Here is a 144,179-nt window from a genome sequence, read left to right on the forward strand (position 1 = left end):
GCTGTAGTAAAAATGAATGGAAGGTCAAGAGCATTGGTCCTTTTAAGTCTTCTTATTGTTTGACTATTATCCAGCAAATTTAATGCATGATGATTCGGATGTTGATTTAATCGGTGCAGGTATTTTTTGCTGAACTTAGAGATTTCTTCTTTTACAGTTGAAATGTTAAGATCATGATGAATGACATCATTACGTACATACCATGGTGCAGTGACAATGGAACGTAAAGTTTTGGACTGATACCTCTGCAGTATTTCAATGTTTGAGTTGCTAGCAGCTCCCCACAGTTGGATGCCGTATGTCCAGATTGGTTTTAGTATGACTTTATAAACAATAAGTTTATTTTCTAATGGCAGTTTTGATTTAGGTCCTAATAACCAATAGATTTTGGATGTTTTAAAATTTAATTCTTTACGTTTAGTTTCAATATGTTTACGCCATGTTAAGCGGCGATCTAAATGCATACCTAAATATTTAACATCGTCTGCTTCAGGAAGTTCTTTGTTGTACAGTGTTACAGGAGGACAGTTTTCAGTTCTGGTCCCGAAAGTAAACATGAACTGATTTGTTTTCACTCGCTTGTATTCTCCATTTAATTAGCCAGTCTTCTGTTTCTTTCAATTCATTCTGCAGGTTTTCAGATGCTGTTGATGGATCTTCATGTGAAGCAAGAATAGCAGTGTCATCAGCGAAAGTAGCCACCAATACCTCATTAGAAATTGGAAAATCAGCTGTATAAATTGTATATAGTATAGGGCCTAAGACTGAACCTTGAGGTACACCTGACTTTATATCATAGAATGAGGAGAAATGTTCTCCGAACTTTACTTGAAAAATTCTCGATGTTAAGTACGAGTGAAGTAATGAATAACAGGGTTGCGGAAGTATGACTTTCAGTTTGTAAAGTAGACCAAGATGCCAGACTTTACCGAAGGCTTGTTGAATATCTAAAAATACAGCAGAACAATATTTTTTTTGTTTCTATGGCATCTTCAATTTTATTGACGATTCTATGAATTTGTTCTATTGTAGAGTGTTCTCTTCGGAATCCGAATTGATGCTCAGGTATAACATTGCTGTCAGTAAGAATTGGAGACAATCTCTTTAAAAAGAGCTTTTCAAATAATTTAGATAGTATTGGTAACAAACTAATTGGACGATATGAAGTCACTTCATTTGGTGGTTTTCCTGGTTTTGGAATCAAGATAATTTGAGAAACTTTCCACTGTGCTGGATAATAAGAAGTTTTAAGAATTCCATTAAAAAAGAGTTGTAATAAACACAATTGCTTTTCTGGGGAGTTCCAAAAGAATTGTAGCAGTTAACAAGTCGTAGCCAGGGCACTTCTTTGGATGTAGTTCTGTTTCTATTGCTTTCTTGACATCGTTTGGAGAAAAACTCGGAATTGGTAAACACATCTGAAGTGGGACACTGAGAAATTTGTTAATTTCATTATCATTAGAATTTACTGTAGATGCTGGATTTGGAGTGAAAACATTTGCTAAATAACTTGCAAAAAGTTCAGCTTTCGCTAAGTAACTTCTGGCCCAATCACCATTGCTTTTTCTAATTGGAAGTATCGCTCTCTGAGGACGTTTCAGTGTCTTAGTTATTTTCAACAAGGAATAGTCATCTCAATTTGTGGAGCTTGTTTCCAAAAGGTACCAAATCCACAATTTTCGAAAAACAAGTTACAGATGGCAGCACATTCTTAGCTATCTCCAGAACGGAAACACTAGCCATTTCTCTCGAAAAAGTACCAAATCATGTCTCCAGAAGTCACTGAAAACAGTGTTTTACAGCAGAAAATACCACATCCATGCTGAGTTTGATGCCAAAACATACCAAATCTCTAGCGTGTTCCTATTGGTTCTCGACTTTGTGTCACTGATACGTCACGTGTCATGCAGAAATTTCATTGGCTATTATGATGACGTATTAGTTGTTTGGATTATTGTGACATTAACGAACTTCCATTTTACAATAATATTATAAATTCTGATTCTGTTGTTAGAACAGAGGATGAGGATAACATTGATGTTGATTATGATAATTAGAACAAACATAGCCTCCATTTTATGAAATTTAATTAAGAATGTTTAGTAATATGTAGCCTATTTAATTTTATAGTGCTAATGAATAATTCCTTTACATCCCCATTTATAATACTGAATTATTCCATGCCAATATCAAAGTCATGTTCAGGAGGCTAAGAAAAAAGATTCTTTGTTAGTATCCATGGGCTATTTTGACATTAATAAACTCCAATTTTACAGTAATATTATAAATGTTGAGTCTGTTGTTAGAACAGAGGATGAGGATAACATTGATGTCAATTATGATGATTAGAACAACAAATATAGTGTCGTAAAATAACCAAAAACAAAAACAACAAACATAGCCTAATTTTTTTAAAATGAAAAATGTTTAATTATGTATTCACTTTTACAGTGATAGTAAATAATTCCTGTACATCCTCATTCATAATTACTGAATTATTTCATGCCAATATGTACCTCATCCAATTGTGTTGCCAAAATGTACCAAATCCAAACTAAAATCATTAATAACTTCCGAAAAATGTGTGAAATATCTTAAATATATGCCTAAATATGATTGGCGACACATAAAGAATAATGACGTAAAGCCATAACAATATATAATATTTTTTACAGCCATGAGCAGTTTTTTTCATTTCCTGTAAAATTAGATCTGTTGGATTTGGTACCTTTTGGAAACGAGCTCCACATTTGTAGCACTAAGATTTACAAGATAATCGTTGAAGGTTTCATTATTTAATTTAAAAAGAAGTTGTTTTAATTCTTTGATACTTTTCTTTAGTTTGGTTTTGTCTTCAGGTCGTCTATGATTTTGCCAAATTTCTCGTAGTTTTCTTTTTTCTGAAATTTTCTTGTATGGAATTTGTTAAATGTCAGAAGCACTTGCAATCGAGCAATGTTAAAGGTTGAACTACACATAAATTAATTATACAAATTTATATTTGTTTCGTTGTTCTTTATTGCAAAAACACAATCATATTAACTCATTTGATTTAACATTTTATTGCACACACTTTGTATTGGAAGACATACATTGATCAAAATCAATGTTTAGAATTATAATAATCACATTTCAATGATGAAACTGTGTAATAAAACAGTTGTCGTGTTAAATTCCCATCATATAGCGCCGTCGTTGTCATAGTAACATTCTATTTCTTTCTCCTGGAAAAAAAAAGAGAATTATTGATATAAACATAGAGAAATGTATTCCTCTAAAGTCAGCCTCAAGCTTTAAGTTTCAATTATTTATTATTCGCATTCTGGATGTATTTCTTTCTTGAATGAGGAAAGTTCTACCACTTGCAGTAGGAAAAAGAGGACGGCAGAGAAGAAGTTGGAGATGAGATGGAAGATGCAATAAAGGCTAGGATATTAGAGGACATGATACGTTTAGATAGAATTAAATTAAACTGGAAACAGAGAAACGTCAACCGTAATACAATCTGTATACAAGTTTATAGGTTGAACCGTAAGTAACATCATTATTAATCAGGGGGTTATTCTTTGTTATATTTCAAACAAAAAAAAATTAATACAATTTTGCTCGTTTTTTCCCTTTTAGAGATAAAAATTGTTTTATATGAAACATTTCATAGCGTGTTTTGAAAAAGTCATTGATTTAATTCCGAATATGCTCAGTCAATTTAAGAGAGCAATGTATTATGATAGTAGATTATTGAAAGAATTTTAGTTTTGTCATTTAAATGTGCAGAAAATTGATCCGAACAAATGTAATTTTTTGTTCTGCAACGGAATTTTAAAATGTTACATTTGCTAACCTTATCTAACACTACCTAACCTTGTCGCTAATACAGGGACATCATTTTATTTTTACTAACATTTTTAATATTAACCTGTCTATACCTTTAGAGAACCGGAAACACCGCTTGCTCCCCCCTCCAAGACTGGAGTTCGATGATACTGGCGTAAAACACAAATCACTCTACTAGGTATAGGAAGGAAGAAAAGTAGTTCATCCATTTACGTAAACTAGGAAATATCTCGATTTTGAGTTTGATAATTTTTATTAGGTTTTTGTTTAATCAAAGTACAGTACTGTATTAAGAATAAGTGTTTTTACTCACGAAGTGAGTTATCCATGCGAACGTATTCATTATGCGGTGTATATTATACTGTCTACAGCACATTAGCGTACAATATAGAGAAAGAAGTTAAATTGAAAAATAATCATAATATGAATATTTAAACACAATTTTGAAAGTGGTAGCCGTTCATTTCGATACAGGCTTCAGTTCTTTTGTGCATATTATCGCACTATAGACTGTTGCATCTAATTCCAATTACCAGTTTCGTCCTTCGTACTAGTAACTCATGTTGAAATAATTCTATACCTACTCTACGTACTGTTAATTCAATCTTAACTTCTCCCCGACCCGAAAATATAAAATTACTCAGACATGCTATCTACTGTCCGTCCAAGTGGTTATGCCGCAGGATTGTAGAAAGGGAGGAAATCACGTGACAGTTAATTACTTAACGAGGCCCTTTTATTTAAGTTAAATTAAACAGCTGTATAATATTACGTAAAATTCATGTTTTCAGAAAAGAGCTAAGACAGCCCAGCTTTTACAGAGGGGCGAGCAGAAGTAGGTAGGGGAAATCGGGATGCGACGTAGGCAAACGGACAGTACCTGTGCGAAAATATGATTCAATATTGAAAGCTCTTTCGTCACTGGAAAACTCGAACATATTTCTGGAACGTACTATACTCAGTAACTCAGTACTGCTTACTATCTGCTGTCTTGGCTCTGTGTGGAGTTGGAGCTTCCTTAGTAGAAGGGGTGGGAGTGAAGTACATTCAAAAACTCAGGTACAATAAAAATTGAAGTAAAAATAAAATGATGTCCCTGTAGAAGGACTACTTCTCAGTAAGTTTGAGGACAAGGGAGGGGGAGAAAAAGAAACCAAATTTCTTTTGGAAAGGACAGCACAGGTAAACATCATGTCTATATACAGGGTGGAAGTGAAATAACCTTGCATATTGAAAGGGGCGATAGGGTTCACGTAAACGAATAGAAAACCTATATTACGTTTTGTGATTAAATGCATGGTTAATTAAAAAATTAAGTTTAAAGTTTCAACAGTCCGGCAACATCGTCGCTAACACATTCTACTCGTGATACAGATGTAAAAGGTCAACGAACTCGGTGTGTCCCGGTAGGTGAGCTGTTCTCTGCCTTGACGTTGCCACCAGTTCGAATCATGCAATGGTTTGAATTTAGAGGTTTTTAAAATTAAATTTACACGAAAAGCGTCACTATTGAAATACGCTAGAAGGATAATTTATTCTTTATTAGTTATCCTATCGATATGAACAAAAATCACGAACCTACTCGCAATAGTTACCGAATAAAAGGTTGTTAAACATTTGAAAAAAAAAAAACACATTTTTTTTTCTGAAAAAATTATGAACTTTTCACCAATATGATAGTATAGTTTTTTGTTATATACAACATGGGCTATTCGCTCTGAAAATCTGCAAGGCTATATCACTTCCACCCTGTAAGCTTATTGGCGACATTATATACTTGATTATGAATTGATCGTAACGGCACGGCTGAAAGCTTCCACACCTATTATCCAGTTTAGCATTCATAGCGATGCTGTTTGGGTACAGGCCCCCATATTCTGGCAGAAATTTCGTAAGAAAATTTATTTCTCATGAAAACTCGAACTCGCTCATTTCTTAACGTTAGTCCAAATCATGAGAACTTAGCTATGGCTCGAGACTGTGTTTCTGTAGTAATCTATAAACATAGAGATAATTAATATAGAATGCTTACCCATAACCATAGCTGGAACTCTGACTGGAGCTCGAACTAGAACTCTGGCTGTATGTGCGTCCACCCGACCCTCCACCCCCACAAGTACTACAACCAGAACCGCCAAGCGGTTGTGCTGAAACATAAAATATCGGGTATCCTCCTCCGCCACCTCCACCTCCACCGCAGCTGTTGCAATATCCTCTTCCTCCAGTTCTTTTCATTCGATGAATGCCGGCAGTCTTATCCGTTTTGCTTGTTGTTAGTATCCCACTTCTTAGAGACTTTCTGACGAGAGGAGCTGCAGAAACAGTAACGTGAAAACTTTTATTGTTACATGTCTACAAGTTGGGATATCTCCAGTAATTATACAGGGTGTTTAAAAAATATGGGGCATAATTTCAGGTATGTATTTCCCACATGTAGACAATCAAAATAGTTCATTACAACATGTGTCCGGAAATGCTTCATTTCCGAGTTATGGTCTTCACAACATTGAAATTCACCGGAACGTTTTTCTTTCCGCAGGTCGTTGTCATTACAGAAGATGTTCAAAATGTCCACCTCCTGCTTGAATACAGACCTCACATCGATGTCTCATTGACCTGCGAACACGATCCCAAACTCCAGGAGTATTGCGTATGTCCTCAGAACATGCCACATTTCGATTCCGAAGGGATTCCAAATCAGGCACCGGAGACGAATAAACCAATGATTTTAAATGGCCCCACAAGTAGAAATCGAGAGGGTTCAGATCAGGTGAGCGTGGAGGCCAAGCAATTGGGCCACCTCTACCTATCTATCGATCAGGAAACCTTCGATCCAAGTACCGGCGAGCCGTACGACTGAAGTGTGCAGGAGCGCCATCATGCAAGAAGTGAATGTGTTGACGATTGATCAGTGGAGTGTCTTCTAAAACATGAGGTAGTTTGTGTACGCCTGCCCCGTAAGTCTGTTTACAAGTACATGGGGTCCAACTAATCGATCACCAATGATACCGGCCCACATGTTGAGGGAGAACCGCACCTGGTGATGAGATGGAACAGTTGCACGTGGGTTTTCATACGCCCATACATGCTGATTGTGGAAATTTGTTATGCCATCTCGTGTGAACTGTGCTTCATCTGTAAATAATACTAAGGCAGGAAAGTTGGGATTTACACCACACTGCTGCAAGAACCACTGACAGAACCTAACTCGTGCAGGGTAATCTGCTGGTGACAGGGCCTGTACACGTTGCAAATGATAAGGATACAGCCTGTATAATTGGCTTTGTGTGTTTGTTTTGATACTTAATTCAAAGACCTTGCACATGGGAAACTATTTTAATTACTTGATTAGTCGGTTGATTTTAGGGTGGGTCCATAACGAACCAATAGATCGTTCTCTGGGACATTGTTATAATTGAACGGACTTTTAGATGCTAAAAATGGTTTAAAATAGTTATTTTTATATGTAGGTACAAACAATAGAAAATTATTTATAAGAAAATGAAAAAGTATTTTTATTCGATATTATGTAATAAAAATTATTTTATATGTAAAATGAAAACTATTACTCACCAATAATTATGACGAGACATCGATTGGAGGGAATACTTACTTTGTTGTTGCAGTGGCCAAAGAGAATTGCTAGGGATGTGATTTTGTGGTGATCATTTTACCTCTATTTCGATGCTTATTTTGTCACGATTTCGGTGAATATTTTATTCAAATATGAAACTTTGAGGAAATATTTCGTGAAAATATCAGTTAAGATATGAAATACGAAGTTAATATTACATATGTGAGTCATTCCGAAAGTAATGCCTCCTGTTTATTTACATGGAAACTACAACAGATACAGAGAGCATAATAACAAAATTAAATAGAAATTTCATTTATATAGTTGCTTTATCATATTGTTACCACCATTTTTATGCACTTTTGTCAGCAATGAAGAAGAGTGTATATGCCGCACTCGTAACAATGTGAGCCTTCAGAAGCAAGGGAATGTCTTACAGTTGCTATGACAACATCCTTGTCTGGAAAATGTTGCCCAGATAGTCTATCTTTCATAGGCCAAAGAAATGGAAGTCTAAAGTCATTAAATCCGGACGATATGGTGGTTGTGCTAGGACAGTTCATCCAAATTTTGCAACGTGCTCGTTGGTCGTGAAACTGGTATGGGGTCTGGCCTTGTGTTGCAAGCGAAAGTTTGTGTTCTCTGGCGTGACGCTGGAAATTCGGGCTCTTAGTTTAGCCAGCGTCTTCAGAATTGACCATTTCTCCATGTTCAGGGACATACAAAAGATTGAACCCCGCTTATACCAAAAGACTGTCAGTTTCACCACCGTTGAAAGACACTACCCACCCTCTCTGTGCTCGCATTCTCTATCATCTCTGTACATCTTTAACAAGCCAATGTCAATGGGTGTAATTTATTCGACAGTGAGGAATTCAATAACACACCTCTGTTCCGTACGCACTTCTATGCCAGATGCCATTTTGGTAAATTCACTTTTTTTTTCTCTATGGGGGCGGAGGGGAACATTCCTGTGCACCGCCCCTGGGATGGGTTGCAAGCTCACCGACCCCACCTACGTCAAACTGACCTAACCGCTAACACCCTAACTACCGATTCGGTCATAATTTCAAGTCCGTGTACCATTCCACCCCAACAGCCCCACTTTCCCCCTCAAATGGTCTGAGGTGTAAGCCACCTCTCCCGTCTCCTTCACAGTCTGAGGTGTAAGCCACCTCTCCCGTCTCCTCCACGGTCTGAGGTGTAGGCCCCCTCTCCCGTCGGTAAACTGCCTTACTGCCACTTTCTGTTGCACGAAAATCAAACTAACAGGTCATTAGCGTGAAGGTTCAATTTTTACTACGCCACTAACATCTGGCTCAGGCATTATAGATGAACATAAAAACAAATAGGAGGCATTAATTTTGAAACGACCTTCGTACAACATGTAAACATTCAGTTACTAATTTCAGTTGTTACAAATTTCCTTATAATTTCTACATAAAATTACATCTCCAACATCTGTCGTCCTCTTTTTCTTACTGCAAGTGGTAGAACTTTCCTCATACAAGAAAATACTTGGGGCTAAGAGGGATGAAGTTACAGGAGAATGAAGAAAGTTACACAACGCAGAACTGCACGCATTGCTTTCTTCACCTAACATAATTAGGAACATTAAATCCAGAAGTTTGAGATGGGCAGGGCATGTAGCACGTATGGGCGAATCCAGAAATGCATATAAAGTGTTAGTTGGGAGGCCGGAAGGAAAAAGATCTTTGGGGAGGCCGAGACGTAGATGGAAGGATAATATTAAAATGGATTTGAAGGAGGTGGGATATGGAGATAGGGACTGGATTAATCTTGCTCAGGATAGGGACCAATGGCGGGCTTATGTGAGGGCGGCAATGAACCTGCGGGTTTCTTAAAAGCCATTTGTAAGTAAACATAGAGGTCATAACTCAAAATCATTAATGTGTGACTTACGCCCTTTTACCGTGCACCATAGGAACGTTCCTTTAATCTCAGCAACATATTTATGCAAACGAGAACTAACACTTGACTTGACTTTCGGCATAACCCTTCGCTTTCCGTCTCAGCTAATGAACACAACACAACTATAATGATAACGCTTAGACGAGTTTGTAACGTTGACGCCTGCTCCCCAAAAGAATTTAGATTAAACTAGCCGTACCGGCACCCGTGCGCTCCGCTGCACCCGTTAGAAATAAATATAAAGTAATTACATAAATAAATAGGACATTTGATCCAGGGAACATTCGTGTTTGATAGAAGGATAAATCGTTTAATATGTTACTTAATTTAAATTGGATCCAAATAATTAAAAAGCGATCATTTTGGTCCAGAGACACTCATTTGGTGCAATGACAATTCCTTTAACATGTTTCTTAATTTTTATTACATGCAACCATAGTTTAATGAAGATTGATATCATTTAGATTTAATGTGTATACTTTATTTTACTTGTTATAGGTTTCCATTCAATTATGCTTATAACTTAATTTTAACCCTTGTTTTCTACGTATTCAGTAAATGGCGCTTGGCCCACTATAGTTCTGAACCCTTCAAATAACGTAAATTATATTATATTATATTATATTATACTATATTATATTATATTATATCAGAAGTTACTGTAATAACATTATAACATTATGACCATCTAGAAAAAAAATACACTTTCCAATGGTGAAATAATAATTAATTATACAAATCGGTTAATTTAGCTTCCGATATTACTTCATACAAACACAGAAACATTCTCTGTAGGCTATCTTTCATAGTTTTCGATTGTTGCTGTCCAAGGCCCCTTATAGACGAAGTCATTTGTTTTTTAATTCATTACACGGCCTTAGATGACAATTATTTTAATTTTAAAACTCATTTATCTCATTAAATATCAGTCCTATCAAAATTTTTGAATGAATAAAACTAATCGCAAATTATTTTTAAAGAAACTTTTGTTATGTAATATTTTTCACAAAAATCAATAATAAGCGAGATATTTCGATTTATTTAATTCAGGTTCCCTTATAACCCCCCTTTTAAATAATGTATTTTGAATGCCATATAGCCTAAAATCTAAGTTACAACGAACTTAATTTTTATTCCAATTTTCATCGAAATCCGTTCAGCCATTATCGCGTGAAAAGGTAACAACCATACAGACAGACAGACATACAAACAAAAATTTCAAAGAAAGCGATTTTCGGTTTCAGGGTGGTTAATTATATATGTTAGGACCAATTATTTTTGGAAAATCGAAAATTACCAGAAAAATTTCGGCTACAGATTATTATTAGTATAGATTTTTGGAGGATATATACCTTGAATGTCTCTGTCTGCGCGAACGAGTATATCTGTCATCGTGTCCCCAGATGTGATCCTTCGAGGTGGAGATGATTCGGGCTTGAAATTGAGTTCCGACGTTATAAGCCGGGGCTCAGGAACACCAACTACAGGTTCTGCAACACCGATGTGGTCGCTTCTTGCTGTAATCAAGACAACATACAGACATACTAGTGGCTTGTGCAGCAAATGCTGCTGCAAACTAAGTCCGTTAGACGTTCAAATAACAATTTTTCAGATTTATTTTCAATGAAGAATACTTGTCTTTTTAATAGTTATTTGCTTCCATAATAATGAAACATACTCCCTCTCAATGGATTTTTTTTGGCCAAATACTTTTTCTTGAACCTATCCAACTGAAGTTTTTGCGTTTCAACGCGAAAACGCAAGTATCAATGTCAGGACGATAGCAGTAGCTATTTCAGGTCATTGTGGATTGTAGGCAAAAGTTAAAAAAATGTCAGGTTTGCTAAGCTTTCGAACAATAGCATTTTCGTATAGCTGCTGCATGTAGAACTTGAAATGTAGAGCGTAAAATCATTTTATCCTACTAAGAGATCTTGCTGAAATGATCTGGAGACTACAAAATTTTCTAGGCCTCTTATTTTATCAGTAAGTAATACCGTTTTCCTTAGGAACTGTAATTTTTGCGCTCTCTCGCGCCAATACTGAAGACAATGACACATATCAATATCTACACTACACCGCCATTAAGTATATGAAAAAGACCCAACCCCACTGGTTTAATAAGTATAAAAATATTTGACTTTTAATAACAATATTATTATCTTACTTAAGTTTTGTAGTTATATATAGCAGTCACTCAGTAAATTATAGAAATGAAGATCTAAATTATGATATTTTCTACATTTACTTACATTACCTCAAAACGTTTCACTTTCATGTCATCAATATAGCATCAATATTATGTACAATTAATGAAGAATACACGCATCATGATATTAACTATAATAATATTTAATTTCTAATGGTAATAATGTCATCAAACCACCTCAAGTTTCATAGATTTGAATATCCGATACACAGCTGTACTCAGAAAATTATACACTGCAGAATCAGTTTTTAATATCAAATTGAATTGAGCTCTAAATATGTCGGCAATCCTGCAGGTCATGGCCTTCGTGTAATAGCCTATTGTTTATTGTAGTGTGTGTTTTGTTCTGAAATTCAATCAAGTCGGCCGTGATTCAATAAAATTAGTTCTCAAAACTGACAACAGGTGGATTTTGGAAAATAGGAAAATTATGTAGGAAAATTGACATTTCACTGAAAACTACTACTTTTCCGAAAACTTTTGATGCCAGGCATGAAAATGAGGGGTCACTAATTAAAATCCGTTCAGCCGTTTTCCCGTAATTTCCATTACCAGTTCAAATTATATATATATATATATATATATATATATATATATATATATATATATATATATATATAGATGACTATCCACATTATTTGGCAGAATTTCTGAATTTCAAAGATTACTTAGAGGCAATGAGGCAGCGTTTCTGAAACTATGATCCGCGGATCACCTGTGGTCCTCGAGGCCTGCCCTTGTGGTCCTTCAAAAAAGACAGAAGAAAAAATAAAATTCAAACGAATTGCGTATCACACTATAGCTTAAATTCTCAGAGTTTGGAAATGACACATGGCAATCGAACTTTACTTTTTCTCCCAGTACTGACAATTTATGAAATTTATTACCCTACCCGTCTACCTACTTTCCACTCTACTCTCGCAACAAAAGAGGGAATTAAAGCACTATGAACGTGGTGTTTCTCGCCATCTTTTCCCTGCACATCTGGCGCCGCGCCTATAACCCAGCCAGGGACCACCCGAATTCATAACAAGTACCAAAGTATCGAACCTTAATTATATTTTAATATATGAGTATACTGGTATTAAAATATGCTACAAAAATTCTGCAGTGCTTGGGAACAGTGACATAGGTAAGTCAGTTTTCACAAACCTTTTTTGATAATTTATTGACAACTTACACTGGTTTATGTCGATTTGATATTTTTTTCTGTATGAATTATTGTAATGGGAGGAATACCTATGTATTTTTTTCCCAAGCGAACAGATGTTCCGTACGTTGTCAATAAATTATCAAAAAAGGTTTGTGGAAACTGACTTGTGTCACTTTTCCCGAGCGCTACAGAATTATAAATTTGCTTTCGAAGGGAACAAGAGTAAGGTGGTCCGCGGAACTGTAATGACTTTAAAAAGTGGTCCTCACTTCAAAAACGTTTGAGAAACGCTGCAATGAGGTATTAACGCAGTGCTGATGCGGCACTAATTAAATGAGAATAATAGGTACTCGTAGAATTGATATGCAAGGGAAAAACCTACTTCAAAGATATTTATCACGAAACGTTCCTAAGATATTCCAGATTCTAAGCCTATTGAGAATTTGTTTGTAGAAAGACATACGTTCCTAAGTACAAATTATTTTTATGTGTGATTACTATGGGAATATATAGAGGAAGTGTTACAAATGTGGAATACCATTTTGTTTTTTTTTTTTCATTTTGGAACCTAAATGTTTTGAATACTGAACGTAAAGTATCGTCCTGTTTATTGCTGAATGTCCCTGTGAATGGTATACCGAATTCAGAACTTCGTAAGATGTTATAGAATGTTTAAAAAAATCCTCAAAATCTAATATACTTCCGTCATAAAAATGGAGGTACAAATATGGAATACTATTAACAAGTTACAAGATTAACAAAATTGCAAAGTCAAAATGGCCTCTACTAAGAAAGGCACACAACAAGCATTCAGCATCTTCATTAGAAGGTGTTCTTACAACCGTAATACTGAATTCTGATGAATCGTCTCTCATGTCTTTCCCCGAACTTGTTCTATGGCTTCTTGCATTGACTTTTCATTCCACTGTTTTCTAAGTTTGTTGGAAGGTGAGATTTTCCCTCTTCCTGTATATGCCAACACTAGTAACGAAGCAGAAAACGAGGATATAAAGATGGAATACTAATAATACTAGTATTTCATATTTGTGACGCACTGATGTTGTAAGTCATAACCTCAAAACATATCATAATTTAAAAACGGAATCAATTGAACGTACATTGCCATAACGTAGATTATTTCTCTTTCAGATTATATCAGTAATATTTCTAACATTGAGGAATAACAATGTATATTCAAGAAAAGAATTTACCGCCAAAATTTTCACTTTCCTCGAAAACGCAATAATGATAAACGTTTCAACAGTTCAGCTTCTAACTTAAACTAACACATTTCCGCGAAAGAGAGTATCAGTACACTCTAGTATATACAGTCACGAAGCTTGAGTTGCGAGGGTGCTAGGAACAATAGACTGTGCCGGTGCTATTTCGCATTGTCTGTAATGAGGCGATATTAGCGATCCTAGTGGTGAGCAACGGTCTATGGATGCATATTTACTACGTATTGAGCTTCGTGACTGTATATACTAGACTGTGGTATCAGTGCGTTGTAATTTGGAAGGTTTCCGCTAGAATACAACACGTCTCAGGTCGTATATCACACTACTGAGCTGAACGGTTAATCGAAAAAATCGGGTAATTCGTACTATAGAAGACTTTCATAAATTAAGTGTTGCGTAATGCAGTTTTGTAATTTCCTCCTTGGTCATGTGTTTTAACACATTAGGTAGTGAATCAGAAGTTTTAAATAACTTATAATAACTCTGTTGGAAAGAGTGGGTGAAGAAAGAATAATGCTGAAACTGATCATGAAGAGAAAAAGGAATTGGTTGGGTCACTGACTGAGAAGAAATTGCCTACTAAAGGATTCACTGGAAGGAATGATGAACGGGAGAAGATTTTGAGACAGAAGAAGATATCAGATGATAGGCGGCATTAAGATATATGGATCATATGCGAAGACTAAGAGGAATGCAGAAAATAGGAAAGACTGGTGAATGCTGGGTTTGCAGTGACAGAACGCTATGAATGAATGAATGTCAATGACGGGTTTCTAAGGGTCAAGGAAACTTCCTATGATGGATTTCTGTGGAAAGATAGGTCAGTTCCTCTTTTCCAAAACCACGCAATTATATGCACTTCCCTTCGATACTTAGCACAACATGTATTCTTTTGGCACTTCTGGAAGACGTTTTGCAGAGAAATTAAACAGGTCACTCGAACAGTAGAACATAATGTGTAAGGGCAAAGGCTTGTAATATCACTCTCTATAAAAAAAAGTGCTAATGTATTGTGCAGTACTCAATATTTTTTCTGCGACAAAAAAAGGAGAGAATGACAGACGGATAATCCAACAATCGGTTAATAGGGTGACGGATAATCGGGGTTATACTGTATATATATAAAATTTCCAAGGATATACAATTTTAACAAGAAACGAAGAATTATGTTGGGGTTATGAGATTTTCACCGTTATTTTTAGAGGAGTCAACGTGAATGTTTTATATTGTTCATAGTCAAGCCTGTACTGTATACTTTCTCTATTATATTGAAGTGTATTATGCTTCATTTGTTTCCATCATCAAATAATCCTAATGTAGATTAAATTAAATTTACGCAAATCCGCGGTGTCAAATGATTTTTTTTTCTGGAATAAAACAAAAATATGTATACACAGCAAAACAAATTCCCGGAATTGTCACTGACAGTAAGTTACAAACAGCAAAAGAAAATAGAATGACCATTTATATAAAGATGCCATGAGCCTGAAGTCAGTAGCAAAAAGAAGAACAAAAATAATAAGAAAGAAAACAATTAAGTACAATTTGTCCTCCTGTTTTGTTTTGACGTCATAAATATTGGCTTTCATATTTGTCAACTATGTGACCAAAGAGTCTGTCAGAGAATGGAATTCTCTACCTCAGAAGATTAGGGGCTGCCAGACAATAACCACTTTCAAGAAAAGGCTAAACGATTTCTTACGGACGCAGTCAAATTAAAGTCATAATTGTGATCGAGTTTAATAATTTAATTTAATTTAGGTATGACTATCATTACTATTATTATTATTATTATTATTATATTATTATTATTATTATTATTTTATTGGTGTTGTGAAGATGAAAAGAGTTGTCATTGTATTATATTAATTATGTATTATATTGTCTTGTATTGTAGTAGTGTATTGCTTTGTATTGTATTGTATTAATTATATTATATTCATAGCATTGCAGTAATTTTCTATCATACTGGTTGAGTGGAAGAGAAGGCCGAATGGCCTTAACTCTGCCAGTCAAAATAAATCATTATTATTATTATTATTATTATTATTATTATTATTATTATTACATAATTATTTTATTGGTGTTGTGAAGATAAAAAGAATTGTCATTGTATTATATTAATTATGTCTTATATTATCTTGTATTGTAGTAGTGTATTGCTTTGTATTGTATTGTATTAATTATATTATATTCATAGCATTGTATTACTTTTCTATCATAATGGTTGAGTGGAAGAGAAGGCCGAATGGCCTTAACCGTGCCAGTTAAAATAAACCATTATTATTATTATTATTATTATTATTATTATTATTATTATTATTATTATTATTATCACTAGTGAAATTTTAACTTACTATTTTTGTACATGATCGTCACAGGAGACGGACAGAAGACAATATTAGAGAGAAAAAATAAAGATAGAGAAAAAGACGAAGATGAGAGAATTATAAAGGTGATAAAGATGAAAAGTAAAAGCAAAGTTAAGTAAAATTATTTAATTTTCTTAATTGGTTATATTATGACGCTTTATCGACTGATATGGTTATATAGCGTCGGAATGACATGAATGTGATAATGCCAGCGAAATGAATCCAGGGTACAGCGCTGAAAGTTACACAGCATTAATTCTTAATGGGTTGAGGGAAAACCTTGAAAAAAACTTCAACCAGATAACTTGTCCCAATCAGGATTTGAATCCGTGCCCGCTCGTTTTACGGTCAGGCATGATAGTCGTTACTTTACAGCCGTGGACTGAATAGACTTATGGTCTTACTAATAAAAACTCTATATACAGACGTTTAACTGTCTTATACTTATACAATGAGTAGCTCATTTATACGTCGTGTGTAAATTCCTTACTAATAATCACTACATACGTCGTGTACAACAGTATAACTGTTACACAGCTACGTCATAGTTTCGTCATTACTTCGTTACGAAAGGTAATAGAATATCTGAGGTTCTCTATTGCATCCGGTAGAGTGCTTTAGTGTGCCGTGTTAAATATCGATAGTACAACTGGCTCTAATCGATTACCACACTACATTTTGGTCAAAGAGTACAAACTACAGCAATATTATTCTAATAATTCTATGATCTTTGGTTTGTTCTTCTGTGGTTACAAGGTAACCATCATCATAAAATGACAGTCGATACGAACAGCTGTTAGATGGGCGGCCATTTTTTCTCTATATACAACTCTTAAACAAGGGGTTTCATGTATATAACTACTGCAAAGCAATTCCCATTGTATAGTTACAGCCTGTTTATACGTCCATAGCTTATTCACGGTTTATTAGTAATGTTTTCTGTCTCAACTCTGCATAAGTCTCGTATAAAAACTATACACTGTTTATTAGTAAGACTGTTAAATAGTAGAGCGAAATAATAATAATAATAATAATAATAATAATAATAATAATAATAATAATAATAATAATAATAATAATAATAATACTAATAATAATAATAATAATAATAATAATAATAATAATAATAATAATAATAATAATGAGAATAAAATAACAACGGTGATAAGAAAAGAAGAGACGAGTATTGTAGAAAAGAGAATGAAAACAGAGAATAGAAAATGAAGATGGGAAAATTATAAGGATGATAGAAATACGGAATGTCAAGGTTATGAAGAAGACGAAGAAGAAGAAAAGAAGAAGAGTATGATAATTGTGACAGTTAAGAAAATTCATGAGAAGATAATGTAGAATATACAGGGACAAATAAAATTATTAAGAAAATGTTGACTGTGAAGAATATGATTATTAAAATAAAAAATAAGCAAGAAGAATTTAGGAACTGGTCGTGTTGTTGTTGTTGATGGTGGTGCTGCTGCTTATGATGATTATGATGAATATGAAGATACTGATGACAACTTACTACAGTCTAGTATATACAGTCACGAAGCTTGAGTTTTGAGGGTACTAGGAACAATAGACTGTGCCGGTACTATTTCGCATTGTCTGTAATGGGGCGATATTAGCGATCCTAGTGGTTAGCAATTATCTATGGATACATATTTACTACGTATTGAGCTTCGTGACTGTATATACTGGACTGTGAGCTTACCTTCTGACTGGCCTACAATATAGTTTTGGATGACTAGGTACAGACTGCATATCACACAGAACAACTTCATAGTTGAAGTTGAGAGTTTTTCGCGCAAACTTCACTCGCTGTCTAGAATTTTCGCATCGCCATCAATATTTATATATGCCTGTAGCACTTCATTAAAAATTAACACGGTCTTTAAAATTGCAAAAAAACTAACCTGTGGAAAGATCCTGTAATGGACCGTAAATAACTATACACCGATTCTTAACTTCACTTGCATGCTACTTGCTAAACGCTTATTTCTAATTCGCCATAGAAATAAACCTCGTCCTTCACTGTACTCAGTGTTTGTACCTGTCAATCAGTCTGACCCCCTGATCGAAGCTCTGCAAAAGACGCTCATATTTATTTTGTGTTCCATCGGAAGATACTCTGTGTGTTTCCTTTTTCTGATAACTTTGTTATTCCAGGTGATATTCTTTTTTTAAGTTTATTTGTTCACGCTTTAACATCTCTAGTCAGATCGCTTGTTTAGGATGTGTGGGTATATCAGAAAGCCCTGGTTACTCTTGTGTGTGTGTGTTTCCAGTGCCTACCCACTTCACTTGCGTGATTCGGGTTCCGCACACTGCGGATAAATGACAGAACTGTGACCCATTTTCAAGTTGTACACCACTTCGGCGGTCCACGTTATGCATGATGTGTATCTGTGAAGAGTTATGTCGTGTATTAGGGTGAGTGTATGTTAAGTGTTCGTGTAAGTGTAGTGTAGGGAATGGGTGAGAATGATGATGGTCAGGAAGGGAGAAGGGGAAACCTGGTGCCGGCACGTAGCCTACTCCTGTCGAATAGCACCAAGGGGGCCGCCAGGCTTAACGTCCCCATCCGACGGACGAATTACTAACAACAGTGACATATGCCTTCTCTTCATATGCACTGCGGAGAGTTTTGGGATTTAACCCAGGCATATTTGGTGCACAATTTAGTGATCAGAAGTTGTGCACCGCCATCTCTCCTAGTCCCGAGGTAGAAATTTTACAAGAAAATTTCTGACCCCGCTGGGAATCGAACCCGGGCCGGCTAGTCTGGAGGCAAGCCTGGTTACTATTGTTGAGTTTGTTTCTGTTGTGTTTTGCAGATGGCTTGTGTCCATGTAACTGATTTTCGATTTTGATTAATGTTTATGATATTGATGAATCATGGTATGTACATTTGTGCGAGATCGTGCGTATTTGCTTGTTTTCCGCACAGAACAGTACGCGGTAAGTGTGAAATACCACATTCAGTATTCCCAACGTAACACACATAACAATTTCCCTCTTCTTACCGCTTAAGCGCGACATTCATTTTACTGCTTTAGGCTTTTAACATATTATTTTTAGAGACGTTTAACATAGTAATAATTATAAATTGGAAACTTACCACTGCAATTTCACCTAAATTGCAATGTTAATTATTGTTTTTAAATATTTGCAAAAATTAAGTAAAGTCTTCTACTCCACGAAACTTATTGCATTCCTGATACCAGTAACATTAAGGAAGCCGTGAAAAAAATCAACAAGATTCCAGATACGGATGTTATTACTGCAATATGTTATATAAATAATATTGTTAAATTATTAAAATGAAAAATAAATCATTACATAACCTTACCGTTTGTTTTAAGTTCGCATTTATATACTGGGGGAAAAAAAAAGACAGACGTATATCACGGTCTGCTGGAGTATAGTAAACAAAGAAAACATTTTATAGCAACAATGTTGAAGAAAGATATTTTGGTTTTCCGAAGTTGGCCGTCATTAAACAGAAACCAACATGGAGATTTCATTGCAACAAATTAGAAATTCGTCTTTCAGGTATGTAATAAACGATCTTCGCACAAAATAATGTACGATACACGAGCGGTATGTTTGTTTTCATGTTCTCGGAAACTAAAAAAGCTCAACTACGTTTCGCTTTTTCAATCTTTTCCTCGACCGTGAGAACGTCAACATACCGCTCTTGTAACGCATATTACTATTTCAATCCAGCATTTGCCTTTGTGACAGGGAAATCATGAAAAACCCCACTTAGGTTCGCCGGCAACAGGATTTGAACCTGGGACCTCCCGAATGCGAGTTCCAAAAGCTACCGTCTGAGCCAACTGTGATGTTCTTGTCCCAGGGTGAGACCACAACAAGGGAGATATAATGATTTAGTGTTAGTTTATATTCTTTAAGGGATGTATCGGTCTAGAAAAGAAATAAAGATAGAGAAGGAAAAGAGGAGAGTAGAAAAGAGAAAGAATGGAAGTAGGAGGGGGAAACGAAAAAAATTAGCAGAAAATAAAGAGAAGGTACAAAAATTGAAAGAAGAAAAGTAATGACAAGAAAGGAAAGAGAAAGGAAGACTGAAGGAGAAGAAGTATAAGAAGGAAGATGAGATAGGAGAAATAATAAAAACGAATAAGGAGAAAGAAGTGAAAAAAAAAATGTAGCCCTATGAATAATTACAAATAGCAGTGTGAGACAATTGTAAAAGAGAGAAGAAGACTTAGAGAAGAGGTTGAATGAGTGAAAGAAAGTAAAATAATGAGGAAGAAAGAGAAAAGATGGGGATGAAGATGATGAAGGAAAAGCAACAGAAGTATAAAAATGAATGTGAAGAATAGAAAGAAAAAAAAGAGAAAATGAAGATGAGTGAAAAAGGAATACGGTAACCAACTAACTGTAGAAGGAAGAGAAAAAAATGATCACAAGAAAGAAGATGAAAAGAAGGAAAAGAATGATTCGAAAACAGAATATGGAAGGAAAAAATAACTAACAGAAGGGAACAGTAGAAAAAATAAACGTGATAGAGGGAGGCAGAAGAATAAAAGAATAAGATTAAGAAGAAAAAGAAAAATAAAGAAAAAGAAGGCAGGAGACGGAAAAGGAAAGGAGAAGAGATAAAGGATGTGACAATGACCTTTAAAAGTAAACAGCCTTGTTTCTTTGTTCGACAAAATTGTCTTTGCTTTTCGTAACAAATTCGATAAATTACACGTTGTTTCTTGAATTATTGCATGTCTTCGCTTATTCAACAGCCTTGTAATAAGTTGGTGGGAGATTCCACAGTTCCACACAACGATTTCCATCCTAGTTAGCGAGTCCTGCATAGAAGTCTAGCGTGTGGTTGAAAAGTTGGTTATTGTTTATGTATTTTTGTGCGAGATCGTGCGTATTTGCTTGTTTTCCGCACAGAACCAATACGCGGTAAGTGTGAAATACCACATTCAGTATTCCCAACGTAACACACATAACAATTTCCCTCTTCTTACCGCTTAAGCGCGACATTCATTTTACTGCTTTAGGCTTTTAACATATTATTTTTAGAGACGTTTAACATAGTAATAATTATAAATTGGAAACTTACCACTGCAATTTCACCTAAATTGCAATGTTAATTATTGTTTTTAAATAATTTCAAAAATTAAGTAAAGTCTACAACTCCACGAAACTTATTGAATTCCTGATACAAGTAACATTAAGGAAGCCGTGAAAAAATCAACGAGATTCCAGATGCCGATGTTATTACTGCAATATGTTATATAAATAATATTGTTAAAATATTAAAATGAAAAATAAATCATTACATAACCTTACCGTTTGTTTTAAGTTCGCATTTATAGACTGGGGGGGGGGAAGACAGACGTGTATCACGGCCTGCTCGAGTATAGTAAACACAGAAAACATTTTACAGCAACAATGTTGAAGAAAGATATTTTGGTGTTCCGAAGTTGGCGTCATTAAACAGAAACCAACATGGAGATTTCATTGCAACAAATTAGAAATTCGTCTTTCAGGTATGTAATAAACGATCTTCGCACAAAATAATGTACGATACACGAGCGGTATGTTTGTTTTCATGTTCTCAGAAATTAAAAAAGCTCAACTACGTTTCGCTTTTTCAATCTTTTCCTCGACCATGAAAACGTCAACATACCGCTCTTGTAACGTATATTACTATTATCCAATATTTCATGTAACTTTTATCCATGGCGAAAACAACAAAATTATTCCCAATAAATTCTTGAATAGGTTTGAGTATCCACTTAGCCAGTGGTCGTCAGCACTCGCTGAAGTGGGTGAAGCGTAACGAGTGCAAAGTAATATGCTCCGTCGTGCGGAAGGGAAAGGTAGAAAACATACCCGCCAGCAGCGAGGGATGCACGCCAGTGCAATGTCTTATGCGCGGTTAAAAGCCCATTCACAATGAAAATTAAACATAACCGTAATATAAACACACAAGTTTGCGCCCAGGCTACCAAATGGGATCATTCACAATGATTCATATAAGCATTGACATAAACATTACCGTAAGACGTTAACATGAAAGTTTGCAAACTCCAAACTTTCATGCTTATGCTTACGTGATTTGCAAACAGAACACAATCGTGGAGCGCTGAAGTATACGACAGACTATGAGGAAATGGCGTCGTTGTTATGTTTCCATGGTTACCAAGTATGTTTGCGGTTATGATTATGTTCCCATCGTGAATGATGGTATGACTTCTTGATTTTACCCTAACGTTTATATTCTTAAGTTAACGCTTAGGTTATGTTTAATTTTCATTGTGAATGAGCCTTAAGAGACGCTAGCCCGAGGGTGCATTCTGCTGATGACCACTGCACTAAGCCTTATGACATTCTGACAAACCATGAGTAATATTAAGTGATACGAAGACATTTTTACTCAATCAGTTAGCAACTTCTTACCAAACATATCAATAGTTTTATCTCTGGCATACGGTAAGTTTTCTTTTTTTTGGCGGGGGTGAAGTCGTAGCATAGTACCTTCCAGTATTTCGGTCAGTGTTGTGATATGGACGAGCATTTCCTTCCGCGCATTCAAATTGGAATATCTGAATGGAAATCGGCATAATTACGTTTAGGCTATGCTCGACCATGCCGAAATGTAGTAATTATACACCTGGTAGTAGCCCTTTAATGCACCTCATTAAAGTACACCTATTCATTATAATTCAGTTGTTCCGCCAGTGACAAATCACCTTTGTACCGTTACAAACCCGCAAGTATCGATTATTATCGGATATGCAATCGAAAGACAATTAGCGAAAAGTCACGGAGGCTGGAAATCCAATACTGTCGCAGAAGGTTATGTTCTGTTACTATAATAATTAGCGTTAATTGTAAATAATATTCAAATAAATTCAATTTGTCATCTCGTTTTTCAATTCTAAATCAATTTCCAGGTTATATCAAGACTAATATTCTCTAGGTTATATCAAGGTCAATGATATTCGTGCCTCGGAAAAATCAATACTTTCGCGTCTGCGCACATCTCACAATTCAGGTCAGTTCCGTTCGTCACTTACGTAACATAACATGAAAACTTATGAATAATTTCAAGTTAGAAATATGGTCGAGCATAAAAAGTCGTATGAAACTTGCCTATAATGGTAATTAAGACGCTCGTATGAAAATTATGAAACTCGCTTGCGCTCGTTTCATAAACATACTCGCGTCTTAATTACTACCATTATAGGCTCGTTGCATAATGTACTATTTATTCATGACGAATTTAAATTATATGACGAATTGTCTCTGTGACCAATTTCTTATGACAAGTTGTCCCCAACCTGTATCTAAACTGATCTTTATTTTACTGACCTTAGCAACCTAAACAATGGCTTTATTCAGAGTAGTGAATTAAAAGTTTTTAATTCAAACGTGTATTAAAATTGTTAAACCACTTTCTCCTTGACAACCAAAACCATGTCAGGTCATGTCATGTCATGTTATGTCATATGTGATAGTATGCCGTACCATTTATGTCAATTAATCTGTAAAGTTAATAAAAGATATTAAATAAACAATTACAATAATTACAGATAGCAGGTTTAGGCCAAATCAACAAATATACTCATAGTGTGCTCGGAAGACACGTGTATTCTATTGTGTAACGCCTTTTCAAAACCTTCTTTCCTTCCAAGGCCAACCTTCATCCACTGTCAAGGTAACAATGATGCAATGGTTAATCCCAGTTTTATCTTAGTTATAAATGACAGCGTTTCAGACGATTAATGCAGTATCTAACCAAAACATATAGTTTCACAGTCATTATCTCTGACGGATACGATAGAAAAAATAACAAATTTAGCACTAAGTGACGTAATTTGTCGGTAAAAATTGTACCTGTGTCTAAAGGTCAAATGCCCATATAATTTGACATTATATTTGTTAGGCCGTATACGGCCGAATACCGGACGACCGACAGGAGAGCCGATCGATCGTCCACTGGAGCCGACGCTTCGGCCGTCAATTACCAGTTGTATGTCCTCGTGCTACATGCTTATACTTAATACATTCATACATACATACATAAAGCCACCGGCGTGAATCAGTCGGTTAAGGCGCTTGCCTGCCTGTCTGAAGTTGCGCTCGGGCGCGATTCGATCCTCACTTGGGCTGATTACCTGGTTGGGCTTATCCGAGGTTTTCTCCAACCGTAACTTGAATGCCAGGTAATCTATGGCGAATCCTCGGCTTATCTCGCCAAATACCATCCCGCTACCACCAATCTCATCGACGCTAAATAACCTCGTAGTTGATACAGCGTCATTAAATAACCAACTAAAAATTACATACATACGTACGTACGTACGTACGTACATACATACATACATACATGCATGCATACATGCATACAAATGGCTTTTAAGGAACGACGAAAATATAGGGTATATCCGATGCTTAGAGAAAGGTGTCGCCTGGGTAATTTTCATCATCTACGCCTACACAAAAAATTCTAGAGGATAATGCTATGTTTTTCGATTACTATCGGATGAATGTTGATACATTACAATAGCTATATTTTAAATGTAATTCGTCCATCAATCTCAAAATGGTCAAATTTCAGAGAAGTTGTACCACCTGAGAAACGTTTGCCAGTGATCTTAAGGTAAGTAGTACATGAATAATAATTTGTTAAACCTTAAAAATTTTATTTCACTTGTTTAACGAAAAAAAAAAAAAAAACACACACACACAAGAACTAATTAATTTTTCGGCGTTCATGGCGAAATTTATGGAAACAGTCATCACGTGTTGCTCTGTTCGCCCGACTGAGACCGGAAAATCCCATCTGAATTGGATCGAATCGGCATTCGGCCGCAAACGGCCGAATAGGACGAGTGTAATGGACGCGCGCCAATGCATTCTCTTGTTGTGGGATCATTCGGCCGTGTACGACCGTAAACGGCCGAGTTGTTATTCGGCCGAATTCGGTTCCAGTGGACGGCCAGCCTAAGGGGTACAGGAAATAGAGAGCCAGGGCTCTCGTACTTTACGTAGGCCTACCTCGGTACTCTCGGCTCCACAAGTAAAGAACCCTGGCCTCACACCACTTCTGCACAGATGACAGTGATTGACAGGCCAGTTAGGGGAAGCTGTTGCCACGTTTGCTCTTGGCTGGACTCTTTGAATGTATTTTCTTTTGCAACTGGTTGGATTCTTTCAAAAATGGAAAATTCACAACACAGCATTCTCGGCGATCTCCTGGCGGTATCTTTGTCCACAGTTTCACTAATTGGGGGAGCGTGTCAGTCAGATTTATGGCTTCCTGAACCCAACCCTGCAACGAAGGTTCTTTACTTATGAAACCAAGAGTACTGCAAGAAGTTCATGTGAATAGCACCACTCTGTACTCTTTTGATATAATATAATATAATATAATATAATATAATATAATATAATATAATATAATATAATATAATATAATATAATATAATATAATATAATATAATGGTGTAATTATTGTTTGTCTTATTTGAACTGTTGAAGCGAGGTGAGTCAGTGAAATTATGGTTTACAGTGGCAGTGAATAGTTTCGGTCAGTGATAATTTATAATGTCAATTAGATGTGATCTATAATGTCAGAGGCGGCCGGGTAGCTCAGTTGGTACAGCAGCTGGCTACGGACTCGAAGGTCCGGGGTTCGATCCCAGGTGGTAAAAGGATTTTTTCTCGTTGCCAAACTTTCAGAACGGCCCCGAGGTTCACTCAGTACCGGGTCTTTCCCGGAGGTAAAAGGCGGTCAGAGCGTGGTGCCGAGCACACCACCTCATTCTAGTGCCGAGGGCTCTACCTCCATGCCCCCCAAATGCCTTCATGGCATGTTACGGGGATACGTACCTATAGTGTCAGTGAAATGTGTCAGAGTGTCAATGGAGTGAGTGAGATGAGAATGGAGTCAAAGATTATGAGTACCAATCTGAAACTTATGTAGGGTATATTTGTTGGAAAATTAGGTTCACTTATTAATTATAATTAATTAGGTTATTTTATTTATTATTAATTATTGTGTATTTTGTAGTTATTGTGTATTAATTGTATTGTGTATTATTTTTATTGGGTGTAATTAAGTTATCACTGCCACCGGGTGTTTGCCCACTTGCAGTGTAAATAAGTACATATATGCACATAATATGCTCTACTCTGGTAACTTTCATTGTATGTTTATTTGTTTGCTTGTTTACTTGTTTGTCATTTGTCTTACTGTGTTATCTTTCATTGTCTATTTGTTCTTTTTTGTTTTGTATGCTTTGTCTAATGGCAGCCTCAGGTTTGAGGAAACACTGGTATATAAATAAATAAATAAATAAATAAATAAATAAATAAATAAATAAATAAATAAATGAATGAATGAATGAATGAATGAATGAATGAATGAATGAATGAATGAATGAATGAATGAATGAATGAATGAATGAATGAATGAATGAATGAATGAATGAATGAATGAATGAATGAATGAATGAATGAATGAATGAATGAATGAATGAATGAATGAATGAATGAATGAATGAATGAATGAATGAATGAATGAATGAATGAATGAATGAATGAATGAATGAATGAATAAATAATAAAAATAAATAATAAAAATAAATAAATAAATAAAATGCTATACTGATCTATACATTATCATGTCAGTAGATTTACTGGCATGTAAAAGAACTCCTGCGGGACAAAATTCCGGCACATCCGGCGACGCTGATATAACCTCTGCGGTTGCGAGCGTCGTTAAATAAAACATAACATTAACTTCTATGCATTATGGTACAGTGCAGTGTTGTATAGTACAGGGACATCATTTTATTTTTACTTCAATTTTTATTGTACCTGAATTTTTTAATGTACTTCATTCCCACCCCTTCTACTAATGAAGTTCCAACTCCACACAGAACCAAGACCGCAGATAGTAAGCAGTACTGAGTTACTGAGTATAGTACGTTCCAGAAATATGTTCGCGTTTTCCAGTGACGAAAGAGCTTTCAATACTGAATCATATTTTCGCACAGGTACTGTCCGTTTGCCTACGTCGCATCCCGATTTCTCCCACCTGCTTCTGCTCGCCCCTCTGTAAAAGCTGGGCTGTCTTAGCTCTTTTTTGAAAACATTAATTTCTGTTTGGAATTGGACCTTTACATAATATTATACAGCTGTTTAATTTAACTTAAATAAAAGGGCCTCGTTAAGTAATTAACTGTCACGTGATTTCCCCCCTTTCTACAATCCTGCGGCATAACCACTTGGATGGACAGTAGATAGCATGTCTGAGTAATTTTATATTTTCGGGTCAGGCAGAAGTGAAGATTGAATTTACAGTACGTAGAGTAGGTACAGAATTATTTCAACATGAGTTACTAGTACGAAGGACGAAACTGGCAATTGGAATTAGATGAAATAGTCTATAGTGCGATAATATGCACAAAAGAACTGAAGCCTGTATCGAAATGAACGGCCACCATTTTCAAAATTGTGTTTAAATATTCATATTATGATTATTTTTCAATTTAACTTCTTTCTCTATATTGTACGCTAATGTGCTGTAGACAGTAGCCTATAATATACACTGCATAATGAGTACGTTGGCATGGACAGCTCAGTTCGTGAGTAAAAACACTTATTCTTAATACAGTACTGTACTTTGATTAAACAAAAACCAAATGAAAATTATCAAACTCAAAATCGCGATATTTCCTAGTTTACGTAAATGGATGAACTACTTTTCTTCCTTCCTATACCTAGTAGAGTGATTTGTTTGTGTTTTACGCCAGTATCATCGAACTACAGTTGTGGAAGGGGATAGCAAACTGTGTTTCCGGTTCTCTAAAGGTATAGATAGGTTAATATTAAAAATGTTAGTAAAAATAAAATGATGTCCCTGTATAATACAATATAAAATCTTGTTATATTATATTATGCTATGGAGACTGTCCAGAGGCAAATTCCAACTTATATTAACTTATAAATCTAAGAGGATATTTTAACGGTAAATCTTCGTTTCACTTTATTGAGATCGTAATTCAGTTAATTATTGGAGATGTAACTGAACTATATTTCTTCATACATTGTTTTTTTTTTCACTGTTACTGCTTGAACGTAGAATTTACGACTGTAAAAAGAATTTATTTGAGATTGAGACTTTGTGAACTCATCCATTTCACCGCTGTAGGAGGTTAAATGGGATTTGTTGTTTGTAAGTCACTTCTCTGGTGATGGTAGAGGAAAGTAGCCTAATATGGGGTGGTGCTTAATATGGAATACATAAAAATCTCAGCTGTTTGGCGCTGATATCGTCTGGAAACTTAACAAACCACAAGGGCACAGGTAACAACACCTTTCAACTTTCGAACAAGTACTGTCACCATGAAGCACAAAATTACATGCCTGATTACTTACTTACTTACTTACAAATGGCTTTTAAGGAACCCGAAGGTTCATTGCCGCCCTCACATAAGCCCGCCAGCGGTCCCTATCCTGTGCAAGATTAATCCAGTCTCTATCATCATACCCCACCTCCCTCAAATCCATTTTAATATTATCCTCCCATCTACGTCTCGGCCTCCCTAAAGGTCTTTTTCCCTCCGGTCTCCCAACTAACACTCTATATGCATTTCTGGATTCGCCCATACGTGCTACATGCCCTGCCCATCTCAAACGTCTGGATTTAATGTTCCTAATTATGTCAGGTGAAGAATACAATGCGTGCAGTTCTGCGTTGTGGAACTTTCTCCATTCTCCTGTAACTTCATCCCGCTTAGCCCCAAATATTTTCCTTAGCACCTTATTCTCAAACACCCTGAACCTATGTTCCTCTCTCAGAGTGAGAGTCCAAGTTTCACAACCATACAGAAGAACCGGTAATATAACTGTTTTATAAATTCTAACTTTCTGATTTTTGGACAGCAGACTTGATGATAAGAGCTTCTCAACCGAATAATAACACGCATTTCCCATATTTATTCTGCGTTTAATTTCCTCCCGAGTATCATTTATATTTGTTACTGTTGCTCCAAGATATTTGAATTTTTCCACCTCTTCGAAGGATAAATCTCCAATTTTTATATTTCCATTTCGTACAATATTCTGGTCACGAGACATAATCATATACTTTGTCTTTTCGGGATTTACTTCCAAACCGATCGCTCTACTTGCTTCAAGTAAAATTTCCGTGTTTTCCCTAATCGTTTGTGTATTTTCTCCTAACATATTCACGTCATCCGCATAGACAACATGCCTGATTAGCACAATGAAATTTCACCTGGCTCTATTTCAGCTCACAACGTTTACTCAACTTGAATCCATCATATAAAAGATACACGTTATCATTTTGTGGAAATCGCTTATATGATTCTGTCCTATTCCTGTTGTACCATGTTTCGGATGGTGCTCTGCTATATCTCTCCCCCTCCTGTTTTGGACCTTTTCGATCCAAAATTTCTCTGGGTTCTTTCAATAGAACGACAACAAACGGAGTGAGACAAATGACCTACGGCTAAGAGCTCACTCCAGAGCCCAAACTCATCTTTCAAGGGCGCACGTTTGCGTACTTTTTAGAAAATTTTCCCATCTCTATTCTCATTTGATTGATTGATCACATCAAATAATTTTGCTTCTTGTGAAATTCAAGTAATGACTGAAAATGTTCACAAGAGAAGGACGAAGGATGTCAAAGGCCTGAAATGTGTGCTTATAATGATTATTGTGTATTTATGTTCATTTCAGCATTATTTGCATGCATATTTTGATTGTTCCTTTTGTCACTAGAGCAGTACAAGTAACATTTTCAGATAATTTTTAATAACACTTTTTTACTTATCAAACATACCTGTTACCTGTGGAGTAACGGTTAGTGCGTCTAGCCGCGAAACCAGGTGGCCCGGGTTCGATTCCCGGTCGGGGCAAGTTACCTGGTTGAGGTTTTTTTTCCGGGGTTTTCCCTCAACCCAATATGAGCAAATGCTGGGTAACTTTCGGTGTTGAACCCCGGACTCATTTCACCGGCATTATCACCTTCATCTCATTCAGACACTAAATAACCTAAGATGTTGATAAAGAGTCGTAAAATAACCTACTAAAAAAAACTTATGCCTACCTGTTTCAGGAATAGTTGTGTTTCTTCTGTTCAGAATGTCAGTAAATTAGGCCTACATCACATAGAAGATTACATTCTTATCAATGAAGAAGTGATAGGATGCCTAACCAAGAAAAATAAAGAATTGTAACGTTGAATGCTGTTTTGTTTCTTCAGCTTTAGAGTCATATGATTTGAATATGAGAAGGAAGGATTTTGTGAAAGAAATAATGGAAATAAGAGACTAATAATGATAAAAAGAAAATATTAACATGTGATAAGATTACTTTTTTTTAATTAACAAACAACCTTTTATTGTATCCGAAAAAGAAAGTTTATTACTTGAGATAAGACACTGTGGTGGTGTGGTTCAGAAATATTTTGAGGTGGGATACTCTCTTTTGTTGGTTATGTAATACGTTGACACAGGACTCTGTTTCACTCAATTACGAAATTTTTATTTTAATATCTTGATGACGAAATTTTTTAGTCAGGATGAGACAATTTTTTGGTTACGAAGTATGTGCCGATGGGACATTTTGGTTGGTTTGTTTTGATATTTGGTAAGATAAAGTATTTATAGCTGCTTGAATAACAAGTGTTTTTAGACAAAGTAGTCTCTTCTATGGTCATGAAGTTTTGAAGCAGAGCTAGGATTAGAAACGAAATACTCTTGGTGATACAGGGATTCTGATTGATCGTTTGCAAAATACACTGTGTCCACACTAAAAGTATACAGAAATAACAGCTTATATCGTAACTTGGGTAAGGTTTATTAAATAAATTTCTTCTCCATTGTATAGAGTAACTGAAAAAGTTTTTATTTACACTAGTACACTTCAACATGAGCACCATTTATAGCTCGACAGGTACCAAAACGATATTCAACCTCTCGTCAGGTGTTCACCATCATATCAGGTGTTACAAGCTCAACTGCTTGAATGATACGCTGTCTCAAATCAATCAAATTACGAACTTTTCTGCTGTACACAAAATTTTTAATAAATCTCCACGCGAAAAAATCCAAAGGAGTTAAATCCGGGGATCTAGGCGGCCAGGAAGTTGCCCCACCCGTACCAATCCAATTACTTGAGAAGGTTACATCCAAAAACGTTTTAACATTACGATGGAAGTGTGGTGGAGCACCATCCTGCTGAAATGTTAAACCTGTCGTAAATTGCGGAATAGCAAAGATCTCCAGCATATCAAGGTACGTGATTTACGTGGGCATTTAGCAATTGATTCACGCACCTGATCCACAGTCATTTCGGCCACATGTTTTTTAGAACGTTTCCCTGTCTTTGAAATCAAGCTTCCATTATCTCGTAGAGTTCTATCCCACTCGTAAATGGATTTGCGTGTAGGAGGATCCACATTCCATTCCCTTCGTATGCGCCGCTGAACACGCGTAACTGAATTCAATTCTGCAAACCAGAGCACGCATTGAACTTTTTGCTGTACCGTCTACATCTCTATTGACAAGGAACTAGACTGGTAAATGCAAATTTTCATTCATGCAACAATACGCTTGAAACGAAACATTTCACACAACAATGACCATAGAAAAGGTACGAAACGAAATCTTGGGAGAGTTTTTCTATTGATTGAGCTTTATCTTAAGGAATTATTATACGGTTGTGAAATTATAAGCTATTATTTCTGTATACTCTTACGGTCTTACTAATAAAAACTCAATATACAGACGTTTAACTGTCTTATATTTATACAATGAGTAGCTCGTTTATAAGTCGTCTGTAAATTCCTTACTAATAATCACTACATACGTCGTGTATAACAGTACAACTGTTACACAGCTACGTCATAGTTTCGTCATTACTTCATTACGAAAGGTAATAGAATATTTGAGGTTCTTTATTGCATCCGGTAGAGCGCTCTAGTGTACCGTGTGAAGTATCGATAGTACAACTGGCTCTGATCAATTACCATACTATTATTTGGTCAAAGAGTGCAAGCTATAACAATATTAGGCCTATTCTAATTATTCTATGCTCTTTGGTTTGTTCTTCTGAGATTACAAGGCAACCATCATCATAAAATGACAGTCGATACGAACAGCTGTTAGAGGGGCGGCCATTTTTTCTCTATATACAACGCTTGAACAAGGGGTTTCGTGTATATAACTACTGCATAGCAATTCCCATTGTATAGTTACAGGCTGTTTATACATGTATCGCTTATGCGTGGTTTATTAGTAACATTTTGTCTCAACGCTGCATAAGTCTCGTATAAAAACTATACACGGTTTATTAGTAAGACCGTTAGTGTGGGCATGGTTCATATTTACTTACAACTTTCTTGTTGCTTGGTTACCAAATTGTTAAACAGAAAATTTGATTTTTATTTTGTAACATTCAGAAAGGACTTTTTGTTCATTTGTGTACGTGCTATTTAAATTTTTAACATGCAACGTTGATAAATATTAGTAAGAGCTCACCATGTGGAACTATAACTGGTACTAGAACTCTCGGAATGGGAGTAAGCCCCTGAATGTCTCGATCCTTGTCCACATATGGAGCAAGTGTTCGTTTCTTGCACAGGAGCACAACCTCCACTTCCACAAGGATCGAGGTGTGTCTCGTAATTATACGACGGTTTTGGCTTAGGCGGCGGATTATATGATGGTGGAGGTTGGTAACCACATCCACCGTCTCCGCAAGGATTGTAAGATGGCGGTGGGGAAGGTGCTGGTTGATTACAGCCACCCCCTGCACAAGGATTATAAATTGGTTGTGGTTTTGGCTTAGGCTGCGGATTGTATGATGGTTGTGGTGGTGGTTGGTAACCACATCCACCGTCTCCACAAGGATTGTAAGATGGCGGTGGGGAAGGTGCTGGTTGATTACAGCCACCCCCTGCACAAGAATTATAAATTGGTTGTGGTTTTGGCTTAGGCTGCGGATTGTATGATGGTTGTGGTGGTGGTTGGTAACCACATCCACCGTCTCCACAAGGATTGTAAGATGGCGGTGGGGAAGGTGCTGGTTGATTACAGGCACCTCCTGCACAAGGATTATAAATTGGTTGTGGTTTTGGCTTAGGCTGCGGATTGTATGATGGTTGTGGTGGTGGTTGGTAACCACATCCACCGTCTCCACAAGGATTGTAAGATGGCGGTGGGGAAGGTGCTGGTTGATTACAGGCACCTCCTGCACAAGGATTATAAATTGGTTGTGGTTTTGGCTTAGGCTGCGGATTGTATGATGGTTGCGGTGGTGGTTGGTAACCACATCCACCGTCTCCACAAGGATTGTAAGATGGTGGGGAAGGTGCTGGTTGATTACAGCCACCCCCTGCACAAGGATTATAAATTGGTTGTGGTGCTGGCGGAGGATTATACGATGGTTTTGGCGGACTGTATGATGGTTGCGGTGGTTGTTGGTAACCACATCCACCTTCTCCACAAGGGTTGTATGTTGGTGGTGGTAGAGGTGGTGGTTGACCACACCCACCCCCTCCACACGGACTGTAAATTTTTATTGGTTGCGGTGGGGGTTGATTACTGCAGGCTCCAAAATCGCAAGGGTTTATCGAGGGTTGTGGCTGAGAGGGTGGGCTATACGATACTTGAGGTTGTTGGTAGCCACAACTACCCCCGCCACAAGTGCTGTATGAATACGAGGGTTGTGCTGGTACAGCAATAACAACCTGTGAAAAATAAAAATCACATTTCAGTTATAGATTTTGCAAGGTATACGAGTATAAATGTATCTTAGATGTATGTAAATCCCTTCCGATTCTTTGCGTCTTATTGGCTATTTGATGTTTTACGCAACCATTACAGCATAATATAGGCCTAATATATAGATTACATTATATTATAAGGATTTTCAAGAGTTTGCTCACTTAAAACAGTTATTTGGATCCTGTTTGCACTTTGTATCATGTTTGTAAAATGAAATCGACTTATCTCTGGAACCCGTATTACATTTATTCAATATATTTTTATGTTTAAACAATGTTAGAGTACGGAGAAGGAACACTGCTCATCTCACGTCAAACAAAATCTTGGAAAATTTAAAATAATTCCTAAACATAATTTTAATAAAATGTTCAGAAACACAGACAATAAACTAAATCAAATTGAAAAGATTAAGAAGTATTTCTACACTCACATTTCAATTGAGTATTCAAGATAACGTAAATAATATTGATGCTTATTTCACGCATAAAAAAAAACGAAGTTTTAAAACATTTAAAACGCTACAGGCGAAAAAAAATTGATATGCTTATTTTAGGTTAAACGAACGGAATTAAAAATATTATTTTTAAACTCTTCGATTTAATTTTAATTAAATATTCTGTGAACACAGGCAATAAGAAGTTTATTTTATGTTATACAAATCTATTCATGATTTAAAAATCTTCGTTTGTCATACTGCGAATATTTTCTTCAATCAATTAGAAATAGTTCCCTCCCACTTTAATTTTCAAAGTAGTAATCGGTAAACTTTCATACAAGAAATTAAATTTCCCGAGCAATCTTTAAAAGCAATTGTGTGTGTTATGTTCACATTTCTCATTGTCTCATCTATCCCTCACACATGCGAGCTGTTCAGGGTAACTGGGTCTACGTATATCTTCCTGTCTCCAGGCAATAGCCTTTACAGCGTTGTCAGAGTGCATTACTTACTTACTTACTTACAAATGGCTTTTAAGGAACCCGAAGGTTCATTGCCGCCCTCACATAAGCCCGCCAACGGTCCCTATCCTGTGCAAGATTAATCCAGTCTCTATCATCATACCCCACCTCCCTCAAATACATTTTAATATTATCCTCCCATCTACGTCTCGGCCTCCCTAAAGGTCTTTTTCCCTCCGGTCTCCCAACTAACACTCTATATGCATTTCTGGATTCGCCCATACGTGCTACATGCCCTGCCCATCTCAAACGTCTGGATTTAATGTTCCTAATTATGTCAGGTGAAGAATACAATGCGTGCAGTTCTGTGTTGTGTAACTTTCTCCATTCTCCTGTAACTTCATCCCGCTTAGCCCCAAATATTTTCCTAAGCACCTTATTCTCAAACACCCTGAACCTATGTTCCTCTCTCAGAGTGAGAGTCCAAGTTTCACAACCATACAGAAGAACCGGTAATATAACTGTTTTATAAATTCTAACTTTCAGATTTTTGGACAGCAAACTGGATGATAAGAGCTTCTCAACCGAATAATAACACGCATTTCCCATATTTATTCTGCGTTTAATTTCCTCCCGAGTGTCATTTATATTTGTTACTGTTGCTCCAAGATATTTGAATTTTTCCACCTCTTCGAAGGATAAATCTCCAATTTTTATATTTCCATTTCGTACAATATTCTGGTCACGAGACATAATCATATACTTTGTCTTTTCGGGATTTACTTCCAAACCGATCGCTCTACTTGCTTCAAGTAAAATTTCCGTGTTTTCCCTAATCGTTTGTGTATTTTCTCCTAACATATTCACGTCATCCGCATAGACAAGAAGCTGATGTAACCCGTTCAATTCCAAACCATGCCTGTTATCCTGAACTTTCCTAATGGCATATTCAAGCGCGAAGTTAAAAAGTAATGGTGATAGTGCATCTCCCTGCTTTAGCCCGCAGTGAATTGGAAAAGCATCAGATAGAAACTGACCTATACGGACTCTGCTGTATGTTTCACTGAGACACATTTTAATTAATCGAACTAGTTTCTTGGGAATACCAAATTCAATAAGAATATCATATAATACTTCCCTCTTAACCGAGTCATATGCCTTTTTGAAATCTATGAATAACTGATGTACTGTACCCTTATACTCCCATTTTTTCTCCATTATCTGTCGAATACAAAAAATCTGATCAATAGTCGATCTATTACGCCGAAAACCGCACTGATGATCCCCAATAATTTCATCTACGTACGGAGTTAATCTTCTCAAAAGAATATTGGACAAAATTTTGTACGACGTCAACAAAAGTGATATTCCTCGAAAGTTACCACAGTTGGTTTTGTCCCCCTTTTTAAAAATAGGTACAATTATGGACTCCTTCCATTGTTCTGGTACAATTTCCTTTTCCCAAATAGCAAGTACAAGTTTATAAATTTCGCTATATAATGCACTTGTTCCAATTCCTCATAGAAGCTATTCTTTATATGGTCGTCTTTCTCTTCTGTAGGGGCGTGAGCATTTATAACTATGATGTCGCACCATCTACCCTTAAGTACTAAATATGATAACCTGTCACTGATAAATTCGACCTTTTTTACTGCTGATTTTATTCTTTTATGAACAAAGAATCCTGTTCCTAATTGGTGATTATTGTTTTCTTCCCCATAATACAACAAGTAATCTCCTATTTATGATATGCCATTCCCATCTAACCTAACCTCTTGTACTCCTACGAAGTCTATTCTATATCTAGCTAGTTCTTTAGCTACTAATGTTACCCCTCCTGTTCTATAAAGACTAGTTACGTTCCAAGTGCCAAATCTCAAAACCTTATTCCTTTGCTGTGGTCGTGCCAGAGAATCAGTCCTATTCCGAGGCTTATTATAGGGATACGTAACAAGCTGTTTTTTACGGTGATGGGTTGTTAGCCCTTCGCCCAACCCCCAAGCTGGAGGACCACCCCTTATCGGCTGTCCACGACTGCTTATTCAATATATTCGCAGCTACCCTCCATATCTGGAGGCCGTCTCCTCTATCCGTAACCTGAGGACGCGCCATGCCGTGGTGATAGGGACCCACAATACATGGTGTCAGAGTGCATTACGTTTTAAAATTCATCTGTAAAACGAGAAGTTATACTTGTTCAGATAAAATTTATACACATTTAAAGGACAAAACTGAAACTCTTTCAATTGTTTAGGCCTATTATCATAATACGCTGCTCTCTTGAATTGACTGAGCATATTGGGAATTAATTTAATAGCTACTCAAAAATACTCCGTGAAATCTTTCATATAAACGATTTTTTCCTCGAAAAGGAAGCAAAACGAGCATAATTGTATTAAAACTGTTTAGTTTGAAATATCTCGAAGAATAACCGCCTGAAATTAATGACAGTACTTACGGTTTACCGTGTATTTCATTCTGGACCGTAGAGTTTTTTGTAAGAAGTTTTCTATTTAATGAATAACCCTGTACATAATATGTTAGAAATTTAATTTTTTCAGTCGTTGACTTTACTACATTATATATTTTGTTAGGTGTTAACCTTTACATAATAAATTGTGTGATGTATGAACGTTTTCGTTGACCATGTCAACATCATCAGATACACTCTGTCATTTTACAATATCAATACTCTCAATGTTATCTACACAAATTCACATACAATACATGTTTTCTGTCATATGAAGGTGAAACCTATTGAAAAATTATATGAATTAGTTTTATAATGTTGAATTGTGGATACCCCAACTGTCAACAATTAAAATATACTTATATTATTATGGGTATATTCTTTGCAAATCATCATATGTGAACGATAATATGAACGATGTAATGATATGAGGCTAAAAGTAAGATAAAATATAAAAATATAAAAATGATGAACTAACTCTATTTAATGCTTTACTATGCATGTGAGGATTTGCAAATTACAATATTTTGTTACAAGGTATTCACTTTTCTATATCATAGTATAAAATTCTGGCCTGTTATAACTGCCTATATTTTGTAGATCTTGGTGTTATTGTTTATGCCAATAAGTTGAGTTTGACCTGTTTATAGTTAATCAGATGATGGGCGTATGTTCTGTTGTTGTTCATGTTACACTGAAAAATAATCATAATAATTAATTTTTGTAAAATAAGAATTTTTTCGAGACATAAGGTCAACGCTATTTTGTTACTTTGCCTTATAATTGAAGTCGTTGGAATCGTTTTTATACTGTAGGCGTATAGGCAATCATTGTAATTACGTTATTTATAAAAACAGAAACCCTATTACCTATTGAATATCAGTGGTCATAATTAATGTGCATCTGTCATGAATAAACTGCTTCGCATATAATAGATATGAAAAAAATAAAACCTTGCAATAAGAAAAACGCAGACAGAGAAACAGCATGTCAAAAACATTTTATCCGTTTCATATGTGTAATGTCCAGGCTTCGAGATTTTGGGCCCGATACAATAAGTTTACTGTGCATGTACCGTTGCTCACACACGCGAGCTGAGCAGGGTAACTCGGTATAGCTGTCCCTCTCCAGGCATTAACCTTTATAGCGTTATCAGAGTCCATTATGTTTTAAAATTCCTTTGCAGAACGATAAGTTTCATTTGTTCAGATCAAATTTCTGCACATTTAAAAGACAAAACTAAAATTCTTTCAATCATTTAATATGACTATTACACTCTTACTACGTCATACTACTTTAGACCAATAAAACGGTACGAAAGGACGTATTTCAGCCAATCATGGCTGTTTATCGCACAATTTTATCGCGTCCCTAGCATTTGTTTAATTTTATCGCGTCCCTAGCATTTGTTTAATTTCATCGCGTCCCTAGCATTTGTTTCTTTGTTTGCCAACATTTGAAACTGCGCTGGTCTGGACGTCAAAAATATATATAAAATTACAAACCACTCCAGTCGATGCACAGCAGTTTCAAATATGGCATTCAAGAACAAGAATTAATAAAAATCACTGATCATACCTATGCATCTTCTGAAATCCGATTTACAAATAAATGAAGAGCAACATTCTGAAACCCTGAATAAGTTGAATACACCATGTAGGCCTAAATCAATGAGTTCTACTTCTATTAGTCCACACCTGTGGAGTAACGGTCAGCCCGTCTGGCCGCGAAACCAGGTGGCCCGGGTTCGAATCCCGGTCGGGGCAAGTTACCTGGTTGAGGTTTTTTCCGGGGTTTTCCCTCAACCCAATATGAGCAAATGCTGGGTAACTTTCGGTGTTGGACCCCGGACTCATTTCACCGGCATTATCACCTTCATTTCATTCAGACGCTAAATAACCTAGATGTTGATACAGCGTCGTAAAAGAACCCAATACTTCTATTACGCACACGTCCAATATAACATCAATTGAACCACCAGCCACATTCAAATTTGAAAATTGTACATTCAATAATTATTCCTTTTAAAATTATTCATTCGGAAATCCTGAATAAGTTGAATACACCATGTAGGCCTAAATCAACGAGTTCCACTTCTATTACGCACACGTCCAATATAACATCAATTGAACCACCAACCACATTCAAATTTGAAAATTGTACATTCAATAATTATTCCTTTTAAAATTATTCATGTTTATTTTTTATGTCATCGTCGTTAATTAAAACTTTTCTAACACTTGTGTATATTAGTTAGGTTATGTTATAGCTTCTGCTCTGAGAGAATAAAAAGTACTTCTGCTATATGATATTATGGATAGCCACGTATCAGAGATTGTTTAATATTAAGATTTATTGAATAGTAATCATTACAGTGTCTGTATAAAGACACTACTGCCATCTAGCATGCATGAAGCGTAATATTTGTAATGTTGAGATGGTACAATAATACATTTGAAGACAGTTGTATTTTCGTAAGTCAATTAATATTTTATTGTATTGGAGTACTTCGTTACTTCTAATCTTTATATACTTTCTTCTAATCGTGTAATAGTCAATTAAATCCCACTCGAGTTTTGATTTTGTCTAGATAAATCAAAACGTCTAGTGAGATTACTGTTGATAATACAGTGTTCTCTTAAATTGACTGAGCATATGGGGAATTAATTTAATAGCTTTCCCAAAACACGCCATGAAATCTTTCATATAAAAGATTTTTTCTCGAAAATGAAGCAAAAACGAACATAATTGTATTAAACTTGTTTGTTTGAAATATCTCAAAGAATTACCCTTTGAAATTAATGGCCTTACTTACGATTCACTCTTTATTTCGTTCTGAACCATAGAGTTTTTTGTAAGAAGTTTTGAATTTAATGCAAAGCCTGTACATAATAATTAATTTCTCCGACATAAGAATTTTTTGGAGACATAAGGTCAATACTGTTTTGTTTCTTTTCCTTATAATTGAAGTAATTGGAATCGTTTTTATACTGTATAGGTAATCCCGGGTTCGATACCTGGCCCCGGAACAATTTTTCCTCGAAATTATTCAAATCAACTCTACGGGGAGTTATACCTGAAAGCTTGATTTGCATAATCATCATAATGTTATTTAAAAAAATAGAAGCCCCATTACCTATTGAATATCAATGAACATATTTAATGTGCATCAGTCATGAATGAACTGTTTCGCATATCTATAAAAGGTAAAGGTATCCCCGTAACATGCCATGAAGACACTTGGGGGGCATGGAGGTAGAGCACCATGCTTTCCATGACCTCGGCACTAGAATGAGGTGGTGTGGTCGGCACCACGCTCTGACCGCCTTTTACCCCCGGGAAGGACCCGGTACTCAATTTTATAGAAGGCTGAGTGAACCTTGGGGCCGTTCTGAAAGTTTGGCAACGAGAAAAAATCCTGTCACCACCTGGGATCGAACCCCGGACCTTCCAGTCCGTAGCCAGCTGCTCTACCAACTGAGCTACCCGGCCGCCCGTTTCGCATATCTATACTAATAATAAATCTGTAGCCGAAATTTTTCTGGTAATTTTCGATTTTCTAAAAATAATTGGTCCTAACATATATAATTAACCACCCTGAAACCGAAAATAGCATTTTTGACATTTTTGTTTGTATATCTGTCTGTATGTTTGTTACCTTTTCACGCGATAATGGCTGAACCGATTTATATGAAAATTGGAATATAAATTAAGTTCGTTGTAACTTAGATTTTAGGCTATATGGCATTCAAAATACTTTATTTAAAAGGGGGGTTATAAGGGGGCCTGAATTAAATAAATCGAAATATCTCGCTTATTATTGATTTTTGTGAAAAATGTTACATAACAAAAGTTTCTTTAACAATGATTTCCGATAAGTTTTATTCTTTACAAAATCTTGATAGGACTGATATTTAATGAGATAAATGAGTTTTACAATTAAAATAACGCTATCTAAGACGGTGCAATGAATTAAGAACAAATGACTTCGTCTATAAGGGGGCTTGGACAACAACAATCGAAACAGGGGCCTTGGACATCAACAATCGAAAGCTATTAAACATAGCCTACAGATAATGTTTCTGTGTTTGTATGAAGTAATATCAGAAGCTAAATTAACCGATTTGTATAATTAATTATTATTTCACCATTGCAAAGTGTAGTTTCTCTAGATGGACATAATACTATAATGTTATTACAGTAACGTCTGAGTAAATCGAGGACAGGTAAGATTAAAATAGCTTCTTATGCACAGAAAATTTGATAGGCTATTTTGTACATTCGTTTTCTGTATTTCTTAAAATAATATTTATGTACACTCATTTTAATCTCAGAGAATTAACGAACAACGAGAGTGTATTGATTTAGTATGCAGTAATAGTACGTTAGCTTAGCAATCCATTATTTTATAATTCAGATTTTAACTATGCTCAATTGAATCGTGTTAAAATACATAAAATAGACTATATATGCAATAAATGCAATGCAAAAAAAAATGGGTAATGAGCGAAGCAGATTATCTTGCGCTGTTGTAAAAGTTATTCCCTGGATCAAACGTCCTATTTTAATTATGTAATTACTTTATATTTATTTCTAACAGGTGCAGCGGAGCGCACGGGTACGGCTAGTAATAAATATTTTAAAAAATATCTTGCAATAAGAGAATCGCAGACAGAGAAACAGCATGTCAAAAGTATTTCATCCGTTTCATATGTGCAATGTTGTGAATTCTTGTAAACATTTTGAACTTATTTATTTCTATTATCACAATAATGTTGTATTCACATTTACTACATTTTGCCAACTTACCGGTGCAGGTGCTCCGCAGACATCGCATGTCTGAATCGGAGGCGGACTGCCACCTCCACAGCTTCCACCCCCTCCACAGCCGCCTCCGCCTTTACTGATAGAGATAGTTGGTAGTCCTATAGAGAAATGAAATCCACCACCGCTACCGCCGCCGATACTGCCACCTCCACCGCCGCACAGCCCCAACAGACACTTGAGGCCCCTTTTCGTCCTATTTTTCTCCTCTGGCTCTTCACTGATTGTCTTAGTAACAGAGAAAAACTTAAATTCATTGCATTGTGACTGAAAACACAATTCCTGCTGCTTATGATTATATGTAATAATAACAGGGGCGAATGCTAGCCACGAAAGTTAGGCTTGCTCTTTTATTCATAGGGGAAGATGGGAGGATGTAATAATTCATAATTAATAAAAATAATCAGACCCACATAAATAATTTATTTTATAATTATGAAATCATTATGAGTCATGGATCATATTCGCTTATCAGATGTAGAAGTTCGATATAATATAACAAACATGGCCAACAAAACAGTTTATTTAGTTTTTTTCGACCCTGCCAACCAATGCACATTGTTGTATTGAGATGCACTGAACGAGCGCACATATTCTCTATAATGTCTGTCTTCTCTTGAATAGTCTTCGGGAAAATGGATTTAATAATAAGTTTCAATGTAAGTGCAAGTTTGAACCAATAAATTATTGAGATTTGCGATAAAATAATGAGTCTAGGAAATTGTATATTTAGTATGTAGTATGTTGTTCATAGATCTTTTGTTATATTAGTAAGTTTTGTACTGGTACTTGTGAACTATATCAATAAATCAATATCAATATCAATAAGTTTCAATGAGACACAATTTCGAACTCATTGCAATGTGGTACTTCAAATTAATGTTTAAGAATTAATAATACATGCAGCAGCTAACACATGCATTCCGCTCATACAATTACATTGCACTAGCAAATCACAGCGCATTCCGGCTGCCAATACTGGTCTGTGTAGCTCTCGGACCAGAGCTTCAAACAACACATAACAGAAGCATGTGCGCCTAGGACGGACTAAGGAGGAAGGCACTTGCGCGCGCATCATATTCTCGCTATTTCTACGTCTTTCCTGTAGCTCCAAGAAACGAGCAAGCGTTGCGATATTTGCTGTGTGCAACCTGCGGATGGTATTACGCCTATACAGTATTCCAAAACTCAAAATAAAGTTTAATGTACATAACGCCATTTTGAGAAATACACATTCCACGAAAATATTGGGCTTGCGCAGCAAGCATAGCATGCCCTGAGAAATCGCCCCTGAATAATAATAATAATAATAATAATAATAATAATAATAATAATAATAATAATAATAATAATAATAATAATAATGGCTTTATTTAACCTGGCAGAGTTAAGGCCGTAAGGCCTTCTCTTACACTCAACCAGGATTAAAACTTGCTCACACAGTTGAACATAAAACTGGATCGGAATTAAGTAATTATATACTGATATAATTTAGGTACATAATGAGATCAAAAGAGGTAGTTACATAAAATTTACCTCATAAAATAAAAATAAACATAGTGAAATACATATTAATGTTGTTAGAATCAAATACGAATCACATAAAAACAGAAGCCGATAATTCAATAAAGAAAATGTACACAGTAAAAATAAAAATAAACACATTAGTATACTTATTAGTATTAGATTACAATTAAGTAGGATTTACATAATTAAACCAGAAACCGACAATTGAATAAAATGTACACAAAAATAGATTAATAATAAAAAACAACAACACAGTGGGATACATATTGGCGTTAAGTGATAAATAAACACGATTTAGATAATAAAAATAAGAAACAAAAAATAATAATAAATACAGTGGAACACATTCCATTAAATATTTGCAACGCGTTAGGTCTGGCAACTCATCATAGGATATTTTTCTAATTTACATTTAAAGGAAATTAAAGTTCGGCAGCCCTTGACTTCAGGCGGCAGAGAATTCCAGTGACGAGAAGTAACAACAGTGAAAGATGAAGAATAAAGAGATGATGCGTGGAGTGGTATTTCTAGCGTGTTATCATATTGTGACCGAGTATTTAAGTTATGATACCGAGAAAGACTGTGGAATCGGACAGATAAGTAAGAGGGAGTAGAGGTGTGCGAAATTCGGTATAAGAGAGAAAGAGAATGTAACTTTCTCCTCTCATTTAACCTGAGCCACAATAATTTATCGAAAGAAGACTATCTTTATGCACCAACTCTAAATGAGATCCCATACAGACAGACGAAGACAAGGATATTAAAAAGTGTAAAAAAACGTTATGTTAGTGCGCTCCTTTTCCCTCCGGCCTCCCAACTAACACTCTGTATGCATTTCTGGATTCACCTATACGTGCTACATGCCCTGCATATCACAAACGTCTGGATTTAATGTTCTTAGTTATGTTAAGTGAAACAAACTACAGATTTATATGAAATGCTTGGCGTGCTATTCCAAAATTGCTCTATTCTGAGATATTAATCATAGGAGGTTTCTGAAATTCTATAAATTAGAAAGTCGAAGGATGAGTTAACACTTCAGTAGAACAAGAACTCTGCACTAATTTACCGAAATATGTTACTAGTTCTGTAGAATAAGAATCTTATCTGACTTATCACAAGTTACTTGTTCTGTAGAAAAAGAACTATGCTCTTATTTATCTAAAGATAAGTTAATTATTCTTTAGAAAATGAACCTGCTCTGATTTATCAAAAGACAAGTTATCAGTACTGGTTCTGTAGAATAAGAACCAGTATTCAAAGCGAGTTCTCAGGTATTTTGGAGTAGAAGGTGTGATGAAAGATTTGAACATGTATCCCGACCGTTTCCAGAATTTTTCTACAATGTCCCACCAATATTACCAGCCTATACCATATTACACCATCTCTTCACAAAATCTAATATTAAATTCAAAATCATCGGGAATTTTCTTTTACAGTCAGACGCCACGTGTTGCTTTAAAGGTCCACTCGTGACTCGAAAGAGGCGAAGCGCTGACTTCGAAGTGGCGCGCCCCCACCCCGTCCTCTCTGTGTGCATTGATACATTTGTTTACATGGGAGAGACTCGAAAAGCCATCATGCCTCCGCCCGATCTGACTTATCCCTGCTCTGACTTATCGAAAGATAAATTACCACTCGGTAATGAGTTTTGGAATAATATTCTGGGGAAATTCCACAGATAGTAACAATATATTTCTATTACAAAAAGAGTAATTAGAATAATAGTAGGTGCCAAATCTAGGGAATCATGTAGGACTATTTTAAAAAAACTACAAATAATGCCCATGGCTTGTCAGTATATCTTTTCATTAATAGTCTTCCTCGTATGTAATCGTGAAAACTTTGTAACTAATTCAACAGTTCATAGCATAAATACACGTCAAAAAATGACTTTCATACTCCATCGGCAAGTCTATCGTGCTATCAAAAAGGAGTGCGTTATATGGCAGTAAAAATTTTTAATAGCCTCCCTATCGATATAAAAAATGAAACTCAAAACATAACATTATTTAGGGCCAAATTAAAGAAGTACCTAATTTCTCACGCCTTCTATTCTGTAGGTGAATTCACGACATTCAATAACACTTCATGAAATTGATACTAAAACTTTGTGTTGTACTAGTAGACTATATTATAAATCTCGTCTGTATATATTTCATGTAGACTGTGACTATAAATTAAGATTTTATAATAGTATTAAGTTTTTTGACTTGTTCCATATTCTAGCTGTAAGCATGTATGAATACCATGGAATGTTAATAAATGCAATACGATACAATACCATTACTAGTTCTGTAGAAAAGGAAATTGCTCTGACATAAAAAATAACCAATGTTACGCTGCAATGAGGTACAGAGCAATCATCTGCCTTCCTACAAAACATCAGCATTATGTTCCTCAACAATCTCAATGCAGCGACTGAATGTATATATTGTAACTACATGTAGTCAAACTCAAAACCCAACACATGTACTTCACAACTTAGTAACCACACTATAAATATTTATAATTATAGCACAATGTATAACAGCAAGTTTTAATTGTCCTTAAAAGATTTTACCCATGGTATAACATTACGAAGATACGAGTAAATAGTGTCTACATCACTACTCTGGCAACCTCATACATTGTATCAAGTTTGTCCATTTTATCGTAATTACTTACAAATGGCTTTTCAGGAACCCGAAGGTTCATTGCCGCCCTCACATAAGCCCGCCATCGGTCCCTATCCTGTGCAAGATTAATCCAGTCTCTATCATCGTATCCCACCTCCCTCAAATCCATTTTAATATTATCCTCCCATCTACGTCTCGGCCTCCCTAAAGATCTTTTTCCCTCCGGTCTCCCAACTAACACTCTATATGCACTTCTGGATTCGCCCATACGTGCTACATGCCCTGCCCATCTCAAACGTCTGGATTTAATGTTCCTAATTATGTCAGGTGAAGAATACAATGCGTGCAGTTCTGTGTTGTGTAACTTTCTCCATTCTCCTGTAACTTCATCGCTCTTAGCCCCAAATATTCCATTTTACCCTAATGATTATTTTATTCAATGTTTAATTTTATGCAATTGTAGAGTAAATAATGTATGTCAAAGATTTGCCGTTCAGCCATAGCGCCAGAGATCTTTCTACTACTTTTGAGACATCGGTGAACTTCCTAGCAAAATACCCAACCCCGTGACATTCAGTGACAAAAGCGTATCACGGAATTAGGCAACTTTACCCTACACTGTACATAATTATGTTAATTGTGCTAACTCTCAACCAAACAATATTTTCGTACATGATTGTGTTTTCACCTAATTACCATATCTATAGAGCCCCTTGTGTTCATATAACTACTCATCTATTGTACACCACCTGGGGCCTGTTTCTCAAAAATACTATTTAGCAGTTCACCAGTTAGTAGTTACCAGAGTATATTTCACCAGCTCTAGTAGATTCTGTTTCTCAAACTATTTCACCAGTCTAGTAACTTGTGACAATTTTTTACTAGTCACATGATCTGTTTCACTAGTCAGCTGATAGAGTTCATTTGTTTATAGTCATTGATAGGTATTGTTATTTGAGGTTAGAAGGCTAAGTTTTTTGTGTTTCGGTTTTGATTTCTCTTTTCGGTTAAAATTCCATCGATTGAAAGCAAATTAACTATACTCAATATGATTAATGAATCAAAGGATATACTATTCGGTGCTTTTTCAAGCTCAATAAGAAAAATTATAAAGTAAACGAATGGATAAAAAATGTTGTAATGTGTGAGGCTGTGGAACTGATACCTCAGAACAAAGATTATGCATATGTTAAGGACACTTACTGGCCCAACATTAAGAAAGCAACTTCGATAAGTACCAATTCAAGTTCACAATATCATCGCAGTCTAGTGTATACAGTCACGAAGCTTGAGTTGTGAGGGTGCTATGAACAATAGACTGTGCCGGTACTATTTCGCATTGTATGTAATGAGGCGATATTAGCGATCCTAGTGGTTAGCAACTATCTATGGATGCATATTTACTACGTATTGAGCTTCGTGACTGTATATAATAGACTGTGGTATCATAATATAAACATATTATGTAGCTAGTGGGTCTACTGCCAACATGAATGCCACTTATAACTTGATGAAAAATTCGCTATTTTTTTTTCAGTTTTAAATTTGATCTATTCATAAATTAGTATCGTTTTATATTTAATTTGTAGGCTAAAGTTGACAATGCCAGAAGAACTGGCAGTGGAGGAGGAAAGTCAGCAAAAATTACTACAGTTGATGAATTGGTATTAGATTATTAGGACAATATTCTGCATGTGTTGCTGGTCTAGGACAGAAAGACCTGATGGCATTGGAAAATAATCAATATCCCAATTTGTAGAGCAATTTGTATTTGAAGCTTTGCTGATAATGCATGACTTCTAGTATATGTCTTGTTATGACAGGTTCCACTATATTCATCAACTCTCCAAGCTTTTCAAAATTCAAATTATGGTTTATTTAACGATGCTCGCAACTGCAGAGGTTATATCAGCGTCGCGGGTGTGCCGGAATTTTGTCCCGCAGGAGTTCTTTTAGATGCCAGTAAATATACTGACATAAGCCTGTCGCATTTAAACACACTTAAATGCCATCGACCTACGTCGGAATCGAACCCGCAATCTCGAGTATAGAAGGTCAGCGCTATACCAAGTACGCTACCAAGGCTGACTCCAAGCTTTTGAGCACTTTACCTAAACTGTTCATTATATTTAAATAAATGCTCCCGTAAGGGAATAATAATTGTTCTTTCTCGATATAGTTTTAGCTCTTTTCACAACAACTTTATCACTTCAATCGGAATCACATGTATTAAAAAATAAATGCAATATTTTATTTCGATTATCTGAGAAAGGTTGTCACTGGTAACTAATAATATAGAAATCACCAGTCTTTAGAGTCTTATAGGAATATTCCTGTTGAATACTAGTATAATCAACTAGATTAGCATTTTGAGAAACAGAATCACTTATGAACTGGTGAAATCGACCAATGTTACTAGTCTGTGAACTGGTAACTATTACTTTACCCTTGTAGTTTCTAGAAACACAGACTTGTAAAATAAACTAATATTACTACTGTACAGACTAGTATTAGTATTACTAGTCCATGAGTTTTGAGAAACAGGCCCCTGAAGATGACCTACTGAAAGGTTGAAAATATTTGTGGAGTACTGTTATGTTCTCATGAGCTGATAAGTTTTTAACCTTCACCTCATCTTAATAATGATAAGTTGTTGACTGATGTAACTATACAATAAATTCTTTTAAATAAAAAATAAGTTACTTTTTGTTCTCTTGAATAAGAACTCTGTTTTTGGCTTATCGAAATATAAGTTATTTGTTCTGTAGAATATGAAATCTTTTGTAACTTACTGAAAAACAAGTTACTTGTCCTTTAGAGTAGGCTAAGAACTCTGGAATTACTTATACAAAGAATGTTCGTTTAAAGTTTTGACGTACATTTCAGTTACACCCTGTATATAGGAAGCGAAGGAAAACCTCTTTAATCAGAAGGGAAAAACGACGTTGCGACAAAAGTAATCAAAGTTACACTGAAATGACTCAGACCTTTAATTTTCCTCTCTTGATGACTTCGAGCGGAATGCAGCTATTCTCTTCAAATACTATGTTTCAGCGTTGTATTGTTGTGGTTTTAGATAAACATATGCTTTTGCGGCTGCTGTAAACCGTAATGTTATTTTATTTGCTCAAACTTGTATCATTGGGGAAAGCCAAAACGAAATTCGTGAAAGTACCTGTTCATGTGTTTACATAAGATTGCAAACTGAAACTCCTGACGTAGTGTGCATGACAACCTGTGTGCAGTTGCGACACTATGTGGAGCCAAGCACTGTTTATCTTTCGCTAATTTGATGCCCTGTGCTATCCTTGATAGGAGCTAGGCATCGTGCTTACCGCACGTCACGGTAATCCCTTTGTATTTTTTTCATTGAAAAATCCATAGTGACACTTGGGGCGTACAAGGTCGCACTTGGGGTTCTTCTCAGAGTTCTCCTGTTTTTCCCCATAGGCTACTAGGCACCTACTTCATTCTGTCTCTATTTCTCCACTTTGTCATCATTCCATAGCATTCCCTGGTCACCTGGAAGGGGCTGGCCTAGGACGAGGGGGATTGCCTGCTCGAAAGGTGGGTACGCAGCTAGGGTTGCCAACCCTCCCGTATTTCCCGGGATCTCCTGTATTTGACACTAGTTTTCAATAATCTCCCGGCTCCCGTATTTTTCTTTTATTCGAGCATTTTCCTCCCTTATTTTTTCGTAATATAGAAGCTCTATTTCAAACATTTAATTTTTGCGTGAATGAAGATGATTTACGTAATGAATTGTGTTGCTCCAGAGATGCATTAAAATAGTACAGTCTACTGGATGTTCATTTCAAATTGTGTCATGACGTCACTGTTGTGAGTCAGCGATTTGAAGCGAGTTTCAACTTTTATGTCAGAGAAGTTGCCTATTAATCAAGGCGTTCTTCAATCTGAACTTGAGAACGTGTACTGTAAAACTTGAACGTTGTAGCAACAGATGGCGGTCTGTACGGTCTGTGTGCTACCATAACCTATTTCGAACTGTGTTTTGCGCGGGAAGTCGTACGCAGAGTATTTGTTATCATCGGTTGCGTACGGCAACATTCAACAACACGAATCGAATGCTCCGTGTCCATGTTGACCGTCGAAGTTAATGTCAACAAATACTGTACGTAAGTAATCGTCTTAACCCTCTCCCCATATCCCTACAGTAAGAAAAAAACTCACCTCAGTACGTGTTTCCAAACAGTTCACATTCCTGCCACTACCGGCGTTACCGTACGTATCGGTACATACTCTTCAGAATGAACGCCGTACTTGCAAGGAAACTTCTCTGGAACATAGGTAATACGCCTCTGCAGAAGTGTAGGAAGATTGAATTCTCTAGGCCCATCGACCAGCCATATGACGGCATACAGCGACGCACGACACACTTTGAACTGAACACGCAGTATATAGAAGGTGAATGCTTGGTAGAAATGGGTTTCAATGTTGACCAGATTAAAGTAAAAAATGATAACATTTGAAAAACTGATGAATTTTGTTCTAAGCTTACCAGGTAGGAAGGATGAAAATTGTAGTGTACTTTGTAAATTTGTAGTGTTTTTTGTAACGCAGTTTTACTCCTGATTGAGTGTTAGAGAAGGCCGTATGGCCTTAATTCTGCCAGGTTAAATAAACCATTATTATTATTATTATTACTTTACACATCCCTGATTAGAACGCTGTAATACCGAGTTCAACCTCTGCTTTCTATACGTATACGCAGACAGGTAGAATATTTGTGGAGGAATAGGCTAAATGAAGGGGTGTTGTACCGTATACAATGCCCGCGCGGGAACATAGTGCCCATCCTGCCTTAGACGCTAATACACATTAATAAGTAATTAAATTCAGGCGTATCGGTAGCGCAATCACTTTGTGTTCTGGAGAATCGAAGTTTTGTACGTAAATCAGCTATTCTTAGCAAAATTTTGATAGTTTTTCTCAGTCCCTCCAGTTATAGGACAGGTTTATATTTTAAAATAAGCTGGAGCCGATACATTTAAAATCCCTTTCAAGTTTATCTCATCTTCTAGCAGTTCCTGAATATATTTTGCAATTGAAAGCGCCATAAAGACAGTAAATAATAAATCATAACTCATTCCGTCACTGTCTTATCGCCGGATCAGACGTGCTCACCCGAGTGTTTCTGAGCGATCCGGGTTGTCAAATAATTGACCGCGGGATTCCTGCACGATGGATGCTGGGAAAACCAACATCCTGTTGGCATGATGGACTCAACGTGCTCCTTTGGTGACAGCTATCAGATTTCCTAGAATATGCCTTAGGACGTGGAGGATCCTCCCTCAGGTCTTTCACCTTCTTCCTCCCTCAACAAGAAAGTGAATTTGCCATTAAGCGAGAATACCTAAGTCCTCACAAAGTATTTTTTTAACCTATGGCCAGAGCAAATTCTTTAACGTTAAGCGAGAAATGTGAAATAGTAATAGAAGAAATGAATAATAAATTTAAAGTACGCATTTACTGTATATCGAAAGAAAATAATAAAAAACAACAAATTAAGACTGGAATAAAGTAGAAAGAATAAACAAAGAAGAAAGCGAAGGCAGCAGAAAAAAAGAAAAACAACAGAAGGGAAAAAAGGAATAAAACATAAAATGAGTGAAAAATTAAAGAAATAAAGGAAAAAGAAAATAAAATCCAGAGACCATAATGTAATTAAGAAAGAAAAAATGGAACATAGAGGGAATGGAAGGAAGATAAAAGATAATCAGTCAATTAATCCATTGCGAAATGTCCACTGCAAAAATGTTCATCTTCATTAATGTTCACTATCAAAAATGTCCTCAGATATCAAATGTCCAGTATAAAATATGTCCACAGTCAGTAAATGGTCATTATCTTAAATGTCCACTGCAAAAATGTTCATCTTCATTAATGTCCAGTATCAAAAATGTCCTCAGTTATCAAATGTCGAGTATAAAATATGTCCACAGTCATTAAATGGTCATTATCTTAAATGTCCACTGCAAAAATGTTCATCTTCATTAATGTTCAGTATCAAAAATGTCCTCAGTTATCAAATGTCGAATATAAAATATGTCCACAGTCATTAAATGGTCATTATTTTAAATGTTCACTGCAAAAATGTTCATCTTCATTAATGTTCACTGTCAAAAATGTCCTCAGTTATTAAATATCCAGTATAAAATATGTCCACAGTCATTAAATGGTCATTGTCTTAAATGTCCATTGCAAAAATGTTTATCTTCATTAATGTCCAGTATCAAAAATGTCCTCAGTTATCAAATGTCCAGTATAAAATATGTCCACAGTCATTAAATGGTCATTGTCTTAAATGTCCACTGCAAAAATCTTCATCTTCATTAATGTCCAGTATCAAACATGTCCTCAGTTATCAAATGTCCAGTATAATATATGTCCACAGTCATTAAATGGTCATTGTCTTAAATGTCAACTGCAAAAATGTTCATCTTCATTAATGTCCAGTATCAAACATGTCCTCAGTTATCAAGTGTCGAGTATAAAATATGTCTACAGTCAATAAATGGTCATTGTCTTAAATGTCCACTGCAAAAATGTTCATCTTCATTAATGTCCAGTATCAAACATGTCCTCAGTTATCAAATGTCGAGTATAAATATGTCCACAGTCATTAAATGGTCATTGTCTTAAATGTCCACTGCAAAAATGTTCATCTTTATTAATGTCCAGTATCAAACATGTCCTCAGTTATCAAATGTCGAGTATAAATATGTCCACAGTCATTAAATGGTCATTGTCTTAAATGTCCACTGCAAAAATGTTCATCTTCATTAATGTCCAGTATCAAACATGTCCTCAATTATCAAATGTCGAGTATAAAATATGTCCACAGTCATTAAATGGTCATTGTCTTAAATGTCCACTGCAAAAATGTTCATCTTCATTAATGTCCAGTATCAAACATGTCCTCAGTTATCAAATGTCCAGTATAAAATATGTCCACAGTCATTAAATGGTCATTGTCTTAAATGTCCACTGCAAAAATGTTCATCTTTATTAATGTCCAGTATCAAACATGTCCTCAGTTATTAAATGTCCAGTATAAAATATGTCCACAGTCATTAAATGGTCATTGTCTTAAATGTCCAATGCAAAAATGTTCATCTTCATTAATGTCCAGTACCAAACATGTCCTGAGTTATCAAATGTCGAGTATAAAATATGTCCACAGTCATTAAATGGTCATTGTCTTAAATGTCCACTGCAAAAATGTTCATCTTCATTAATGTTCAGTATCAAAAATGTCCTCAGTTATCAAATGTCGAATATAAAATATGTCCACAGTCATTAAATGGTCATTATTTTAAATGTTCACTGCAAAAATGTTCATCTTCATTAATGTTCACTGTCAAAAATGTCCTCAGTTATTAAATATCCAGTATAAAATATGCCCACAGTCATTAAATGGTCATTGTCTTAAATGTCCACTGCAAAAATGTTCATCTTCATTAATGTCCAGTATCAAACATGTCCTCAGTTATCAAATGTCCAGTATAATATATGTCCACAGTCATTAAATGGTCATTGTCTTAAATGTCAACTGCAAAAATGTTCATCTTCATTAATGTCCAGTATCAAACATGTCCTCAGTTTTCAAATTTCGAGTATAAAATATGTCCACAGTCATTAAATGGTCATTGTCTTAAATGTCCACTGCAAAAATGTTCATCTTCATTAATGTCCAGTATCAAACATGTCCTCAGTTATCAAATGTCGAGTATAAAATATGTCCACAATCATTAAATGGTCATTGTCTTAAATGTCCACTGCAAAAATGTTCATCTTCATTAATGTCCAGTATCAAACATGTCCTCAGTTATCAAATGTCGAGTATAAAATATGTCCACAGTCATTAAATGGTCATTGTCTTAAATGTCCACTGCAAAAATGTTCATCTTCATTAATGTCCAGTATCAAACATGTCCTCATTTATCAAATGTCGAGTATAAAATATGTCCACAGTCATTAAATGGTCATTGTCTTAAATGTCCACTGCAAAAATGTTCATCTTCATTAATGTCCAGTATCAAACATGTCCTCAGTTATCAAATGTCGAGTATAAATATGTCCACAGTCATTAAATGGTCATTGTCTTAAATGTCCACTGCAAAAATGTTCATCTTCATTAATGTCCAGTATCAAAAATTTCCTCAGTTATCAAATGTCCAGTATAAAATATGTCCACAGTTATTAAATGGTCATTGTCTTAAATGTCCACTGCAAAAATGTTCATCTTCATTAATGTCCAGTATCAAACATGTCCTCAGTTATCAAATGTCGAGTATAAAATATGTCCACAGTCATTAAATGGTCATTGTCTTAAATGTCCACTGCAAAAATGTTCATCTTCATTAATGTCCAGTATCAAACATGTCCTCAGTTATCAAATGTCGAGTATAAAATATGTCCACAGTCAATAAATGGTCATTGTCTTAAATGTCCACTGCAAAAATGTTCATCTTCATTAATGTCCAGTATCAAACATGTCCTCAGTTATCAAATGTCGAGTATAAAATATGTCCACAGTCATTAAATGGTCATTGTCTTAAATGTCCACTGCAAAAATGTTCATCTTTATTAATGTCCAGTATCAAACATGGCCTCAGTTATCAAATGTCGAGTATAAATATGTCCACAGTCATTAAATGGTCATTGTCTTAAATGTCCACTGCAAAAATGTTCATCTTCATTAATGTCCAGTATCAAACATGTCCTCAGTTATCAAATGTCGAGTATAAAATATGTCCACAGTCATTAAATGGTCATTGTCTTAAATGTCCACTGCAAAAATGTTCATCTTCATTAATGTCCAGTATCAAACATGTCCTCACTTATTAAATGTCCAGTATAAAATATGTCCACAGTCATTAAATGGTCATTGTCTTAAATGTCCACTGCAAAAATGTTCATCTTCATTAATGTCCAGTATCAAACATGTCCTCAGTTATCAAATGTCGAGTATAAAATATGTCCACAGTCATTAAATGGTCATTGTCTTAAATGTCCACTGCAAAAATGTTCATCTTTATTAATGTCTAGTATCAAGCATGTCCTCAGTTATTAAATGTCCAGTATAAAAATGTCCACAGTCATTAAAAGGCCATTATCAAACATTTTCGGAGTTATTACATGTACGGTATCATGAATGTCCAGAAGAATACTTATCAAATGTAAATTAATAATTTAACAATGAAATGTAACGTAAATTTACAATATCCTATAACTAATTTTATTTTTTACTAATTTTTTTCTGCACTTAGGTCAGCAAGTAGGTTCGTATGATATGAAAGTGCCCGCAAATATTGTTTCATATTATTCTTGTCCTTATATTGGTTGTATCGGACTACAATACCTTCAATTTGCTGTTTATTTGCAATATACTGTATTTATTGTTTAGGAAGTGTCTTCCATTTTATGTGACCATATTGAATTTGGATTTTGGTATTCTCTGTCTCAATCTGTTCTTGTATTACGTTTTCTATAAATTTCCAAATACTTACTTGGTGTCCAGCAACCATTTTTGAAATTTAGAATGGAGACCTTCCACTACATTATTGATTCTATGACCACCTTGCAACGTTATTTCCTAGGAATTCCACATAGAAGGAGGGAATCTTGACGGTGTAGCTCTTCAAAAAGAATGTTACGTGCTTGGACAATGCCCTAAAGGCGAGCTGCTGATCAATGCTAGACATCATCGTGTACGACATTCTTTGGCGACATCATTAAAAACTTTAAATTGGGAGATTCATGAGGAAGTACATTCTGTATCATCAGATGGTTCTTTTAGACGGGCAGACATTATTGCTATTAACGGACGCTTAAAACGGGCTCTTGTTTTTTTTATTGGGTTATTTTACGACGCTGTATCAACATCTAGGTTATTTAGCGTCTGAATGAAGTGAAGGTGATAATGTCGGTGAAATGAGTCCGGGGTCCAGCACCGAAAGTTACCCAGCATTTGCTCGTATTGGGTTGAGGGAAAACCCCGGTGAAAACCTCAACCAGGTAACTTGCCCCGACTACTATCCGTTTCGAAAGGAACCTAAATCCGGCCACCAAAGTTGATATTGAGAAGAAGTCTATATATGAACCTTGTCTGCCTTATCTTTCTCCCTCTTAAACAATGGTCTATCATTGGTTTGCTGTTTGGCAGTAGAGATTCAATTTCCAAATTCACATGGAATTATCTTAAGGAACTTCACATTCCTTTTGATTATGTAATGTCTATTCTTATAAATATTATCAAGGATTCTCTTCAAATATTACATCATCTCTATTTAAATTAATTCACTTATATTTGCCTTCAACAACTAACCTTCTTTTTTCTTTAATGTATCGCATCACATTATATTGTACATGTTGATTGTATTCAGGACCCTTGTGGTCACTCAAATTCTTTGAGCTGATGTCTTTAATGAATAAATAAAAATCGTTCGTATACATACCATATATTGCACATTTCTGTATATTGAACATTTTGATTTGTGGATATTTGTATATAGTGAACATTTTGACTTCTGAACATTTCTATACAGGGTGTCCCGCAGAGGGATGTTCATAGCTTACTTACGTGTTCCTGGGATTAATTTGAGAGAAAAAGTTCTAATCGACATGGGTCCGAATTGTAACGGTATCTGCAGAAAATACAATTCTAAATTAATAATTGTACTTGTGATTTACTTAAAACAGTATGCAACCTCGTCGTAAAGATGTAGTTCACTTAATTCTGAACAGAATGCTCTCAGCTACATTTACGTAATTGTTGAGTTTCCAAAAACTTTAATAGCTCAACATTATCTGCATTTCCTGCAGGCAGAGTTAGCATTGCTGTTGGAGGACGTTTCTATTCTTATCATAGAAGCCATGCGGCTGCAGCAAACTCTGGCAGCTGTATGACTGCATTTTCAAATCAACATTTTCCACATTGTTGGATCGGCCGAGGAGGTCCAGTGACTTGGCCACCAAGATCACCAGATCTGTCTCCATTAGATTACTTTCTTTGGAAGTACATGAAATCAGTTGTGTATGTTGGTCAGTCGAACACAAGTATCGAATTTATCGGGAAAATAATGAAGTGCTGTGAAAACTTGAGAAATTATGGCTGTGTTATAATGAGGGCGATAAACTCTCTTGCAGACAGAGCACAAAGATGCCTCGACAACTATGGTGGTCATTTAGAACCTCAAATGTGGCAATTCAGAATGTGCATTCATTAAAACAAAATTGTAAGTCAATCACGAGTAATAAAATTATTAATTTAGGATTGTGTTTTCTGTAGATACCGTTGCAATTCGGACCCATGTTTATTAGAACTTTTTCACTCAAAATAATTTCAGGAACATGTAGGTAAGCTACGGACATTTCGCTGCGGGACATTCTGTATATTGACCATTTTGATTTCTGCACATTGTATTTTGATTAGTGCCCTTATATGATTGGACATTTTGGTTGTGTATATTTTTGTAGTCGACTTTCTGTATATTGGACTTTGTATTGTGGACGAATTGACCTGGAATGAAATAAAAATATTGAAAGAAGGAGATAGGATTAGGAGAGGAGAGGAGAGGAGAGGAGAGGAGAGGAGAGGAGAGGAGAGGAGAGGAGAGGAGAGGAGAGGAGAGGAGAGGAGAGTAAGAATAAAAAACAAAGGGAGAAAGAGAGAAGAAACATGAAGAAAAATGAAGAAGAAAGGAGAGAAGATAGATAGATAGATAGATAGATAGATAGATAGATAGATAGATAGATAGATAGATAGATAGATAGATAGATAGATAGATAGATAGATAGATAGATAGCTAGATGGATGGATGGATGGATGGATGGATGGATGGATGGATGGATGGATGGATAGATAGATAGATAGATAGATAGATAGATAGATAGATAGATAGATAGATAGATAGATAGATAGATAGATAGATAGATAGATAGATAGATAGATAGATAGATAGATAGATAGATAGATAGATAGATAGATAGATAGATAGATAGATAGATAGATAGATAGATAGATAGATAGATAGATAGATAGATAGATAGATAGATAGATAGATAGATAGATAGATAGATAGATAGATAGATAGATAGATAGATAGATAGATAGATAGATAGATAGATAGATAGATAGATAGATAGATAGATAGATAGATAGATAGATAGATAGATAGATAGATAGATAGATAGATAGATAGATAGATAGATAGATAGATAGATAGATAGATAGATAGATAGATAGATAGATAGATAGATAGATAGATAGATAGATAGATAGATAGATAGATAGATCGGTGGGTGGGTGGGTGGATGGATGGATGGATAGAGAAAGTAAATAATAATAGTAAGAAAAAGTAAGAAGAGAAAGAAAGAAGAGAATGATAGAAGAAAAAGTTAGAAAATAAAAATTGAAAGTAGACAGGAATAAAATATAGAAAAGGAAAGGATCAATGTAGAAAATTAATGAGTAAGTGACCGAAAAAAATTAATGAAGCTATGTTAGGCATCCAGCTGCAGGTTAACCCAGAATAGAATGTCGAAAAAAAGAATGTAACAAAGATGAAAAAAGAAAAAATGGAAAATGTACCTTACTTTCTTTATCCTGTGGAACAGAATCTTCATAAGTCCATCCTTTCAGCACAACAAGTTCTTTAGGAAAGTAATCTTCAGAATGTGTTTGCACCGTGTTATTGTTTGCAGGATCAAGGAACGTGTCCAGGAGCTCCTCCCCTGGTATCAGACTTGGTTTCTTCTCGATATCTTTAAAAATGAGATATTCTTTTAATTGTATACTAAGATATTACGTGCCAGATATGTGTTAGCTTTCGCTTGAATGTTGATAATTATTGTATTCATACATCCGTGCATTCATATACTAATCTATATTCCCACTTACTTTTTTAACCATCCGCTCATACTGTATAACTATCCAGACATTCATCTTTCAACCCATTTATCCACCGTGCATTTCTTAAATAATTAATTTATCCGTCTATTCATTTTTATATTATTTTCGTTAATTCATTTGTCCTTTCGTTCATTTTTCATAAGTCCTTTTCTACATTCATTTGTTCGTTTACTTATTAATTTTCACAATCGAAAAAAGTTGTTAAATTACTTCATTCAATCTAATTAATTAATTAATCAATTAATTCAATCATACATTCTTTCATTTATTTTTATCCAGGTTCCTTCTTCTATTAATTCGATATATCATAAATTTATATTTATACATAAATTCTTCATTAATTAATTCATCCATTCATCTATCCAACCATCCATCCATTTAATAATAATAATAATAATAATAATAATAATAATAATGATTTATTTAACCTGGCAGAGTTAAGGCCATACGGCCTTCTCTAACACTCAACCAGGAGTAAAGACTGCGTTACAAAAACACTACAAATTAACAAATTACACTACAATTTTACACACAAAACTGAATAAGATAATAATAATAATAAAAAATAAACAACAAATAAGAAGAAATCAGACATAATATATAACATACAGAAAGAAAGAAAAAAGCATAATAATATGTGAACAGCAGGTCAAAATAAATGAGGCATACAAAAAGAGACAATTATTCATAATAATAATAATAATAATAATAATAATAATAATAATAATAATAATAATAAAGAGGAATAGTAATAATGATAATAATAATAATAATAATAATAATAATACTAATAGTAGTAATAAAATAGTGCAGTACAAAGTATACAGTGAATACAATATTTCTAAGTACACACAATAAGGAAAATTAAGATTATATATAGCTCAACTTATCACATTAGAGATATAACATTATCGGAAAATATGAAAACAAAAATATAAAATAAGTTGAATATCATTAGAACATAAAAAAAATGTGAATACGTGGAAACATGCAATACAACACTTGTCATAATAGTAAGTTAGTTTGGCAACTCGTCATAAGATAATTTTCTAACTTGGATTTGAAAGAATTCAATGTTCGGCAGCCCTTGACTTCAGGCGGCAGAGAGTTCCAGTGACGAGAGGTAGCAACAGTGAAGGATGAGGAATACAGAGACGATGCGTGAAGTGGAATTTCTAGCGTGTTATCGCGTTGTGCTCGAGTATTAATATTATGATGGCTAGAGAGAGTATGAAATCGAGCGAATAAATAATAGGGGGATGAAGAGTGCATAATTCGATATAAGAGAGAAAGTGAGTGCAGATTTCTCCTCTCATGTAACCTAAGCCATGATAATTATTCATTTATTAAACGGGAAGGTCATATATTTGTCGATTAGTCATTATGATATGATATATTAATAATCTATCATAGCCTATATCTGTAAGACAGACCTGTTACAATTCTATATTATCTCAGATCTGCCTTACTTTACAATTTTAATCACCTGTGCCAAGTCTCACAATTAAAAAAATAAACAAAAACAAAACAAAAAAACACACACACATACACACTTCAATATCAATTTAATACATCATTACTTGTAACTTTCTCTTCCCATTTCATCTTCACTATCATTAAAAATTTGCCCAATTTATTTAAGTCTCTTATGTTAGTTACATTACATATTTTCTTATATGCTACATATCTATTCATATTCAAAAATTTATTATTTATCCACTTTTCCCTTGTATTGTCTGTTACTTGACATTCTAAATAAGTCATTTATTATTTCATTTAATCATTATTACATTAATTAATTATTGTACACATGCATGCATAATTAATTAATTAATTCGCTCATAAATTCTTTAGTTCGATAATTAGTATGTTTATGCTCGACCACGCCGAAATGTAGTAATTATACACCTGATAGTAGCCCTTTAATGCATCTCATTAAAGTACACCTTTTCATTATAGTTCAGTTGTTCAGCCAATGAGAAATCATCATTGTAGCATTATAAACGCGCAAGTATCGATTATTCTCGGATATGCAATCGAAAGGCAACTAGCGAAACGTCACGGAGGTTGGAAATCCAATACTGTCGCAAAATGTTATGTTCTGCTACTATAATAATTAGCGTTAATTGTAAATAATATTCAGATAAATTCAATTTGTCATCTCGTTTTTCAGTTCTAAATCAATTTCCAGGTTATATCAAGATTAATGTTCATGTTATTCTCTAGATTATATCAAGGTCAATGACATTCGTCCCTCGGAAAAAATCAATACTTTCGCGTCTGCGCACATCTCACAATTTAGAAGGTCAGTTCCGCTCCTCACTTAGATAACCATAACATGAAAACTTATGAATAATTTCAAGTTAGAAATATGGTCGAGCATAAAAAGTCGTATGAAACTTGCCTATAATGGTAATTAAGACGCTCGTATGAAAATTCATAAACAAACATACTCGCGTCTTAATTACTACCATTATAGGCTCGTTGCATAATGTACTATTATCTATTCGCCATTCATTAGTTTATTTAATCATTCTTACATTAGTTAGTTTTTTCGCTTGTACACACATACTTTTATTCAGAAATTAATAAATTTATTCATTTTCGATTGATTCATTAATTCGGTAGTTGTAGGCTATAGTTGTCTGTTCGCCATTCATTAATTCATTTAATAATTCTTACATTAATTATTTTATTTTCACATACTTACTTTTATTCAGTAATTAATTAATTATTGTCACTCACTCACTTACTCACTCACTCACTCACTCACTCACTCACTCACTCACTCACTCACTCACTCACTCACTCACTCACTCACTCACTCACTCACTCACTCACTCACTCACTCACTCACTCGGTATTTCGTACATTTATCCTGTCCATTCATAATTCATTAAACATTCTTACTAACTTACTCACATATAAATGGCCATTACGTCACCAGAATAGTAAACAAGACTGCATCACGAGATATGGACTGACTAACGTCTGGACCACAGACGGCATTATTTTTGTTAAAATTGGGAATGTAAAACACAAAATTTTAAAAGCTTCTGATCTGCCGTAGTTAATATGCAAGCACTAGGTCATAATATCATACACTACCACATTTTCTTAGTTAGTAATTCAATTTTTAGTGGTAGGCTTGTAATATTCACTATTACTGTTATCATATCAATATTATTATTAATCTGTCATTATTGCATTACTATTAGTTTATACTAATTTAGTTTCTGTAAGTTGTCAGTATCGACTGCTTCGAGGTGAATGACTTGCTGTCTGCAGCCCCTCACACAAACGACTTTCACTTTTCTGAATTCCCTTCCACAGCCTCACCCCCACCCACCCCAGCCACCCCTAACCCACTACCTGCTCTTTCGACCAGTGCCCTGTTAAAATCGTCTTTCAGCTCGCATCCTAACACTTTAAAAGTAGCCCACATAAATTCTCAAAGCCTTCTCTGTCATTTCAATGAAGTTCAATCTATTTTCTCTCCTTTGTCTCTTCACGCTATTCTTATCTCTGAAACGTGGTTGAAGCCTTCCCTATCATCTTCTCTAGTAAGTTTAGATAATTACACCCTCTGTAGAAATGACCGAATCGGTAAACGCGGAGGTGGTGTTGCGATGTATGTGCGATCGGACTTACCGTTTAAAATTGTCTACCAGTCTTCGAATGAAGTCTTAGAACATCCTGAATATCTATTCATCGAAGTCGGTGCAAGCAACAAAAAGTGCCTCCTTGGAGTTGTATACAAACCCCCTAAATCAGGATTCTTAAGTGACCTTGAAACACCTTTGCTTAATCTTGTGCCTCACTATGACCATACTGTTATTTTAGGCGATTTCAATACAAACTTATTAAATTCAAGTAATTACGCTACAGTTCAACTTAAGAACATGTTTGAGTCTTACAATATATCCATCCTTCCTTCCGCAGCTACCCACCATACCCAGGAATCGGAGACACTTCTTGACATTATTGCCACGACTAATCCTCAGCTAGTATTAACGAATGGACAACTACCAGCGCCGGGTATCTCAGCACACGACATAATCTTTTTAGAATATTCCTTGTATTGTCCAAAATATAAACCTCGCATCACATCATACCGGGACTTAAAGCATATTGAGCATGAGGAATTAATCAATGACGCACTTAGCCTGCCTTGGACTGAAGTGTGGAATTTACCAGACATTGACGACAAAATCGAAAAATTTAACGACCTAGTAATTCAGTTATACGATAAACACGCACCTTTGAAAACCAGACGAGTTGGTAGACACCCTGCGCCTTGGATGTGCGATGCCATAAAATTACTCATGACAGACAGAGACACTGCTTATCGTAAATACAGACGGAGCAAGGACGAATTAGATTTTAATACTTACAAAGTTTTAAGAAATAAATGTAATCAAGCAGTAAGAAATGCTAAATTACGCCATGCACATTCCCTTATTCTACCTTCGGTCAGTGCGAAAGAATTGTGGCGTAACCTTAATAACCTGGGTCTAACAAAAGCAAAGCCTCGGGTAGATAACATCAACTTGTCACTCAATAGTCTAAATGAACATTTTTGTCACTGCTCCACCTGAACCATTACATAAGCAAGAGACTCTTGAATTTCTCAGATCTTACCCCCAACCTGTGTGGGATAAATTCTTCTTTAAATACATTAACCCGACTGACGTAATGAAGACGCTGCGACGTATGAAATCTAAAGCCCAAGGTATAGACAATATAAATATCACTCTCCTGTATAAAATAATAGATGTGATCCTGCCGACCATCACACATATATTCAATGCATCTATTATGACTGGGTCCTACCCCTCACTCTGGAAAATGGCATTAGTGAAACCTTTACCTAAATCTAACACACCTTCTACAGTAAACCAATACAGACCGATATCAATTCTTCCCACTCTTTCAAAAGCATTAGAACATATTGTACATGGACAACTTATGAACTATCTCGACGAACACAAACTCCTTGATGACTATCAATCGGGTTTTAGACATGGACACAGCACTTCTACAGCCCTACTTAAAGTGACTGAGGACATCCGTGAAGCTATGGATAGGGGTGAAGTAACGGCACTAACTCTTCTCGATTTCAGCAATGCCTTTGGTTCTGTTGATATCGACTTGCTTCTTGCAAAGATGAAGGCTTTGCACCTGTCAGACAATACCTTGAGCTGGATGGACTCCTACCTACGTGACCGCCAACAGTGTGTTTCACTTGATAATCAATTCTCCCAATGGAGATGCACAAAGGCGGGAGTGCCGCAGGGCTCCGTATTAGGTCCACTACTTTTCTCTATCTACATTAATGACGTATCAAAGAACTTACAGTATTGCCGATATCACCTCTATGCCGACGACCTACAACTTTACATACATTCCAGACCCAATACGATCAATGAATCGATTGACAAGTTAAATTGTGACCTAGCCACTGTCTCCACTTGGGCGGCCAATTTCGGACTCGCACTTAATCCAAGTAAGACTCAAGCCATAATTATTGGACATAAGCGTTTAGTTAACTCCCTTAATAACAGTAATCTTTCAGTTGTTACTCTTAACAACACGCTAATCCCTTATTCATCTGTCGTAAAAAATCTTGGCTTCTTTTTTGATAATAATCTAAGTTGGAATTTTCAAGTTAAAGAAACGATAAAAAAAATCTGTTCCTCCATTCACTGTTTGAGTCGCTTGAGAAACTTCTTGCCCCAGCAACTAAAACTTACCCTAGTGCAAACCCTAGTAACGCCGCACTTCGATTATTGTGACGTTTTGTTAAGTGACCTAAGTTCTGAATTGTCAGTCAAGTTACAGCGAGCTCAGAATATGTGCGTCAGATACGTGTGCAACATCCGACGGTATGATCACATATCACCGTCCTTCGCAAGTCTCTCGTGGCTCCGACTTAAAGAACGTAGAACTTTACACTCTTTGTCTTTACTCTTTCGAATTCTGCACACTTCAACACCAAATTACCTTTCGTCTCGTTTCTCTTATCTATACTCTAACCACGATGTAAATACCAGATCACTTATCTGTGGCACGCTAAGTATACCTCTTCATAGAACATCTTGTTATTCATCATCTTTTACAATATCCACCTCGCGTCAATGGAATTCCTTGTCACAAAGTATTAGGGGCTGCAAGACAATAAACACCTTTAAGAACAGCTTAAAAGATAACCTTATTAGCATTTCACTCCAATCATACTGATTTAAACTATCACTGACTACATTGTTACTTTTTTCTTTAGACATCATCCTGATTGTGCTGTATTTTAATTGTCTCGTAATAATCTCTTTCTATTATCTAATATTATTTGAAATATATTAACATTCTATGTATTTTAGTTTAATTCTGCTACACAGTTTATTTCAGTGTTTAATTAATAGTTCATAGTATTTTGTTGTTTAATTTGTAAATAACTTTTGTATACATGTAACTCTCATCTCAATCAAATTGTTGGATTCTTTGTAAGTTCATGCATATGTATATACACTTTTTGCTGATTGAGTGGAAGAGAAGGCCTTACGGCCTTAACTCTGCCAGCTAAAATAAATCATTATTATTATTATATTATTATTAAACAACATATTGCACAAAAACAGCTTAGTAATCGACGACAGCGTCACATACTCAGAAGCTATAGAGCAAAGTATCGGGGTGTTGCAAGGCGACCCACTAAGCCCCACGTTATTCAATGTAGCAACAGCTGATATTGTGAACAGTGTCAAGCTAGATGGAGTCAGCATGTATATATATGCCGACGACATGGCCCTAGCGTCCACATCACGGCAAAAGCTTCAGTCCTCGCTAGACCAATTATCAATATGGGCCCGAGAGAACGAATTAGCCATCAATGTAGACAAAACCGTATCCATGATCTTCCGCCGAGGAGGAAGAATAGCAGCTGAAGATACATTCCGTCTGGAGCACAGGGAGCTACAAAATGTAACCCAATTCAAGTACTTAGGAATCACCCTCCAGACGCATGGGGATACGTATACACAACATGTAAATGAAAGAACCATACATGCTATAAAAGCAATGCATGAAGTACAGCATGTAAGCAAATTATCGCCAGAGACAGCCATGACATTATTCAAAGTCAAAATCAGCCCTATATTGCAATATGGTCTGAACATCATATGGGAGAACCTTACAAAGAGCAATTTAAAACGCATAGAACGAGTGAAGGCAACATTTATTAAAAGAGCCCTATCCATATCAAAATATGCTCCATCACGACTATGCTACGAAATGTCAAGGGAACCCTTCTATATCGAAGATTTGAGACACCAACTACTGCTCCCGTCCACTGCCCAGTACGAGAATCTCCTACAGGAACTCCGAACGAAGAGGTCACAAATATGGAGCGACTTCTATACAGCAGAGGCCATGCTGTCCGACGAGTGGAAGAGACCGTACTACGAACTCAGACACACCATCACACGCTTCGCAGTGCACGGTTTTCATTTCAAGATCTGCAAAACGACAGGCTACCATGAGCCCAGTGCAGAGTGCGTGTGTAAATTGTGCGAAGGTGCCTGTGAAAGATACCACGCCCTCTCATGCAGACTAAGAATCGAATCACTAACGAGTTTCTGTAGTGAATAAGCATCCATGGAACGAACACACAAAATATGCATATTTTGCGCTTTTCTACCTATTATTATTATTATTATTATATAAATGGCTTTTAAAGAACCCGGACGTTCGTTGCCTCCTCCACATAAGCCCGCATTCGTTCCCATCCAGTCCTTAACATCATATCCCATCTCCTTCAAATCCGTTTTAATATTATCTTCCCATCTACGTCTCGGCCTCTCCAAAGGTTTCTTTTCCCCCTCGAATCTTCCAAGTAATACTGTAATATACATTTCTAGATTCACCCATACGTGCTACATGCACTGCCCATTCAAACCTCTGGATTTAATATCCCTAATTAAATCGTTTACCTCTAATTCTGATTCTGGCTGATATGTACAGCTATTATCAGGCAGTACATCTCGCTTGACGATATGTGTCAGAGGAAGAACAATAATTGTTTGTATGCATCTGAAGCCTGATTAGTGGAATATATAGCTAATCGGCGATGTATGCATTGAAGGGGGAAAGGAACTGGCCACCCTACCCCATTATTTCTTGACTTAGTTACCTCATGAATGATGCCTTATTGGTGTTACTTATGAGGTTCAAACCTGTCTTCGGACAGTTGACTAAACAGAAACAATTAAATCATTCTTATAACCCATTAATTTAATTCTTTCATTTATACACACATACATTTATTTATTTATTTATTTATTTATATCGTAAATTAATTAATTCATACATACATACATTCATTCATTCATTCATTCATTCATTCATTCATTCATTCATTCATTCATTCATTCATTTATTAACCCGGTAGTTAGTACTTTTATATATATGTCAAACCATGAATTCATTTAATAATTCTTGCATTATTTCTTTCATATGTACATGCATGTTTTTATTCAATAATCTATTCATTCATGTATTCGTTCATTTATTAAATCGGTAGTTCCTATATTTATTCCTTCGTCATTCATTACTTCATTTAATCATTCCTATACAAATCATTATTTTATTTGTACACGCATAGAATAGGCTAATTTTATTCAGTATTGCTTACTTATTTATTAATTAACTCTTTAGTTGGCACATTCATCTATTCGTCAATCATTAATTTACTTGATCACTAACTCAGTTGTACATACACGCTTTCATTCAGTAATTAAATAATTAATTCAGCAGTTCGTCCATTTGTCATTTATTCATTTAATATTTCATACATTAATCAATTCTTTTCTTTGTAAATGCATGCTGTTACTTAATAATTAGTTAATTAATTAATTTATCCATCACTCACTCATTAGTTCACACATTTGTCCACTCGTCAATCATTAGTTCATTAAATAGTTTATGCTCGACCATGCCGAATGTGTAGTAATTATACACCTAGTAGCAGTCCTTTAATGCATTCATTAAATATTATGTCATAATATTAATACTCGATCACAACGCGATAACACGCTAGAAATTCCACTTCACACATCATCTCTGTATTCCTCATCTTTCACTGTTGCTACCTCTCGTCACTGGAACTCTCTGCCGCCTGAAGTCAAAGGCTGCCGAACATTGAAATCTTTCAAATCCTAGTTAGAAAATTATCTTATGACGAGTTGCCAAACTAACTTACTATTATGACAAGTGTTGTATTGCATGTTTCCACGTATTCACATTTTTTTATGTTCTAGTGATATTTAACTTATTTTATATTTTTGTTTTCATATTTTCCGATAATGGTATATCTCTAATGTGATAAGTTGAGCTATATATAAACATAATTTTCCTTACTGTGTATACTTAAAAATATTGTATTCATTGTATGCTTTGTACTGCACTATTGTATTACTACTATTAGTATTATTATTACTATTAGGCCTGTTATTATTATTTTATTTGTTATTATTATTATTATTATTATTATTATTAATATTATTATAATCATTATTATTATCATTACAATTTTTATTTATTATTATTATTATTATTATTATTATTATTATTATTATTATTATTATCAATAATTGTCTTATTTTTTATACTTTGTAGGCCTCATTTATTTTTGACCTGCTGTTCACATTTTATTATGCTTTTTTCTTTCTTTCTGTATGTTATATATTATGTCTGATTTCTTCTTACTTGTTGTTTACATTTTATTATTATTATCTTATTCAGTTTTGTGTGTACTTTGTTAATTTGTAGTGTTTCTATAACGCAGTTTTTACTCCTGGTTGAGTGTTAGAGAAGGCCGTATGGCCTTAACTCTGCCAGGTTAAATAAATCATTATTATTATTATTATTATTATTATTATTATTATTATTATTATTATTATTATTAAAGTACACCTACTCATTAAAGTTCAGGTTTTCGATTATTCTCGGATATGCAATCGAAAGAAAACAAGGGAAACGTCACGGAGGCTGGAAATCCAATACTGTCGCAGAAGGTTATGTTCTGTTACTATAATAATTAGCGTTAATTGTAAATAATATTGAAATAAATTCAATTTGTCATCTCGTTTTTCAATTCTAAATCAATTTCCAGGTTATATCAAAATTAGTTTATGTTATTCTCTAAATTATATCAAGGTCAATGACATTATTGTTCCTCGGAAAAAATCAATACTTTCGCGTCTGCGCACATCTCACAATTTACGAGCTATGCACAAGGTCACTTCCGCTCTTCAGTCAGATGCGAATAAAATGAATACTTCTGAATAATTTCAAGTTATAAATATGGTCGAGCATAAAAAGTCGTATGAAACTTGCCTATAATGGTAATTAAGACGCTCGTATGAAAATTATGAAACTCGCTTGCGCTCGTTTCATAAACAAACACACTCGCGTCTAAATTACTATCATTATAGGCTCGTTGCATAATGTACTATTTTGCATTACTGACAGTTAATTATTTCATTTTACACACATACTTCCATTCATTCATTAACGTTTTATTTCGTACATTTCTCCATTCGTCATTTATTATTTCATTTAATCATTCTTACATCAATTAATTATTTCATATGTCCATGCATTCTTTTATTCAGTGTATAATTAAGTAATTAATTCATTCATTAATATTATAATTTTCGTCTACACATACAGAGATACACCAGCTCATCCAACAGCTTGTCCATTCATTCGTTCGTGAACCCAGCCATCCATCCGCCCACCCGCTTTGTCAAGTACCGGTAAATCATTCACGGATCCACTCGAGACTCGGACCTGAACCCACCTTGAGCAGAGTGGCTGAGCTGCCCCGCCATATGACAGGCGACGAACACGAGACCCCAGACGCGCGCTCCTGACATGTCTCACGGCTGCAGACTACGCCGGCGTTACGGAGATAAACGCTTATAAGATCCAAGAGATAATTGAGAAGAAAGAGGCGGTCCTCCCAGTATTAACATTATAATGATTACAAGGCTAGGCTGTGGCCCTCGCAGCGGTTCCTCTTCCTCTCTGCAAGGCGCTGCCAACCATTGTTCCGCATGGAAATGTATCAGCCCGTATCTGGAAATTAAAATTGTGAACCTGGCCTCAATTCGCGTAATACTCCCAAATCGTTATTTATAGCCGGATTTTCGGACGAATTCATATGCCGGTACAGTTGAATCCCCATTGTGTGTACTTTCTCTGTATTTCTGTTTGTAGAATAATATAAGGTAGGCTCTCTTATCTCTTACTATGTATTGTGGATCCCTAAGATTGTACCACTATCCAGCTAAATTAAAGCAGACGCTTGTACAGACTCTTATTATGCCTCATTTCGATTATTGTGACGCTTTATTCAGTGATCTCAGGGTGGATTTATCCCAGAAACTGCAACGTGTTCATAATGCGTGTGTTCGTTTCATTTGTAATGTCCGCTACTACGATCACATTTCGCCTTCTTTCGATAAATTATTGTGGCTCAGGTTAAACGAGAGGAGAAAGTTACATTCCCTTTCTCTCTTATACCGAATTTTGCACACCTCTGCTCCCTCTTACTTAATCTGTCCGATTCCACAGTCTTTCTCAGTATCATAACTTAAATACTCGGTCACAATACGATAACACGCTAGAAATACCACTCCACACATCATCTCTTTATTCTTCATCTTTCACTGTTGCTACTTCTCGTCACTGGAATTCTCTGCCGCCTGAAGTCAAGGGCTGCCGAACTTTAATTTTCTTTAAATGTAAATTAAAAAAATATCTTATGATGAGTTGCCAGACCTAACGCGTTGCAAATATTTAATGGAATGTGTTCCAATGTATTTATTTTTATTTTTTTTTTGTTTCTTAATTTTATTATCTAAATCGTGTTTATTTATCACTTAACGCCAATATGTATCCCACTGTGTTTTTTTTATTATTAATCTATTTTTGTTGTGTACATTTTATTCAATTGTCGGTTTCTGGTTTAATTATGTAAATCCTACTTAATTGTAATCTAATACTAATATGTACAGTATACTAATGTGTTTATTTTTATTTTTACTGTGTACATTATTTTTATTGAATTATCGGCTTCTGTTTTTATGTGATTCGTATTTAATTCTAACAACATTAATATGTATTCCATTATGTTTATTTTTATTTTATGAGGTAAATTTTTATGTAACTACCTCTTTTGATCTCATTATGTACCTAAATTGTATCAGTATGTAATTACTTAATTCCGATCCTGTTTTATGTTCAACTATGTAAGCAAGTTTTAATCCTGGTTGAGTGTAAGAGAAGGCCTTACGGCCTTAACTCTGCCAGGTTAAATAAAGCCGTTATTATTATTATTATTATTATTATTATTATTATTATTATTATTATTATTATTATTATTATAAATCACGGCATGGCGCGTCCTCAGGTTGCGGATAGAGGAGACGGCCTTCAGATTTGGAGGGTAGCTGCGAATATATTGAATAAGCAGTCGTGGACAGCCGATAAGGGGTGGTCCTCCAGCTTGGGGGTTGGGGGAAGGATTAACAACCATCACCGTAAAAAAACAGCTTGTTACGAAGCCACACAATAAGCCTCGGAATGGGACTGATTCTCTGGCATGACTACAGCAAAGGAATAAGGTTATGAGATTTGGTAGGCCTACTTGGAATGTTGGACTCTCACTTTGAGAGAGGAACAGAGATTAAAGGTGTTTGAGAATATGGTTCTTAGGAAAATATTTGGGGCTAAGAGGGATGAAATTACAGGAGAATGGAGGAAGTTACACAACGCAGAACTGCACGCATTGTATTCTTCACCAGATATAATTAGAAACATTAAGTCCAAACGTTTGAGATGGGCAGGGCATGTAGCACGTATGGGTGAATTCAGAAATGCATATATAGTGTTAATTACGAGTCCGAGACGTAGATGGGAGAATAATATTAAAAAGGATTTGAGGGAGGTGAGATATTATTGTTGTTGTAAATGGAAAGGAAGCAATAGGGAAGGGAATAAGTTGAAAATAATAATTGGAAAGATGAAAATAGATGATTAGAACAAAGAATAAAAAGAAGAAAAGCAAGGGAAATAAGACAATAAATACAGAAAAGAAGAAGGAAAACAAGAATTGAAGAAGGAAATAGAAATGGAAAAAGGAGTAAAAGACCAAGAAGGAGAAGAAGAAAACAGAATGAGAGAGTGAATAACAAAGAGAAAATGAACAAGGAAATATGAAGGAATAATTAGGATGAACATGAGGATGAAGGCAAAGAAGAAGAGGTAGTAGAAAAATAAGAAACAGTAGAAAGTAGAATAAGAGAGAGATACAAAGAAAACGAGGTTTAAGATGAGTAAGACGAAGATGAAAGAGAAGGAAAAAGAGGCGAAGAATAACAAGGTAACAAAAGAGAGAAGAAAAAGAAGGATAAGGAGAGAAAGGGAGGAAAGGAAAAGTAATAGGCCTATTCAGCAAACGAAAAAGAAGAATAAGAGAAATAGCACCTTAAAGAATAGATAATGGAAGGGCAGAATAGGAAAAAGCAAGTTGTAGAAAGGAACAAGGAAATTTAAAAGAAGCGTAGTATAAAATGGTGAAATGAGAAGCGAAAGAAGAAGAAAAGGTGACAGGTTCTGTGTGGGAGTGCCGGTGTGGCAGATGCGTGACGAGGCCTCCACTGAGACAGGAAGCGGCGGCACGTGACTCGGAACCGCAGGCTGTAAGGCCAAGCGTCAATCAGCGGAGGCGGAAGGATTCAGGTTCCAGACCTTTAACGACGTCGTCCAAAATATCACGTTCTCATTACTCTGCATCCGCAAGATTAGGGAGACGTAATGGAATTTCCGTGACCAAATAGCTGAAATGGTAGTTCTTAAAGTTTTTGTCGTGAGCCCTTCCCTCCTGAGGCTTAAATTTAGATTTAGATTCAATTTGAGATGAGAGGTAAGCTTCTGTTATGTTAACCTGTTGGCTTTGTTTACGTATCTGGGTGCATATCACTATAATAGTAATATCACAGTCTACTATATACAGTCGCGAAGCTCAATATGTAGTAAAAATGCAAACATGGGTAGTTGCCCACCACTAGGATCGCTACTGTCGCCTCATCATCACAGATCTCTCCTAGCAGATGACAAAATATGTTACACTTTCGTTGTCGTGTTCTTTTGGAAAAATTAACACCTTCCTTCCATTATTGAAATATTAAGTGGATAAAGTTAATTTATTATTTTAATGAAGTATATTAAATTCCACCATAAACTCGGAGATACCTGCAAGAAATGGGTTAATATTATTTTTGTTTGTGCAAAACGAACTGAAATTTACTATAATCGCTTCACTCATTCCAGATTATAGCGATAACGAACTATGACACCAATAAATATTAATTTTCATTTCCCTTTACAACAATAATATAATAACAATAATAATGGAAATATGAATTAATGGGAGTAACTTACGTGTACCGGTACTTGTAGTGTAGGCTTACGTAGTTAACAAAGTGAGATGAGGTTAAGCAATAATAATCACACCAGAATTGGAAATAAAACGTGATCAATAAATTTTATTGTAACAGACTTACTTTTTCTACGTCTCTAGTAAAGTAACAAATAAAAATAACAACAAAATTAACAGCTATAATTAAAAACATATACTTTGAAAAAAAGTAGGCCTAAGATGTCTGAAAATGTACAATTATTCAAGGAATCAGCTGATACAGACGTAGAATTAATGCAAAGCTTTTGTTTCTCAGCTGCAGGTAATAACAGAACAGGTTTATTTGAAACATCAAATAAAGTTGGAACTGCATTCCAGATTAATTAATTTTTGTTTTCATTCATCAATTGTGTGTTTTCGAAATGAAGAGAGCAAAACTTTATATTATTATAAAGATATGCTTCATTCTTTGTCATTAGATCTTCCCTCCTGCTGTTTATTAACCACTTTTTGCATCTAGAAGTAAAATAAGAAATAGATGTTAGGATTTTTCTTCACGAGCATCAATGCGAAATACGCAACGACTTAGCACTCGATGGAAATACGACTCAGTCCACTCTAAATCCAACATAGACAAATAACAAATCCAAAGTCGACTGTGGACAGTCTATTGTTTCTAGTTGTTGACCCCTTGGAGCGCTTTATCGCGAGATTTGCAAAAAATCACCTCAAGCTTCGCGGCTGTATATAGTAGACTGTGGTAATATGCGTTACAAGAGCGGTATGTTGAAGTTTTCATCTTCGAGGAAAAGTTTGAAAAAACGAAACGTAGTTGAGCTTTTTTAATTTCCGAGAATTGAAAGAAAACATACCGCTCGTGTATCGTACATTATTTTGTGCGAAGATCGTTTATTACATACCTGAAAGAAGAATTTCTAATTAGTTGCAATGAAATCTCCATCTTGGTTTCCGTTCAATGACGGTAAATTTGCAAAACAAATATATCTATCTTCAACATTGTTGCTTTAAAATGTTTTCTGTGTTTATTATACTCCAGCAGGCCGTGATATACGTCTGTCTTTTTTTTCCCCCAGTCTATAAATGCGAACTTAAAACAAACGGTAAGGTTATGTAATGATTTATTTTTCATTTTAATATTTTAACAATATTATTTATATAACATATTGCAGTAATAACATCGGCAAGTTTAATTTTGCCGGTCAAGGAGATGTTTAGAAATGGAAAATATCTTTGACATCTAATTCTGCACATTGAAATTAATTGTTACATTTGTGCAGTTATTCAGAGTCACTGGAGCACCACCACCAGATTTTTCTATTTTCTTCAACTTCAAGATCCACATCTCCTTCGTTCAAAGTAGCCGCCATGATGAGTCTGGAATCTTGTTGATTTTTTCACGGCTTCCTTAATGTTACTTGCATCACGAATGCAGTAACTTTAGTGGAGTTGTAGAATTTGCTTAATTTTTGCAAATATTTAAAAACAATAATTAACATTGCAATTTAGGTGAAATTGCAGTGGCAAGTTTCCAATCTATAATTATTACTATATTGAACGTCTCTAAAAATAATATGTTAAAAGCCTAAAGCAGTAAAATCAATATGTCACTTAAGCGGTAAGAAGAGGGAAACTGTTATGTGTGTTAGGTTGGGAATACTGAATGTGGAATTTTAGACTTTCCGCGGATTGGTTTTATGCGGAAACCAAGCAAATACGCACGATCTCGCACAAACTTATTTACGCGTCTTTTACAAGTTTTAATGACCCTGTAACAGTCTTCAGCAGCTCACAGTAATGCTGGGAACTGATTTGTATTTTCCAGATTCGAGTATCACAGACCACATCAGTTTGCACACTGCAAAACAGATCCTGTAATATGCGTGGAGTCCTTTCTACAGAGACGGAAGAGTTATCTTACGTGCCATAGGCCTAACTCTGCGATGGTGATGGTAAGTCCTTTTGACGAAATTATTCTCCTTGACTAAAGGTTTCCGTCTTTTGCCCGAATATTACTCAATTTCATGTTGACCCAGCCCTCAAAACAAGAGTGAAAGGTACGTTTCAGAAATAAATTAACCTCTAAAACACCTTAATTGCAGCGTTTAACGAGAAGTTTTAAGATAATGAATAATTCATATAGATTTTACGGTCTTACTAATAAAAACTCTATATACAGACGTTTAACTGTATTATACTTATACAATGAGTAGCTCGTTTATAAGTCGTGTGTAAATTCCTTACTAATAATCACTACATACGTCATGTATAACAGTATAACTGTTACACAGCTACGTCATAGTTTCGTCATTACTTCGTTACGAAAGGTAATAGAATAACTGAGGTTCTCTACTGGATCCGGTAGAGCGCTCTAGTGTGGCGTGTTAACACAATACAACTGGCTCTAATCGATTACCACACTACATTTTGGTCAAAGAGTACAAGCTACAGCAATATTATTCTAATAATTCTATCATCTTTGGTTTGTTCTTCTGTGGTTACAAGGTAAACATCATCATAAAATGACAGTCGATACGAACAGCTGTTAGAGGGGCGGCCATTTTTTCTCTATATACAACGCTTAAACAAGGGGTTTCGTGTATATAACTACTGCAAAGCAATTCCCATTGTATAGTTACAGCCTGTTTATACGTCCATAGCTTATTCACGGTTTATTAGTAACGTTTTCTGTCTCAACTCTGCATAAGTCTCGTATAAAAACTATACACGGTTTATTAGTAAGACTGTTAGTAAAGAAAGATAGTGTATTTATTTATTATATTATTAATTAATTAATTAATTTATTTATTTATTTGACCTGGTAGAGATAAGGCCCATGTATTGTGGGTCCCTATCACCACGGCATGGCGCGTCCTCAGGTTGCGGATAGAGGAGACGGCCTCCAGATATGGAGGGTAGCTGCGAATATATTGAATAAGCAGTCGTGGACAGCCTATAAGGGGTGGTCCTCCAGCTTGGGGGTTGGGCGAAGGGCTAACAACCCATCACCGTAAAAAAAACAGCTTGTTACGAATCCCTACAATAAGCCTCGGAATAGGACTGATTCTCTGGCACGACCACAGCAAAGGAATAAGGTTTTGAGATTTGGCACTTGGAACGTAACTAGTCTTTATAGAACAGGAGGGGTAACATTAGTAGCTAAAGAACTAGCTAGATATAGAATAGACTTCGTGGGAGTACAAGAGGTTAGGTTAGATGGGAATGGCATATCACAAATAGGAGATTACTTGTTGTGTTATGGGGAAGGAAAATGGATTTGAGGAAGGTGGGATATGATGATAGAGACTGGATTAATCTTGCACAGGATAGGGACCGATGGAGGGCTTATGTGAGGGCGGCAATGAACCTTCGGGTTCCTTAAAAGCCATTTGTAAGTAAGTAAAGTAGAGATAAGGCCATTAGGCCTTCTCTTCCCCTCTATCAGGGGATTACAACTACAATATTAAGAATACAATTACAATTATAATTACAAGTAATATTAAATTTACAAATACAATAAAAATCAAAGTACTAAAAGATTAAGGGTGCTATTCATAGACATTTCGCAGTACGCGCTACGAGCGTGTTAAGCTAGCCCCGGCTATCCTCTGGTTACTAGTACAGAATTCAAATCATATCCTATCGCAAACACTAGTTTATGAATACGAAAAACGCTGATCATCCACCGGAAACCCGCGCTAAAAATGTCTATGAATACGGCCCTAATTGATTAATAAAAGCTAGACAGTTTATTGTAAAAGTTAAGAAGAGAGAAGCATTTCTTTTATTGATTAAGTAAAAATTAAACCTACTCTACGCAGTAAGAAAATGCTTAATAAGTTTGTTTTTTGAACGCTACTAAATTCCGACAGTCTCTGATGTCACTGGGTAGGGTATTCCACAAGCGCGAGAGCGAGATTGTGTATGATGATGAATACGATGATGTCTTATGTGTTGGTATGGCTAGTATGCGGCTATTTTGCGTGCGTGTGAAGAGATTATGTTATGATGACAGGTAACTGAAGCGGGAGGCAAGGTATGTAGGTGTAGAAGTGTGAAGGACTTGGAAAAGGAGAACAAGAGAATGAAAATTTCTACGTTCGTTAAGTCATAAGCAGATTGTGGATTTATACTTACTTGGAATGGAATGGAATTTAACTGAGGGGGGCACGGATGACCCAACACTGCGACCTATAGATATCTATTGCGCTAACCCTCGATATGGAATGAGTTGCATGCCACAGATCCCCTACGCGCACCGTTCTAACCACATGACTCCCTTAACGACCGTTACCTACAGCCAACAGAAATCCATGTACCATTCCTGCTTCAGCAAATTCCCCCAAGACCCCCTGTCGGTCCGAGGCGAAACTCCTCCCCCGAGTAGGTCCTCTTTGGGTGCCATTGCAGAAGCCATCCAACATCGCTGAACTACAATCCACGGAGGCCGATCGAGAGAGTCAGCAGCTTCGGAAGGCCGCATTTAGAGTGATCTGAAAAACCAGATACGGGGTGATGAGGAAATGATGATTGGGGAGGAAAGAAAGTGGCGAAGATGAGTGGGGTTAAAATCGCCTGATAAAGTTACCTGGTATTCATCAATAGGAGTGAGAGGAAAACCCTGAAAAAAACCTCACCCAGGCAACTCGTCATTAACTCGTAGACATCTTTAACCCCTCAGCCACATCGTCGACTACATACTTACTTACTTATGGCTTTTAAGGAAGCCGGAGGTTCATTGCCAACCTCACATAACCCCACCATCGGTCCCTATCCTGAGCAAGATTAATCCAGTCCCTAGCATCATATTCCAACTCCCTCAAATCCATTTTTATATTATCTTCCCATCTACGTCTCGGCTTCCTCAAAAGTCTTGTTCCCTCAGGTCTCCCAACTAACACTCTATACGCATTTCTGCTTTCGTCCCTTCATGCTACATGCCCTGCTCATCTCAAACGTCTGGATTTAATGTTCCTATTATGTTAGGTGAAGAATACAATGCGTGCAGTTCTGTGTTGTGTAACTGTTTCCATTCTCCTGTAACTTCATCCCTCCTAGCCCCAAAAATTTTCCTAAGCTTCTTATTCTCAAATATCCTTAACCTCTGTTCCTCTCTCAAAGTGAGACTCCAACTTTCAATTCTAATTAAGTTTTTTTGGAAGCAGACTAGATTTATAATAATAATAATAATAATAATAATAATAATAATAATAATAATAATAATAATAATAGTGTATATCAAATTTGCCTTAACGACGCGGGTTCGATTCCTGATGGAGTCATAATTTTATCCAACTGACCAAATCTTTTCAGCTGGACAATGACCTTCGAGTCAACTCCATTTCTCACATAAATGTGTACCAGGAAGTTTTTCTTTGAAGATAAAGGCGGCAAGCACATAGAACTGACATGTCTGCGGTTACAAATTCCAATTATTTGCAAAAGTTAGTGTCTTAACCCCCTGCTACCCTGTGGGTCTCTGTGGCCTCTAATAGAATTTAATTGGATTTATTTTTTATTTATTTTAGTTGGTTATTTAACGGCGCTGTATCAACTACTAGGTTATTTAGCGTCGATGAGATTGGTGATAGAGAGATGATATTTGGCGAGATGAGGCCGAGGATTCGCCATAGATTACCTTGCATTTGCATTATGGTTGGGGAAAACCTCGGAAAAAACTCAACCAGGTAATCAGTCCAAGCGGGGATCGAACCCGCATCCGAACGCAACTTCAGACCGGTAGGCAAGCGCCTTAACCGACTGAGCCACGCCGGTGGCTAATTTGATTTATTTATATGATTTACTTTGCTGATTAAATGGTATGTTTGCACAACAAATTTAAATAATCTAAGGATAAGGCATAGGGAACATCATTTTATGTAAATAAAGAATCACAATGCTAGTACATTACTTTTATTATAACAAACAACAAAATTACATAACATATTTTTGTTTTAAGACTTGAAACTTTAGTACACTGTATTCATGTGCTTTTAGTAAATATGCATCGTCATGGAATTAAAATACATTTCTATCAGTTAGTAATAAAGTACAAAAATAATCTAAATATTATAAAATTTGCTTCTTTGTATGTGGACCTCTCTGTCCTTAAAATTGACAATTGACAGGCCCTAATATTGTTAGAGATATAATTAGGTAGTCTACTGGAAAATAATATGTTTTATGTTGATAATGTACCGCGCCGGGCGTCGTAGTCTAAGGCATCCTGCCTAGAACTCGCGTTATGGAATGCGCGCTGGTTTGAGTACTCATGAGGGAAGAAATTTTCTCATGAAATTTCGGCCAGTGTATGGAACCGGTGCCCACCCAGTATCGTGATGCACTTCGGGAGCGACGATAGGTAGCGAAAATCCGATTTCGTAAACCAGCTATAACGGCTGGGGTGATCATCGTGCTAACCACACGATACCTCCATTCTGGTTGGATGATCGTCCACCTCTGTTTGACATGTGGACGTGAGGCCAGCAGCCGGCTGGTCGGACTTGGCCCTTCACGGGCTGTAGCGCCACGGATTTTTATGTTGATCATTGTTTGCAAAATTCAGAATTGTTGTTATTTGGTTAACTCTCCGAAGACAAGTCTAACCTCACAAGTGATACCAACAAGGCAACACTCATGAGGCAACTTCCCCCTTCACTTCATAATCATCGCAGACTAACTGCATATTACACTAATCAGACTTCAGATGTATATAAACAATAATTGTTCTTCCTCTGACACGTACCGTCAAATGAAATGTACTCCCTGATAATAGATGTGCATATCAACAAGAGCCTCAATCAGAGGTAAATTCAGAATTATTCACGAAAATTGAAGGGTTCAGAATCATAGTGGTCCAAGCGCCATTGAGTAAAACCGTAGAAGACACGGGTTAAAATGAAGTTGTTAGGTCTACCATAATTCAATGGAAACATATAGCAAGTAATGTAAAGTAAACACAATAAATCTAAACTATGGTATTCACTTAACAACCCTTGCTTTCTCCGTTTTTAATAAATGGCGCTTGGGCTACTATGGCTCTGAACCTTCAGTTGTGCATTTATACAGGGACATCATTTTATTTTTACTAACATTTTTAATATTAATCTGGCTGTGCCTTTGAATTAACGGATCGAGAACCGGAAACACCGTTTGCTACTCCCTTCCACGACTGAAGTTCGATGATACTGGCGTAAAATACAAACAAATCACTATACGAGGTACAGGAGGGAAGAAAAGTAGTTCATCCATTTCCGTAAACTAGGAAATATCGAAATTTTGAGTTTGATAATTTTCATTAGGTTTTCGTTCAATCAAAATACAGTACTGTATTAACAATAAGTGTTTTTACTCACGAACTGAGCTATCCATAGGAATGTATTCATTATGCAGTGTATATTATACTGTTTTCAGCACATTAGCGTACACTATAGAGAATGAAGTTAAATTGAAAAATAATCATAATATGGATATTTAAACACAATTTTGAAAATGGTGGCCGTTCATTTCGATTCAGACTTCAGTTCTTTTGTGCATATTATCGCACGATAGACTATTGTATCTAATTCCAATTATTATCTGTTTCGTCCTTCGTACGAGTAACTCATGTTGAAATAATTCTGTAACTACTCTATAAAAGAGTACCTTACGTACTGTAAATTCAATCTTAACTTCTGCCCGACCCGCAAAGATAGAATTACTCGGACATGCTGTCTACTGTCCGTCCAAGTGGTTTTGGCGCTGGGTCGTAGAAAGGGGGAAAATCACGTGACAGTTAATTACTCAACAAGGCCCTTTCATTCCAGTTATTTTAAACAGTTGTATAATATTAAGTAGACGTCCAATTCCGAACAGAAATTATTGTTTTCAGAAAAGAGCTAAGACAGCCCAGCCACTAGCCTTTACAAACGGGCGAGCAGAAGCGTACGGGGGAAAAAGGGATGCGACGTAGGCAAACGGACGACAGTACCTGTGCGAAAATATGATTCAATATTGAAAGCTCTTTCGTCACTGGAAAACGCGAACATATTTCTGAAACGTACTATACTCACTAACTCACTGCGGTCTCGGTTCTGTGTGCAGGACATTGGAACGTCATTAGTAGAGGGGGTGGGAGCGAAGTATATTCTAAAACTCAGGTACAATAAAAATTGAAGTAAAAATAAAATGATGTCCCTGTACAAACTGAACCACGTGCTGGAGGGTAAGCTGGGAGAAACGGAGGTGGCTGTGAAACTCATTATCTTGTTATCTTGACGCCAAATAATTTTATTGCGATTCTTCATGACCCGTTCTTAAAATACACTTTATTCGTAACAGTGATATAATGATTCCAGGTAATAGAGAAACTTGGGATCAGAATGACAGGGGAAACCTTTTATCTGCTTGAGTTTATTATTAACATACGATACCGTAATTTCCCATAACTATGGTCCAGGCACCCAACTATGGTCCAAAACGCATTATGTACTACTTAGTCCGCCAAAGGTTCGGTGTTTGCTATTTAATGCGCCACTATGATGGAATTATGTTCCCCATAGATTCTTCTATCTACCATTACACGTGACAATGACATGGATGCTTAACAAGGTCAGTGTGCATCGTTCTATTGAATGTGTGAAGACACGAAATCATTCAGTTTGTGATTGTCTGTTTTATTAAGATCTCCTCTGTAGAACTGGTACGTTGTAGACATATGATTCTTTGTACAATTAAACCTGGCTATGTAGTGTTTACTTTCACGTAATAGACTGGCAGAGGTTAAGGACTCTGCGTGAAAAATGTTTAACCTCAAGGCTACAAGTCAGTCCTCAACTATGTACCACAGTTTTTCGTGGACCATAGTTGTATTTCATTTTGAAATATTTGTTTTAATGAAATGTGAACAATTTGATTATTTACTTCTGCAAATACGGTATATCAGTATATTCTAAAACACCATTTAACATTATAGTCCAGTAAATAAAGAAACAGGCTGTTTCAGCATCAATGGTACTAGCACGAATATTGGTCCGGTAAAACGAAAACTTCAGGGTAGAAGGATCACAACCGTCCCTGTGACTATGAGAGCGATGAAATTGAATTAGATACAGATTATGATGTTTCCGGTGTACTCTCCATATTTACAGACAGTGAGTCAGATGTGGAAAAGAAGACGAAATCTGTTAAAATAATGCTAAAGGCACATAGTTATATGGTAGTTACTTATGAGGAGGAATTGTGGCCAGGGAAAGTTTTGGAAATGAAGAACAATGGAGCTGTTGTTTCATGTATAGTAAGAAGCGGCAATTACTGAGGTGGCGAGAAATGGAAGACATTTTATTCTATAGAAAGGAAAACACAATAAAACAAATTGAAGACCTCATATTCGTCTCGAAAAAGAGAGATCTATTTTCAATTTCAGAATTACAAGAGAAGTGGAGATTCAAAGGATAGGAATAAGTCTAGTGAATATAGTTCTCAGTATGGTAAATAAACATTATCAGTGAATTTATCTGCATAATATTTTGCTAAGAATGTGTTAGTTTATTTTGATACCGTACTTTTGTTCTTTAATATATTGTAGCTGTTCATTATTGCAGGAAAATGACTTTCAGATTTCACTTGTTTATTGTGTGTTTATGTAATGTGTACCAATAAAAAGAATCCATGTACTTTTCATTTATTTTTAATATTTCTGTGTTAGATTGTATTTCTGCACTTAAATTAAAAACTCAATTTATTGATTTACGAATAATTACAGATCCAGCTGTAGTCCATTCATGCTTTCAAGGATGAATACATGAGTTGATCATAGTTGGGCAACTCAGAATACAACTATGTACCAATGCTTATTATTTTTTTAACACTTCTAATTAAATAATTTCAAACACATATGTCAATATTTATTTAATATAAACTTACAAGAGTCCGAAGCCAAAATTTCACTTAATCTGGATGAATAGTATTGAATATACAAAGAAAAATGTTAGAAATGTGGACCATAGTTAGGGGAAACTACGGTACGCAAACTAATTCTATAGCTTAAAATTTATTGTACTCGTACGAGCTATGACCGGATGTCGTTGGAATGATGAAAATAGTAAAAACATAATTATATCAATGATAGGTGATTCGCATTCGTCCTTCTATCCGGCCCTCAGACGAATATGAGTTACCCACATGAGTGTGTGGGGCACATTGGCCTACCTCCGCCGCCACTACAACCACCGCCTCCGCCTCCGCCGCCACAGCCTCCTCCTCCGCCCCCACCACAACTACCCCCACCCCCACAGCCTCCTCCTCCGCCCCCACCACAACTACCCCCACCTCCACAGCCTCCCCCTCCGCCCCCACCACCTCCGCCGCCTCCGCTACTGACGACTTGCACAGTAATGGTTGCTGGCACACTCATCAACAAGGACATCAGAGATGCAAGACTCATTCCGCCACCTCCACCGCCCCCACTTCCACCGCCTCCACAACCGCCGCCTCCTCCGCAACCACTGCCGCCTGTACTAACCGTACCGCCACAACCACCACCCCCACCACAACCACCGCCGCCTGTACTAGCCGTACCGCCACAACCACCTCCCCCTCCCCCACAACCACCGCCGCCTCCACCACCGAACATACTCATAAGACCACCCATTCCGCCCATTGGTAACATTCGTCGTCTTCTTAGTTTTCCTTTGTTGTTATCCATGTCTGGAGTTCTAGGGCTAGGTGAAGGAACGTCATCGTCTTTCAGAAGTTGTATTACTGTGCCTAGAAAAGAATTAGGTGAGTTTTAGTTCGGTTTCGAATAACAAAAAGACAGAGTAGTTTAAATGTGATTTATGATAAACAGTGAATTATTTTTTTAATTGGGTTTCTTACATGAATAAATAAAGCAGGTTTAAATTATATTTCTAACAAGAAAACAGCAAAGTTCTAGTACCCTGTCTTACAGCAAAACATCTAATTCTGTTTTAATTCGGTGTTAATTACAGTAGCGTGCAAATTAATCCGAACACGACATATTTTTACATTTTCTGTCATTGTTGGCCTCACAGCTGCTCATATCGCTTTAATTGACATCTGTAGTACGTGTAATTCCATTGTTGAAGGTCTGTCGTTAACATTTTTTTTATAATATGTGACATTTTGCCTGTGGTTTTGTACTTACAAGCATTTCAGTTGTGTTGAAGACTTAATACTGCAATCCTGTGTACATTCTGTCGTCTTCACAAATGGATACAACTCCACGAAAACGGTCTAAAATTATAACATTAGCAGAGCATTCTTCTATGACACAGAGGCAAATTGCTGCAGAATGTCACATCGGTTTGGCTACTGTTAATTCGATCATAAAACGATACAGGGAGACTGGATCCATCACACCCCAGAAAAAAGGAAACTGTGGCCGGAAAAGGAAGACTTCACCTGCAGATGATCGTTTAATTGTCTCCGCCGTCGCTTACATCCACGAACTCACGGCGTTTTTAGTTTAAATATTGTGTTTAACAGAAGAACAATAAATTTGGGTTAAATCTGTTTTTAACTGTAAAACAAGGTAGATTTTTAGATCCACTTTCTGACGGAAGAACAGCTTTGTTGATTTGCGTCAGATTTCTAATGGGAGAACGACAGAGTGTTTTCAGTTGTTTCTTGCTTAAAACAGCAACGTTTATTTACGTTATATTTCTGGCAGGGAAATAACAGATTTATTTCAAGTTCGTTTCTGATAGGAAAGGACACGATGCATTAAAATCAAATTCCCAAAAAGAGGATTGGTAAAGATGTTTTTGTCCGGTTTGTGTCAGGGAATGAGCAAGTTGTCCACACCTGTGGAGTAACAGTCAGCGCGCCTGTCCGAGAAACCAGGTGGCCCGGGTTCGGGTCGGGACAAGTTACCTGGTTGAGGTTTTTTCCGGGGTTTTTCCTCAACCCAATTTGAGCAAATGCTGGGTAACTTTCAGTGCTAGACTCCGGACTCATTTCACCGGCATTATCACCTTCATCTCATTCAGACGCTAAATAACCAAAGTTGTTGATAAAGCGTCGTAAAATAACCTACTAAAAAAAAGAAATCGCGAAATTCCCTGAGCACTGCTATCAATGTACTGTTTGTGATTGTTTTCTGTAACAGTAACACTAATCTTGGCTGCAACATCACCAGATAAACACAAAATTCTTCTTCGACAAACAAAAGCGTAGCCTATTTCATTTTATTGGCTTTATGTTCGTCAAACAAGAAAACGTATGTTCCGTTGATAACAAAAACACATCTAATGACTCTTTACTTAATCATTTTTATTGTGCGATCACATTTAGTTCAGCCAATTTAGCTGAGTATTAACTTGAGTATTCTGCGGAAAGGTTCCTAATCGAATAATACACAATGTAAACACCCGGTTCTATGTGAGGTAATAATAATAATAATAATAATAATAATAATAATAATAATAATAATAATAATAACGATACAAGCATTAAAAGGACTGTTATCTACCTGAGCTTAATACTCAAAAGTATTTATTTATTTATTTATTTGTTTATTTATTTATCTATTTATTTATTTATTTATTCTGGTGTAGTTAAGGCCATCAGGCCTTCTCTTCCACACCACCAGAAATACAAATACAATAACAGAAATAAAAAGGGGAAAAAAACGCTATAAACAAAGTAAAGTCACACAAAAATATACACAGGTTGCAGTCACACAAACTTTAAATGAGTGATTAAGTATAGTTAATTGTATCCTAATTAACTAACATAACCAAGAAACTTGAACTTGCGATTTTAATCTAGAGTAAAAAACACAAATCAACACTTCTAGCAATACCTAAAAAGCATTAAACAAGACAAAATTTTTCAATTTAATTTTGAATTGTGATAAAGTCCGGCAGTCCCTGACGTCATTAGGTAACTTACTCATATATGAGTAGAGCCCTTCGTTTGGTTACATAGAGTCACCCAGCAACTCACAGCAATGTAGTTGCATATGGGATATAGACCAGTGGCATTTAACCCAGGCACACAGTTCAGGTCTGCTGTTCAGTAAGGTAGTCGACATGTCGAAACAAAACGAGAAGCAAATGTGGAAGTTGCCAACAAAACCGGTCATTTCCACGGAAAACAAAAAAAAAAAAAGTTTTTTTTTTTTACCCTTTTCAGTGTTTAGAAAGGCATCTTTCTGAATGTGTCACTGTTTTTATTCTAACTTGGTAATTTCCATGAGAAACAGTATGGTAAAATCAGTATTTTCAATCCAAACCGGATAATTCCATATCAATATTTTCATGTCAATATTTTCATCGTCTTTTTTGTGACAAAAACGGACATTTCCAACATTCTATATGTGTTGTAACCCATTCAAAATCGGTCATTTCCACCGAAACCAAAAATTGAGTTTTTTTTTTTACCCTTTTCGGTATATTTAGAATGGCATCTTAGTACAATGGGTCTAACATGCACGACATATAAAATTGTTGTTCACTTTGGTGTGAAGTGAAGGCTCAATGCATTTTTTTCTACTTCATGAAAAAAAAATACTATTTTGGAAATGATCGGTTGCGTTTGCAATCTTCACAAATAGTCAGTGCAAATAATAATGTTTTTTTACTGTAATTTATTGTATTATTGTAATTTCCAACATTTATATATTTATGTATTAATTTATAGATGTGTACATACATAGTCTGTGTCCAGTTACAACGTTCATGCGTAAAACAAGTTTTAATAAATTTCTACAATCTGGAATTACAGACCATAATACATGGAAACAAGAAAACTCTTCAGATTATTTTTAAATGAACGAAAGACCAAAATAGATTTTATATATTCCAATATTAACTCATTTTCAATTGTGAATTTCAATAATTTGTCATATTATTTACTTCTAAGCTCATTTTCACTTCGATAAAATATATCTATTTCTTTTAAAAATTATCACAATTAAAAATATTCAAAACTCAGTAAATAGGAGAAAAATAATGAGAATTGATTTTTACTTTTTGGATAAAAAATTTGAAACAGAAAATATCTAGAGTGTACAGTGACATCAAAAATGTATTCCTTACATGTTTACTGTACCTTGTTTTTTGACTATACCAGGCAGGCTTTGCTTAATGATAAGTTTTAGTTGCCATGGTAATATTTAGGTATAATCAGGACATAGTTAAAAATACAAGGAAATAGTAATATACGTTACAAGAGCGGTATGTTGAAGTTTTCATGTTCGAGGAAAAGTTTGAAAAAACGAAACGTAGTTGAGCTTTTTTAATTTCCGAGAATTGAAAGAAAACATACCGCTCGTGTATCGTACATTATTTTGTGTGAAGATCGTTTATTACATACCTGAAAGAGGAATTTCTAATTAGTTGCAATGAAATCTTCATCTTGGTTTCTGTTCAATGACGGCAAATTTGCAAAACAAAAATATCTATCTTCAACATTGTTGCTTTAAAATGTTTTCTGTGTTTACTATACTCCTGGAGGCCGTGATATACGTCTGTCTTTTTTTCTCCCAGTCTATAAATGCGAACTTAAAACAAACGGCGTCCTTAATGTTTAATGCATCACGAATGCAGTAACTTTAGTGGAGTTGTAGAGTTTACTTAATTTTTGCAAATATTTAAAAACAATAACAGTGCAATTTAGGTGAAATTGCAGTGGTAAGTTTCCAATTTATAATTATTACTATATTGAACGTCTCTAAAAATAATATGTTAAAAGCCTAAAGCAGTAAAATCAATATGTCACTTAAGCGGTAAGAAGAGGGAAATTGTTATGTGTGTTAGGTTGGGAATACTGAATGTGGAATTTTAGACTTTCCGCGGATTGGTTTTGTGCGTAAACTAAGCAAATACGCACGATCTCGCACAAAACAATAATTAACATTGCAATTTAGGTGAAATTGCAGTGGTAAGTTTCCAATTTATAATTATTACTATATTGAACGTCTCTAAAAATAATATGTTAAAAGCCTAAAGCAGTAAAATCAATATGTCACTTAAGCGGTAAGAAGAGGGAAATTGTTATGTGTGTTAGGTTGGGAATACTGAATGTGGAATTTTAGACTTTCCGCGGATTGGTTTTGTGCGGAAAACAAGCAAATACGCACGACCTCGCACAAAATATATTATGAAACAGAAAATATATAGAATGTAGATGTGTTTTACTTATTGTGAGAATAATCTTCTATTGCTCATAAGGTAGCTTTAAATAAATACTAGTGGCTTGTGCAGCAAATGCTGCTGCAAACTAAGTTCGTTAGACGTTCAAATAAAAATTTTTCAGATTTATTTTCAATGAAGAATACTTGTCTTTTTAATAGTTATTTGCTTCCATAATAATGAAACATACTCCCTCTGAATGGATTTTTTAGGCCAATTCTTTCTCTTGAACCTATCCAACTTCAGTTTTTGAGTTTCAACGCGAAAACGCAAGTATCAATGTCAGGATGATAGCAGTAGCTATTTCAGATCATTGTGGATTGTAGGCGAAAGTTAAAAAAAAATGTCAGGTTTGCTAAGCTTTCGAACAATAGCATTTTCGTATAGCTGCTGCATGTAGAACTTGAAATATAGAGCGTAAAATCATTTTATCCTACTAAGAGATCTTGCTGAAATGATCTGAAGACTACAAAATTTTCTAGGCCTCTTATTTTATCGTAAGTAATACCTTTTGATCTTTCCTTAGGAACTGTAATTTTTGCGCTCTCTCGAGCCAATACTGAAGACAATGACACATATCAATATCTACACTACACCGCCATTAAGTATATGAAAAAGACCCAACCCCACTGGGCTAATAAGTATAAAAATATTGATTTTTAATAACAATATTATTATCTTACTTAAGTTTTGTAGTTATATATAGCAACCACTCAGTAAATTATAGAAATGAAGATCTAAATTAAGATATTCTCTACATTTACTTACATAAACTCAAAACGTTTCACTTTCATGTCATCAATATAGCATCAATATTATGTACAATTAATGAAAAATAGATGCATCATGATATTAACTATAATAATATTTAATTTCTAACGATAATAATGTCATCAAACCACCTCAAGTTTCGTAGATTTGAATATCCAATACACAGCTATACTCAAAAAATTATTATACACTGCAGAATCGGTTTTTTAATAACAAATTGAATTGAGCTCTAAATATGTCGGCAATCCTGCAGGTCATGGCCTTCGTGTAATAGTCTATTGTTTATTGTAGTGTGTGTTTTGTTCTGAAATTCAATCAAGTCGGCCGTGATTGAATAAAATTAGTTCTCAAAACTGACAACAGATGGATTTTGGAAAATAGGAAAATTATGTAGGAAAATTGACATTTCACTGAAAACTACTACTTTTCCGAAAAACTTTGGGTGCCAGGCATGAAAATGAGGGGCCATTTATTAAAATCCGTTCAGCCGTTTTCCCGTAATTTCCATTACCAGTTCAAATTATATATATATATATATATATTTATATAGATTTAGTTTCTTATTATATCCACGTGAAAGTATATTTTATATGTGAGTAGGCCTACTGTTCTGATTGTTCAGTGCCCATCCACACAGGCACACGAATACGCAGATGTAACACACGAAACAGTCCAACTCGCAGAGCGAAGTTAGTATGATCCATGTAAGCCTAACTTGTACTCAAAATAACCAAACGCAGGTCTCTACTTATTAGTATAGTATGAACATCTGGATTGAACATTTTTATACCTGTTTCTTTGGAAGTAGCTTCATCTCCAGAAATTGGTTGACAAGTTATGACTGTGAAAATAAGGACCACTAGAGATGTCGAAGATTTCATTGTACCGGTCACCTAAGTTATGAGAAACTCCTAGGAAGTGGCAAGTATTTATAATACGAAGAACAAACTCTGAATCTGTTGAAGCGTGTGCAATTGGGAGGCAGAGCTAGAGTAACAAAATATTATAATAATTTTTCTATCCAATTAGTGTTGTATTATTGTAAATGCATGACTTAGTAGAGTAAATGATATTCTGTGCAAATGATCAATGGCCTTGATGATGTTAATACTGCCTTTGAATGATGCAAGAATTAAACTTTACCTTGTGAGATCATAGGATAACCTTGATGTTGTATTGAAAGTCTCTAAAACATGAAAATAATTATATTCTGGAATTACATTATAGCAATACTAAGAGCTTTATAGTTGAGAACAACTACTTTGCCAGAAATAAATTGTGCTTTACGGAAGACTACAGAAAGATAAAGACGAGACGTAACTGTCAGCCCACGACTTCTTACTGCATGGTACTGTTTTACGATCCCAGGAACGTCCTGTGATAGATCTGTTTGTGGTGTATAAATCGGCTGTAGAACATTTCTTCTTAATATTTCAGTTTGTTCTTCCATCCTCACCATACTAACGCTTCATTATCACAATATAATCGTCTCTCAATAACCTCGTTAATGTATAAAGCGGACGTTGAACAAAGTACCTACAGTACTAACAATTACTGGAAACATTATTTGTAGATGTTGTTATTTTAAGAATTTAATATCTTTTAGTCTATGTTCCGACCAAACAACTGATTAGATTCTTTATTCTTCGATTATTTTGTATTCTATTGTATTTACGTTCCAAGGTATTCACACATCGCTTCACAGTTAGAATTTTGAACACGTCATAGTACTACAAAATCTTAATTGTAGTCACAGTCTAGTTTAAATACAGTATATACAGAAGGGTCCCCCACCTTATTTAATATTTATATAAATAACATTACCAAAAATCGGGAAGACGAATTGCTCACAAATTTTATGACTGACAACTTCCCACATTACTTTACGCAGATGATCAGATAATCTCAGGAAATTCTGAAGAAAATTTACAAAGAGCAATACACACACTATACAAGATAGCAAAAAGTTATAATTTGGAAATCTCTATAAATAAAACCAGAATCATGGCCTTCCAAGGAAAGAATCATATAAGATCCAAAATTGCAATCAATAATAATTGTATAGAACAAGTCAACACATTCAACTATCTAGCTGCATCTTTCTTATATAAACTCCAGGGACATAGATATTAAACTAGCCAAATTTCAGCAACTGTTAAGAACAATCAAATCAACTCTATTAAAGAAAGTTCGACCAGAAACAAATTTGAAATTCTATAAAGTTATGGCAGTCCCCACATGGATCAGAGACATGGTCATTAACAAAAGGACAACTTCGAAGAATACAGACGTGGACAAATTATTAGAAAAATTGGAGATTTTTATTATATATTTTTACAAAGTATGATTCTTCAATTTAGACTACAGTTGACATCTTTGCGTATTTCCAAATTATTAGAAAAATCGAAGATTTGTATTGTACATTTTTACAAAATTTCATTCTTCAATTTAGACTACAATTGCTATTTTTGCATATTTACAAATTATTAGCAAAAGTGAAGATTTTTTTGTATACTATTTCTACAAAATTCGACTCTTCAATTTGGACTACAGGTGACATTTTGGATATTTCCAAATTATTAGCAAAATTGAAGATTTTTATTATATATTTTTACAAAGTATGATTCTTCAATTTAGACTACAGTTGACATCTTTGCGTATTTCCAAATTATTAGAAAAATCGAAGATTTGTATTGTACATTTTTACAAAATTTCATTCTTCAATTTAGACTACAATTGCTATTTTTGCATATTTACAAATTATTAGCAAAAGTGAAGATTTTTTGTATACTATTTCTACAAAATTCGACTCTTCAATTTGGACTACAGGTGACATTTTGGATATTTCCAAATTATTAGCAAAATTGAAGATTTTTATTATATATTTTTACAAAGTATGATTCTTCAATTTAGACTACAGTTGACATCTTTGCGTATTTCCAAATTATTAGAAAAATCGAAGATTTGTATTGTACATTTTTACAAAATTTCATTCTTCAATTTAGACTACAATTGCTATTTTTGCATATTTACAAATTATTAGCAAAAGTGAAGATTTTTTTGTATACTATTTCTACAAAATTCGACTCTTCAATTTGGACTACAGGTGACATTTTGGATATTTCCAAATTATTAGCAAAATTGAAGATTTTTATTATATATTTTTACAAAGTATGATTCTTCAATTTAGACTACAGTTGACATCTTTGCGTATTTCCAAATTATTAGAAAAATCGAAGATTTGTATTGTACATTTTTACAAAATTTCATTCTTCAATTTAGACTACAATTGCTATTTTTGCATATTTACAAATTATTAGCAAAAGTGAAGATTTTTTTGTATACTATTTCTACAAAATTCGACTCTTCAATTTGGACTACAGGTGACATTTTGGATATTTCCAAATTATTAGCAAAATTGAAGATTTTTATTATATATTTTTACAAAATTTTACTCTTCACTTTAGACTGCAGTTGACATTTTTCCATATTTACAAATTATTAGCAAAATTGAAGATTTTAATATATTTTTTTACAAAATTTGACACTTCAATTTAGAATAGTCTACATTTGACATTTTTGCATATTTCTATCTACTGTAATGATAGAAATATGCAAAATTGTCAACTGTAGTCTAAATTGAAAAGTCAATTTTTGTAAATAGAATTGCCATAAAAATCGTCAATTTTGTTAATAATTTGTCCACTACTGTAGAAGCTGCTGAAATGTAATTGCTAAGATCTCTTGCAGGATATACTCTTTACGACCATAAGAGGGACGCTGACATCCGAACAGAATTGAATATCACAGCCATTACGGATACTATAGATTCTTATCGCAACAACTGGTATGAACATGTATTAAGAATGCCCAACAATAGGTTACCCAGGAGACTATTGGACTATACACTTCATAGAAAACGAGACATCGGAAGACCAAGGAAGAGATGGAAAGAATATCACCGCCATTACGGATACTATAGATTCTTACCGCAACAACTGGTATGAACATGTATTAAGAATGCCCAACAATAGGTTACCCAGGAGACTATTGGACTATACACTTCATGGAAAACGAGACATCGGAAGACCAAGGAAGAGATGGAAAGATCAACTTTCTTCTGGAAGCGGAAACAGGCTAGGAGGCCTAGTCCAAGACTGTTATTGATGATGATGATGATGATGATGATGATGATGACGACGATATACAGAAGGGTTCTATAATATACTAGTACAGCACAAGGACGTAGCATCGGTACTTAATACAAGACAGAAATATTCATGAAGCATTGTTGAATGTCATAAATTCATCTACAGAATAAAAGGCGTGAGAAATTAGGTACTTCTTTAATTTTACCCTAAATAATCTTATGTTTTAAGTTTGAGTTTTTATATCCATAAACATTTTTACTGACATATAACGCACTCCTTTTTGTTAACACGATAGATTTGCCGACGGAGTATGAAAGTCATTTTTACGAGTATTTATGCTATGAACTCTTGAATTAGTTACAAAGATTTCACGATTATATACGAGGGAGTTTATTAATTAAAACATATATTGATAAGCCATGGGCATTATTTGTAGTTTCTTGAAAATAGTCCTACACGATTCCCTAGATTTGGCACCTACTATTATTCTAGTTACTCTTTTTTGTAGGAGGAATGTACTGTTACTATCTGTAGAATTTCCCCAGAATATTATTCCAAATCTCATTACTGAGTGAAATTATGCAAAGTAGCCTATATTGTTCTTAAGGTACTGATATTTATTATCTCTTGCAAAATCTGAATTTAGTTTGGGGGTAATTTATTTAATATGATTTTTTCAATTTAACATATCGATTTGTAAGCCAAGAAATTTGGTTGTTGTTGTTTCTATTAAGGGCCTGTCTTCTAACATTCTATAATCACTGAACAGATAATAACTGCTTTACAGTATTAATATTATGGTAAATTACCTGACTGACGAGTTTTGACGTGGTGTCCATCATTCTCCGAAGCCTGTTTAAATGTGATGTAGGGGATATAGATATACTCTGCTATTTTGATGGCTGATGAGGTCATGTCGGCAACAGATGCTGTCCCAGTGGTGGCTGCGTGGTCTAGACCAACAGTCTGTCATACAGATGGTGCCGGTTCGAATACCAGTTGAATCTGACATTTTTCATTGAAAAATCCATACTGAAAGTTGTGGTAGACGAGATCGCAGTAAGGTTTTCTCGGCACATTTCCGTTTCCATACGTTAGGTATCAATAACATTCCATCCCATCTCCATTCCATCATCCATAACATTCCCCGATCACCGGCTGGATATGCGCAAAGGGAATGGACTATGGTCTAGGAAGGATTGCGGTTGCCTGCTCGAAGGATAGGCGTATTAGGGTAACACCACAGTCTAGTATATACAGTCACGAATCTTGAGTTGTAAGAGTGCTAGGAACAATAGACTGTAACAGTACTATTTCGCATTGTCTGCAATGAGGCGATATGAGCGATCCTTGTGGTTAGCAACTATCCATGGATGCATATTTACTACGTATTGAGCTTCGTGACTTCGCTGTAAGAAAAATCCTAATGTAAACAATAGCACGTGACTGAAGTGAGGCTTCATTGGCCGCTGTTTGGCGCCATAGATTCTGTACATTCTGTTCCATGTTAAACATTTCCTGTTACTCGTCAAGTAGGCCTAACCTCACTACTATGCATTCGTTTGCTTAGGAAACATTTACTTTATAATTATTGTAGTTAAAACTCACATAACTTATTATATACATTTAAGACTATTTGTTTTTCTCCGCTTTTGAGAGGGTTTCCACTCTTGAGTTTAATAACCAAACACACCGAGGATGCAGAAGCCATACTTCAGTACCACGTGCTTACGGGAACAACTACGAGCTCAAGTGACGCCAGCTTGTTACAAGGACAGACTATCTCGGTATTACTGTTGGTATTCATCCGCGTTCATAGTACATAACAAAATATAAAAGTAGCTTTTCTTTTACATAGCGTTTTACATATGAGTGAAGTTATATGTTTCATTGTATTTAACAACTAGAATTCAATTTTTTATTTGAAATAATACAAGATTATGGTTTCCAAATACGAACTATATTTTCCTGCGTCGTGTGAGTGTTTCGACTGGGAGCCAATCACGGATATGACAGCAAGGTGCTTATGTTTACATTAGGATTTTTCTTACAGCGAAAACAGTATTGACTGCGGTAGCACTTACAAGGGAGTTAAACATAAAATGTATTACTATTATTATCTCCGCTGTGAATGATTTGATAGAGTTTTGTTTTTATAAACTGAGCAAAATTTAGTTGCATTTGAACATCATTTACTCGATGCTCAAGCAGCTTAAACTTTAACATTTTTTATGAAGTAGGCATATTAACAATATAGAATTTACGTGATATCTACTGAATATATATTGTTATGGTTTACTTAGTGTAATATAATTTTGTCATCAATAATAAGTATTTTCTTGGCAAACGCAACCCTGGAAGCCAGAAGACAAGGTGGGCAGACGAACTTAGATCAAGATTTGGCCATCTGTGGTCAAGAACAGCGAAAGACCGATAACAATGGAAGCTAATCACAAAGTGACTTGCACCCCAAACAGTGACTAGTGAACAGTGTACCCTTCAGTGTTAACCCAGACAGAATCCCAAACCATTACATTACAAAAGTGACCATCATTCCCGGAGTGGCTAATCAGGAACTGCTTGACAAGCCACCCTGCATAGTCAGGAGACCCTTGGCCTTCATGGGATTTCGTGGCTAATTTTTCTATTCTTCTAATACCTACCATGAGGAAATGCTAATATTATATCTGTATTTTCACAATTTAAAATTTCAGAGACTCAAAATGCAGTATATTTCACAAGCGGTTGCGATTTCATCCGTACTCACTACAGTTGCTGCAAGCCTTAAAACCAGAGGACTAAGTGCTACGAAGACATTTCTGCATAAGTATCCAGATTTTAATTGAAAACGATGATGAATTTATTCGTTCCGTGGTGTTTTCTGACGAAGCCACTTTTCATCTTTCTGGTAAAGTGAACGGACATAACTTCAGAATCTGAGGGTCGGAAAATCCGCGTACCTACGTGGAACTTGACTATAGGCTTGATGTGTGCCGTGTTACCAAGAGGGATACATTGAACATCTTTAAGGTAAGGAACTGATATTTTTGAGTTTCTCTTTCCATTTGTACTATTTTCTTGTACCACAGATTCATAGAACGTAAATTACCGGTCTTACTAATAAAGCGTGTACAGTTTTTATACGAGACTTATGCGGAGTTGAAGCAGAAAACGTTACTAATAAACCATGTATAGCGATGGATGTATAAACAGTCTGTAAGTATACAATGGGAATTGCTTTGCAGTAGTTATATACACGAAACCCCTTGTTTAAACGTTGTATATAGAAAGAAAATGGCCGCCCCTCTAACAGCTGTTCTTATCGACTGTCATTTTATGATGATGGATGCCTTGTAACCACAGAAGAACACACCAAAGAGCACAGAATAAGTAGACTAATATTGCTGTAGCTTGTACCCTTTGACCAAAATATAGTGTGTAATCAAAGAGTTTGTAATATGTAAGTATTACAAACTCTTTGTGTGCAATCGATCAGAGCCAGTTGTACTATCGATACTTAACACGGCACACTAGAGCGCTCTACCGGATGCAATAGAGAATCTCAGATATTCTATTACCTTTTATAATGAAGTAATGACGAAACTATGACGTAGCTGCGTTAACAGTTGTACTGTTATACACGATGTATGTTGTGATTATTAGTAAGGAATTTACACACGACTTATAAACGAACTACTCATTGTATAAGTATAAGAGAGTTAAACGTCTGTATATAGAGTTGTTATTAGTAGGAGTCCTGTATATAAGATATTATGTGTGTGTTATCTGTGGTACCGTTACTATTATTATTCTCGAGGGTTGGTTGCATTTAAATTCGTTCCAGTAATTCATGTGCGCAATTGGTTTGTCGATTTCTTCTTCGTATATTCCAAATGCTTCTTATCTATTGAACTGTAGCTCATAGGATATACATTATATTTCACTGCATATACATTGTCGGTATTTTGTAATTACAATTTTATGTGAAGGACGCTAAATAGTTTAATGGGTTTCGATGCTAGTATCTCACCAATATCAGTACTAAATTACAGCCTTCTCGTGACTTGAAGCAAGCTCCTTTTGGAAGTAATCTTTATATCTAACGAATTATAAGTGAACACTGCTTTGCTAGCAGTTTCCAAGACGAGATCTTAGTTGGGATATGAAACCGGTTATAGGTTTTAATTACTCCAGTTGCAGTGATGAACAATTCAAAGTTTGATGTTAATATTTTCCGCTACGAACACAGTTTTAAACAAGGTCGAAATAATTAGTGTTACCGAACAATTCGGATATACCTCATTCGAAATATGAATGGCAGTGCCTGTTCAGTAAAAATTGCATTGGTAATGCTAATTCTTCATCTTACTTCCTTTTTCAACTACAGAAGCTACAGAAAAACAATGAGATGATGAAATAGCAGTAATGGAATAATAACTGAGTGAGAATGGTAGAGAATTCAAATTAACCGGAAGAAACTTGACCTATGATCGGGTCAAAACTTAGAAAACTCGCAACGAAAGGTAGAAATTTATGTATAACTAGCTGTACCCGTGCGCTCCGCTGCACCCGTTAGAAATAAATATAAAGTAATTACATAATTAAAATAGGACGTTTGATCCAGGGAACATTCGTGTTTGGTAGAAGGATAAATCGTTTATTATGTTACTTAATTTAAATTGTATTTAAATGATTAAAATGCGATCATTTTGATCCAGAGACCATTCATTTGGTGCAATAACAACTCTTGTAACATGTTTCTTAATTGTTATTACATGCAACCATAGTTTAATGAGCATTGACATAATTTAGATTTAATGTGTACATAAACATTATTTTAAGAAATACAGGAAACGAATATTCAGAATAGCCTATCAAGTTTTCTGTGCATAAGAAGATATTTTAATCTTACCTGTTCTCGATTCACTCAAAAGTTACTGTAATAACGTTATAGCATTATGTCCATCTAGAGAAACTACACTTTCCAATGGTGAAATAATAATAAATTATATAAATCGGTTAATTTAGCTTCCGATATTACTTCATACAAACACAGAAACATTCTCGGTAGGCTATATTTCATAGCTATCGATTGTTGTTGTCCAGGCTCCTTATAGACGAAGTCATTTGTTTTTTATTTCATTACACCGCCTTAGATGGCAGTTATTTTAATTTTGAAACTCATTTATCTCATTAAATATCAGTCCTATCAAAATTCTTCAAAGAATAAAACTTATCGGAAATCATATTTAAAGAAACGTTTGTCATGTAACATTTTTCACAAAAGTCAATAATAAGCGAGATATCTCGATTTATTTAATTCAGGCCCCCTTATAATCCCCCTTTTAAATAAAGTATTTTGAATGCCATATAGCCTAAAATCTAAGTTACAATGAACTTAATTTATATTCCAATTTTCATCGAAATCCGGCCAGCCATTATTGCGTGAAAAGGTGACAAACATCCAGACAGACAGACAGACTTAAATATCAGTCCTATCAAAATTTTGCCTGGAATAAAACTTATCGGAAATCATTTTTAAAGAAACTTTTGTTATGTAACATTTGTCACAAAAATCAATAATAAGCGAGATATTTCGATTTATTTAATTCAGGCCCCCTTATAACCCCCCTTTTAAATAAAGTATTTCGAATGCCATATAGCCTAAAATCTAAGTTACAACGAACTTAATTTATGTTCCAATTTTCATCGAAATCCGTTCAGCTATTATCGCGTGAAAAGGTAACAAACATACAGACAGACAGATATACAAACAAAAATGTCAAAAAAGCAATTTTCGGTTTCAGGATGATTAATTATACATGTTAACACCAATTATTTTTAGAAAAGCGAAAATTACCAGAAAAATTTCGCTTACAGATTTATTATTAGTATAGATAATTAAATTCTCTTTATCAAAACATTTTTTGATCATTACTAACTTCACTATCTTATTTGTCAGTATGTTCCAAGTAAAAAAAAAAATAGTTGACTGAATCTTGAAATACTACTCGTAGTTTGTTTCATGTGCAGTCCTGGATAAATTGACTTACAAGTAGCATTGAAATGAACAGAATCCGCCCAGTAGTTTCGGAGAAATCATAGTGCAAAGATTGATAGATGGTGTACCAAAAACCACTTTTTCAACCAGAATATGATTTGATTAATAGGGTAGAATTGTATACCTCGGAAGTTTGAATTGAATATTGGTATAATAAAAAGGATTGTAATGGCTATTGCTAGGTTACAAATCTCAGAGGATAGAGTTGCAACCCCTTCCATTCATTCGATTAAATTACGACTGAGCTATGATGGTGAAAATGATCTTATTTCTTTTTGTAAAAGTTATTTAGAGATAATGAGAAAACAATTAAAGAATTATGAATTGATTATGGAGGAGAGGCGACGTAGAAAACCGCTTTTCAGCTTCTCTCTCTGCGGTATCTAGCAGGATCTTCGAGGGATGGCTAGAACCCTTAATAATACCTTTGACTGATTGATATAAGGCGTATTGGGGCAAGAAGGAGTTTATTGTTTGACTAATGTGACATAAAATGATTATCGTCTCACTCAGGTCAGTTTTACACAAAAATAATCTTGATATGAGTTTGAAAAGTGTTTCCGGAACGGGTGATGGAGAGAAAGTACTCCATCTTTCTCACTCGGGAAGAACGGTCCTTCCAGTTTGTAGGATTACTCTACCTACGTGATGTATTAAACAATGATAAATTATGTACATACATATTTAAACCCACAATGAAAGGAGAGAGCGAAAAGGCATAAATAAATAAAGAAATAAGGAAAAGGGAAAATTTAGAGAAAAAGGGAAAATACAGAAGACAAGAAAAAACATTGTAATCAAATACGTACTAAAAAAAATTAGGCAAGAAAGTAAGTAAAATAAGAAATATATAAAGAAAAACGAGAAACGAATGAGAAAAAGGTCAGAATCAAATGGAAAATATAGAATGAAAGTAAGTTTTAAATTAAGAAAGGCGAGAAAAGAAAGAAGAAAATGGAGGAGAGATTAAAAGAAAGATATCAAATTAACAAGAAAGATTATAGAATGGGAAAAATAGTACAAACGATGAAATAAGTATGAAAACAGAGAAAGGAGTAAGTAAAGAATAGGAGGAGAAAGAAAAATATACCGTAACTAGAGAAAGGAAGAAAGATAATTATGACAGATAAAGGAAAGACGAAAATACAGAATGACAAAAAGTGGGAATTTGAAAATGAAAGTAGAAAAGACGAAAGAGAAAGACGATGTAAAAAAAAGGAAGAAAGAAAAAAGGAAGAAAGGAAATAAATAAATAAATAAATAAATAAATAAAGAGAAGAACAGTACAAATAAGTAAGTTAATACGACGTTAAGGAAGGAAAGACTACTAAATGAAAAAAATAATACATTCACTCTAAAAAAAGACAGAACGAATAAAAGGAAAAAGTATAGGCCTATAAACAGAATAAAATGAAGAACAGAAAAAAGAAAGAAGTAAGGGAAGAAAAGGAAGGAGAAAAAAAATAAAAAGAGAATAAGAGATACAAGAAATAAAAAGGACATAAATAGAAGGGAAATAAATAATGGCATAAAGAAGGAAGTTTGGACGAAAGAAAACAAAATTAAGAAGGAAGTAACCACAATCAAATGACAACCAAAAAACAGCTGCACTTAAATTACACGTAAACATCTTTATTAATACCACAAACGTATAAAATAAATAAAAAAACATTTGTGTCATAGTACATATTTCCGGTGACTTTCAATAGTTTTGTGAACCATTAAACATATTTTACTTTCACCAACTACCGCTTGAGCTGGAGGACTGACTGTATGAGAAACTTCCAGAGTTACCACCGCACGTGGAACAACCACTAGGTCCACTAGGTCTGTGCACAGGTGCGGGGTAAGATGGCGCTGGTGCAGGGTAAGATGGCGCTGGTGCTGGATAAGATGGTGCAGGTGCAGGATACGAACAGGAACTGCATGTTGGGGCTGGATAAGATGGCGCTGGTGCTGGGTAGGATGGCGCTGGTGCGGGGTAAGATGGCGCTGGTGCAGGGTAAGATGGCGCTGGTGCTGGATATGATGGCTTCGGAACATAATAAGATGGTGCAGGTGCAGGATACGAACAGGAACTGCATGTTGGGGCTGAATAGGATGGCGCTGGTGCTGGGTAGGCTGGTGCTGGGTAGGATGGCGCTGGCGCATGATAAGATGGTGTTTGAGCTGGAGATGAATATACAGTTTCTACAGGGGCTGGATGAGATGATACACTGCCACTTAAACTGGACGATTGGCTGTACGACGTACTTCCACTGGTACCACAAGAATAACAAGTTGGTGCTGGGGCCGGATAAGATGGTGCAGGCGCTGGATACGATGGATAGGATGGTGCAGGAGCGGGATACGATGGGTAAGATGGTGCTGGGGCCGGATAAGATGGTGCAGGAGCGGGATATGATGGATAAGATGGTGCTGGGGCTGGATACCATGGTTCTGGTGCAGGGTACGATGGTTCTTGTACCGGATATGATGGTGGACCTTCCGGTTGACCCCCACAATCTCCACTACCTCCACATTTTCCGCCCTTATGACGACGACCTTTATGACCACGACCCCTGTCCTTCACGTTTACGACGATCACTGTCGGTGGTCCGACTGCTCCTCCACCTCCGCCTCCACTTTCACGTCTTGCTGCTTCACAGGGATCACAATGTCTTTTGGTGCGTGTTATGTTCCCATCCTGCAGGATTTCGGGTACCGAACCTGAAAGATTTTTGAAGTAATCAGTATTTGTTACAGTGAAATATCCTGTTATGTTCTGTTCTAGATCAGAGTAGTTCTTTGTATCTAAAAGATTTCACAGATTTATAATATTATCCTATTTATTTTGTTAAGCAACTGACCGTTAATGTAATACGGAACTACACGTTGGGATCCCTATAAAATATATCAGATAAATTCCTTAGAAAGAATCCAGTATAGGGCAGCTAAATTTGTTAAAGGTGAAAGAGAGGATGGAAACGATACGATAAAAGAACTTAAATGGGAAACTTTGGAAAACAGACGTAGGAAAACTAGAATAACATCATTGTATAGAGCACATCTAGGTCAGAAAGCATGGGTAGACATAACGGGTCGGTTAGAAAAGCCAACGTACTATGGTAGGAACGATCATGGTTTTAAAATCAAATGCAGGAAACAGAAAACGGATGTAGGTAAATTCTCATTTTTAAATAGAACTATAAATGATTGGAATGACCTACCTGCAGCGGTCTTTGAGGGCTGTCCTTCCTTAAGGAGATTCAAGAATAAATTAAAAAGTTGTGTATAAAGCGCAAATTAAAATTAAGGTGACATTTAACATTTAATTTTTTAAGGTAACATGTATTTATTTAGCCTGACGAGTTACTCCCTTGGTTTGAATTGTAAATTATTTAAAAATAGCGTGTAAGAGGGTCTTAGACTAGAAATGTTTAGCTTAAATGTAGTTCTGTTTATAAGTGTGCATAAGGATGTAATTATTTGACATATTTGAACTGTTGTATCAGTGAAGCGAGGTGAGTCAGTGAAGTTATGGTTTTACAGTGCAGTGAATAGTTCCGATCAGTGATAATTTATAGCGTCAATGAAATGTGTGCTATAGTGTCAGTGAAATGTGTTATAGAGTGTCAGTGAAATGTGTCATAGTGCCACTACAGTGAGAAGGATGAGAGTAAAGTGAAAGACTATTGAAACTTATGTAGGGCCTATACATATGTAGATTGTATTGTAAAATTAGGTATTTTATGTTTTATTATTAATTGTAATTATTGTGTTAAATTGTATTGTGTATATAATTGTATTGTGTATTGTAAATTTTATTGTGTATTGTTTATGATTTTTATTGTTATTTATCATTTTATTGTGTATTGTTTATATTGTATATACCACTGCCACCGGGTGCTTGCCCACTTGCAGTGTAAATAAATACATATCTTGATTTGCAAATTACATACATACATGACCACCACTTCTAATACAGAGCTATTCAAAAAGAAGGAGCAGATTTCAAATATTTATTTCTTCCAAACTACAAAAGATAGAAATACAATTCCAACGTTCCTGGACAGACGAAAGTTTAAATTTTGAACAGTCCGGGTAGAAGTTCCAATCACGGCCGCATTGGCGCTGTTGCTTGTCATGCGCTGTCGCATTGGCGCTGTTGATTGTCTGTAGTAAAATGGCGACACAACAGGAAAAAGCATTTTGTGTGCTGCAATTAGCAAAACTAGAGTCCATTATTGAAGTTCAACGTGCATTTCGCCGTCAGTTTAATAATGACTTCATCTTCATGCAAGATGGTGCCCCGCCTCATTTCTCTAACCACGTCCGACGGTACCTGAATGACATCATTCCAGGACGTTGGATTGGAAGAGGAGGAGGAGAAGATCAACTTCATCGCCGGTGGCCTCCTAGGTCTCCAGACCTCACTCCTTGTGATTTTTATCTGTGGGTTTATGTAAAAGACCGTGTTTTTATCCCCCCTATGCCTGACACTCTTGAAAGTCTGCGACATCGAATTGTTGAAGCTGTGAATTCGATAACTAGAGACCAGTTGATTCGTGTGTGGCAAGAAATGAGCCACCGTTTTGATATTTGTCATATTGAATGCATACAACATTGAATCTTTCTCTGTCCAGGAACGTTGGAACGTTGGAATTGGAATTGTGTTTCTATCTTTTGTAGTTGGGAAGAAGTAAATGTTTGAAATCAGCTCCTTCTTTCTGAATAGCCCTGTACAATTGAATCGATCGGAGCTGAAAGACATTAAGTCAGTTTTTGCAACTTTTCAGAAGAAGGAAAAAACATATTGTGAAGACAACAAAGTAAATCTATTGAATGTTTATGTTAACCTGCAGAAAAATTCCATAGCCTATGTGTGCCACAATAGAAAGACAAATTCAATGCTTCATACACATTAAAGAATTATTGAGAAATATTTACTTAAAGGGTTAAGTACAGCTTACAGCAGTAAAAGTTTTGGAAATATTAAATATTTTTTCCTCCATTACTGTATTTTGTACAATAATGAAAATTGGTATGTGTAAAACACAGTCCTTCTGCTATATGAAAAAAATATTTTTACGATTTAAAAAAATTATTTATATATATTTTTTCAAAATTCAAAATGGTGGCAGTATACTGTGCAGTGATGAAGCATTTCCCTCATAACTCATAAACTTGTTAAATTTTTCATGTTCTCTCTCTTTTATTTTATTGCTTAATAAATAATATATTTTTTTTATTTTGTGTTAGAAGAGAATGAATTTATTTTTTATCAGACAATCTATCAAAAATAGAAAAGTGATCTGGCATCATATTTTAGATATGACATGCATAAATACACACACAAAATTTCATCACATAGCGTTTGATAGTTTTTGAGTTATGTGGAAAACGTTTCATCACTGCACATTGAACTGAATTTTGAAAAAAGAAAATGTAAATATTTTTTTAAATCGTAAAAATATTGCAGTGTAGGCTTTCACGGCCGGAGTCTATAAATCTAGATTCATTTTCCGGGCTGAGAGGCCCTCAGGTACGCCGTGAAGAGTCTTGCGACCTCGGATACCACTCCACTGAAGATGTCTGCCGCAGTTGCAGACGAAACGTCTGGCATAAAACCAACCAATAGACCACGGCCTCTCAGCCCGGAAAATGAATCTAGATCCGTAAAAATATTATTTTTTCATATAGTAAAAGGACAGTATTTTACACATACTAAATTTCATTATTGCACAAGATACAAGAATGGAGGAAAAAAAACGTTGACTATTTCCAAAATTTTACTGCTGTAAGCCGTACCTAACTCCTTAATACTTTTACAAAATTGTATTAAACTTCTTTGTTTGAAATATCTCTCAGAATAAGCCCTTGAAATTCATCCTGTATACTTGAAAACTCTCACTGAAGAACATTATGGCAAATGTGACCCATAGGACTATGAGTTACAAATTTTACGTAGAACCATGCGTTTTATACAGGATGTAAACGATATTAACTGCCAAATTTTAAAGGCTGTACAGTCTTGGAAAAAAGTTTTGTCGCACAAATACTTTACAAGTCCCAGAAAGAAGGATTGCGCATGATCAGACATATAACGAAACAAAACTAATTTTATTACCTCAACTAGCCTTCTCTTGTGACCTAGTCACTCGTCCTCTGATCATATGCACTGCTTCCTTTCTGGGACTTATGCGACGAAACTTTTTTCTAAGACTGTATATCTCGATCTACTAAACATGATATGAAGTGAAAGTTTGTGTTTTTTTAATTGAATTTTTGTTTTTAATTCCTAAAATATCATGTCTTTAGAATTGATAGTAGTCTGATATTTACTGTTCGAGTAAATGTGAACGTCATTTCCAATGACCTTCCGTCCAACACACGCTAACACCACCACAATAGAGAGACAGCAGAGTATCCTGATTTGTAAACAAGGATATCACACGAGTCTACTATCATTTCCAAAAATATTAAACTCACAGATAACATTTTCTTTTCTAGGGAAACCACAAAAGTTACATTGTTCAGTAACTTATGCTTTATCACCAGTATTCTTTTTGTCAGTTTATGTCGTTTACACTAGAGCTGGGGACGGAGCGAGTAGAACCGTTGAGTTGCTCGGTTCTATCGGTTTATGTGCTTGGCAGCGGAGCACAGAAGTTACTCGGGTAACCGTAGCCGTTACCGGTCAGTTCAAACAGAGTTCACGTGTTTTACTTAATTCTAGCAGACAACAACGTAGGTACTGTTGCATTTAAATATTTTCTGCTGTAGGAAAAATTATTTCCTTACCCCCAAGGCGGGCTGAGAGGCCTCTAGTATTGAAGAAGAGTTCATCCTATTATATGACCTGTCAAGTGGGCCTAATGAACATTGACAGTCTGAACATATTACTGTACATAATAATAATAATAATAATAATAATAATATTATTATTATTATTATTATTATTATTATTATCATCATCATCATATTAGAGTGTTTGATTAATATTAAAAGACGTTAAAAAAGGAAGTGCATTATATTTTTCTTCTCTTTGTGTTTATTGGATTTGTGTTACCTTATCTGTCATCATTTTATTTGTATTTATTTCTACGAATTATGTTACCTAATTACTTTAATTTATCAATAATATTACTCTTCACCAAAGAGAACATGGTTGTATTGAAGGCTAGTAATGTTATAAAATAAATAAACATAATGTTCTTCAGTTTAAGATTCCACATTTTATTGATTATTTTATCCACTTTCCGTAATAGTAAATAATTCTGTTTATTATTTTTAAGTGTTTTAGGCAGCGCTTTATGGAGTCCGTTTCTTTCTATCTTCTTTTTTACTTAGCTGCAGCGTTTAACGTTTACCTCACATGTTAATTTATTAGCTGTTAGTATTATAAATTATTTTATCAATTTTATTTCGTCTGTAATATATAACAACACTGAAAGTTAAATAGGCCTTTCATACAAAATAAATCCGCAAATAGTTGTAATCACGCTAATGAAATTTGCAACCGCCATTTTGCAATGAAGAGAAGCACTTTTTTTCTCGTCAATTGGCAAAGCGAAAGCGCTTACTACAGTGCTTTTAAAACACGCTTGGTTTCACTTTCAAAGTACGTTCTATAATCGACTCAATCTATCTAAATTTTAAATCTGCCGCCACAAATTTGTACTCGGTACTGTACTCGGTTCAACCGAGTATTGACGTCACAATAACTGCTCCGAACCGAACCGCTCCGTCCCCAGCCCTAGTTCACTTACTTACTTACTTACAAATGGCTTTTAAGGAACCCGAAGGTTCATTGCCGCCCTCACATAAGCCCGCCATCGGTCCCTGTCCTGTGCAAGATTTATCCAGTCCCTATCATCATACCCCACCTCCCTCAAATCCATTTTAATATTATCCTCCCATCTACGTCTCGGCCTCCCTAAAGGTCTTTTTCCCTCCGGTCTCCCAACTAACACTCTATATGCATTTCTGGATTCGCCCATACGTGCTACATGCCCTGCCCATCTCAAAAGTCTGGATTTTAAGTTCCTAATTATGTCAGGTGAAGAATACAATGCGTGCAGTTCTGTGTTGTGTAACTTTCTCCATTCTCCTGTAACTTCATCCCGCTTAGCCCCAAATATTTTCCTAAGCACCTTATTCTCAAACACCCTTAACCTAAGTTCCTCTCTCTCAGAGTGAGAGTCCAAGTTTCACAACCATGCAGAAGAACCGGTAATATAACTGTTTTATAAATTCTAACTTTCAGATTTTTGGACAGCAGACTGGATGATAAGAGCTTCTCAACCGAATAATAACACGCATTTCCCATATTTATTCTGCGTTTAATTTCCTCCCGAGTGTCATTTATATTTGTTACTGTTGCTCCAAGATCAACCTCTTCGAAGGATAAATCTCCAATTTTTATATTTTCATTTCGTACAATATTCTGGTCACGAGACATAATCATATACTTTGTCTTTTCGGGATTTACTTCCAAACCGATCGCTTTACTTGCTTCAAGTAAAATTTCCGTGTTTTCCCTAACCGTTTGTGTATTTTCTCCTAACATATTCACTAGGTAGCCCTAGTTTACACCCTGTAATTTAATTCGTATTTTTACTTGGGGTCATTTGGACCCCCTCGCGAGTACCAATGTCGCATATTAGTTTGCGAGTACTTAAGTGTTAATTTCAGCGGAATCGCTTGCAATAGATACCAGATCTGTAGAGTTCGCTTACCTTCAAGAGCGTCGATACTGTTGTTTGTGTGTGTCGCTGCCAGATGGAGTGCGAGTATAGAAAACGATAGCACAGCGTTTGCATGAAGCAACATGGTACCTCCCGTCTGTATCGAAGTGTCGCTTGATATTGGATTTCAGCAGCAGAAAACGTTCTTATAGCTACATGACGTTATGAATCGGGGAAGGTACAATTCGAAATTGATGAAGTAATGCGCAGTCATTGTGAAACCAGCACCAAATTATAGTGTTGTGTGTCAAGTCTTATGATTGCAAAGGAGTCCTTCCCTGGAATTTCTGACTTAGCTGCCACTTCGTGGTGTTGGTTCTTGGTGATTAAGGCTGTAATAGCATCGCTATTTTGCATTTGAATCGTCGTTATGTTTAAAGCTCCAACACGTGATCGTAGAGGTTAACACACGTGATTATAGAGGTTTTAAACCACATTGTTATAAGGTAGGTGTCCCTGATATGGCCATGCTAAGGTTTGAGAATTTTTCTAGCCGCCATTTTGAAAAAAATGTAAACCAATTTTTTCTTACTCCTTCTCATTCTAATGGACTTTCTTAAAACAATTTCCTTTCCCCATAAAAATAGCTTTAATTGTCCAAGAAGTCCCAAATTCCAAAAGTCTACCTAGTGGCCATATCAGGAACATGTGCACATGATATGGCCACCCTTGTTCCATGTTCTGCAAATCGTGATTGTTTTCAGTTTGATAGCGCAGTTGTGCTAAAATTAAATAATTTTGGTGTGAAATGAATAAACATGACACTCAATAATCTTTTTTATAATTCAAAAGTGTAGTCAAAACAGGTTTTTCCATTAAAAATTAAGTTGTTTTTCTTAAAATACAAAATTTTTGCGTAATCCCAGCTATAAGGCATGTAAATTTGTCAGGTGAAAAAAATAAAAGTGAAATGAACTTGATATGGCCATGGTGCATTTGATATGGCCATATCAGGAGCAGGTAAGCTTTCACGAAAATCGTTTGATTATGAACAACTCGTAAAAGATACGCCATCAACGACAACACCCATCAACAGAACATTGAAAACTGAATGGAGTACTGTGGTTTTCATGAAACAAGTCTTTCAAAAACATGCATAAAACGGAGACTTACCAGAGAAAAATAAGAAGAGGTCACATGAAAACCGCAAAACAGGCAACTGACGCCATATTGCTCAACCTGACTGGATGGGAAACGATCAAGTGACATACCAGGACGCCCTTTCACTGAATGCTGCTGCAATTTAGCGGATTTTTTGGTTAACTAACTCACAATATGGGGGTGGCCATATCAGGAATATGGTCATAACAGGAGCACCCACCTTACAAAGAAAAATAAGCTTTGTTGAAATTATCCAAGCTTAATAAGTCGTACAACCTTCTTGACATTTTATAATAATTAATTAGACTTTCTGTTATTTTAATCTAAATGAGTAATTGTTTGTAAAGATACATTTATTTTTTGAATAGATAGATTTATGGATGGTATGGCAGACGTATTTGACGGATGGCTGGGTAGGTGAGAAGATAGGTTGAAAGATGAGTGTAACGGAGAAAAAAATTCTCTTCGGCACCGGGATTTGAACCCGGGTTTTTAGCTCTACGTGTTGACTCTCTATCCACTAAGCCACACCGGATTCCCATCCCGGTGTCGGATCGAATCCTTTCAGTTTAAGTTCCACCTCTTGGGTTCCCTCTAGTGGCCTACCCTCATGCACTGCGTCATAGATGTATGACAGTAGCACAGTATCCACACATTTGCAGAGGTGCACTCGTTATGAGTGATTAAGTGGCCGGGATCCGACGGAATAAGCGCCGTCTTAAATCACTAGTGATTATTTTTCGCATATCATATATTATTACGATGTACCGAAGTACATATGATATTTCCATGCAGAAATAATAATTTATGAGAAGATAGGTTGGTAAGTAGAGATGTTGGTCTGTGACAAATAAAAATAACATTGAATATATTAGGTCTCCTACATTTTCTAGTGTTCATAAATGATCTTGTTTTCCTAACAAAAGACGTAGGTCATCCCATATTATTTGCAGATGACACAAGTATATTAATTACAGCCAGTAACTCCAACACATTCCAATCTTCAACAGAGGCAATTCTCCTCAAAATATGTGACTGGTTCTCAGTCAATAAATTAGTATTAAATTGTAACAAAACTAACACAATCCCATTTAAATCCTGTCCAAATTCAACCTTGCAAATTTCAAGCGCAATAATTAACAGCAGGTCCCTAATAGAAGCAACAATTAAATTTCTTGGCTTCTTGTTCTTGTTCTTCTTTCCCTTAGTTTAACCTCTCCCTTTTAGGTTCTAATTACACGACCCACGCCACCCGCACCTTACAGGGCCGCGACAATTTCTTGGCTTACAAATCGATAATGTGTTAAATTGGAAAAATCATATTAAATAAATTACCCCCAAACTACATTCATCATGTTTTGCTATAAGATATATGCAAGAGATAGTAAATATCAATACCTAGAAAACAATATACTTTCCATACTTCCACTCGGTAATATTCTGGAAAAATTCTACAGATAGTAACAGTATATCCCTACTACAACAGAGAGTAATTAGAATAATAGTAGGTGCCAAAACTAGGGAATTATGTAGGATCATTAAAAGAACTACAAATAATGCTCATGGCTTGTCAGTATATTTTTTCATTAATAAACTTACTCGTATGTAATCGTGAAAACTTTGTAACTAATTCAACAGTTCATAGCATAAATACACGTCAAAAAATGACTTTCATACTCCATCGGCAAGTCTATCGTGCTATCAAAAAGGAGTGCGTTATATATTTTTTTTAGTAGGTTATTTTACGACGCTTTATCAACAGCTTAGGTTATTTAGCGTCTGAATGGGATGAAGGTGATAATGCGGGTGAAATGAGTCCGGGTTCCAGCACCGAAAGTTACCCAGCATTTGCTCTTGTTGGGTTGAGGGAAAACCCCGGAAAAAACCTCAACCAGGTAACTTGTCCCGACCAGGAATCGAACCCGGGCCACCTGGTTTCGCAGCCAGACGTGCTAACCGTTACTCCACACGTGTGGACAGTGCGTTATATGGCAGTAAACATTTTTGTGCGAGATCGTGCGTATTGGCTTGTTTTCCGCACAGAACCAATACGCGGTAAGCGTGAAATACCACATTCAGTATTCCCAACGTAACACACATAACAATTTCCCTCTTCTTACCGCTTAAGCGCGACATTCATTTTACTGCTTTAGGCTTTTAACATATTATTTTTAGAGACGTTTAACATAGTAATAATTATAAATTGGAAACTTACCACTGCAATTTCACCTAAATTGCAATGTTAATTATTGTTTTTAAATATTTGCAAAAATTAAGTAAAGTCTACTACTCCACGAAACTTATTGCATTCCTGATACAAGTAACATTAAGGAAGCCGTGAAAAAAATCAACAAAATTCCAGATGCAGATGTTATTACTGCAATATGTTATATAAATAATATTGTTAAAATATTAAAATGAAAAATAAATCATTACATAACCTTACCGTTTGTTTTAAGTTCGCATTTATAGACTGGGGGGGGGGGAGACAGACGTATATCACGGCCTGCTGGAGTATAGTAAACACAGAAAACATTTTATAGCAACAATGTTGAAGAAAGATATTTTGGTTTTCCGAAGTTGCCGTCATTAAACAGAAATCAAGATGGAGATTTCATTGCAACTAATTAGAAATTCGTCTTTCAGGTATGTAATAAACGATCTTCGCACAAAATAATGTACGATACACAAGCGGTATGTTTGTTTTCATGTTCTCGGAAATTAAAAAAGCTCAACTACGTTTCGCTTTTTCAATCTTTTCCTCGACCATGAAAACGCCAACATACCGCTCTTGTAACGTATATTACTATTGATAGCCTTCCTAGGGATGTAAAAGATCAAACTCAAAACATAAGATTATTAGGACCAAATTAAAGAAGTGCCTAATTTCTCACACCTTCTACCTTCTATCACACTCTACTATATACAGTCACGAAGCTTGAGTTTTGAGGGTGCTAGAAACAATAGACTGTGACGGTACTATTTTGCATTGCCTGTAATGAGGCGATATTAGCGATCCTAGTGGTGAGCAACTATCTAATGTTTGCATATTTACTACGTATTGAGCTTCGCGACTGTATATACTAGACTGTGCTTCTATTCTGTAGTTGAAATAATGACATCCAATAACGCTGGACAAATATTTCTGTGTTGTATTAAGTATTGATACTAAAGCTTTGTGTTGTACTAGTAGATTTTATTGTAAAACTCTTCTGTATATATTTCAACTAGATTGTGACTATAATTAAGACTTTATAGTACTACTAACTTTTTTTAACATGTGCCATATTCTAGCTGTGAAGCGATGTAGGCATTCGTCTACCATGAAATGTAAATAAATATAATATAACACAGTATTTAAGGATATGTAGTTTGTGTTAACCTACATCGATTTATCCTGATATACCTATTTTCGAAGTGCAACGATTGGGGAGAAATACTGGAACGTCTTGCGGTTCCTTGTACTGTACTTGACGTGTTACTTCAGATCTTTTGTACTGTACACTGCAATATCTGAGCATCGCAACGCCATCACAAAACACAACTGATTACACGCTCACTTGACGTTTGATTCATGTATTTGCATAGTGAATATAGAGACATGCATTTTGTTTATGGCTACTATTGAGAAATACAGACAACGTTTTCCCAGTCGAAAGGCTCCTTTTAGCTGTGTGCTTTCTCGTATTTACCAGATGTTATCGAAACTGGAAAGCTGGTAGTGTTTCGTTGAGGTCGAAAAGAGAACCGGTACCGATACCGGATCACATTTATGCACATTTAAAGGACAAAACTAAAATTCTTTCAATAATTTATTATCATAATACACTGATCTCTTAAACTGACTGAGCATATATTGGGAATTAAATCAATGGCTTTCCCAAAACACGCTATGAAATGTTTCATACAAAACAAGTAAAATCGAGAAACATTGTATTGAACGTCTTTTGTTTGAAATATCTCAAAGAATAGCTTGTATATATACACTTACTTACTTACTGGCTTTTAAGGAACCCGGAGGTTCATTGCCGCCCTCACATAAGCCCGCCATTGGTCCCTATCCTGAGCAAGATTAATCCAGTCTCTACCATCATATCCTATCTCCCTCAAATCCATTTTAATATTATCTTCCCATATACGTCTCGGCCTCCCCAAAGGTCTTTTGCCCTCCGACCTCCCAACTAACACTCTATATGCATTTCTGGATTCGCCCATACGTGCTACATGTCCTGCCCATCTCAAAAGTCTGGATTTTATGGTCCTAATTATGTCAGGTGAAGTATACAATGCGTGCAGCTCTGTGTTGTGTAACTTTCTGCATTCTCCTGTAATTTTATTGTTGATATTGTAGTTGGAATCTCCTGGTAGAGGGGCAGAGAAGGCCTGACGGCCTTATCTCTACCAGGTTAAATAAATAAATACTACTACTAAATACTACTCTATCCCTCTTAGCCCCAAATATTTTCCTAAGAACCTTATTCTCAAAAACCCTTAATCTCTGTTCCTCTCTCAAAGTGAGAATCCAAGTTTCACAACCATACAGAACAACCCGTAATATAACTGTTTTATAAATTCTAACTTTCAGATTTTTTGACTAGATGACAAAACTTCTCAACCGAATAATAACAGGCATTTCCCATATTTATTCTGCATTTAATTTCCTCCCGAGTGTTATTTATGTTTGTTACTGTTGCTCCAAGATATTTGAATTTTTCCACCTCTTCGAAGGATAAATCTCCAATTTTTATAGTTCCATTTCGTACTATATTCTGGTCACGAGACATAATCATAGACTTAGTCTTTTCGGGATTTACTTCCAACCCAATCGCTTTACTTGCTTCAACTAGAATTTCCGCATTTCCCCTAATCGTTTGTGGATTTTCTCCTAACATATTCACGTCATCTGCATTGACAAGAATGTATATATACATTATCTACCAAAAAGTAATTGGGCACTGTTTTTGCCCCTTTAGAATTTCGTGGTACCACCTCTTGTTGCTATAACAGCAGCCACCCTGTCAGGCATGCTCTCCACTAGTTTGTGAAGGATAACCACTGGAATGCGTCGCCATTCCTCTTGCAACATGGCGCTCAGTTGGACAATGGAAGTTGGCCCCATGTTTCGGCGGCTACTATGCAGTGGTATGCAGACAATAATGTTCACCGGTTGGACTGGCCTGCACAGAGTCCTGATCTCAATCCCATTGAGCACCTTTGGGACGAATTAGACCGGCGATTGAGGTTTCGGGAGATGCGGCCAACTTCCATTGTCCAACTGAGTGCCATGTTGTAAGAGGAATGGCGACGCATTCCAGTGGATATCCTACACAAATTAGTGGAGAGCACGCCTGACAGGGTGGCTGCTGTTATAGCAACAAGAGGCGGTACCACGAGGTTCTAAAGGGGCAAAAACAGTGCCCAATTACTTTTTGGTAGATAGTGTATCTTTTCTATGTCTTGTGTTGTAGTTTATGATATTGACACAGTAATTGTGTGTTCACTGCAAAACGTGGCTAATTATATTCAATTTTATTGAAAAAAGGGGGTATCTCCATTATTTGTTTATATTTAACCCCCACTAAATTGCTTATTATAATAAATGATTGGTTGATAGTCAAAAAGAGGAAAGAAGCTCGGTTAAAATTTGAAATTTTTAGAATTTTTTTTGTAGTTTGCCACAACTTTGTAAAAGTGAAGCTACCTCGTTTTTGCAGGGAGCCCTTCAATTCGCGACAAATAGCTTCTTTACTGTTCCTTACCAACACAACATTACCTCGTTGGCATTGTCTAACCTGTATTTACGTTTGGCAATGTCGATGCGACATAATGATCTCGGGAAAAGAGAAGGATGAGACAGGTATGTTGTTTGAAATAAGTACTGAACTGTTTTATGAGAAAGGCTTGTATTTACAGTTAAATCAATAAAACATCAGTACAAAATAGTTTAAAAGCACCGTGTTGTATAACGAGAGGAATTTTCAGTTTTAAAATCTGTTATCGCTGCAGACGCTGATTGAAGTCTTTGAAATTTATGGATCGGCTATCACAGAATAGAGGAGTTTTGTAGTGTTAGTGGTGTTGCTGTTGTCATGTCATGGTTTCACCGGCCCCTGCAACGAAATCAAGAACTTATAATATTACACTCTGCTGCACAAAATGAATTTCTTAAAATCTGAGCTAGTGCATTTCTGTTGAAGAAAGTGTCGCATGTTTCAGTGTATAGTCCCGACGCTGTTATTTCCGACGTGACTCCGCCTCTTTGCTTACGTTTTAGAAAGTGAAGGCTCTATAAAGTCTAGGTAGGTAGTATCGTTCGCCATTTTTGTTCTTACGTTGCCGAGCTACCATACGAGGAATCTATTTGCCACATCGTTAAACATTATTATGTCGTAGCTCCTATGATGATAAATCAAACGCAATGTAATTCAGCAAATAATTGAGCGGCAAATAACGTCCTCGTGTGCTTTCTGCGAACGCCAACGAAATGGCGGGCGATTATATTAAGTATTTATCGAACCTTAAGAAATGAATCAGCGAATCACAAGACGCACACGTTTAAATGTAGCCGACCTGCAACGCGATTGGCTGCCGGAAATTAGAGCGACGGGACTATAGCGATACTGTTGAAATACATCCCGATATTTGCCTACATGCCTTAATGCAAATTCTGGAAGTAGAATGAGTAACTTCATAATCTATATAACAATGTGGACAAGGATATAAATATTGAATAATTTCAAGGGAAAAATTGTTCTGGGGCCGGGTATCGATCCCGGGACCTCTGGTTGAACGTACCAGCGCTCTACCAACTGAGCTACCCGGGAACCCCACCCGACACCGTCTCAACTTTTCCCTTTATATCCACACAACTCGCGTGGGCTGACGAAACGCCAGAGACCCACATCGAGTGCATACAATCTCTGTGTGACTTGGAATTGTGGTTTTCTGTTAACGTACACAGTGACGTATATATTATGCAAATCTAGTCTTTCAGGTAAAGCTCCCTGTAAAGCAGATTTGAATAATTTCAAGGGTAGCTCAGTTGGTAGAGCGCTGGTACGTTCAACCAGAGGTCCCGGGATCGATACCCGGCCCCGGAACAATTTTTCCCTTGAAATTATTCAAATCTGCTTTACAGGGAGCTTCACCTGAAAGACTAGATTTGCATAAGGATATAAATAATTCGTAGGAATTGCTCACCATGCGTAGCTGGAACTGGAGCTAGAGCTTTGTGAGGAGCTGAACGATCCACTACCACCCCCGCCGCCAGCACAAGTCTTACAGTGGGCACCGCCGCCACCTCCACCAGACGGGTGTCCACCACCTCCACCTGACGGGTAGAGGCCTCCTCCGCCAGGCCGATAACCACCGCCACCCCCACCAGATGGATATCCACCACCTCCACCTGACGGGAAACCACCTCCTCCGCCAGACGGATAACCGCCGCCTCCTCCACCGGATGGATATATACCCCCACCTCCACCGCCTCCTCCACATCCGAATCCGCCTCCACACCCGCCTCCTGGGGAGCCACCTCCATAGCCGCCACCGGAACCGAACTTCTTAGGACTTCCCCCACCGCCTGGGAAGCCTCCACCCCCACTGCCTGGGAAGCCTCCACCCCCACCGCTTGGGTAGCCTCCACCCCCAATACTTGGGTAGCCTCCACCCCCAATACTTGGGTAGCCTCCACCTCCTCCTCCTCCTGAATAACTGCCCCCGGGGTAGCCGCCGCCGCCTCCTCCTGGAAAACCACCACCTCCGCCGTAACCGCATTTCCCACAGGTTCTTTTCTGACGTGATTTGACGGCGGACTTGCCATCTTCAGGCGCTTTGGAGTCATCTCCTTCTTCTTCGTCACTGTGCACAGCCGCTAATACTTCCACCTCTGAGTCGTCATTACCTGGAAAACAATATTATTACCGGTAAGGGAAAGATAAGAAAATGAGTTAATTTTCTTCAAAAATAAAACATGCTCTACATTTTTAATTTCTTTTCCTCACATGTAAAGGAAACCTGCACTCTCTTTCTCCTTCATCTTATATTATTGTACTAAAATCTCTGACGTTGGCATCAACTATGGGAATTATGTATTTCGAGGCAGCCATTCCAGTTGTCATGGATGTTAGCTACATTTATACTATTTTCAAACTCTATATCTTGAAAATGAAATGACTTTTGTCAACTTTTATTATTAAAATAAATTTATAAAATCAATATAATTTACAGAAAAAAAAGTTAAAATGCAACTTTACGCACTGTCACGTCGTAGGGAAAATAGCCTACAATATGGCAATGGGTGTCTTTAAAACACACTTGCTTTCTCATTGCTGACATAACAGCGACTGTCACAGACTGCATGAATAGTTTTAATTTCGATTGTAAAATAGCAATGTAAGTAAATGATGATGATGATGATGATGATAATAATAATAATAATAATAATAATAATAATAATAATAATAATAATAATAAATTCCTTTACATTTTGACTCTTGAATTTTGAACTAACATTAGAAGTTAAGTTGGTTTTGGTTCTTGAAAAGTTAAGAGAAGTGGACTGGAATAAATTGCAGTGTGTGGAGGTTGAGGCAAGCTGCTATACAGCTCATGAGCACTATCTTCGCAACAGTTCTTTGGCGAATTAAACATCACTCAAACTCTGGACTCTGGACACACTTGAGGAAGCTCGAGATCGAAGTGCTGCAGACGTCGATTATGTAGGCCCAGTAGTTACCCAGTACTGATTTTAATAATTTTATAAAAATATAATTACAGAATATTATGCTCTGCCATTCGGCTTTCTAACTTGCACCCTGGAGAAGTTAGGAACTTAGTCTGTGTAAGTGCTTCTTTAGGGTAAAGCTGACCTTTTAAAATTTCTATAATTAGTCGCAGATGTAGACAGTCCCTTGTCATCTTCTGTGAGGGTACTTAGTTCTTCCGTGATGTCATCTGAAATTAGTTTACCCTTCATTTGGTAGATTTTGCACACGTATGATCCGTAACATTGCGTTTAGTGTTAGGGAAACGAGGATTGAACGTTTTGGCCTATAATTCATAATTTATTTATTTAATCTGACATGATTAAGGTCATAAGGCCTCATCCTACTAGATAGCACATATAAATACAAAAAAGAAATACAAACACTGATGAAAATAATACAAATTAAGTTAAAACCCTATAGAGGGTCAACAGAGTCAAAAGAACACTATAGAGCTCTCATCGAGCTAATACAAGAAAAAAGGAAGAAAACAGAGATAGCAACGATGATAGTGATAACTGATAATAATAATAATAATAATAATAATAATAATAATAATAATAATAATAAATTACATATTAATGTCCATTTTACAACAGCATAGTTACAATATTTACTATATGTCATGGGTTAAGGCGAAGTTGCGCAACCTGACAGGTGTTCAACACGCAATTCCATGAACGAGAATGTGATTTTTTAATTTAAATTTGAATTTTGATATTGTCCGACAGTCTCTGACAAGGTCAGGGAGAGAGTTCCAGAGGCGTGGAATCGATATGCTGAAAGATAATGAGTAGAAGGATGTTCTGTGCAGAGGAATAGAGAGAAGGTACATGTTCCGGGTTCGAGGTAGTGAAAGGTAAACAAAACGAGATGCTAGGTAAGAGGGTGTGGAGGTGTGGATGATTTTAAATAGTAATAAGAGAGAGTTGAAGAATCTTCTTTCTTTAAGTGGACTCCAAGACAACAATTCTAGTGACGGTGTTACATGATCGAATTTTCTAATGTTACAAACGAAACGAACGCAGATATTGTGAACGCGCTGTAGTCTATGGGCAAGATCAGTATTTAGATTCGTGAATAGAGAATCGCAATAATCGAAGTGGGGCATCACTAAAGTTTGGATCAGGTTCTTTTTAAGGCTGAGAGGTAAAACGTTGGTTAAGTGTCTGAGGAAATGAATTATGGAAAAAATTATCTTACATACTGTATGTAGGTCACTTGACTTTGGAAATTTAAATTTGAATATAAGTTTCTTTAGAGGATAATTCGGCAGTTCCATTCATCAGTCTTTGGAGCGCCCTAATTAAATAGTTAATTGCCCCTTACCCTCCTCCGAATTTGCCTCTTGGCTGTTCCGGGCGGCCAGTAGCAGCAGACTGGTGAGGGGACTGCCCCCGTGCTCCGGCAGAACCTTGTTGTTGGTCAAAGCTGTATCAGGGTCTTGAGGCACACTCACCAGGTTCACCAGGTACACCACCGGCGTGCCAGGCTCCACAGGTACCAGTACAGACCGCAGCCTCGAAATAGGGTCTGAAATATCAACGAGTTAGAAAGAGAAAGATATAGAGTGGTCATTGCGCCGCCATGTTTGAAGAAAATTGAACGACCGTCGGTAATGAACTTATGCGCCCAAAACAAAGTGGGCGTGGTGATAACTGACATTAGAATCGTCAGCTGTCTTAATGTCGTTTGCATAAATCAGTTAAACTGAAATGGAAAAACCTAGTATTTCGTCAAATACGTGCTAGGAACTTAATCTAAACTTATGTACGCTAAATTTAAAACACTTGAGCTATTCCTAGAAGGAATGCTTAAAAGAATAACGTAAGCAAAATTGTCATGTAGTATGACAAGAAGTCCTAGCAAATATACTGAAGAAAATGTTACAATTCCTAGGTTCTTTTAAATGCGACCTGCAAGATTGCCTATAAAATGAACGAGTATGATTCGGATGATTTTATTAAATTGTTTTCCCAGTCTCTACACGTCGCAAAACTATTTACTATACCATAAGATATAGAATGAAAGTAGGCCCTATATGTAGTAAACAACCTTTACCTCCAAGCTTGTAACGTGGGTGAAACATGACAAAACACGCTTTCAGTTTTTTTGTTACAGTAAAGTATAATTATTATCGAAATGTGAACGTGAGGCCAACAGCCGGCTGGTCTGTCTGAGCCTTTCAAGGACTGTGGCACCACAGATAATTATTAGTGTATAATTGAGCACCCACGTACAATAATGGGGTAAATATATTCATACTTACCCCATTATTGCACGTGGGTGCTCAATTATGTTCTTTCATGTCCTTCCAGTCAAAATACTAACAACAATACGACCTACCCCAGAGTTTTGCGTTATTTTGGATGCGAGTGTCGAAATACAATTTTAATATTTGATTGCTATTACTAGGTTTTAAACGGAATTGTAGCGGTTTTATCCGTATTTAGTTTAACTTTATTACTAGTGAACCATTTATTTGATTAAACGTTTGTCTTCGAAATAGGCCTACTTCTTATAAGCTACACTCATCGTCTTCTTGTATAAGCAGTAAGGACAGAAGGAGCAGAAATAAAGGATGCCGGTGTCGAAATACAGTTTTAATATTGTATTGCTATTTGTTTTTCACTGGGTCTGAAACGGAATTGTAGTGGTTTTATCCGTATTTAGTTTAAGTACATTACCAGTGAACCATTTATTTTGTTTATGCCGGGCGTTGTTACACATTTATGCATGAAAAAAAAATGCTGCTAATTAACAAAACTATGGACTTAACTTCATAAAATTTACATGAAATATGATATATCAGTTGTCTTTTTCCTTTCGACATTGCAGTTATATGCAGCACACACAACAGGAATGTTTTTTCTTCGTTTTTTTGTACTTCTTACCTCCGTTATACAACATTGTAAGCTGACGAATTTTTACAAAGGTGGGCGCTTAGCTCAGATCTGCCGTGTTTCGCGGTGGCACCGCAAAGAGCGCTGTACAGGACAACATGGCCACTCTATAGTCTTCTCTTTCTAACTCGTTGTGAAATATAGATTGCATTTAACTCCTCGTTGCAAATTTAAAACCATGCTATGATTTGAGTCTTTCCGATGTTCAGCGTGGTGCAAATTTTTAGTAAGTTCTTAAGGTGCGTACACACTTAGGGAACGAACAACGAACGAATGATGAAGCGAAATTCCGTTGTTCGTTCGCTGTTTGGAGCAGCATACAAACCATAAGCAAATGGTCAGAAAACATTCACGTTCGCTGATTATCCGCAATAATGGCAGACGAAAATATAATTATAGCAAGTGCAGCCGTTGTTATTGCAGGCAGTTTAACAAAAAGAAAGTTAAAAACCAAAAGGCGATGGTGACAGATGCCACTCTACGGCCCAATTGTATAAAACTCCCTGACTAAAGATCAACTTTGATCGAAGATCTAAAAGTGAACCGAGTTCAGACACTTCTTCTATTGTATAAAACTTTTCTGCGATCAAATTACCTTGGTTCAAATGCAATCTAAGTTCACGTGAAAAGGATTTGGCAACATCGCATAAACAGGTGAAATACGTGATGCGCGGACAGGTTTGTTCAGTGTTGCCAATCTAGCGACTTTAACTCTTTTTCAACAACAATTTCTTTTAACTTTTATATTGCTTAAATAGGGATTTAGTGACCTTTTTAGCACCCCATAGTGACAAAATTTAATCTTTCTTTGTTGGTAATGAGAAATCTAGCGACTTTACAACTACTTTTTGGCGACTTTCCGTATTACACTCTGTTGGAGACACTGGTTTTTTTGTGCAATGTAAATAATGGCGGACAATAAGAAGAAGGTTGACTGTTCTCCGAGTTGTTATCATGTTATGGTGTTTGATACTGCTAAACAGAATAAAGCTTTATAAAACCACAATTTTCGTTTAGTAATACAGTTAATTGAACATTTATGAATGTACCTATCATATCCATTAATTATTAATGGTTGTTATAAACATAATATAATTATAGGTTATGTTATTTGATACTGCTGAACACGATAGAGCCTTATAAAATATAAGAATGTTTGTGTATTAAGGCAAGAAATTGAAAGAAATATATATAAATGTACCTATCATATCTATTAATATTAATAATGATGAATATTTTATTTGCACATTCTGTCACTCGTATATTTCAAACAGAAAAGAAATAACTGAACTTGGATCATCTAACTTAATCGGAGAAATTTCTTCAGTCAAAGTTGACTTTAATTTGAGACAAATAAATCTCAGATTAGACTTTATACAACACAAAATTCCAAGTTCAGCTGAAACAAGGATCAATTTAACCTCTGATCTAAGATTAAATGGTTTATACAATCGGGCCTACGAAAGTTGCAATCAATATAGAGGCACTGACTTGCTTCATGGTTTACGTGGAATGGAATCGGGATAGTTTCACAACTTCTGTCGCATTTCAAAAACAGACTTCGAAATATAACTGTGCAAAATAGGGCCAAAAATTTCCAAGAAAAACACAGGCTGACGAGAAGCAATACCTAATCAGGGAAGGCTAGCATCAACACTTCGATATCTTGATACAGGAGATTCGTATACAAGTTCAATGTATTTATTCAAATGTCGAAACAGCTGATTACCAGGATTGTTCCAGAATTATGTACAGCTATAATTGAGGAACTGGAAGATTTTATTAAGGTACGACTGCAAGACAGGGGAAAGTTTCAATATACGAATACCTCACTGACAATAATTATCTTAAAATACTAAAAAGAGAGATTTGTCTGTGTTTGTCGAATGCGCATCATGCTTACGAAAAGGCACTTTTCAGTTCCAATGGATTATTTTCTGGGCGTGAATTTGTCCAAAAGGAACGACATATGTTTATACGCGAACCAAGTTGACTCTACACTTCATCACGCCCCATTCCAGATCTTTTTATGGACTTCTATCTTTCCCTCGGAATGATGTCAGTAGGGACTCAATTTTCTTTTTGACTTCTGCTCCCTACAATAAACAAATATGTATTCACTGAAAATAAATAAACAAAAATAATTTTCAAATTTTGCACTTGTTTTGCAGCTGAACATCTTTCCAATAGCTTCCCAAACATTATGTTTTCTACTTTATTGTGGTAAGTAGGATGTTTGGGATTCCATGAAGTTTCCTGCTCCCTATATGCGTTAATAAGATTCATAACAGCGTCTTCCGTCCACTCCAGTTTCGACATCCTGTTGGTGAAATCGAACTAAGCGCTGCGTTCTGCTACGAACTACAAACTAGTGGCAAATCCCGTCCATAACGAATACCAACTTCCTTTGATGTACCGACAAGCGACGGATCACTTCCGAAGGCAAACCAAACAACACACGTTCCGATTTCAATCAGTGAATGTATTCGTTTGTCGTTCGTTCATTGTTCGTTAGCTAAGTGTGTACGCACCTTTAGACAAACAGCTAATTTTTAGAACCTGTGTCTCGGCGCCATCATCAAGGAAAGGTGGGGACCTTTTTGTTGATTCGTTACCTACTCTGCCTTATGCAGAACACTTAGGCCCAATTGTATAAAACTCCCTGACTAAAGATCAACTTTGATCGAAGATCGAAAAGTAAGCCGAGTTCAGACACTTCTTCTATTGTATAAAACTTTTCTGCGATCAAATTACCTTGGTTCAAATGCAATCTAAGTTCACGTGAAAAGGATTTGGCAACATCGCATAAACAGGTGAAATACGTGATACGCGGACCATGTTATACAGGTTTGTTCAGTGTTGCCAATCTAGCGACTTTAACTCATTTTCAACAACAATTTCTTTTAACTTTTATATTGCTTAAATAGGGATTTAGTGACCTTTTTAGCACCCCATAGAGACAAAATTTAATCTTTCTTTGTTGATAATGAGAAATCTAGCGACTTTACAACTACTTTTTCGCGACTTTCCGTATTACACTCTGTTGGAGACACTGGTTTTTTTGCAATGTAAATAATGGCGGATAATAAGAAGAAGGTTGACTGTTCTCCAAGTTGTTATCATGTTATGGTGTTTGATACTGCTAAACATAATAAAGCTTTATAAAACCACAATTTTCGTTTAGTAATACAGTTAATTGAACATTTATGAATGTACCTATCATATCCATTAATAATTAATGGTTGTTATAAACATAATATAATTATAGGTTATGTTATTTGATACTGCTGAACACGATAGAGCCTTATAAAATATTAGAATGTTCGTGTATTAAGGCAAGAAATTGAAAGAAATATATATAAATGTACCTATCATATCTATTAATATTAATAATAATGGATATTTTATTTGCACAATCTGTCACTCGTATATTTCAGACAGAAAATAAATAACTGAACTTGGATCATCTAACTTAATCGGAGAAATTTCTTCAGTCAAAGTTGACTTTAGTTTGAGACAAATTAATCTCAGATTAGACTTTATACAACACAAAATTCCAAGTTCAGCTGAAACAAGGATCAATTTAACCTCTGATCTAAGATTAAATGGTTTATACAATCGGGCCTTAATATCTGGATGTCTATAACGCAGGAAAGTCCTATACATAAACAGACATGGCAATGCATGTTCGCTGATCCACCATATTATTTTCAAAACTATTGTGGAAACAAAATATTTGTCTGATTAAATATTGGAAACGAAATAATGTTGTATAGAATTATTTGATTGGTTGCCTATGGCCTCGCAATAATCACTACATAGAGTGTAACTATATAGTATTACGGACTGAACTTATCTCGCGACTGTGAAACAAAAATGAACTGTCGTAACAGAATTTTGTCACTGCTAATAGCCTACGTCTGTTTTAGAGCCCTTTGAGAAAAATAATACATCTTCAAAGATTGGACCCTATGATCAATAACGTGTTCATTTTCCAGTAAATCAAAAACTAGCGTTAAGCTGGGTCTCTTTGGGTATGTACTGGCTGAACGTGGCACAGGGTGACAACGCATATATTCCTTGTGCATGCAGGGAAAAGGAAGACAAACCTCTACTTCTCTGTCTGGAACTGGGTAGGGTTTGCGGAGGTTATAGCTACATATTCTTACCACTTGACCCAGTGCTGTAATATACTTACTTACTGGCTTTTAAGGAACCCGGAGGTTCATTGCCGCCCTCACATAAGCCCGCCACCGGTCCCTATCCTGTGCAAGATTAATGCAGTCCCTATCATCATATCCCACCTACCTCAAATTCATTTTAATATTATCCTCCCATCTACGTCTTTGCCTCCCCAAAGGTCTTTTTCCCTCCGGTCTCCCAACTAACACTCTATATGCATTCCTGGATTTGCCCATACGTGCTACATGCCCTGCCCATCGCAAACGTCTGGATTTAATGTCTGGCACAAGCCACTAGTAGTCTATACATTTAAAAGCGATGTTGAAATAAATATTCAGTACTTCAGTGAACATTGTTACAGGTCTCTTTCATATTCATCATTTCCAACTGATTTGGCTTTCAGGGAAATAACAACAAAACATTTTTAATAGTTTTAAGTTTAGAAGAAAATGGTTAACATAATGCAGACGGCAGACAGTGTGTTAAAAGTGCCTTTTCTTCCTAATGGGTGCTGAGGAAAGGTACTTTCCTGAGAATACCGAAATCTTTGTTTTACTTTATACCTTCTCTTAACGCTGTGATGAGAAAATACAACTAATAAATGCATATAACTACAAATTTCTTGTACTGCATTGACTACAGTCGTTTTACATTTTGTACATGTATTTAAAAAAATATACAATGGGGTAATTCGTTACTCACATGTTTTGGCGTCTTCATCTTCAAATCCCGCAGCCAGATGGCAGGCCGCGAGAGCGACAACAATGGCGGACAAGTGCATGCTTGCCTTGCCGTAGTAAGTACTGTTGAAGTAACATGCTCTTGTTGATATATATAGAAAAGAGAGACTGCGTGCCCCATCTTCCGTGCGAAGGGGAGGAAGCGAGGAGAGGAAGGAGTCAGCATCCTCCGAGTGGAACGGTGCACAAAAATAGACAATTAAAAAGACAAAAACATAGAGTCACGCACGGTTACCAGGAGATCTAAACATATTGATTACCTAAGAACAAGTGGGTGTAAGCAATACTTTGACATGTGGATATGCAGAAACGGTCTAATGACATCATTAAGCGAGAACTGTATAATCCGGCTTTATTTCCCGCCAAGGGAAATTTTTCGGGCAGGGCATAGTTGCGCCCCACAGTCAGATAAGATGCAGCAGATAAAAAAGGGTCCCTGTTTTGTGGGCATAGTTGCGCCCCGTTCCCTTCAGGTAGAGAAAAGGTCATGGCATAGTTGCGCCCCGATGAAATAGGTAGAGAAAAAGACACTACGGAAACTCGAGCCTCGTAATCAACCAATCTTATTGATTTCTTATGCGAATTAATATTCATTATCGATACCGTTAAAATGAACACCATGAAGTTGGCAGTACTTTATTAACTTTTGTGCGAGATCGTGCGTATTTGCTTGTTTTCCGCACAAAACCAATCCGCGGAAAGTCTAAAATTCCACATTCAATATTCCCAACCTAACACACATAACAATTTCCCTCTTCTTACCGCTTAAGTGACATATTGATTTTACTGCTTTAGGCTTTTAACATATTATTTTTAGAGACGTTCAATATAGTAATAATTATAAATTGGAAACTTACCACTGCAATTTCACCTAAATTGCACTGTTAAGTATTGTTTTTAAATATTTGCAAAAATTAAGTAAAGTCTACAACTCCACTAAAGTTACTGCATTTGTGATGCAAGTAACATTAAGGAAGCCGTGAAAAAATCAACAAGATTCCAGACTCATCATAGACTGGGGGAAACAAAGACAGGCGTATATCACGGACTGCTGGAGTATAGTAAACACAGAAAACATTTTAAAGCAACAATGTTGAAGATAGATATTTTTGTTTTGCAAATTTGCCGTCATTGAACAGAAACCAAGACGGAGATTTCATTGCAACTAATTAGAAATTCGTCTTTCAGGTATGTAATAAACGATCTTCGCACAAAATAATGTACGATACACGAGCGGTATGTTTTCTTTCAATTCTCGGAAATTAAAAAAAGTTCAACTACGTTTCGCTTTTTCAAACTTTTCCTCGAACGTGAAAACTTCAACATACCGCTCTTGTAACGCATATTACTATTTTTCTACTGTTTATGCAGTGATATCGATAGCCTACCGTTAAAATGAACATCATGAAGTTGGCAGTACTTTATTAACTGATATATTCAAATAAGTGAGTCGTTGGAATATGGGACCTTAGGAATCTTGACATTTTATTAGTGATTTTCACACCGCGTCTGTGGCGTACAGTGAGGTTAATTTAAAATGAATGTTAAGTTTAGTGAAAAGGGTAAAGAGTTAATAATTCACAATGGTTCTAAGTTTCAATTTTCGAAACCCTGTACCGTAGGGTTAAGATATCGATATACAAACAAAAAATGCAGTTCATTTATTGTGTGTGATCGATAAAAAAAAGTGGTGTTTAAAATAGCAAAATTGATCATATGCTAGGCCTATCTGATTTAAATGCAGCTATCACTGTAATATTTGTAAGTAATTTGTTTATATTATGACAATCACTTTCGTGTGTACTATGCCCATCGGGGCGCAACTATGCCATGTCCATTCTGCTACCTGATTTCTTCGGGCGCAACTATGCCATGTCCCTTCAGCTACCTGATTTCTTCGGGGCGCAACTATGCCATGTCACTTCTGCTAACTGATTTCTTCGGGGCGCAACTATGCCATGTCCCTTCTGCTACCTGATTTCTTCGGAGCGCAACTATGCCATGTCACTTCTGCTACCTGATTTCTTCGGGGCGCAACTATGCCATGTCCCTTCTGCTACCTGATTTCTTCGGAGCGCAACTATGCCATGTCACTTCTGCTACCTGATTTCTTCGGGGCGCAACTATGCCATGTCCCTTCTGCTACCTGATTTCTTCGGAGCGCAACTATGCCATGTCACTTCTGCTACCTGATTTCTTCGGGGCGCAATTATGCCATGTCCCTTCTGCTACCTGATTTCTTCGGAGCGCAACTGTGCCATGTCACTTCTGCTACCTGATTTCTTCGGAGTGCAACTATGCCATGTCACTTCTGCTACCTGATTTCTTCGGGGCGCAACTATGCCATGTCCCTTCTGCTACCTGATTTCTTCGGAGCGCAACTATGCCATGTCACTTCTGCTACCTGATTTCTTCGGGGCGCAACTATGCCATGTCCCTTCTGCTACCTGATTTCTTCGGAGCGCAACTATGCCATGTCACTTCTGCTACCTGATTTCTTCGGGGCGCAACTATGCCATGTCCCTTCTGCTACCTGATTTCTTCGGAGCGCAACTATGCCATGTCACTTCTGCTACCTGATTTCTTCGGGGCGCAACTATGCCATGTCCCTTCTGCTACCTGATTTCTTCGGAGCGCAACTGTGCCATGTCACTTCTGCTACCTGATTTCTTCGGAGCGCAACTATGCCATGTCACTTCTGCTACCTGATTTCTTCGGGGCGCAACTATGCCATGTCCCTTCTGCTACCTGATTTCTTCGGAGCGCAACTATGCCATGTCACTTCTGCTACCTGATTTCTTCGGGGCGCAACTATGCCATGTCCCTTCTGCTACCTGATTTCTTCGGAGCGCAACTATGCCATGTCACTTCTGCTACCTGATTTCTTCGGAGCGCAACTATGCCATGTCACTTCTGCTACCTGATTTCTTCGGGGCGCAACTATGCCATGTCCCTTCTGCTACCTGATTTCTTCGGGGCGCAACTATGCCATGTCACTTCTGCTACCTGATTTCTTCGGAGCGCAACTATGCCATGTCACTTCTGCTACCTGATTTCTTCGGGGCGCAACTATGCCATGTCCCTTCTGCTACCTGATTTCTTCGGGGCGCAACTATGCCATGTCCCTTCTGCTACCTGATTTCTTCGGGGCGCAACTATGCCATGTCACTTCTGCTACCTGATTTCTTCGGGGCGCAACTATGCCATGTCCCTTCTGCTACCTGATTTCTTCGGGGCGCAACTATGCCATGTCCCTTCTGCTACCTGATTTCTTCGGGGCGCAACTATGCCATGTCCCTTCTGCTACCTGATTTCTTCGGAGCGCAACTATGCCATGTCACTTCTGCTACCTGATTTCTTCGGGGCGCAACTATGCCATGTCACTTCTGCTACCTGATTTCTTCGGGGCGCAACTATGCCATGTCCCTTCTGCTACCTGATTTCTTCGGAGCGCAACTATGCCATGTCACTTCTGCTACCTGATTTCTTCGGGGCGCAATTATGCCATGCCTTGGCCTCCCTATTGATCGCGGGGCGCAACTATGCCATACCGAATTTTTCATTTCTTCTTATTCTTTCTCTTCTTGTTCCAGTCCTCTGCAAATCAATCGAAAACGTTTCTGATTATTCTACAGATCCACCTTCTTCAGTTTTTGATTTCTGGTGAGGAAATGGAAATTTAGATCCTTCGCATCGGTATTGAGCATGTCATTTGGTACTATTTTTAAGCGAAGGTGCTGTGGCATGCTGACCACATGTTTATAGAGTCTAGCTACTTGTGAATGTCTAATGAAAGATCTTACGGTAGTTAGGACGAAACGGATGCCTAACGGTACAAACCTTGAAAGTTGATATTATTATTATTATTATTATTATTATTATTATTATTATTATTATTATTATTATTATTATTAAACTCTTTTAATATTTCGGTTTCCTATGTTATTATTATTAAATTATTCTTTCATTGTCGTCATCATCTTTTCGTCTCTGAGTGCTCGGCTCGAACAGGAATTTTTGGTTAAAAATTTGTACAGAGGCTTACCTCACAATGGTGATGAAGACCCTAAAAGCATTCATTTGTGTAACTCTCCGTTTGGTTGGTATTGGTCAATACACTTCTTTAAAAATGTACATGAGTATTTTCTATAAAATGCATGAAACAGCATGGAGTAGACCAATAAGCACAACACCTGAACAGTCTTCTGAACCACACTCCAGTGCTGAATTACGTTTTTGAAGTCCAAGACTTGTTCAGAATTCACGTAACCGGCTGACTGCCAGGAATACTGAAGCATAGGGCGGTATACTGGAGCAGACAACTGGTTATGAACAACAGAGTGCATTTTCATTATAAACACTCGATTTCCCAAGTTACGTTCTGGATTCTCAACAAGAGTCCTTATGCAAGCTGTTATCCTCCGAGCATATATTTTGTATTGTCTAAGGAAATAGATATTCAGAGGCTGGATATACTCGTATTTAGTTTTTTAGGCGGAATGATCATACATGCTATGTCCTAGCTTTGGAATGATTCATTGATTAAGGTTGTGTCCTTGTGCGCATTCAATGACTCACACAACAGTGTACTTTTTTGATTAGCTGCAATATTTTCAGACAAAGCTGGAGAAAAATGTTCTTAAATGGGCTTCAGATATTTTATCACTCGCACTAGCTTGTAGCCTAGGCTAGGCTTACGGGTAAGGTGTCCCATCCCCTCAACTTGTGCAGTGTTCTAACAGACAAACCACACATTACACAAACGAATGCTTTTGGGAGCTTTACAGAGATGTAAAGATGGGACTGTATACAAATTTTGGATAAGAAATTCCTGTTCGAGCCGAAACCCTTCCCTTGTGAGTAGCTGAATGATTTTGAATAAACGATCTCAAGCAGCATGCTTGTTTTGTAATTGATTTTTATAGGGTAAGAAAACTAAGCATTATCTCATTTAAGATTTTTATTAATATAAATAAAAGGAAGAACTATAACATTTGTTCCACGTCTGTTATAGAGACATCGATGCGCATTTTTTATTTTGCGCACACCCACACGAAATAATGTCATCAATAGGGTTGGATTCATATGCACTAAAAACGACAAAATATGCATACACGTATGTACTTAAAAATCAGGATATAAGGCAGTACGTCTAATTTCGCAGGATCTCATATATTAATTAGCTGCGGAGTTGTCCGTGTTCTTTTGAGCTTACAAAAAATACGGATAAATGCCAGAACCTGTAGGGGATGTTTCATACAGGAAGATCCCATTGCAACGCATTCTGGCGAAAGTTATACAACTATCTGCTTTAGTAGGTGTGTGTTTGCTGAGATGTAAGTGAATTTGCAATGTTGTGTTTCTGGACAGTATATCGTCGAAATATTCAGAACTGTAAGTATCACACTATGATCAATGAATTCTCCACATTCTTATGATTAATTTGAACCCTAGCTTGTTGTTTATCTAATATAGTTTGTTCGTAATATGCTTTTGCCAGTACTCAATTTCTTAACTAGTTACAGCTAGTTGCCGGCAGAGCAGTTCGAGTGGCAGCAGATTCTAACTTCCTTTAAGAAGCGCTATGGGCTAATTTGCGATGGACAGAAAATCTGTCGTACCTTAGAGCAGCAGCCTCAACTCGCTCGAATTTGAACGAATTTTTTATGATGTACTAATAATAATAATAATAATAATAATAATAATAATAATAACAATAATAATTTATTTATTTATTTATTTATTTATGTATTTATTTATTTAATCTGGCAGAGCTAAGGCCAGTAGGCCTTCTCTTCCGCCCAGCCAGAGTCTAATTCTAATAGAATACAATTGCTTACATAGTTATTACATTAATATCTAGACCGTAAAACAACATGAAAGTAAATAATGAAAGTAGAATAAGTAATGTTAGGTGACAATAATAAACATTGGTAAGAAATAGTTATAATACTAATAATAATAATAATAATAATAACAATAATAATTTATTTATTTATTTATGTATTTATTTATTTATTTATTTATTTATTTAATCTGGCAGAGCTAAGGCCAGCAGGCCTTCTCTTCCACCCAGCCAGAGTCTAATTCTAATAGAATACAATTGCTTACATAGTTATTACATTAATATCTAGACCGTAAAATAACATGAAAGTAAATAATGAAAGTTGGATAAGTAATGTTAGGTGACAATAATAAACATTGGTAAGAAATAGTTATAATACTAATAATAATAATAATAATAATAATAATAATAATAATAATAATAATAATGAGATAATTTAGATATTTATCTGTGATATATACAGGGACATCATTTTATTTTTACTTCAATTTTTATTCTACCTCAGTTTTTTAATCTACTTCACTCCCACCCCTTCTACTAATGAAGTTCCAACTGTCCTCTACACACAGATCCAAGACTGCATATAGTAAACAGCACTGAGTTAGTGAGTATAGTACGTTCCAGAAATATGTTCGCGTTTTCCAGTGACGAAAACTTCCAATATTGAATCATATTTTCCCACAGGTACTGTCCGTTTGCCTACGTCTCATCCCTATTTCCCCCACCTGCTTCTGTTCGCCCCTCTGTAAAAGCAGGGCTGTCTTAGCTCTTTTCTGAAAACATTAATTTCTGTTAGGAATTGGACATTTACGTAATATTATACAACTGTTTAAAATAACTTAAATAAAAGGGCCTCGTTAAGTAATTAACTGACACGTGATTTCCCCTCTTTCTACGATCCTGCGGCATAACCACTTGGACGGACAGTGGATAGCATGTCTGAGTAATTTCATCTGTGCGGGTCGGGCAGAAGTGAAGATTGAATTTACAGTACGTAAGGTACTCTTTTATAGACTAGGTACAAAATTATTTCAACATGAGTTACTAGTTACGAAGGACGAAACTGGTAATTGCAATTAGGTGCAATAGTCTATTGTGCAATAATATGCACAAAAGAATTGAAGCCTGTATCGAAATGAACGGCCACCATTTTCAAAAATGTGTTTAAATATCCATATTATGATCATTTTTCAATTTAACTTCATTCTCTATATTGTACGCTAATGTGCTGTAGACAGTAAGAATAAGCTTATACACTGCATAATGAATACGTTCGAATGAATAGCTCAGTACGTGAGTAAAAACACTTATTCTTAATACAGTATTGTATTAAGATTAAACAAAAACCTAATGAAAATTATCGAACTCAAAATCGCTATATTTCCTAGTTTACGTAAATGGATGAACTATTTTTTTCCCCTCCTATATCTAGTAGAGTGATTTGTTTGTGTTTTACGCCAGTATCATCGAACTATAGTCGTGGAAGGGGTAGCAATCTATTTTTCCGGTTGTCTAAAGGTATAGCCAGGTTAATATTAAAAATGTTACTAAAAATAAAATGATGTCCCTGTATAATCATTAAACATTGAGAAACCTGAAACAGCTATTATTGATAACAAGAATTGTTAGAAAAATATTTCGTTAGCCTATTCTTAAATTGGTTTGATATCTGACAGTCCCTGACATTACTCGGTAGGGAATTCCAAAGCCGAGGAACAGCCACAGTGAAAGAAGATGAATATGAGGATGTTCGGTGGGAGGGAATGGATAATATTGAGGAGTGTTGTGATCGTGTGTCTAGGTTATGATGGGTGGATAAACTTTGAAAACGAGACGCAAGATAGACAGGAGTGGAGAAATACAATATGTGAAAGAGAAGGGAAAGACAGTGGATTTTCCTACGATCTTCTAGACGGAGCCAGGACAACATTTCGAGGGATGGTGTTACGTGATCAGCCCGGCGAATATTGCAGACGAAACGGACGCACATATTATGAACACTTTGTAGTCTCTGCGCCTAAGTAACGCTTAGGTCAGTAAGCAGAATATCACAGTAATCGAGGAAGTGTGTATGAGAAAGCAGAACCGAAATACAAGAAATCAAGGACGTAGCCTGAAAAATATGAAAAATATAAATTTCAACCATCACGTCCCTTATCGATTTGCTCTAAATAAAATGTAACATTTTCTTCGTGATTTATTATTTTTGCTTTTTGTTTTTTCGTAGAAAAATTTAATCAAATTACTACCGGTATATAAGTGCATTACAGGAAAAATTGTTTTTTCATAAGATAGGCTTACTCGAAGATACCGTACTTATGATAAGTCACTGGTAAAGCATTAACTAGGCCTATTAATATATTAAAAGTATTTATGCTCGACCATGCCGAAATGTAGTAATTATACACCTGGTAGCAGTCCTTTAATGCATGTCACTAAATTACACCTACTCATTAAAGTTCAGGTGTTCAGCCAATGACAAGTCAGCTTTGTACCGTTATATCGATTATTCTCGGATATGCAATTGACAGAAAATTAGCGAAAAGTCACGGAGGCTGGAAATCCAATACTATCGCAGAAGGTTATGTTCTCTTACTATAATAATTAGCGTTAATTGTAAATAATATTCAAATAAATTCAATTTGTCATCTCGTTTTTCAATTCTAAATCAATTTCCAGGTTATATCAGACTAATGTTCATTCTTATTCTGTGCCAAGGTCAATGACATTCGGCCTCGGAAAAAATCAATACTTTCGCGTCTGCGCACATCTCACAATTCAGGTCAGTTCGCACTTAACCATAAAAAAGACCTAATTTTGAATACTTTCAAGTTAGAAATATGGTCGAGCATAAAAAGTCGTATGAAACTTGCCTATAATGGTAATTAAGACGCTCGTTTCATAAACAATCATACTTGCGTCTTAATTACTACCATTATAGGCTCGTTGCATAATGTACTATTATTTCAACATGGTTATGATACATTTTGACATTAAGAGCTGTCATATAAGAATGTCAAAATGTATCATAACCATGTTGATTTTAATAAGGTTCAGTTTGCATGCCACTAAATATGTATTGAATTTGTAGAAATTATGTAGAGATTATTGATATTACCGAAATGTACTTCGTATCTGATGATGTTGTTCCTGACCAACGAAAACGTTTATACATCTTTTAAACATGTACAGTAATGTAAAGGTTTAACGCCTTAAACATATGTTGTGAAGTCAGTGACTGAAATAAATACTTTTAATATACAATACAGACTTCTCTGGAAAAAAAAAAAATAATGAATTGCAAAATAGGCCTATTAAGTTAACATCATGTGATTTCTGCTATTGTTGTCGAGCTTTAGTTCTGTGAGGTAATATTAAGAATTCCGGGCACATGGAGCAGGGTGGGAATTCCAGCGAGCTAAACTCCTTTCTAGTTGGTCGACTTAGGGAGACCCCAGACTGCCTGCCCGTGTGGCCTTGAACTCAGCAGATCGCAGATTTGTATCTTCTTGACGGAAAGTCCGAGCCGTACTTCCGGACGTGCTGTCAAGACCATCAATTTGCTTACATCATGTTCTTCTTAATAGATCCTGTTACTTGTGTCATTATTCCATTTAGTGCCGTATTTTCCAACGCTGTTCCCTAAATCAGGTGAAGTTTCTGCGTCTCTCACCAAATGATTGGAATGGCCTACCTGCAGCGGTCTTTGAGTACTGTACTTCCTTAAGGAGATTCAAGAATAACTTAAAATGTTGTGTATAAAGGGCAAATTAAAATTAAGGTGATATTTAACATTTAATTCTTTAAGGTGACATGTATTTACTTAGCCTGACGAGTTACTCCCTTGGTTTGATTTGTAAATTATTTTGTGCGAGATCGTGCGTATTTGCTTGTTTTCCGCACAGAACCAATACGCGGTAAGTGTGAAATACCACATTCAGTATTCCCAACGTAACACACATAACAATTTCCCTCTTCTTACCGCTTAAGCGCGACATTCATTTTACTGCTTTAGGCTTTTAACATATTATTTTTAGAGACGTTTAACATAGTAATAATTATAAATTGGAAACTTACCACTGCAATTTCACCTAAATTGCAATGTTAATTATTGTTTTTAAATATTTGAAAAAATTAAGTAAAGTCTACTACTCCACGAAAGCTATTGTTTTCCTGATACAAATAGGCCTAACATTAAGGAAGCCGTGAAAAAATCAACAAGACTCCAGATGCCGATGTTATTACTGCAATATGTTATATAAATAATATTATTAAAATATTAAAATGAAAAATAAATCATTACATAACCTTACCGTTTGTTTTAAGTTCGCATTTATAGACTGTGGGAAAAAAAAGACAGACGTATTTCACGGCCTGCTGGAGTATAGATATTTTTGTTTTCTAAAGTTGCCGTCATTAAACAGAAACCAAGATGGAGATTTCATTGCAACTAATTAAAAATTCGTCTTTCAGGTATGTAATAAACGATCTTCGCACAAAATAATGTACGATACACGAGCGGTATGTTTGTTTTCATGTTCTCGGAAATTAAAAAAGCTCAACTACGTTTCGCTTTTTCAACCTTTTCCTCGAACATGAAAACGTCAACATACCTCTCTTGTAACGTATATTACTATTAAAATAGCGTGTAAGAGGGTCTTAGACTAGAAATGTTTAGCTTAAATGTAGTTCTGTTTATAAGTATGCATAAGGGTGTAATTATTTGTCTTATTTGAGCTGTTGTATCAGTGAAGCGAGGTGAGTCAGTGAAGTTATGGTTTTACAGTGCAGTGAACAGTTCCGATCAGTGATAATTGATAGCGTCAATGAAATGTGTTCTATAGTGTAAGTGAAATGTGTCCTAAAGTGTCAGTGAAATGTGTTCTATAGTGTCAGTGAAATGTGTTCTATAGTGTCAGTGAAATGTGTCATAGTGCCACTACAGTGTGTGAGATGAGAGTAAAGTGAAAGACTATTGAAACTTATGTAGGGTCTATACATATGTAGGTTGTATTGTAAAATTAGGTTATTTTATGTTTTATTATTAATTGTAATTATTGTGTTAAATTGTATTGTGTATTCTTACTGTATTGTGTAGGCCTATATAATTGTATTGTGTATTCTTATTGTATTGTGTATTGTAATTTTATTTTGTATTGTTTATATTGTGTATATCACTGCTACCGGGTGCTTGCCCACTTGCAGTATAAATAAATACATGCATACATACAAATGTTGAGGAAACGCTAATCTAGGCCTATAAAATTTAGTGAACTGTTTCACATGGACAACTACAAAATGTCATCCTCTTGTCTCGTTCGTCTTCAGTTTACTTATGTTTCTACTTAGCTTTTTCATTTTTCTTTAAAAGTGTCATCTCTCTACCAGTAAACAGAAATACAGCGTGAATCGTAAGTTTTTTCATTCATTTCAGGCGGTTATTCTTTAAGATGTTCAAACAAAAAAGTTTAATACAATTGAAGGGTTCTCTGCAAAAAGAGGGTGGCTCTAATTTTTGGTAAAATTAATATTTTGCTTGTTTCATACGTTAAAAAGTATGCCCGACATTTCAGTGCAAGAACGTTATGATTCCTAGCATTTGGTAGTAACTTTGAGTGGAATTGGAGCTGAGCTACCAATCGTTTCGTTGTAAAAAGGAGGCAGCTCCTGAAGCTATATATAAAGTGAAGCGTAGGTAGTGTCATTAATTTCAGGGGGTTATTCTTTGAGATATTTCAAACAAAAAATGTTTAATACAATTTTGCTCGTTTTTGCTTCCTTTTAGACATAAAAATTGTTTCATATTGAACAAATCATAGCGTATTTTGGGAAAACCATTGAATTAATCCCCAATATGCTCAGTCATTTTAAGAAAGTACTGTATTATGATAAAAAATTATTGAAAGAATTTTATATTTGTCCTTTAAATGTGCACAAATCTGGTCCGAACAAATGTAACTTTTCGTTCTGCAAAGAAATTTTACAATGCTTATCCAAAACACGCTATGGAATATTTCATATAAAACAATTTTTATCTCGAAAAGGAAGCAAAACCGAGCAAATTTATGTTAAACTTGTTTGTTTGAAATATCTCAAAGAATAACTCCCTGAAATTAATGCCATTACTTACAGTTCAACCTGTATATATATATATATATATATATATATATATATATATATATATATATATATATATATATCTGCTATGTCTTATGTTGTAGTTTATGATATTGACACAGTAATTGTGTATTCAGTGCAAAACGTGGCTAATTATGTCCAATTTTATTTAAAAAATGGAGTAATTCATAATTTATTTAGTCCACAACTGTGGAGTAACGGCTAGCGCGCCTGGCCGCGAAACCCGGGTTTGATTCCCGGTCGGAACAAGTTACCTGGTTGAGGTTTTTTCCGGAGTTTTCCTTCAACCCAACATGAGCAAATGCTGGGTAACTTTCGGTGCTGGATCCCGGACTCATTTCGCCGGCATTATCACCTTCATCTCATTCAGACGCTAAATAACCTGAGATGTTGAAAAAACGTCGTAAAATAATCTACTTAAAAGGAAATAATAATACGTTTATATTTTATCCCCCAAATTTATTGAGTGGTAAAATTAAACTCCTAGGTACTTAGGACATACTGTGAAGAAAAAAATGAAAAGAAGCTCGTTTAAAATTTTACGGCCATATTCCTAGACATTCTTAGCCCGGACTTCCGGTGGATGATCAGCGAACTAACGTTTTTCGTATTCATAAACCAGTGTTAGCGATGAGATATGATATGAATCCTGTACAAGTAACCAGTCGATAGCCGGGGCTAGTTTAGCACGCTGTAGCGCGGGCTAGCGAAATGTCTATGAATAGCACCCTTAGATTTTAGAATATTTTTGTATTGTATTACAAACTTTGTAAAAGTGGAGCTACATCGTTTTTGCAGGGAGTTCTTCAATTTTGCTCGTTTTTTCTTTCTTTTCGAGATAAAAATTGTTTTACATGAAACATTTCATTGAGCTTGTTTTGGAAAAGCCATTGATTTAATTACCAATTTGCTCAGTCAATTTAAGAGATTAGTGTATTATGATAATACATAATTGAAAGAATTTTAGTTTTGTCCTTTAAATGTGCAGAAATTTGATCTGAAAAAATGTTCCTTTATTATTACTATTATTATGATGATGATGATGATTATTATTATTATTATTATTATTATTATTATTATTATTATCATTATTATTATTATTATTACAGTATTAGCTTGATCTTTGTTACTCTGCTTATTCATCATATTAATAAGATTAATTATAGTAAGTATTCTTTAAAATAAACTTGGAATGAAACTCTGATAGCATAAACATGTTTGCAAAGACTTGTATAGTTTATTGCAATGCATATTCCCTTGCATATGATGGTAATTTCTTTCTTTACCTATGGGACAAGAATAACAACGCTGCCTCCCTTCAAGTGTGTAACATAGACTTACTAAATAACCACTAGACCGCTCACTGGCGCTAGTGTTATGCTCCCAAATTGAACAGTCGACGAGCGGCCATTTGTTTGGTTGAGCTGAATAGCTATGGTTCGTGTGCTGTTTTTAATTGCAGCAATGCACATGGATGTAAAGATAAAGAAGGAAGGAATGTTACATTTCACTGATTAGTAATCTTTCATTTCTACGACGATTTTTACTCCGTATTACGTTACAGAAGACAAACTATTGTACTTAAACGACTGTATTATGCTTAGGTTTCCTTTGAATAAAGATTCCCTTAACAGTATGTGGATAGGTGTAATCCGCAGAGAGAATTTCTACCTTACAACGAATCATTCAATTTGTTCAACTCATTTCGAACTACTTTCAAAGTACGTTATTACCATATAGATTGTTATTGTCCTTCATCCACTCCATATCCTTCATTTTCTTCAAACAGATCATTATTCGCCGAATTTAAAGATACAGAAACCAGCGAATAGGGATTATAAAGAATGGACACTGAGCGAATTTTCCTGTGTTTTGTTTCTCTGTGCGCCAGCGTTTAGTTCCACTTTCAAGCGCTAGAGGTTAGTGTAATCGAACACGCTAAGATAATAATTGAGAACAGAGTTGAGACACAGGATCCAAACATCGCCTACCTTATTGCATAATCCAGTAACGCTTTGCTTCAAATAAATTCAAGTTAACAGCTTTTCCTTATTTCTCAGTGACAAACTAGTTGTAATAATAATATTTTATATTTCAGATATAATACATTATATTATAAAATAATATAATACATTATAAAATTAAGTATCGAATTCGTTTAATATTTGTATATAATATAATATAGGTATATGGTTCTTCTTCTCGTAAGAGTTTTGTTTTTCCATTTTCAGCGCTATCAAATCATTACATATTTTAATTGTTGTTGGGATCAACGTCTCAACTCTCATTATAAAGGAACTCTAGAGTCTAGACATTAGAGTTAATGACGGATTTATTATTTTATGGATCCAATTTATTTTGAGTACATAATGTACCTAGATGTATTAATTATGTGTTATATTTCCACTGTGTCGACTGCTAGCTGGTGTGATGTCAGCGCCAACTCAAGGGAGAAAGCAGAATCTCACGCTCTAGCAGGCTTGAAGGTCATTGAAATCAGTCCGGCTACATCAAAGGTACCGACGCGAAGTGTCCATTCTTTATAATCCCTATTCGCTGCAGAAACTGTATAAATTATAAAACGTTAATATTTTAATATGACTGATTATTATTATTATTATTATTATTATTATTATTATTACTATTATTATTATTATTATTATTATTATTATTATTATTATTATTATTATTATTATGCTTTTTGATTTCATATAGCAGTTAAACCTACAGATTAAATTAAAACGTAAACATCCTTTCATTAACCGTGGATATGAATATTCACATTCAGAGTTCCTATGAAAATGATTAAAGCCTGACAGCCAGAGTTGCCGGGTATCCCAATTTAGGCGGGATTCTCCCAATTTCGTGGTTAAATCCCGATAAAGCGAGTCGAGATTGATAAAAATTCCGATTTGAGAGATAACGGCTTAGAACGTAATTTAAACAAATTAGTCTGAATTTCCTATTATCCGATATTTTTATTTATATATTGACTCAAATGGTAACTCTGTGAACATAGAGATAACCCGAGGAAATTTAGTAAGTCTGTGAGGTAACCCACCTGATTGCCGTAAGGCAACTTACTCTACTCGCAAGATAATAGTTCCCCTAGTTCTACAGCACTGTTGATTAATCCGTTTCGGTACCTAGTTGCTGCTCTCTCAATTAATAAACATTGTGTAGTTCAGGTGCGTTGAATGACAAAAAAGATAGCGTTTTGATATCGTATTTTTACACTAATAACAGACACATACAATTGCTGCGTTTTATGTGAACTATGTTTAAACATGGATTCATTGTCAGATGTACTGTTGCAGTACCGGACCCGAAAAAAAAAAAAAAGTTGCAAAGTTACTGTAATTTAGTAGCGAATGGTTAAAACATATTCGTGGTCAATAAAAGAAAAAACGATTAGCCTATAGTATTCACTGTACTGTGTGTCCTTCGTATTTTAGTGTTTCTCAAGGAGGCGAATATTACATTAAAAGCACGCGAACATTGCTTTGCAGAAAGCAATTATAAATCTTATGATAAAGTGATGATAAGTCTAATGTCTTAAGTCAGCTTCTGATATCTCGATTTCCCTCGCAGAAAACCTAGCAACTCTGCTCACAGCAGAAACGTGTTATTAAAGGTATATCGGAAAGGAAGTATTGTTCCTCTAAATAAAAACATTTAGTTTTCGGGTACGCAATACAACGCGTATTCAAATAGCGGTTTCGAAATCCCGCGCGTTTTTACCAAGAAATGGCGGCTTTCCTCTGCTTCAATCTGGGAACATATTTCTCACTTCTCCGCTACGGCGTGGTAGGGGCTCGGTGTGTAACATTTCATAACACTTTGCGTTGGAACGAAGACAATCACAACTTACCCATCTCGTCTTCGTAAATCCTGTCGTTCTCTTTTTGTTCGCGAACGTGCTATGGCTTGGAGCTGTTACCAACACCAGAAGGCATTGTCCTTCGAGCCCACTCGGATTCCTTACTAATACGTGCCCAGGCCCCGAGCGGGCGGGGTCATTGAGACCTCCAGTTCTTCCTTACATGCATGTGGACCGGTTGCGTTACGAGTGGAATTCAATTGCCACCATAAGGAGTATATTACTGCTTCTTTCCGAATCTTTCCCCGATGTTATTTTGCTACTGGATAGGAACTTCACCTTGTCTACAGACTTGGACAAATTATTAAAATTGACGATTTTTATGATAATTCTGTTTACAAAATTTTACTTTTCAATTTAGGTTACAGTTGACAATTTTGCATATTTCCATCATTACAGTAGACAGAAATATGCAAAAATGTCAACTGTAGTCTAAATTGAAGAGTCAAGTTTTGTAAAAATATATAATAAAAATCTTCAATTTAGCTAATAATTTATAAATTAGCAAAAATATCAACTGGATTGACGAGCCAAATTTTGTAAAAATGTAAAACAAAAATCTTCAGTTCCAAAATGTCAACTGTAGTCCAAATTGAAGAATCGAATTTTGTAAAAATATGCAATAAAAACCTTCAGTTTTGATAATAATTTGTAAATATGCAAAAATATCAAATGTAGTCCAAATTAGAGAGTTAAATTTTGAAAAATATACAATACAAATCTTCAATTTGGCTAATTATTTGAAAATACACAAAAATGTCAACTGTAGTCTGAATTGAAGAATCATATTTTTGTAAAAAATATATAATAAAAATCTTCAATTTTGCTAATAATTTGTCCACGTCTGTGTCTATCCACCGACGACTAAATCATCTTATTCTCCAGGATTTCTTCTGTTACTAACAACGACTGTTAATGGTTTTCAGTCAGTGTTGTGTTTGACTCAATTATTCGCATATGCAGTAGGTAAAGTTAGATTTTATACAAAGAATTGTGTTTAAATCGAATTTCTTCCTTCAGTGACATTGTACAAAGGTATTGTGTTCCTTGTTGCTTTATTTTTGAGTCTAATTTTCCTATTTATTTATTTTTTAAATAGTCATCCAATATGCAGGGACATCACTTTATTTTTACTAATATTTTTAATATTAACCTGGCTATACCTTTGGATTAATGGTTCAGAGCCAGAAACACCGTTTGCTACCGCTTCCACAATTGAAGTTCGATGATTCTGACGTAAAATACAAACAAATCACTTTACTAAGTATAGGACGGAAGAAAAGTAGTTCATCCATTTGCGTAAACTAGGAAATTCATAATTTTGAATTTGATAATTCTCATTAGGTTTTTGTTTAATCAAAATACAATACTGTATTAACAATGAGTGTTTTTACTCACGAACTGAGCTGTCCATGCGAACGTATTCATTATGCAGTGTATATTATACTGTCTACAGCACATTAGCGTACAATATAGAGAATGAAGTTAAAATGAAAAATAATCATAATATGGATATTTAAACACATTTTTGAAAATGGGGCCGTTCGTTTCGATACAGACTTCATTTCTTTTGTGCATATTATCGTACTATAGACTATTGCATTTAATTCCAATTACCACTTTCGTCCTTCGTACTAGTAACTCATGTTGAAATAATTCTGTACCTACTCTATAAAAGAGTACCTTAAGTAGTGTAAATTCAATCTTCACCTAATTACATACTACATAATTAAACTGTAAAGAATCAAGTTCCTAAAGTTGTATGATTTATAACAATTTTTGTGATAAGTGCTTAAGAATGATGTAAGTTTTAGTTAAAAATTGAAAAACAAAATCTGTACAAAGGAATTAACAACATTTTTTTTAGCTTCAGAACACTAGCCAATTAAAGAA

The 144,179-nt window shown here is 35.7% G+C and overlaps 3 protein-coding genes across 4 annotated transcripts; all 3 read right to left on the bottom strand.

The window, feature by feature from the left end:
• Nucleotides 1-3,087: 3,087 nt before the first annotated feature.
• Nucleotides 3,088-18,125, bottom strand: LOC138700560 (uncharacterized). Its single transcript, XM_069827144.1, has 4 exons — nt 18,024-18,125; nt 10,693-10,857; nt 5,867-6,146; nt 3,088-3,224 (listed from the first exon to the last, which is right to left on the bottom strand). Exons 1-4 carry the CDS (start codon nt 18,091-18,093, stop codon nt 3,212-3,214), a joined length of 528 nt encoding a protein of 175 aa, XP_069683245.1. The 5' UTR covers nt 18,094-18,125; the 3' UTR covers nt 3,088-3,211.
• Nucleotides 18,126-30,817: 12,692 nt separating this feature from the next.
• On the bottom strand, nt 30,818-70,328 carry LOC138700365 (uncharacterized). Of its 2 annotated transcripts, XM_069826949.1 has the most exons (4): nt 70,242-70,328; nt 59,066-59,238; nt 42,290-42,532; nt 30,818-34,076 (listed from the first exon to the last, which is right to left on the bottom strand). In XM_069826949.1, the coding sequence occupies exons 1-4, from the start codon at nt 70,315-70,317 to the stop codon at nt 32,862-32,864; spliced, it is 1,707 nt and encodes a 568-aa protein (XP_069683050.1). In that variant the 5' UTR covers nt 70,318-70,328; the 3' UTR covers nt 30,818-32,861. The 2 variants fall into 2 exon arrangements, with proteins under 2 accessions (XP_069683050.1, XP_069683051.1); XM_069826950.1 differs by lacking the exon at nt 70,242-70,328 and having other exon boundaries at nt 59,071-59,224.
• A 45,391-nt stretch (nt 70,329-115,719) lies between these two features.
• LOC138700366 (uncharacterized) lies at nt 115,720-126,532 on the bottom strand. The gene is made up of 4 exons (XM_069826951.1): nt 126,386-126,532; nt 119,928-120,131; nt 117,034-117,736; nt 115,720-115,943 (listed from the first exon to the last, which is right to left on the bottom strand). The coding sequence occupies exons 1-4, from the start codon at nt 126,462-126,464 to the stop codon at nt 115,934-115,936; spliced, it is 996 nt and encodes a 331-aa protein (XP_069683052.1). The 5' UTR covers nt 126,465-126,532; the 3' UTR covers nt 115,720-115,933.
• Nucleotides 126,533-144,179: the final 17,647 nt, after the last annotated feature.

The sequence above is a fragment of the Periplaneta americana genome, chromosome 5 (assembly GCF_040183065.1).
Source record: "Periplaneta americana isolate PAMFEO1 chromosome 5, P.americana_PAMFEO1_priV1, whole genome shotgun sequence".
NCBI lineage: Eukaryota > Metazoa > Arthropoda > Insecta > Blattodea > Blattidae > Periplaneta > Periplaneta americana.

Coding starts and splice junctions, on each gene's coding strand:
- LOC138700560 (XM_069827144.1), bottom strand. CDS start 18,093: ATGAAGTTGTTCTGTGTGATATGCAGTCTGTACCTAGTCATCCAAAAC. Junction 10,858..18,023: donor TATTGTAGGCCAGTCAGAAG/GTAAGCTCACAG, acceptor TCTTGATTACAG/CAAGAAGCGACCACATCGGT. Junction 6,147..10,692: donor CGCAGACAGAGACATTCAAG/GTATATATCCTC, acceptor CTGTTTCTGCAG/CTCCTCTCGTCAGAAAGTCT.
- LOC138700365 (XM_069826949.1), bottom strand. CDS start 70,317: ATGTCAGGAGCGCGCGTCTGGGGTCTCGTGTTCGTCGCCTGTCATATG. Junction 42,533..59,065: donor CACAGGATAAAGAAAGTAAG/GTACATTTTCCA, acceptor TCTGTTACTAAG/ACAATCAGTGAAGAGCCAGA. Junction 34,077..42,289: donor TCTGCGGAGCACCTGCACCG/GTAAGTTGGCAA, acceptor TATTTTTCACAG/GTTGTTATTGCTGTACCAGC.
- LOC138700366 (XM_069826951.1), bottom strand. CDS start 126,464: ATGCACTTGTCCGCCATTGTTGTCGCTCTCGCGGCCTGCCATCTGGCT. Junction 120,132..126,385: donor AGATGAAGACGCCAAAACAT/GTGAGTAACGAA, acceptor TTGATATTTCAG/ACCCTATTTCGAGGCTGCGG. Junction 117,737..119,927: donor AGAGGCAAATTCGGAGGAGG/GTAAGGGGCAAT, acceptor ATTGTTTTCCAG/GTAATGACGACTCAGAGGTG.